The sequence below is a fragment of the Dendrobates tinctorius genome, unplaced genomic scaffold (genome assembly GCF_039654945.1).
Source record: "Dendrobates tinctorius isolate UK_male_01 unplaced genomic scaffold, ASM3965494v1 ptg000017l, whole genome shotgun sequence".
NCBI lineage: Eukaryota > Metazoa > Chordata > Amphibia > Anura > Dendrobatidae > Dendrobates > Dendrobates tinctorius.
In genome coordinates, this window is record NW_027361685.1 from 11,081,888 (window position 1) to 11,226,066 (window position 144,179).

Consider the following 144,179-nt stretch of genomic DNA (forward strand, 5'->3'; position numbering starts at 1 on the left):
GACACTTGTGGATTGTGTGAGGCCCACTGATATCTGAGCGCTATGTGACACGCTCGATGGCACAGCTGCCTGTGACCAAAGTGACGAGAGGATAATGGAGATTTTGAATCTCTGCGCACACTTTTGGACACTGGACACTTGTGGATTGTGTGAGGCCCACTGATATCTGAGCGCTATGTGACACGCTCGATGGCACAGCTGCCTGTGACCAAAGTGACGAGAGGATAATGGAGATTTTGAATCTCTGCGCCCACTTTTGGACACTGGACACTTGTGGATTGTGTGAGGCCCACTGATATCTGAGCGCTATGTGACAGGCTCGATGGCACAGCTGCCTGTGACCAAAGTGATGAGAGGATAATGGAGATTTTGAATCTCTGCGCACACTTTTGGACACTGGACACTTGTGGATTGTGTGAGGCCCACTGATATCTGAGCGCTATGTGACACGCTCGATGGCACAGCTGCCTGTGACCAAAGTGACGAGAGGATAATGGAGATTTTGAATCTCTGCGCACACTTTTGGACACTGGACACTTGTGGATTGTGTGAGGCCCACTGATATCTGAGCGCTATGTGACACGCTCGATGGCACAGCTGTGACAAAAGTGACTAGAGGATAAGGGAGATTGGATTGCTTTTAAAAAAGCAGTTTGCGGAGCAGTGGGTAAACAGCAATGCCAGCGTGTTAGGAAGCCTTAAAAGGCAGCCCAACAACCAACACCACTGATACACCACTATATAGCCTCCCTTTGCACTGCACACACAGTGACTTGTGTGTTGTGCAGGCCAAATCGCTAGCAGCAGAAGCAGTTTTTTTGTCTTCTTCCCTGCCTAACGCTCTCCCTACAGAATCAGCAGCAACCTCTCACTATACTAAGATCGGCAGAAGTAAGATGGTGGTCGGCATGCACACCCTTTTATACCCCCTGTGACGCCCACCAAAGCAAGCCAATCACTTGCATGCCCTTCTGAAAGATGGTGGTGACCCGTGCCTAGGTCATCACGTTGCCCACAGTGTCCGTGGATCCTGATTGGCTGAAAAAGAGCGCAAAACAAACTTTTGAAACGCGACTTTGGCGCGTAAGTCGCCGACCTCGTGGCCGACCTCATCCTACGGTCAGGTTTCGTTTCATGAAACCCGACTTTGCCAAAAGTCGGCGACTTTTGAATTTTTTCGACCCATTTCGCTCAACTCTAGTTTTTATGTTTTGCTGAAATAAAGAAATTGAATTTCATACTGAAATGTTGTTTATGGGAGTAACGTTTGTAGGCCATGTTGTTGATTTCTACTTCTGAATATATGGAGGACCTTGTTTGAGCTATATATATATATATATATATATATAGTTGGACAAACGAACTACATATAGCGGCAAAAGGCGTATACATGATAACCTCATACTGCAGGGAAAGACAATAAAGAAAGTGATAACACAAAATGACAATATTTAGGAGTATTTCACCAAACTCTGACATGGCTGTTCAACATATTTAGTACTGATCATTCTCGTACAATGAGTGTTTTTATTGTAACATGGCCAAACATGAGGAATGACAAGGCGCTGTCCTAGTAGTGGTCAACACCTATAAGAAAATACAATTTTCAGTTAAATTATTTCTAACATTATGAATATTAAAAAGGCTTCTCCCCTTGTGACAACCATGATGTTTATTAAGAGTTGATTTCAGTGTAAAACTTTTCCCACATTAAGAACATTAAAAAGGCTTCTCCTCTGTGTGAGTCCTTTGGTGACTTAAAACAGATGATTTCTTCACAAAACATTTTCCACATTCTGAACAGGAAAAAGGCTTCTCCCCTGTGTGAGTTCTCTGGTGTCTAACAAGATTTCATTTATGGTTAAAATATTTCCCACATTTTGAACAGGAAAAAGCCTTTTCCCTTGTGTGAGTTCTTTGGTGTCTAACCAAATCTGATTTCCAGATAAAACATTTCCCACATTCTGAACAGGAAAAAGCCTTCTTCCCTGTGTGAGTTCTCTGGTGTCTAACAACATTTCATTTATGGTTAAAATATTTCCCACATTTTGAACAGGAAAAAGCCTTCTCCCTTGTGTGAGTTCTTTGGTGTCTAACCAAATCTGATTTCCAGATAAAACATTTCCCACATTCTGAGCAGGAAAAAGCCTTCTCCCCTGTGTGAGTTCTTTGGTGTCTAACCAAATCTGATTTCCAGATAAAACATTTCCCACATTCTGAACAGGAAAAAGGTTTCTCCCCTGTGTGAGTTCTTTGGTGTGTAACAAAACGTGATTTATGTGCAAAACATTTCCCACATTCTGAACAGGAAAAAGGCTTCTCCCCTGTGTGAGTTCTTTGGTGCCTAACCAAATGTGATTTCTGGCTAAAACACTTCCCACTTTCTGAACATGAATATGGCTTCTCCCCTGTGTGAATTCTCTCATGTGTAACAAGATCTGAATTCTGAGTGAAACATTTCCCACATTCTGAACAGGAAAATCTATTCTCTGTTATGTGAATTTTTTCATGTTTAAGAAAACTCTTTTCAAGAAAATTATTTCCATTTTCTGAATATGAAAATGGCTCCTTTCCTTTAGAATCAATTAATTTTTTAATGCTTATATTGTGACTTTGATTTTCCTTAGTAGTTGGTAATGAACTAAAAGATGGGACCTGTTTCATAGGATCAGATGACAGATCTTTGCTATGAAGCGATGATGGTATATCTGGAGTAATGGCATTAACTTCAATTGGATCCTGTGAGATCTCAAGATCATCAGATTTAAAAATTGAAGATGTCAGCGTTCCCTCTGATCTCCTGGTACAGTCATCTGCTAAAAATAAAACCAATTAATAATTTTGAATAAAATATCCTCAAATTTTATACTTTTGGACATTTCTACTTAAGTTGTCCATAAAAATACAAGCTTTTTAAAAATATTGAATTATTCACCAAGACAATGAGAGTTCACAGTCTAATCGAAAGCCTCATAGCATGAACCAGTGCATCATGGTGTTCAATGGTTTGTTCATTCTGCTTCCCAAACATGGAATAAAAAGCCAACAAACAATGTTATATAGGTGAAAATTATACCAATAAAACTTCTACTCATCTCACGGAAACACAAGACACCACTAAGGTCCATCATCTGTCAGAAGAAAACCAAAAGGTTTCCACAATATTTGTGGCTCAAAAGCTCTTGAAAAGCAACATGGCTTCCATAAACCGATCCAGCAATATCCGCTCTCCCAAAGTCAAATATCCACTCTCTTCTGAGCCTTGTAGTGCGCCCAAACCATATTTAGCATCCATATATTTGGCATTACTATAGTGAGAAGAACCCACTTAATTTACGGTGTGTGTTTCCTGGAGCACAATCTGGGCATTATGTGTTGGATAATAAAATGGCAAATTTGCCATTTTCATGTTGCAACATCCAGTGCGAGCTAATTTCCGTAAAGTGTCACTACTCCCATAGGATAATTCACTGAGGGTTATAATTTCCAAAATGGAATTACTTTATGGGGATTTCTACTGCTTTAGTTTCCAGTAATTGTGTTATATTAGGGCATCTGCAGATGGTGTGTCCCCTCTCCACTGGAATCTCCTGCGATGTTTGATTCCATCACCAAGCAGCGCCTTATTTATGGTGCAGACGTTGCTGGTAATAGAAGAGACGTCAAAACCAGAAGCTCTGGGTGGCGCTAGCTCTGTCCAGCCACTAAGATTAGGGTGCCTGAGACCAGTAGTTTCATCCAGCCTGGCAGTATGGGTTTGTGTGCTGTCCAGCAATCTGGTAGCAATTTGCTACCTGCTTAAGCCAATTAGAAGGCACCAAACCCTCCTAAAGCTTGAAGCATATTCCCGGAATCTGCCAGATACAGCCTTGTTCTCCTCTGGTTCAGTCCTCTGTGCTCAGCTGGTGTATTTGTTTCCTGGTGTAATCCCAGCCCGCTTACCGACTACACTTGTGTCTTCTGATTTTGTACTTTCTCTGCCCTCCTGGTTATGACCAACTACCTGACTATTCTTCTTGCCATCTCACTCCACAGAATAGCAGGTAACACCATGGCCCAAGCCTAGGGGTCTCTGTGTAAGTCCAGAACCATATAGAGGGGTTAAAGGATGATGAGCAAGGCAATCACTGGGATCTGGAAAATAGAGTAGATAGAGCCAAGCCTTCTCGTGGTGGCCATCTTTTGATCTGCCAGGTGACCACGAACAGTGCTCCCAATACATTGTGTCTGCAAACTATTCCTTCAAGATCTGTGTACGAATAGCTAAATGGCGCTCCTTCCTTTCTTAACCCTACCATGTGCCCACAAAGTAGTGTACAACCATATATAGGGAATTGTTGTATTCAAGAGACATTGGAAAATAATTTGTAAGGTCCATTTGTTTCCTATGATTCTGGTGAAAACTCTCTGGGTAATTAGAGTATGGGGCTCGGTGGCTCTTAGCAATCTAAACTATCGTAAGGGCCAATATTTTCTGTCAGATGAGTTTTAAGAGGAAATAAACATGCTACCGTATTTTTTGGATTATAAGACGCTCGGGGTTATAAGACGCACCCCAAATTCTGAGGAGAAAAATAAGAAATTTTTTATTTTTTTAATAAAATGGTGGTGCTTCTTATAATCCTTGCGTCTTATTGCTGTGGTGAAGCGGGGTCCAGGGTCGCTGCTGGAGGAGGCAGGAGTGGGGTGATGCTGCAGGCCTCTGGGTGGGATGAGGGGGTGCTGCGATGTGCAGTGCGCCGCTGCGAGTGTTTGGTGCTGCCCAGGGTGACCACCACTGCTGCCACCCAGGGTGTCCGCCGCTGCAGGGGGGCTCTGCCGACATTTCGTGAGAGACAGAGCCCGCCGCATGTCCGTGAACATGGCCGCCGGGGGGGTAGCACATGCACAGATGGAAATCTCAGTATCAAGATCTCGGGAGATGAGATTTCAGCCCTGAAATTACATCTCAGGATTCTAGGAAGCCAACAGCATTATTACCCTCCGCTTTCTCTTACAGGCCCAGCATAAGATTTTTCTTCAAGTGATTTTCTATCTTGTCAGCACATTCTACGTACGCTGTCATTTGGCTTTATAGTTTACAGATCTGGGAAGGTAACGGTCAGTGTCTCCTAATCCCAGGGGGTAGGTGGATCCTCCAGGTTGTAAGTTCTATAGAAAAGGGCTTTCAATGCCCAAAGTCATTTGAACAGTTTTGGATAGAGGAGAATGTTAAGCCAATGGGCAGCACGGTGGCTCGGTGGATAGCACTGCAGGACACCACCAAGGACAACATCTCCAAGGAGTTTGTATGTTCTCCCCATGTCTGAGTGGGTTTCCTCCCACATTCCAAAGACATACTGATAAGGAATTTAAAGTGTGAGCCCCATCAGGGACAGTGATGATAATGTGTGCAAAATTGTAAAGCGCTGCGGAATATGTTAGCGCTATATAAAAATAAAGATTACTAATATTAATGCTGTGGTCTAGAGGCAAAATTTTGATCATGGTAATATGGCCGGACTACACCACCGATAAAGCAGCCACAGCCGGTGACTGAGAGGAATCTGTGACTTCTCTGCATTCAGTGGTTACTACTCACCTGGGTAGTCATATGTGGGAATCTCCTCTTTACACCACTCATCATCTCTCACATATGTCTCTGTATATGTATTAATATGGGTCAGATCTTCACCCTGAAACAAATATTGTAAAAGTCACAGACAGATGGAGAAGTCCCATCTATGATCAGCTCTAATCCTGCCATCTCCACTGTTCTCATTACACAAGTTGTTGGAATATGTTTAGTGCAACAACTCCATTCCTGTCTATGAGTGTTTATTTGCTAGATTTGTATGCTGTTTATAAAGTTTAAAAAAAACTCCCAGAGACCGGAAAAGCATGTGACTGTACTTCCTGTTTTCCTGCTGTGTCTGTGTATGAGAAAAGCAGCCTGTTGTAGATGCTGCACAGATAGAGACACGCAAATGATTTATTCCTGATCTATTAAGCTTATCATATATTGTTCCTGAAAAAACAAGTTCTGTTGTCACAAGCTTAACAGTAACACAGCAACTATAGCCCAAAGAAAAAGCAGCACGGAGCAATAGAGATGTCCACTAGCAGCAATCCTGTCAAGTTCTCAGTGCCAAGCCTCACTAACAAGAACTACCAGTCCTGGAAATTCAAGGTGAAAATGCTCATAAGAGAAGGTACGTGGATAAACACTCAGGATCAAGTGCCTTATCCATTACCAGATGATTGGCTAGAGAAGGATCAGAAAGCACAAAGCACGATCTCCCTCAGTGTAGATGATAATCAGATTGTGCAAGTGTGCAACTGCAAAAGAGATGTGGGATGAGTTACAGAAAGTGCATGAAAGATCAAATCTCAGCAATAAGCTTTATCTCATGAGAAAGCTGTATCAGTCTAAGCTAAGTGATGGAAAGAATATGCAGGACTATATAAGAAACACCCTAGAGATTGTGGAGCATCTCAGGGGTATTGGAGAAGAAATTAAAGATTTTCATGCTGCTGCATTTCTATTAAGTGGTCTTCCAGAGAGTTATGACTGCACTAGATGCACGGCCAGATGTCGACCTGACACTAGAGTATGTTAAAGGCAAACTTGTGGATGAATTCAAGAGAAAAACACAGCATGTAACCAGCAGTAATGAATCCAGAGCAGAAACAGCATTAAAGACACAGGATTTCCCTAAATATAACAACAATCTAAGAGAAACTCATGAGTGTTTTGTCTGTAAAAAGCCTGGCCACCTTAAAGCAGACTGCAGAATTTGGAAAGAAAGAATGAGCCAGCTTAAAAAGCTGAACAATCATCAAAGGGTTAAAACAGCTGTAAAGGAAGATTCTGCATGTCCTGAAGCTGTATTTAATGCCAGAACAAGCCCATCTGCAAAGTGTATATGGTGTATAGATTCTGGTTCAAGCAGCAATATGACAAATAACAAGGATTTCTTCACTGACCTTAATGAAAGCTAATCAGAAAAGGTCATCTTAGCTAATGGTCACTATATGACTTCAGAAGGAGTAGGATATTGCTACCTCCACTGTCCAGTTTCCTCAGCACAAAGCAGAAAGATCCCAATAAAGGCGTAAAGCTGCTGCAGCGCAGTAGCGTGCAACCTCCACTAGGGGGTGCTGGTGAGGAAAAAATGGTTGCACTCACAGCGTACCACCACAGTGCAGCAGTGCAGGTACCACTAGGTGGTGAAAGAGTGGTCATAGAAGCCAGGTCAGTAATGGACAGGGAATGCAGTACCAGAGGAAATAGCAATACACATGGTCAGATACAAGCCAGAGAAGTCGGAGGTGGTTGGGAGCAGAGATGCCAGATACATAAGACAGTCAAACAGGTCAGCGAACAAGCCGGGTCAAATACCAAGGGGTCACAGCACGGGGAGCAAATACCAAGACGAGCGGCGTAACAGGAGTGGGCAGACACGAGAACTCAGTAAACGGGCAGAGAACAAATCAGGGTGTAACGGGGTCAGCCGCTCAAGCCAGGGGCAGGAACTATAACTGACGCTGCCTGCAAGCAGCAGAGGACTGAAATAGCCAAACAGATCCCAAAACGAGGCAGAGAAAGTTAACCCCCGCATAACCAGGCCGGGGAGAGAATAACAAGAACTAAACTCCGACCTGGATCATGACAAAAGGATGTTTTCTATGCTCCAAGCCTTGAAAGCAATCTTCTGTCAGTAAAGAAGCTCACACAAAAGGGAATCTAGTTACTTTTAGAGATAATAATCAACACAAAAAGAGAAAGTCCAGTATAGCGTGCCAGTATAAAAATATATAACCCTTAATAAACTCAATCCGAGTAATTCATACACATGTAATGCAAAGTTATTCCCAGTAAAAAATTCAAAGTCACCACTTTACCATAATAGGGGAGTTAACCCCATAAGCCCAATCTACCACCTATGTAACCAGTGCATATGTATAATCTTTAATTTGTAGCCACTTAGAGCTCTAATACCCGGTACCGACCGTGTCCCACTCAGGCAGTAAATGAGAAAAAGTAAACAGAATAGCACTTACATTGATGGTGGTCTGCTGTGTGTGGTCACCTCAAGTGCCCCAACACGCCTTTCATCCCTTCGTCAGGAGCCGAACGATAGGGGGAAGGTGCAATAAATAGGACAAGTGGCCAATGGCAAGTGTGTTCTTTTCTGTGAAGGATTTGTCTCTTTTACTATGGGTGGGTGGGGGTGATCTTTTTGGGTTTATGATTGTTTCGTATATTTTAACCAATTGGTCTTGGGATTTTCCTATGATTTATTCCTTTTGTACCATATTCTAGGTTCCATTTAGTAACTGTGGTTGGGTAGCCTTTTGGCTCTCTCGGCATGTGATCCACTTCTGGATATGGTCTGACCTATATGGGACAAGATTTATTCTAATAAGCAAAAGAGGATCAAAATCAGTAAGGACTACGCAGTCATCATAAACATTCTGTGGCCTAGTCAGCTGTTCTTTTCCTTATGGAATGCAGTCTGACATGTGGGGTCACAGGATGGGATTTTCTTATCAATCGTGGGGTTATTCATGGTTTATCATGTGTTATGTGTGCTATTGGTGATATGCACTAGTTTATACACTAATTATGAGATATTAGTATGGTATGCACTTGACACCTTATGCCACTATATGCACTTTGTTTCTACATATATAACTTTACTATAAATGTATGTTTACTCAATACAGTCTTATCCTATGTAAAATTATGCTGTTAAATGGGATAATTACTGCATTGTTAGCACATTATTTTTACTTTATCATTTATTTAGGGTATATTATTATGTTTCATACTGGGCACTTTACACTTACATCATATTACTTTACTTGAGCAGTACAAATATTACACTTAATGAGGCATCACTACTAGTATATGTCATTATGCACTTTTTTTGGTTATTCTTTACATTAATATATATGATCTCACATTATTTACTGATGGAACTCCTCACTTCCTGCTATGCCGCGTGCGAAGCCGTCACATTCACTGACGCTATGGAAAGTGGGCATTGGGGGCAAGGCGCATGCGCAATCTCCATGACGGCCCATGTTGTGCTTATGTTCCACGGCCGCAATCCATGACATCAGATGGATGAGTGATGTTGGGAGCGCACGCGCAGTGAAGTACCGGAAGTGACCCCGACATGACATGGAACCCCTCATAGATCTGAGAGCACGCATGCCATCGGTCGCTTGTTCTATTTAATGCACCCACCCCTTCCCCCTAGCGTTCACCTCCTGATGAAGAGATGAAATGCACGTTGGGGAGCTTGGGGAGACCACACACAGCAGACCACCACCAATGTAAGTGCTAATCCATTTACTTTTTCTCATTTACTGCCTGAGTGGGACACGGCCGGTACTGGGTATTAGAGATCTAAGTGGCTACAAATTAAGGATTATACATGTGCACTGGTTACATAGGTGGTAAATGGGGCTTATGGGGTTAACTCCCCTATTATGGTTAAGAAGTGACCTTGAATATTTTACTGGGAATAACTTTGTATTACGTGTGTATGAAGTCCTCTGAGTTTAATAAAGGTTATATATCTTTATACTGGCACGCTATACTGGACTTTCTCTTTTTGGGTTGATTGATATAAATCAGTTTTTGTGCCTGGACATCTATATGGGTTTTGTGCTATTTTAGAGATAACAGCTGCGTTATCTAAAAGAAGGGTCACACTCTCGCAGTAGGAAAAATCCAACAAGAACTTTATCAGCTAAAATGCAAAGAGTGAGTGTACAGTGCTAGACAAGAACTGCATAAGAACTGTGTCCATGTATGGCCCAGATGTCTTGGGCACAGAGACCCAGGAGCAGTAAGGAAGCTAGCTCATCTTGCAAATGGTATTGAAATCAACCAGTGTAGTCAAATGATGACGTGCACCAACTATCTTACAGGGAAAATGTCCAGAAAATCCTTTCCTAAAATAAGCACCACTAGATCTGCACAGCCTCTAGATCTGATACATACAGATGCATGTGGTCCAATGAGTGTTCAACCTCCTAGCAAGATGAGATATTTTCTCACATTTATTGATGACTACTCCAGATATACAGTCGCCTACCTGCTTCACAGTAAGGATGAAGTTCCACAGAAACTTGGAGAATATCTTGCTGTAGTGTTTAACAAATTTGGAAGAATGCCAAAAGCCCTGAGTGCAGATAATGGAACCGAATATACAAGTGGTAAGGTGCAAACCATTTTGAAAAAGGATGGAATCATGTTCCATACAACCCAGAACAAAATGGCATTGCAGAGAGAAAGAACCGTACTCTTTGAGAAAGTGGAAGTAGTATGTTGTTTGATGCGAATCTACCTACAATGTATTGGGGAGAAGCCATCATGACAGCTTGCCATCTTCAGAACAGAGTGCCAGGTAAAGCCACAAATAAAACTCCATATGAGCTATGGAACTGGGAGAAGCCTCACCTGAAGCACCTCAGGATATTTGGAAGTATAACATTTGCGTATGTTTCCAAAGAAAAACGTTTCAAGTGGGAATCACACGCAAAGCAAGGAGTCCTGGTGGGTTATAGCGAAACTCAAAAAGGATACAGAATCCTGTACCCAGAGACCAACACAGCAACAATCAGCAGAGATGTAGTGATTGATGAAAACTCTATCGCTCAAATTCCATGAGGTTACACCAGTTATTCAACCTGAGAAGCAAGAACAAGAATCTCAATCACCAAACCCAGACACCGAAAAGGAAAACACTGAAGTGTAGATAAGCTCTGAAGCCACCAAGGAAGACACAGAAAAGCCAAGTCAACCTCCTGTCAGGAGATCAGAAAGGCCAAACAAAGGTATCCCAGCTAGACGCCTTTCTTATATGATCAGAACACTTCCTGAACCAGAGCCACAGTCATGGCAACAGATGTAAAACCTCCTGTCCATGAGAAGCTGAAGTGGATAAATGCTGCTAATGAAGAGTTGGAGTCCATTCACCAACTCCAGACACGGGAGCTTACTGAGCTACCACAAGGAAAAGGAGCTATCGAATGTAAGTGGGTCTTCAAAAACAAATATGACTCAGAAGGTAACGTTCACTGGTTTAAGGCAAGATTTGTAGCAAAAGTATGGTGAAGATTATGATGCTACATTTTCTCCAGTTGTGAAGCAAACCACATTCAGAACTTTAATGTCCGTAGCTGCAGTTCAACAGATGACAGTGAGACATTTTGACATCAAAACAACCTTCCTACATGGTGACATTAATAAATCCATCTGAGGAAGACAGCGGTCTGCTGCCGAAATGCATTGTGGTCTAATAAAAGGCTGTTCACTATCTACTTATTGCAGTGTGCTCTATTGCCATAGCGCTCCTCAAATTGACCACATAACATTTTTTAAAAAAAAATACATGGTGACAATGAAGAAGAGGTACATGAGCCAACCCAAGGGGTATATTAAAAAGGTGATGAAATCCTTGCCTGAGGAGGTGGTGATGGCGATCTCAGTCGAGGGGTTCAAGAGAGGCCTGGATGTCTTCCTGAAGTGTAACAATATTGTGTCTTACAGTTATTAGCTTCTTTAGAAGGACGTAGATCTGGAGATTTATTCTGATGGAATATAGGCTGAACTGGATGGACACATGGCTTTTTTCGGCCTTGCTAACTATGTTACTTTGGTTAAGAGCACCTTGTTTGTAAAATGCAAAAATCTCTCTATAGACTTAAGCCTTCAGCAAGAGCTTGGAACTCGAAAATGAACAAAGTCTTGATGGATGAAGGATTTAAAAGATCTCAAGCTGATCCATGTTTGTATAAGAAAAATGTAGTGAAGGAGTGGATGTATGTTCTCCTATATGTAGACAATGTAATCATGTCTTCTCAAGATGAAAAAGAAATTGCAAGGCTAGGTGAAATTCTCAACCAGCACTTTGAGACTAAGGACCTTGGAAATGTGACATATTATTTGGGAATCCAAATCCACAGAGAAGAAGATGGGAGTTTTCTTCTCAACGAAAGCTATAAAATTTCCACAATCCTAAACCAGTTTGGAATGTCACAAGCCAAAGGCTGAGAGTTACAGACAAGCAGTGGGGGAGCTTCTGTACATAGCAACCGCAACTCGTCCGGATATCACAGCCACAGTCGGAATTCTGTCGACGTGTAAGCGAGCTACGCCAGAGAGACTGGAATGCAATTAAGAGAATTCTTCAATATCTTAAAGAAACTCAAAGGCTAAATGTTAAAATATCTGCATCAGGAGATCTCACACTCAGAGGTTATGTCGATGCTGATTGGGCTGGAGATTCAAGTGATCAGAAATCAACAAGTGGTTACATGTTCAAGTTAGGAGCAAATTCAATTTCTTGGTCCAACAGAAAACAAGTGTCAGTCGCATTATATTCTACAGAAGCAGAATATATGTCGCTGCCTATGCTTATGTAACTTTTGGAAGATTTCGGCAAGCCATTAGCTCAACCAACAGTTACCTTGCCAGCAGTAAGAAGATTAGTGCAAGGACTAAGCACATTGATGTAAAACATCACCACTTACGTGACTTAGTAGAACGTGGTGTACTCCAGTTTGTTTATTGCGAGTCTGACAAGATGATAGCTGATGGCACGACAAAGCCATTATCAAGAGCCAAGTTTGTGGACTTCAGAACCGCAATGGGACTAACAGGGTAAGTATTTGTTGAGTGGGGGTGTATGAGTGTTTAGTTGCTAGTTTTGTATGCTGTTTATAAAGTTAAAAAAATCTCCCAGAGGCTCACACAGGGAGAGCATGTGACTGTATTTCCTGCTTTCCTGCTGTGTCTGTGTATGAGAGAAGCAGCCTGCTGTAGATGATGCACAGATAGGGACACACAAATGATTTATTCCTGATCTATTAAGCTTATCATATATTGTTCCTGATTGTTCCTGAATAAGCAAGTTCTGTTGTCACAAGCTTGGAGAGAATCGTGAGTAATCTGCTGCCAACACAAGTTCTGTGAAGTATTAAGAGAAGTATAGAGTCTACATCATGTCAAATAATTATTCTCATCTACTCCTTCTTGGTCAGATTTCTTCTGGAACACTGTGTCCAGTTCTGAGCACCAGATTTAAAAAAAAAACATTAAAAAGCGGAAGCAAGTTTAAAGAAGAGCTAACAGGATGGTGAGATAAAACAAGACTGAGCACAAGACCTTCACAGCCGTCTACACATCATAGGGGAGATCTCCTGACACCTTCTCTCCATCTACCTGATGATCCTGAGGAGCACTGGGATCTTCTTGGTTACAGTCCTGTGGAAGAAGAGGACGGGGACATCTCTCTGGTGTTGTCCTCTTACTGGATAGATCTGGAGGAAACACATACAGGGACTGAATTCATTCTCTACATACAGATAATTATAGGCCGTGTGTATTTAGTCCTGTCTATTACCTGGAGATGTGAGGGGCTGGGGAACCTCCATTATGACGTTCTTGTACAGATCTTTGTGTCCTTCTAAATACTCCCACTCCTCCATGGAGAAATAGACAGCGACATCCTGACACCTTATAGGAACCTGACACATACAATGATACCGTCATCCCCCGATCCCTTCATAGTGTTACTGTATAATGTCCCAGCATTCCCAGCAGTGTCACCTCTCCAGTCAGCAGCTCAATCATCTTGTAGATGAGTTCTAGGATTTTCTGGTAATTGATGTCCTCATGGATCAGGGGGTGAGGTGGAGGCCCCGTGATTGGGCTCAGGGGTCTTCCCCATCCCTCAGACACAGGGTCCTGACAGCGATCACTAGAGGTCTTCTTCACCACTGTGTAATCCTGGTTATGGAGAGACACATTAATAAATCTCACTACAGACATTTCCGGAGTCCTCACCTCTCCAGTTCTGTCCATCTGTTATTCCCATAGATAAGAATGATGTAATGTGACGTCATCAGAATCTCTCACCTCTCCAGTGAGACGGAAGAGGATCTCTAGGGTGAGGTGTAACATCCTCTCCGCCATCTTGTCTCTGTCCATATCCATCCTTGATGGGTAAATCAGGAAAATTCTCTTCTGTAGAAGATCTTCACTGAGAGGATCCGATATTGTAGAGACCTGAATGAGAAGAAGATGATCCGATGTAACATCATAAGAATCCTGTGTAATAATACAATTACTGGAGATAATAAGGGAAACATATGAGGAGATTTATTATCTTACAGGGTTTAGTTTTCTTCCCTGACATCTACTAATAAAACCTATATATTTAGGCCACAGACAACAAGCTGTTTCCTCCTCGGAGTCGGCAGCTGAACACGTTCCTCATAGACTCATCTTCCATAACGCTAATTCTCGTCTCATTACCGACACTGGAATCGGCATTAGCAATACTGCAGGAGATATTCATTACACGCGACATGAGAAATAACTCCTTCATGATGAGGACGACATCTTCATCTTCTACTGCGGCTCTAGAGACAGATTTGGCCAGAGTCGGTCACTGCCTCCATCCCCACAGCCGTCTATATGAAGGTTTCCCGTCTTCCCCGCACTGGAATCTTCTCTCACGTTAGATCTCAGCTCTGAGTCACACACAGAAGTTTGAGGCTTTTCTGGAAGAACAGGACAGGAGAGATCTGAGGCCGATGTCTCCATGTACAGGGTTTCCCCTCGGGATAAGACGCTTTTCTATCCCTTTCCCCCAATTAGAGGGGACACCTGTGGATATCGGGGTCTTTACCGGATGCAGTCCTGGGGGGATTTACTCGGTAACGTGGACGTTGGACAAACGTCACCATCAATTCCCATCAGAGTGAAGGAACATCGCTCCTCTATTCAGCTCTATGGATCCAGGATGAAATCCACTGCGGCCCCTGCAAGAAAAGAGCGAAGTCTGGTGAGACCCCGAGGCCGGAGATTTCTACAGCTGCTCTGTGCGCACAGGACCTGTGATGAGGTCACAGGAGGGGAGGAGTCAGGGGTCACATGATCAGGGGCCTCAGTGTGTGCAGGACTCTGCTGTGCTGGTTGTCATGGTGCTGGATGAGGGGAAGTTTATGTGTGGGGTCAGGAGGGGTTTACAGGGTGGATGTAGCAGCGCCGTGTGTGTATGAGGTGTACGGAGCGGAGCCGTGTGTGTACGAGGTGTACGGAGCAGAGCCGCGTGTACGAGGTGTACGGAGCGGAGCCGTGTGTGTACGAGGTGTACGGAGCGGAACCGTGTGTGTACGAGGTGTGTGGAGCGGAGCCGTGTGTGTACGAGGTGTGTGGAGCGGAGCCGTGTGTGTACAAGGTGTACGGAGCGGAGCCGTGTGTGTACAAGGTGTACGGAGAGGAGCCGTGTGTGTACGAGGTGTACGGAGCAGAGCCGCGTGTGTACGAGGTGTACGGAGCGGAGCCGTGTGTGTATGAGGTGTACGGAGCAGAGCCGTGTGTGTACGAGGTGTATGGAGCGGAACCGTGTGTGTACAAGGTGTACGGAGAGGAGCCGTGTGTGTACGAGGTGTACGGAGCGGAGCCGCGTGTGTACGAGGTGTACGGAGCGGAGCCGTGTGTGTACGAGGTGTACGGAGCGGAGCCGCGTGTGTACGAGGTGTACGGAGCGGAGCCGTGTGTGTACGAGGTGTACGGAGCGGAGCCGCGTGTGTACGAGGTGTGTGGAGCGTCCACCGTATACCCTCAGTTTCGGTCGCAGACTCCTCTGTGTACACTGTATACCCCAGCTTCAGCCGCAGACCCTGTGTACACTGTATACACCCGTATACCCCCAGCTTCAGTCGCAGACCCCTCTGTGTACGCTGTATACACCTGTATACCCCCAGCTTCAGTCGCAATCCCCTGTGTATGCTGTATACACCCGTATACCCCCAGCTTCGGTCACAGACCCTGCATCTCTCACACTGTAGAACTGACGCCGGACACACACGGTGAAACTGCGGTTGTCGGTCTCTCATCTCTCGCACTTATACTGATAACATAAGATGGAGTCAGACGAACCCTCCTACAAAACGTGAGAACAAAGTCATTACTACAGGACTGTGTGAGAAAGGGATTTATTCTACAAGAAACGCTGGGGCCACAAAAGAGGGAATCCGGGCCCCGTGGCTGGATACTCCGGGCCCCCAGCGTGTTAGGACCAGACGGGGTCTTTGTCCCTGGAGCTTCTCTACTCTGGGTAATGAGACTCTGATCTTGGTCATCCATATGGATAATGGAAATGGAATTACAAAGCTTCTCATAGACTTTCCATGTTACACACGGACGTCTCATGTACAGCACACAGACGGCACACGGACGGCACATGTGCAGCACACGGACGGCACATGTACAGCACACGGACAGCACATGTACAGCACACGGACGGCACATGTACAGCACACGGACGGCACATGTGCAGCACACGGACGGCACATGTGCAGCACACGGACGGCACATGTACAGCACACGGACGGCACATGTACAGCACACGGACGGCACATGTACAGCACACGGACGGCACATGTACAGCACACGGACGGCACATGTACAGCACACGGACGGCACATGTGCAGCACACGGACGGCACATGTACAGCCCACGGACAGCACACGGACGGCATGTTTACATGGACCCATAGACTTGTATTGGTCCTTTGTCATCTGTGCTGCTGGGAAAACACGTACATGAGAGCAGCACCGTAGGTCAAATAGGGGACACGTGGCATCTGTGAAAAACATGACAGGTCGTGTGAAGGGGCCGTACAGTCACATAATTGAAAACATTAGCAGAATTGCCGTCTTTTTCTACATCCTACCTCACAAACAACAGTATGAAAAGTGATTAATAACAAGTCCTACATGTCCCCCAAACTACTCTGCTAAATCCCCTCTGGCTCCGTGGCCGATGGTTCGGGGGCCCTGATGGTTATTATTCACTTTGCAGCTATAATATAAGGTGAAGACACAAGACCCCTGCAGACCAGTGCTGAGACTGACGGAGACCCCCGGAGCCACAAGACCACTGCAGCCCAGCGCTGAGACTGATGGAGACCCCCGGAGCCACAAGACCACTGCAGACCAGTGCTGAGACTGACTGAAACCCCCGGAGCCACCAGACACCTGCACCCCAGTGCTGAGACTGGCAGAGACCCCCAGAGCCACAAGACCACTGCAGCCCAGTGCTGAGACTTACGGAGAACCCCGGAGCCACAAGACCACTGCAGCCCAGTGCTGAGACTGATGGAGACTCCCAGAGCCACCAGACACCTGCACCCCAGTGCTAAGACTGGCAGAGACCCCCAGAGCAACAAGACCCCTGCAGCCCAGTGCTGAGACTTACGGAGAACCCCGGAGCCACAAGACCACTGCAGCCCAGTGCTGAGACTGATGGAGACTCCCAGAGCCACAAGACCACTGCAGCCCAGTGCTGAGACTAGCAGAGACCACCCGGAGCCACAAGACCCCTGCAGCCTAGTGCTGTGACTGGCAGAGACCCCCAGAGCCACAAGACCACTGCAGCCCAGTGCTGAGGCTGACGGAGACCCCCGGAGCCACCAGTCACCTGCAGCCCAGTGCTGAGACTTACGGAGAACCCTGGAGACACAAGACCACTGCAGCCCAGTGCTGAGACTGATGGAGACCCCCGGAGTCACCAGACACCTGCAGCCCAGTGCTGAGACTTACGGAGAACCCTGAAGCCACAAGTCCACTGCACTCCAGTGCTGAGACTGATGGAGACCCCCGGAGCCACAGGACCACTGCAGCCCAGTGCTGAGACTGGCAGAGACCTCCCGGAGCCACAAGACCCCTGCAGCCCAGTGCTGAGACTGGCAGAGACCCCCAGAGCCACAAGACCACTGCAGCCCAGTGCTGAGACAGGCAGAGACCTCCCGGAGCCACAAGACCCCTGTAGCTTAGTGCTGAGACTGGCAGAGAAGCCCGGAGCCACAAGAACACTGCAGGCCAGCGCTGAGACTGGCAGAGAAGCCCGGAGCCACAAGACCACTGCAGCCCAATGCTGAGACTGACAGAGACCCACGGTGCCACAAGACCCCTGCAGCCTAGTGCTAAGACTCGCAGAGACTCCCGGAGCCAAAAGACCCCTGCAGCCTAGTGCTGAGACTCGCAGAGACTCCCGGAGCCACAAGACCACTGCAGCCCAGCGCTGAGACTGGCAGAGAAGCCCAGAGCCACAAGACCACTGCATGCAGCCCAATGCTGAGACTGATGGAGACCCCCGGTGCCACAAGACCCCTGCAGCCTAGTGCTAAGACTCGCAGAGACCCCCGGAGCCACAAGACCACTGCAGCCCAGTGCTAAGACTGGCAGAGACCCCTGAAACCACAAGACCACTGGAGCCCATTGCTGAGACTAGCAGAGACCCCCAGAGCCAAGACCCCTGCAGCCCAGTGCTGAGACTGATGGAGACCCCCGGAGCCACAAGACCCCTGCAGCCTAGTGCTGAGACTCGCAGAGAACCCCGGAGCGACAAGACCACTGGAGCCAAGTGCTGAAACTGACGGAGACCCCCGGAGACCCAAGAACATTGCAGCCCAGTGCTAAGACTGACAGAGACCCACGGAGCCACAAGAACACTGCAGCCCAGTGCTGAGACTAGCAGAGATCTCCCGGAGCCACAAGACCCCTGCAGCCTAGTGCTGAGACTGGCAGAGACCCCCAGAGTCACAAGACCACTGCAGCCCAGTGCTAAGACTGGCAGAGACCCCTGAAACCACAAGACCACTGGAGCCCATTGCTGAGACTAGCAGAGACCCCCAGAGCCAAGACCCCTGCAGCCCAGTGCTGAGACTGATGGAGACTCCCGGAGCCACAAGACCTCTGCAGTCCAGTGCTGAGACTGTTGGAGACCCCTGGAGCCACAAGACCCCTGCAGCCTGTAAAATAATGCTTATCCTGTAAAATACTCAGGACTAATTACCAGATAAAAATATAGTGGTTTATTTGGATTCTTCCATCAAAGAAAGGTTATTACAAAATAATTCAGGTGAATAAAAAGAGGTGAGATATTGTCCATTGTTCATAGCAAAAGCTTTCCATCTTCATTCTCTGAGATCCCACATGGCAAAAGCAACATGTATTCTTCTTCTCTCCGAGATCCTGAATAGCAAATGGCTGCTGTGTCTCAGTTCGGCTTCTCACATCGCCGTCAAGTAATATACCAGCTGTTATGTCATGTCATGGCCCAACACAGGCGACATCTTCGTGTCTGTCTCTCATGATGGTGAGGGAAGAAGAGCGACCTCTACAGTTAGCCATGAATTATATACGTCTCCTAAAGCACGTGGTCTCTACATATATGGAGCTGTCTTTCTACCATGAGCCAAGCTTAAAAATAGCCTATGTCATGTAAGCTAAAGCATTCTACAGAACTGGGTGTAATAAGAAATTAACGGATTATTAATATTTAACACAGCCTAGTGCTGAGACTCGCAGAGAACCCCGGAGCCACAAGACCACTGAAGCCAAGTGCTGAAACTGACGGAGACCCCCGGAGACCCAAGAACATTGCAGCCCAGTGCTAAGACTGACAGAGACCCACGGAGCCACAAGAACACTGCAGCCCAGTGCTGAGACTAGCAGAGATCTCCCGGAGCCACAAGACCCCTGCAGCCTAGTGCTGAGACTGGCAGAGACCCCCAGAGTCACAAGACTACTGCAGCCCAGTGCTAAGTCTGTCAGAGACCCCCCCGGAGCCACAAGATCACTGCAGCCCAGTGCTAAGACTGGCAGAGACCCCCAGAGCCACAAGACCACTGGAGCCCAGTGCTGAGACTGACAGAGACCCCCAGTGCAACAAGACCCCTACAGCTCAGAGCTGAGACTGGCGGAGAAGCCCGGAGCTACACGACCACTGCAGCCCAGTGCTAAGACTGACAGAGACCCCCAAAGCCACAAGATCTTTGCAGCCCAGTGCTAAGATTGACAGAGACCCCTGGAGCCATAAGATCTTTGCAGCCCAGTGCTAAGATTGATGGAGACCCTTGGAGCCACAAGACTATTGCAGCCCAGTGCTGAGACTGGCAGAGACCCCCGCCCGGAGCCGCAAGAACACTGCAGCCCAATGCTAAGACTGGCAGAGACCCCCGGAGCATCGGTGCTTAAGCAACGGGGGATTTATCAGTTCATGCTAACTATTTTTACATTCTCAGAAATCCCATGCAGTGTCTGTTCACACCCACCATTTTTGCTGTGGATTGATCTACAGTGTTGGCAGGAAATATTCTACTTTTTTGCAGCCTTTTCACTTACATTTTTGTGTCCCATTCATTTGAACAGGAAAAAAACACTGCAGAAACTCTGAAAGACGACAGCAACAGATTTATAAAAAAAAGTGTCTTCTGGCTGGTGTCCGTGACTGGTCGGTGTCAATGTCTGGCCGGTGTCGGTGTCTGGCCGGTGTCGGTGTCTGGCCGGTGTCCGTGTCAGGCCGGTGTCCGTGTTTGGCTGCTGTCCGTGTTTGGCTGCTGTCTGTGTTTGGCTGCTGTCTGTGTTTGGCTGCTGTCTGTGTCTGGCTGCTGTCCGTGTCTGCCTGGTGCCTGTGTCTGGCTGCTGTCCGTGTCTGGCCGGTGTTCGTGTCTGGCCGGAATTCATGTTTGCCCGGTGTCCGTGTCTGGCCAGCATCCGTGTTTGGCCGGCGTCCGTGTCTGCCCGGTGTTCGTGTCTGGCCGGAATTCATGTTTGCCCGGTGTCCGTGTCTGGCCAGCATCTGTGTCTGCCCGGTGTCCGTGTCTGGATGCTGTCCGTGTCTGGATGCTGTCCATGTCTGGACAGTGTCCGTGTCTGCCCGGTGAACATGTCTGGCTGCTGTCCGTGTCTGGCCGGTGTCCGTGTCTGGCCGCTGCACTGGGACAGTGCGGAATAGTATAGTAGACGGCACTATTCCACACAATAGGATATTAAGCCCTGTTCACACTGCAGTGCGTCCGGGGGCTCTGCCTGAATCCCTCTAAAATAGGATTCTCATAAATCCCCATTGGGGCCACAGACGGCACTGACACCAGCAGAGGTCAAAGGAATTTTTTTTTTTTTCTGAAACTGATTTATTTCTTAGGCCGGGGTCACACGATCAGGAATTGGCAGCGCTTTGGACGCAGCACATGTCCGCTGCCGGCTATTGAACACAGGTGACTCCACATGTGATCACTGAATCGTGCGGGTTCACTGCGTTCAATACATTGTACGGGTGAGATTTATCGCATCTCCACAAGATAAATAGACATGTTGTGATCTGGAAAGACGCCGCCGCATGTCCATCTCTAAAGATAGGGAATGTAGATTGTGAGCCTCATTGGGGAAAACACCACTAATGTCTGTAAAGTGCTGTGGAATTAATAGCACTATATAAATGAGTAAAAATAAATATATAAACTGCGGGGGTTCTGGCCTTTCACAAAATGTCGGCAGAGCCCCCGCAGCACCGTACACCCGCAGCGGAGCACCACACATCCGAACGACCCCTCATCCCAGCCTGCAGCAATGCTCCACTCTTGCCTCCTCTAGCAGCGACCCTGGGACCTCGCTTCACCGCAGCCACCACCTCCGGTAAGTAATTTATTAAAAAAAGTTATTTTCCTTTTCTTCTCCTCAAAATTTGGGGTGCGTCTTATAATCCGGAGCGTTTTATAATCAGTAAAATACGGTAAACTACTGATTCCTATTATGGCGACACTACAATTATAGGACAATATATGCAGCACATATACACAGATACACACTATACATGGACACACATTATATATACTTTATAAATATAGAAACATACACTATATGCTGTACATACAGTACACACACATACTGTGTATATAAAGTATATACACACAGAAACATTCAGTTTATATACAGTATATACAGTATGCTCACATACATATACAGCTTATATATATACACAATATCGTGCACACATGCAGTATACAAATATAATATACATACACATACTATATACTGTATGTACATGTATATATATATTATATATAAACTCACATGCACCACAGATATACACAATCATACTATATTATATATATATGCACACACATACTATATACACATATACAGGCACACACACTATATATTGCACATGTACACACACAGATACACATATACATGTATACTTACCAGATTCTGTGGTTTCACTTGTACAGATCCATTCCCAGGACAGTGCTTTACGAGCAGCCATGATGAGGACTCAGGAGGAGATGACAAAGACACACAGGGCTGCAGGCATCTTCCTGACCCTGCTCTGATCTCTGCTGTGCTGTAATCGTCCCATCCCCCCTCACTCTCATCTTCTAACCTGACTGTAGGGAGAAAGAGAGAGGGGGGCTGGAGGGGGGTTTGGGAGAGACGCTCCGGGACTACAGAGGATGCACAGCGTTATTGACTGCTGTAAATCCTCTACTATAGAGCAAAATTGGGATTTATATCATTGTAACCGATTGTTGTATTGTTTACTGTTTTTTCTTTTTTTATTGTTTTTCTCACAGTGTTTGTATATGAAAAACAAAATGTTGGTAATTCTTTGTTTTGTTCAATAAAATTTATCCAATTGAAAAAAAAGAAAGGCGGTAAAGTGGTTAATAGATGAAACAATAGAAAATACCAAGATCACATGAGAAGGTGCTCGTACGAATTCACAGATAAATGTGGTCGCTCATTGGCAAGGAGGTTATATCCATGCATGCAAGGGACATATGTATCCAAAATAAAAGGGGCACCCGGGCCAGAAATGCATAACCCCTCTGACATAGCTGAGGCATGTTGTTGCTATTATAGCTCGCTCTATAATATCCATGGATAATACCACGACATGGCACCTAATATTCCAGAAAGAAAAATTGACAAATATATTATGGACGCTGCTCTTCCTTCCTTACAGACCCCTGAGGAGGAGGAACTAGACAAAGCTGTCACTGAGGAAGAGATCGGAGAGGCCATTACATCATTCCCTATCGGGAAGAGCCCTGGGCCGGATGGAGGCAATAATAGATTTTATAAGATGTTTGCACCCCAGTTATTACCATTTTAGGAAAAGTGTTCAGTAATATCTCAGAAGACTCCCTCTTCGCCCCTTAATTACTTGAGGCTGACATAACATTGTTTCTGAAAGCCTGGAGAAGAACCAAATGTCGGCCCTAATTTTCATACAATATCACTAATTACTGTAGAGGTGAAGATATTCTCTAAAGTGAATACAGCCCGGCTCTCCCACTACCTGCCCCCAATTGTTACCGACCATCAGGTTGGCTTTATTAAGGACAGAGAAGCTTGTGAGAAAACATTGTTATTAATGTCATATGCGGAAACCCCGGGGATCCCAATGTGCCTTGTTTCTGCCGACACTGAAGAAGCGTTGGACATAGTGCCCGGACTTTCCTGAAGGTCACCCTACGACATATTGGGTTGGGCCTTTTCTTGTTATCTATCATTCTCTCCTTATACACTGACCCTAAAATGATAATTAGGGGAGACGGCCTTCTATCTGACACATCATCTATCAATAATGGGACGAGGAAAAACAGCTCTATACACTCGCTCTATACACAGGTGACTTGTGGCTCTATGTTTCACCCTCAATGGTCTCATTTTCCTCTGTAATAAAGGAATTCGGAGAATTCGGCCATGGAAGGAATTTTATAGTCAACTCCTCTAAATCAGAAGCCATGAACATAACGCTGAACTGACACAACTAATTTCTAACTTTCCCTGTAAGTGGCAGAAAGACGCAATTAACCCCTTCATGCTGCGGGACATTTTCGTTCTTTTGTTTCTGTTTTTTCCTTCCCTTCTTCCCAGAGCCATAACTCTTTATCTCTCTGGCCACATAGACATATGAGGGCTTGATGTTTGCGGGGCGAGTTGTACTTTTCAATGACTCCCTTAATTTTACCACATAGTGCACTCAAAAATGAGGGAAAAATTCCAAGTGCAGTGAAATTGTGAAAAAGCAATTCTGACATTGTTTTTTGTGAATTGTTTTTGTACATTTTGTGGTAAAATTGACCGTGTAATATGATTCTCCTCATCACTATGATTACGGCAACACCAAACATGTCCAGGTTTTATTATTTTAATGGAGAAAAAAAATCTGAGGTTTGGAAAGAAACATTTTTGGAGCAGTTTCTCCATTTCCCGAGCCCCGTAACATTGTTATTTTCCTCCGGTGGAGCTGTATGATGGATTATTTTCTGCAGGACGAGATAACGTTTTTATTAGTACAATTGTGATCGCTCGTTACAGCATTTTTTGTGGAATTGTGCCATCCATAAATACGTAATTTTGGCAATTCTCACATTTTTTCTATTTCCGGTGTTTACTGATCGGGTTAATTGTTTTTATGTTTTTTTACAGAGGGGTAAAAGACACACAGGCAGTGCTGTACAAAAACAACAGATAATGTAACAAAAAAGAACAGCGAGCACCGAAGGAGATAAAAACTGCCAAGATCCTGTTATTAGAGAAGCCGATAAAGGCAATAATGTAGTGTTAGTAGCAATGGACGATATAGTAAGGAGCAGAAAGACAGCGATCAGATAGCAGCACAGAGAAAAACAAGCGCTGATCCCACAAATAACGAGAAGGAACAACTAAGATCTCTGAGATTTCACATAGAGAAGGGACAATTGTCTAAGAAATATCAGAGAAACTCTTCCCTGAATTTCCACACAAGCCGCATTGGTATTATATTCCTAAAGTCCACAAAGACGCAGCGCCCCCACCAGGCTGCCAATAGTGTGCGGGGTCAGTAACAGAATCTTTATCTACATTTATAGACCGGTGTCTGAGACCATTACTGAGAATAGCACCTGCTCACATCAAGGACACCGGAGATTTATAGAGAATTGTGTCCGGTATAGATTGGCAGGAGGGTTATAAATTGGCTTTGATCGACGTCAGGAGCTTGTACGCACGAATTCCACAAATCACAGGACTGGAAGCAATAAAAAATCTATGGAAAAAACTGCTGAAACAGATGACTATATTGGATTCATCCTGGAAAGCCTGAATGTTATATTGTCCCATAAGGCCTTCTTCTTTTGGGAGCAGCTGGTCCACCCAGATGACGGGGACAGCGATGGGGGCGCCGGATGCTGCAGCTTCACTAATTTGTTCTTGCCAGACTTTGAAAATAAATATATTTATAGTGTAAAACCCCCACCTGACACCTCCGTGTGGACCACCGGTACGTGTATGATGTGTTTCTGGTGTGGGCTGGGACAGAAAGGGGTTAATGATTTCATTACATATTTAATGAGGAGAATAAGGTTAATATGAGATTTATTCACAATTTGCACAGAATAACTTAGATTTCTTAGGTGTAAATATTATCTGCCATGGTCTCTCTGAATTCACCCTTATTTCTACTGGTGAAATTTTCCCGATCAAAACTCCCATGTCATGTTCCACCAGTTATGTTACACACGTGATTTTATGCTCATACCAGAAATTATATGTGGGAAGGACGACCCGACCCCTCCACAAAAGGCTGAACTCACACCGCTCCAATACTCCATAGGGTTTTCTCCAACATGGGCTTTCACGTCACTGCACCATCAAACACCAGAAAGATTCCACACAACTGAGAATATTCCCCACAGAGGAGATTCCCCCACAGGGTCAGAATCGCATTGGACAACTACACCGGAAAGAAATCTTCTGGATTTATAAACTAAACCCCCTTACTCCAAATGGGCTCAGTGAGATTACAGATGTTACAGAGGCTCCTGCTGCACCAGCCTGGGATAAGTCAGATCATCGCCGGATCACCGAACACCTCCTGTGACCCGGCTCCACCAGTGCTGCAGATCCCCCCCGGGTTTACTGAATTCAGACTGTGGGACAGACCCCCATTTGACGCATTAACTTTTGCCCCATTATCCTTCTGAAAATTTGTGGTGCGTCTTATGGTCCAGTGCGGCTTATAGTCCAAACCAATGAAGGGACTGCTGGGACCGTAATGGGGTCCATCTGAACCCCCAATGCAGGAGCCAAATGTCCTGAGAACTGGACCTGCTGGACCACAAATTGTCATTTCTCCAGGATACCAAATAAATAGTTGTCACGTAGAACCTGGAGAACCTGTCTGACATGCTCAGCATGCTCCTCCAGAGGACGGGAGTAACTCACTATATCATCCAGGAAAATTACCACAAATCTACCAATCAGTGAGAAAAAATATAATTACTGACATTGTCACAGACTGCCGGAGCATTGGTTACCCCGAATGGCGGCATCAGGTTGGGTTTTCTTACAGCGAATATTGGATTTATGTTGGGGCCCCCTGTCCCTGACAGCCGGTGTCGTTTCCCCTACAGAGGCTAATCCACAAGGGCACTGAGGTGCGAGACTCGGGCGAGTTTCTCCCAAGTGTGACCCCGGCCTCTGCCGGACTCTGGAAGGGGGGAAATAACCGAGATTTGGGCATTTTAGCTCCTGGTGTGGAGTCGATAGCACAATCATATGCCGCCATATAGTAGATGGCCGGTAACTGCTGAGAATTCCCTCCTGTGTGGGGTCTATTTCCCTCCAGAGAAACCACACGTTACATTCCACACATAACACTGTGTAGAGAAGGCGGCGCGGGGTAATTGTGCCAGTAGTGAGGGGCGAATAATGGCGGGAATGTCACTGACTGAGGAGAAGGCTCCATGGAGCGTCTTCACTCCGGAGATCATGTGACCCCTGACTCCTCCCCTCCTGTGACCTCATCACAGGTCCTGTGCACAGAGCAGCCATATATGTGGAGTGCGGCTCTGCAGGTTAGTGATGGGCAGTCCGGCTTTTCTCCCTCCTGTCCCTTCACTATAACGCCTGGGCCTCATTATACAGCTGTACAGGGGTCTAGTGAAGGCTTTTTAGCCCTTTCCTCAGACTGTACCTCCTGGGAACAGGCCCTCACTCCTGTCCCTTCACTATAAAGCCTGGGCCTCATTATACAGCTGTACAGGGGTCTAGTGAAGGCTTTTTAGCCCTTTCCACAGTCTGTAGCTCCTGGGCACAGGCCCTCACTCCTGTCCCTTCACTATAAAGCCTGGGCCTCATTATACAGCTATACAGGGGTCTAGTGAAGGCTTTTTAGCCCTTTCCTCAGACTGTACCTCCTGGGAACAGGCCCTCACTCCTGTCCCTTCACTTTAAAGCCTGGCCTCATTATTCAGCTGTACAGGGGTCTACTGAAGGCTTTTTAGCCCTTTCCTCAGTCTGTAGCTCCTGGGAACAGGCCCTCTCTCCTGTCCCTTCACTATAAAGCCTGTGCCTCATTATACAGCTGTACAGGGGTCTGTTGTGAATTCACTTTCTGGCCTACCTCTGGTTGCTGGTGAAGGTAGTGGAGATGGTTGTATTGACAGAGGGGTTGCGAATTCTTTTTCCGGGCTCCCTCTGGTGGTTGCAGGAGGTAATGAAGCTGATCTAATTAACAGAGGCCTGCCACCTGATAATGAGGAGGACAATTGGACATTGGGAGTTTCTGACTGGATTTAAGACAGCTGACTCCCTCTATCCCTGCTGATGATTTTTTCCTGCCTCCTGAGGTCTTAGTTTCCAGCTCAGTCCCTGCATGCTCAATCTAAGTGTTCTTTTGCTATTGTTCACATTTGATTTGGTTTTGTCTATTTCAGTTCTGTGTGGTCAGCTAGCCCCGCCTGGGACTGTGCTGAATTTCCATCCTTATGTTACTGTTTGTGCCAGTTTGTTTTTGTCCCTTATTAGATTGGCCTCTCTTTGCTCTGTTTTCAGAATATACCAGAGTGCTGATATAGTGGGCGAAGTCTAGTGACTCCAGGATTTTTTCTATCAGATGTGTTGGGCATTTTTTGCAGGGTTTTTTGCATGATTGCAGACAGTGTATTTCCTTTCCTGTCCTGTCTAGTCAGTTTCGGCCCCATCGTTTGCTCAGTCTATTTTCCTACCTGTGTTTGTGCTTTCATCTTGTCTCACCGACAATATATGTTTGGGGGCTATCTATTCCTTTGGGGTCTGCTCTGGGGCAGTTTAGATTTCCCCTTTCTTGCTTTAGGCTTATTTAGTTCTCCGGCTGTGTCGAGGCATCTAGAATCATTGTAGGTACGCTCCACGGCTACTGCTAGCTGTGTGGATAGGATCAGGGGTCTGCAATCCGCTTATTTACCAACCTCTCTAGTTTTCTGTGGCTTAGCTTGGTCTTGCTTTCCTCCTCGATGGCCCAATCATAACAGGGGTCTAGTGAAGGCTTTTTAGCCCTTTCCTCAGTTTGTAGCTCCTGGGAACAGGCCCTCACTCCTGTCCCTTCACTATAAAGTCTGGGCCTCATTATACAGCTGTACAGGGGTCTAGTGAAGGCTTTTTAGCCCTTTCCTCAGACTGTAGCTCCTGGGATCAGGCCCTTCAGTCCCTTTGCTATAAAGCCTGGTCCTCATTATACAGCTGTACAGGGGTCTAGTGAAAGCTTTTTAGCCCTTTCCTCAGACTGTAGCTCCTGGTCACCATGTGATCTCACCATAACCCTAACAAGGTAATTAACATGTGAAATCTTGGTCAAAATTATCTCAGTACACAAATCTCCCAGGATGCTCAAAGTTTTGCATCGCCCCTTTTTCCTTTTTGCAATTATGAAATTGTAAAAAAGTCTATATATATATTTTTTTTATTATTATTGTTGCCTAAAATGCAAAGGCCATGTGTCATCTTAGAGGTTCGGCCTTTTAGAGATCATTTCATCTTCATCTTACTACTGCTCACAATAACAGTCATTTTGACCCGGGGCGCCCACACTTTTACATGCCGCTGTCAATGCTTCATCCCACTGGTGCTCAATATTTAATAGGGTCTTACTATTAAACTTAATGAAAAGTTCGGTGAATTTCTTTGAGCTGTTATTACTAGAGATGAGCGAATATCGTCGGAGAAGTTGCTATTGGCTAATATCGCTTACCGAATAGCTGCATCGGGACCCCGGATCCCTGGAGCGCTCCCGATAATCAGCGGCATGTGTCGCTCTCCATGCAGGTGCTGTGACTATCACACAGCGCGACACACGCAGCTGATTATCGGGATCGCTCCAGCACACTGAGTCCTGCACACACTGAGGCCCCTGATCATGTGACCCCTGACTCCTCCCCTCCTGTGACCTCATCACAGGTCCTGTGTGCACAGAACAGTCATATATGTGGTGGACACTCCTGGACCTTCTGCTTTCTGGGTCGCTTCCTCCTGTGAGTCCTATTAACCCTTTCGCTCCCTGTATTCTCCTTTCTCGCAGGACAATATCTGAATTCGGACAGTGTGACAGGAATTTAAGCAATGTGGAAGGAAAAAATGAAAATTTTACTTTTTTCCTCACAAAAATGTGACTTTAGCCCCAAAATCGGCAGCGTAACAAATCCTTATTTTCCCCACTGTAGTTTGTAGACTCCATATACAGATCCCTTAAGTGTGAAAAGAGTTGAATTCCCCACTTAAGTTATTGCATTTTGGAAATTACCCCCACTGGGAATTTATCTCCAGGTAAAGGCACAATTGTGTCTCCATGGGGGTTGTGCTCACAGCCCAACATCGTGTGGCCTCCAAAGAAATGCCACCCCACACCATTACTGACCACTGCCAAACCGGTCATGCTGAAGGATGCTGCAGGCAGCAGATCGCTCTCCACGGCGTCTCCAGACTCTGTCACGTCTGTCACATGTGCTCAGTGTGAACCTGCTTTCATCTGTGAAGAGCACAGGGCGCCAGTGGCAAATTTGCCAATCCTGGTGTTTTGTGGTAAATGCCAAGCGTCCTGTACGGTGTTGGGCTGTGAGCGCAACCCCCATCTGTGGATGTCAGGCACTCATACCATCCTCATGGAGTCAGTTTCTAACCGTTTGTGCAGACACATGAACATTTGTGGCCTGCTGAAGATCATTTTGCAGGGCTCTGGCAGTGCTCCTCCTGTTCCTCCTTGCACAAAGGGGGAGGTAGTGGCCCTGCTGCTGGGTTGTTGCCCTCATACGGCCCCCTCCACACGTCCTGATGTACTGGCCTGTCTCCTGGTAGCACCACCAGCCTCTGGACACTACACTGTCAGACACAGTAAACCTTCTTGCTACAGCTCGCATTGATGTGCCATCCTGGATGAGCTGCATTACCTGAGCCACTTGTGTGGGTTGTAGAAGTCCGTCTCATGCTACCACAAGTGTGAAAGCACAACCAACATTCAAAAGTAACCAAAACATCAGCCAAAAGCATTGGTACTGAGATGTGGTATGTGGTCCCCACCTGCAGAACCACTCCTTTATTGAGGGTGTCTTGACAATTGCCAATAATTTCCATCTGTTGTCTATTCCATTTGCACAACAGCATGTGAAATTGATTGTCAATCAGTGTTGCTTCCTAAGTGGACAGTTTGATTTCACAGAAGTTTGATTTACTTGGAGTTATATTCTGTTGTTTAAGTGTTCCCTTTATTTTTTGAACAGTGTATATAGATAGATAGATTTTTTTTTCTTTGCGTTGGAGGGTCCAATTCCAGCTATTGCTGTGGGATCTGTGATTTCTATCTACTCCACTGTGTACAGGATAATAGAGTATAATAAAGTAGTTATGGACGTGACGTAACTAACATTGTGCAGTGACTCTGCTTTCCTTATAGTGATGGATATTTCTTGTTGCTGAAACTGTGATATTTTCCCCCCTTTAAACCTTTTTTAAACCCCTCTGATCAGTGCGATCATACAACATACAAGCCTCTGATGGCTCCGGTGATGCCCTGTACTCCTGTAGTGCCGTGTATCATCACTGCCTGTCAGTGTAATACTAACGGCCCCATACACATGAGATCAGAGTTGGCTGAACGGTCATTTGGCAGACGGCGATCTCTCCCGACTCCCCCATACACACAAATATTCCAGCTTTCCTGTGGTCTGTATGAGAGAGTCGCCTCCAGACTCCTCTAGAGGAGGATTATCTACAGGAAGAACAAACGGATTATCCTCTGAAATTCAGGATGTCAGATCCTTCTCTGCCCTGACATCATCTGTCGGGAGGCCCCCAAATACATTATATGGTCGGCCAAACCCCCCGAAATCAGTGCTTTCATGGAGCTTTAGCCTAATGTGTACGGGGGTTATAAAGTAACTTATTGGACGCTGCCTCTGGCCCGGCCTAATAGACCTTCATACATTGCAGCCCAGACCCCATTATTAGGCATGTAAGTATCGTAGTAACTAGGCCGCCCCATACTATCGAGTACTTGGGGGCGGGGGGCATTCAGCCAAACTCTGTCACACCTTCTTAGATGTCATGTTTGCTTCTCACAGCAGCAAGTGGTTAAACTGTCAGGGTTTTTGTTGCAGCCTCATCTGTGCCGTCCCTGCGGTGTACATCTATGTTCTGGGGCCCAAACAGATTAATTTACTTTTAATAAATGTTTAACATGTTAAAAATTATAAAATGTGTCTTCTGCTTTTTTGTTATTTTTTTCTTCTTACAAGAATTGTTGGAGCCAATTTTCTTTAGAAACATTTTAATATCGGCTTTTTCTGGAGTTTTTCTTGTAATATAGGAAAGTCTAAGGCCAGAAATAATCCCCATAAATCACTGTACATGGAGACTTTGGGATCAGATCATTTCTGTCCGTTGTGTTTGTGGAAACAAAAAATCTTTTCTAAAAGCCTCAAACTTCTGTGTGTGACTCAGAGCTGAGATCTAACGGGATAGAAGATTCCAGTGCGGGGAAGACGGGAAACCTTCATATAGACGGCCGGTGGGGATGGAGGCAGTGACCGACTCTGGCCAAATCTGTCTCTAGAGCCGCAGTAGAAGATGAAGATGTCGTCCTCATCATGAAGGAGTTATTTCTCATGTCACGTGTAATGAATCTCTCCTGCAGTATTGCTAATGCCGATTCCAGTGTCGGTAATGAGACGAGAATTAGCGTTATGGAAGATGAGTCTATGAGGAACCTGTTCAGCTGCCGACTCCGAGGAGGAAACTGCTTGTTGTCTGTGGCCTAAATATATAGGTTTTATTAGTAGATGTCAGGGAAGAAAACTAAACCCTGTAAGATAATAAATCTCCTCATATGTTTCCCTTATTATCTCCAGTAATTGTATTATTACACAGGATTCTTATGGTGTTACATCGGATCATCTTCTTCTCATTCAGGTCTCTACAATATCGGATCCTCTCATAGAATCATAGAATCATAGAATCGTAGAGTTGGAAGGGACCTCCTGGGCCATCTGGTCCAACCCCCTGCTCAAAGCAGGATTCGCTAAATCATCCCAGTCAGATGTCTGTCCAGCCTCTGTTTGAAGACTTCCATTGAAGGAGAACTCACCACTTCTCGTGGCAGCCTGTTCCACTCATTGATCACTCTAACTGTCAAAAAGTTTTTTCTAATATCTAATCTGTGTCTCCTCCCATTCAGTTTCATCCCATTGCTTCTAGTCTTTCCTTGTGCAAATGAGAATAAAGTTGATCCTTCTACAATGTGACAGCCCTTTAGATATTTGTAGACAGCTATTAAGTCTCCTCTCAGTCTTCTCTTTTGCAAACTAAACATTCCCAAATCCTGCAACCTTTCCTCATAAGACAGGGTTTGCAGACCGGTCACCATTCTGGTCGCTCTTTTCTGAACTTGCTCCAGTTTGTTGATGTCTTTTTTAAAATGTGGTGCCCAAAACTGGACACAATATTCCAGATGAGGTCTGACCAAAGAGGAGTAGAGGGAAATAATGACTTCACGTGATCTAGACTGTATGCTTCCGTTAATACATCCTAGAATTGCATTTGCCTTTTTTGCTGCTGCATCACACTGTTGACTCATATTCAGTCTGTGATCTATTAGTATACCCAAGTCTTTTTCACATGTGCTGTCACTTAGCCCTATTCCTCCCATTCTATATCTGCTTTTTTCATTTTTATTGCCCAGATGTAGTACTTTGCATTTCTCCCTGTTAAAAACCATTCTGTTAGTTGCTGCCCACTTCTCCAGTTTATTTAAATCTTTTTGAATCCTCTCTCTCTCTTCTCTAGTATTAGCTATCCCTCCTAGCTTTGTGTCATCAGCAAATTTAATCAGTTTACCCTCAATTCCTTCATCTAAATCGTTGATAAAGATGTTGAACAATACTGGGCCCAGGACAGAGCCCTGTGGTACCCCACTTGAGACATTCTTCCAACTGGATGTGCAGCCATTTACGACCACTCTTTGGGTCCGATAACTAAGCCAGTTATGAATCCACCTAACAGTTGCCTTGTCCATTCCATACTTAGTCATTTTTTCAATAAGGATTGTATGAGAGACTTTGTCAAATGCTTTGCTGAAGTCAAGATATACTATATCTACAGCATTTCCTCGATCCACCCAATCAGTGATTCCATCATAGAAGGAAATTAAGTTAGTCTGACATGACTTATTAGTTACAAACCCATGCTGACTCTGTTTAATCACTTCATTCTTATCCAGGTATTGACATACATGTTGTTTAATAATTTGTTCAAAGATCTTTCCTGGTATAGAAGTCAGACTCACCGGCCTATAGTTGCCTGGGTCCACCTTCTTCCCCTTTTTGAAGATAGGAACATTTGCTCTTCTCCAGTTCTCCAAGAATTTTCAAAGATTATGGAGAGGGGTTCAAAAATTTCTTCTGCTATCTCCTTCAGTACTCTGGGGTGTAATTCATCTGGACCTGGAGACTTGAATTCATTTAGGTTAGCTAAGTGTTTCCTCACTATCTTTCTGTTTATAGATATCCTGGATTCTTCCATTCCCTTAATAGGACAGTGAATAACAGTTGATGCTACATTTCCTTTCTGAGAGAAAACAGATGCAAAATAGGAATTTAAAAGTTCAGCCTTCTCAACATCCTGTCTTACCATTTCATCATTTTCATCCTGTAAAAATCCTATAGCATCTTTGACTTTTCTTTTACTTTTGACATATCCCCAAAATCCTTTAATATTGCTTTTGACATCTCTTGCAAGCCTCAATTCATTTTCAGCTTTAGCTAATCTGATTTGTGCCCTGCAGGTTCTGCAGACAGCATTATATTCTTCTTTAGATATGCCTCCCTCTTTCCATTTTATAAACATTTTTTTCTTCCTTTTTAGCATGTGCTTAAGTTCTGTGTTCATCCATCCTGGTTTCCTTAAATGCTTCCTATTCTTCCCTCTTTTCGGAATTGTTAACAACTGTGCTTTGAGAATTTCATTTTTCAAGATTTCCCATCCTTCCTGGACATTTTTGTCTTTAAGGATATCCAGCCATTGGATCCCTCCAATTCTCTTTCTGAATCCCTTAAAATCTGCCTTTCTGAAATCTAACCTTGACGTCTGAGTCTTCACAGGTCTTCCGCCTCTAGTTATCCAAAATTCTAAAATAGCATGGTCGCTACCTCCTAGGGTCCCAGCCACTTTTGCCTCCTCAACCATTTCCTCCCTGTTTATAAGGATTAGATCCAAGGTAGCAGTTCCCCTTGTTTTCTCCCTTACCTTTTGGAAGATAAAGTTGTCAGCAAGAGAGGATAAGAATTTCCTTGACCTGTTAGTTTTGCCTGAGAGAGATTCCCAACAAATGTCTGGATAGTTGAAATCTCCCATGACAACTATGTCATATTTTTGGGAGAACTTGGCCATTTGATGCATAAAGAGTTCATCCATATCTTCAGCTTGCACAGGCGGCCTGTAGTAAATGCCTACAATGGTGTCCTTTCCATTGTTCTGTCCTTGTATTCTTACCCAAACAGTTTCCACAGAACTCCCAGTCTCTGAAGCTTCAATCTCTGTGCAGATATACGCATTTCTAACATATAATGCGACACCCCCTCCTCGTTTATCAAGTCTGTTTCTTGCAAATAAGTTGTATCCTTCTAGTCTTGTATTCCAATCATGTGTATTGTCCCACCAAGTTTCAGTGATTCCAATCACATCATATTTCTTTTCCTGTGTTAGTAGTTCCAATTCTCCTTGTTTGTTGCCCATGCTTTGTGCATTAGTATAGAAACATTTTAGTTTGTGATTGGTTTCTCTTTCTCCAATATTTTTATTAATTAGATTCTTTCGTCTTTGTTCTTCCTTTCCACTTCTAATAGCAGAGTTCTCAATAGCATTTGTCAGGTGTATGGCTTTTTCTGGTCTTTTGCTTCCCTTCCCATGTTGTTCTAGTTTAAAGCTCTCCTTACAAATGTAGCAAGGCGACTTCCAAATACATGCTTTCCAGTCTTCGTAAGGTGCACCCCATCTCTAGCAAGTAGTCCATCGTATAAGTAGTTCACTCCGTGATCCAGAAATCCAAATCGTTTCTGACGGCACCATCGACGTAGCCAGTTGTTCACCTGCAGAATCTTATTCCACCTCCTTGTTCCATGGCCATCCACTGGGAGGATGGAAGAGAAGACCACCTGCGCTCCCAGTTCTTTCACTTTCTTGCCTAAGTCTTCAAAGTCTCTGCAGATGGTTTCCAGGTCGTTTCTTGCGGTGTCATTTGTCCCCACATGTAGTAGCAGGAATGGGTAGTCATCTGTAGGTCTGAAGAGTCCTGATATCCTGTCAGACACATCTTTAATTTTTGCAGCTCAGTGAAGATCTTCTACAAAACAGAATTTTCCTGATTTACCCATCAAGGATGGATATGGACAGAGACAAGATGGCGGAGAGGATGTTACACCTCACCCTAGAGATCCTCTTCCGTCTCACTGGAGAGGTGAGAGATTCTGATGACGTCACATTACATCATTCTTATCTATGGGAATAACAGATGGACAGAACTGGAGAGGTGAGGACTCTGGAAATGTCTGTAGTGAGATTTATTAATGTGTCTCTCCATTACCAGGATTACACAGTGGTGAAGAAGACCTCTAGTGATCGCTGTCAGGACCCTGTGTCTGAGGGATGGGGAAGACCCCTGAGCCCAATCACGGGGCCTCCACCTCACCTCCTGATCCATGAGGACATCAATGACCAGAAGATCCTAGGACTCATCTACAAGATGATTGAGCTGCTGACTGGAGAGGTGACACTGCTGGGAATGCTGGGACATTATACAGTAACATTATGAAGGGATCGGGGGATGACGGTATCATTGTATGTGTCAGGTTCCTATAAGGTGTCAGGATGTCGCTGTCTATTTCTCCATGGAGGAGTGGGAGTATTTAGAAGGACACAGAGATCTGTACAAGAACGTCATAATGGAGGTTCCCCAGCCCCTCACATCTCCAGGTAATAGACAGGACTAAATACACACGGCCTATAATTATCTGTATGTAGAGAATGAATTCAGTCCCTGTATGTGTTTCCTCAAGATCTATCCAGTAAGAGGACAACACCAGAGAGATGTCCCCATCCTCTTCTTCCACAGGACTGTAACCAAGAAGATCCCAGTGCTCCTCAGGATCATCAGGTAGATGGAGAGAAGGTGTCAGGAGATCTCCCCTATGATGTGTAGACGGCTGTGAAGGTTTTGTGCTCAGTCTGGTTTTATCCACCAGTATTATGTGTTTTATACTTGTGTAATGAGAGCGGTGGAGATGGCAGGATTAGAGCTGATCATAGATGGGACTTCTCCATCTGTCGGTGACTTTTACAATATTTGTTTCAGGTTGAAGATCTGACCCATATTAATACTACAGAGACATATGTGAGAAATGATGAGCGGTGTAAAGAGGAGATTCCCACATATGACTACCCAGGTGAGTAGTAACCACTGAATGCAGAGAAGTCACAGATTCCTCTCAGTCTCCGGCTGTGGCTGCTTTATCGGTGGTGTAGTCCGGCCGTATTACCATGATCACCATTTTGCCTCTAGACCACAACATTCTCCTCCACCCAAAACTGTTCAAATGACTTTGGGCATTGAAAGCCCTTTTCTATAGAACTTACAACCTGGAGGATCCACCTACCCCCTGGGATTAATAACAAGAATCCCATGTGAAATGTTAAAATGCCTATGGATGATACCAAAACAATTTGTTCACCGTAGGCACAAGCCACATCAGCTCCTATAAACATGGAAACACCGGAGAAAAAAGGGAGCAAAACGATGACTGCAAAAATATTAATAATTTTTATTAACTATCGTACAAAGAAGTGCACAAAATCATGATGAGGTGCCAATATAAAGCAGATGAACACATACCCGACCATCCCCCCGTCCATCCAAGATGGAAATAATGTCCTCATATATGTATTTTAGACATCATGCCCAAGTGGAAGCCCAAAATATAATACCGCCCTACAAAAATCAATGGCCATATGGCCCAGATAACTTCAAGTAAATCCCCTGAGCAAAGCTCAAAAAGTAAGGAGGAGAGACATATAATGTCCTTAGGGTGCAATGAATCTGGACATAAACAAGGGCGACCACCAGTGAAAGACAGAAATAAATGTCAGATCAAAATCTTACCAGAGGATGCAGGAGGAAGAAGGGAAGCGTCTGGCAGTGACCCCTGACGCACGTTTCGTGGCACAGAAAGGCCGCTTTATCAAGGAGATAGTAACCATATCTCCACAGGACCTTCATATACCCTGTGACCGCGGTCACATGACCGGGATCAACCAATCATCGCGGACTCATCGGCGCACGCGCTCTGAGGTCGGCAAGCACCGCTGCACAGAACAGGCGTCATGCTGAACACAGGACACAGGTCAAAAGACAAAGGCGCCCGTGTACAACATAAAGACGCCCATCTGTCAGCAGCACAATTACCACCGCATAGAGATGTCCACAGCTGCCCATAATTGTATCCCATATATAGGGTAAATGGAAATCCCAATAATCCATACCGGGAAGATGAATGATTTTTAAAGGGGTCATGGCCATACAAAAGAATCATCACATACATACATGGATATGCATCACATATAGCCTAGGCGATAAAGAGTCTCATATATTAAATACATCAAATGCATAAAACGGATATATGGTCATGACACATACAACTATAAAGGCCACTAGATCCGATTCACATGTTTGATATAATATGCTCATAATTATATCCCATACATGGGAAGAACCCTAAGGTCCATGCAGACAATAATCCTAAGCGGGTCATGACCGTAAAAAAAGTCATCACATATATATAAATGTACATCGTATATGACATAAACAGTGAAAAAATCTCACATACTAAGTACATAAAATACATAGAATACAATATATGGTCATGATTCCCACAACTGTAGAGACTGCTGGATGCGGTTCACATAGATATGGTACAGGGTGAGGGTCCAAGGAGATATATGGTGTCCTCAAGGTCACTAAATATAAATTATTGACATACAAGAAAAGATTAGTGAAAATAAAGAGTAAAAATTAAAAACAATATAAAAACAACACACTGCCAGAAAAAAGGAGGGAGTGTGATATAGACCTGTGGAGGAAAAAGGACAGGAGGAATTCTCATTACCTATATATTATATGCCTATAAATATACCCAGATATCCATATGCAATATACTATAAAGAGAATAATGCAAATCATCCCATTGGGAATCCATTAACAAAAAAGAAAATAATATCCGGGACCAATTGATGCATAATTGTTAAATCCCCAAAGACTATAGGAATGGGGCCAAGCTCAAAACTTCATTGAGTCCATTAGGGGTCATGGTGTCCAGTTGAACGAACCACCTGAGTTCCATCTGTGATAAAAAAATGTTTGTTGTCACCACCCCTAATGCCCATATGAAGCGCATCCATCCCTCTAGTTCTCTTCTCATCAGATGGGACAAGGGAACTCCAGATTAGACAGAGAATTTCCTGTGGAACTTCAAACGTGATTTACTATGCCACGTGCCCTTGTCCCAAAATATATGTGGGTCTGACAACAAGAGAACTCAGGATTCGAGTGCGCGAGCATGTGCGGGACATTGGCGCGGCCAAGACAGTGTCCGATATTGGGGATCTGAAAACCATTCCCCAACACTATAGATCATGTCATAATAGTGATGTGACCTTATTGAAGATTAGAGGGATTGATGCGCTTCATATGGTTTATGCGGCTTCATACTCTAATTACCCCAGAGAGGTTTCACCACTAGTTACTCATTTATTACTGATGGAGACTGTGGAGTTTGATCATTTCAGTAGTTCCTAATCAGGCCCCATTATTAATATTTGACGTGTGTCACTTTATGTGGTGGTAAGTTTGGAATTCTTCACAAAGGATAATAGAAAACAAATGGATCTTAGAAATTATTTTCCAGCTTCGCACTATACCCTATATACGGTTGTACACTACTGCCTGGGCACATGGCAGTGTTCAGAAGGGAAGGAGCGCCATTTAGCTATTTGAATGCAGATCTAGCTGGAATAGTTTGCAGACACAATGTATTGGGAGCACTGTTCATGGTCACCTGGCAGCTCAAAAGATGTCCACCATGAACATGCTTGGCTCTATCTTCTCTGCTTTCCATATCCCAAGGATTGCCTTGCTCATCGCCCTTTAACACCCTTACATGGAATCTGGACTTACACTGGGACCCCTAGGCTTGGACCATGGTGTTACCTGCTATTCTGTGGTGTTAGATGGCAAGAGGAATAGTCAGTTATCTGGGTCAGAACCAGAAGGACAGAACACAGAATCAGAAGACACAAGAGTAGTCAGTAAACGGGCCACGGTCACAGCAGGAAACAAATACACAAGCCACAAGCTGAGCACAGAGGACTGAACCAGAGGAGAACAGCGCTGTGTCTGGCAGATTCCGGCCATGTGCTTTGCGCTTTAGTAGGGTGTGGTACTTTCCAATTGGCTGAAGTAGGGAGCAGATTACTCCAGCTGGACAGCAGGAACAGATCCCAGATGAGATTGGACACACCATATGCAGAAGCCCTAATATAACTAAATGACAGAAAACCAGAATAGTAGAAATCCCCATAAAGTGATTCCATTTTATAAATTAATTCACTGAGGGTTATAATCCTTAGGAGGAGTGAATATTTTGACTCCACAGCCACTTTCTGGGAATTAACACGCAGTGGATGTTGGAGAGTGAAAATTACACATTTGCCATTTTCTTACCCAGCACATAGTGCCCAGATTGTGCTCCAGGAGACACACACCAAAAATTAAGTGGATTCTTCTCACTATAATATTGCTAAATACAGGGATCCTAAATGTTGTTTGCGCACACTGCAAGACTCCGAAGTGAGAGCGGATTTTGCTGGATTGGTTTATGGAAACCTTGTTGCTTTTCAGCAGCCTTTGAGCCACTAATAGTGTGGGAACCTCTGTTTTTCCATTGACAGATGATGGACCTGAGTGGGGAATTTTTTTTGTGAGATGAGAATTGGTATTATTTTCGCCTACATAACATTGATTGGTTTCTTTATATTTGATATTTGGGAGGCAGAATGAACAAACACTTGAACACCGCACACTACTGGCTCATCCAACAAGGTTTTCTATTAGACTGTGAACTGTCATTGTATTGGATAAATAATTAAAGATTTTTACATAAACTGTCCATAAAAATGGCAAGCTAAGTAGAAATGTTCAAAAATATAAAACTCAAGGATATTTTATTTAAAAAAGTTTTTTTATCTTAGCAGATGACTGTACCAGGAGATCAGAGGGACAGCTGACATCTTCAGTTTTTAAATCTGATGATCTTGAGATCTTACAAGACACAACTGAAGTGATTGCTGTTTCTCCAGATATATCATCTATTCACAGCAAAGATCTGTCATCTGATCTTATGAAACAGGTCCCATCTTCTGATTCATTACTGACTACCAAGGAAAATCAAAGTCACAAAAGAGGCATTAAAAAACAAACTGCTCCTAAAGCAAAGAAGTCATTTTCATGTTCAGAATGTGGGAAATATTTTGCATGGAAATCACATTTTGTTACTCACCAGAGAATTCACACAGGGGAGAAGCCTTTTTCCTGTTCAGAATGTGGGAGATATTTTGCACAGAAATCACATTTTGTTATCCACCAGAGAACTCACACAGGGGAGAAGCCTTTTTCCTGTTCAGAATGTGGGAAATATTTTGCACAGAAATCACATTTTGTTACTCACCATAGAACTCACACAGGGGAGAAGCCTTTTTCCTGTTCAGAATGTGGGAAATGTTTTAACCAGAAAATACATTTTGTTATCCACCAGAGAACTCACACAGGGGAGATGCCCTTTTCCTTTTCCTGTTCAGAATGTGGGAAATGTTTTGAACATAAATCAAATTTTGTTATCCACCAGAGAACTCACACAGGGGAGAAGCCTTTTTCCTGTTTAGAATGTGGGAAATGTTTTAGCACTAAATCCGATTGTGTTAATCATCAGAGAATCCACACAGGAGAGAAGCCTTTTTCCTGTTCAGAATGTGGGAAATGTTTTAACACTAAATCAGATTTTGTTAAGCACCAGAGAATCCACACAGGGGAGAAGCCTTTTTCATGTGTAGACAGTGGGAAATGTTTTGGACAGAAATCACATTTTCTTACCCACAAGAGAACTCACACAGGGGAGAAGCCTTTCTCATGTTCAGAATGTGGGAAATGTTTTGCACATAAATCACGTTTTGTTACCCACCAAAGAACTCACACAGGGGAGAAGCCTTTTTCCTGTTCAGAATGTGGGAAATGTTTTAACACTAAATCAGAATGTGTTAAGCACCAGAGAATCCACACAGGAGAGAAGCCTTTTTTATGTTCATAATGTTATAATGTTGGAATAGTTTTAACCAAAATTGAATCTTCTTAAATGGGTTATCTCTTGTCATTCCACATGTTTGCTGACAAAAGGATAAAACTAAACTTTATTAATTCCAAATGTAAAACTATACCCATAATTCACCCCCTGAAGGTTAGTCAGAAAGTGACTAATAGAAAAAACATATACCCCACATCTCAGTATATAGGGTGAGGTGACATATACACACTCACTCTCATTTCTAGGGGTTTCATCGTCCTCACCAAAGGCAACTCATTAAGAGACTATTTAATATTGACCTATATTCAAGAGAGACTAAATGAGAAAAAAAAACCTAAAATCATGTATCATGTTATCCGAAACAGAAAACTAGCCACATATTCGCAGATCCCAAACACCAAATTATATACTTCGGAAGTTTATAAGCCCGTCCCGTGTCAAGAATAGATAGTATGAATTTGAATTTACCAAACGGTTGCAATGAAATAAAGAGTGAAAAATTTAAAGGGGTCTGAATACTTTCCATACCCGCTGTATCAGTAAAAATAACTCCTCTTTATTAGGTAAAGTATAAAAGAATTGCACCATTTTCCGATACCCGTCACGTGTCCATTTTTCATGATCTCGGGTTGGGTGAAGGCTTTTTTTTGTGTACCGAGCTGATGTTATTAACCCCTTTCTGCCATCCGACGTACTATCCCGTCCACGGTACCCGGGCACGTGGTGAGCGCCGCTGATCGCGGCCAAGTGTCAGCTAATTATCAAAGCTGACACCCGGCACAATGTGTCGGGCGGTCACGGACCGCCCCCGACACGTTAACCCCTTGCACACAGCGATCAAACACGATCGCGGTGTACTGGGGGTTAAAGGGAAGCATCGGCAGGGAGGGGGCTCCCTCCGTGCTTCCCTGAGCCCCCCACGGCAGCGCAATGTGCAGCGCTGCTGCGGGGGACTCCCTTCCTCCAGGCCCCCGAATCCAAGATGGCGACGGGGGCCTTCGGGGGCCTGCGGAAGCTGGCTTCCTCAGTGCCTGCAAAGCGCAGGCATGAGGAAGCCTTCTGCACTGCCTGTGTCAGATCGCTGATCTGTCACAGTGATCTGTGATGTGACAGATCAGCGATCTGTCACAGGACAGTGATGTCCCACCTGGGACTATTTAATAAAGTAAAAAAATAAATAAAAAAAAGTGTAAAAATAATTAAAAAAAAATCGCCAAATAAATTAGAAAAAAAAAAAAATATTCCCCGAATAAATCCATTTTTTGGAAATAATAAAAAAAAAACAATAAAAGTACACATATTAGGTATCGCCGCGTCCGTAACGACCCGCCCTATAAAACTGTCCCATTAGTTAACCCCTTTAGCGAACCCCTTAAAAAATAAAAATAAAAAACGAAGCAAAAAATAATGATTTATTATCATACCGCCAAACAAAAAGTGTAATAACGCGCGATCAAAAAGACGCATATAAATATCCATGGTACCGCTGAAAACGTCATCTTGTCCCGCAAAAAACGAGCCACCACACAGCATCATCAGCGAAAAAATAAAAAAGTTAAAGCGATGCAAAAATAATTATTTTTTATATAAAATAGTTTTCATTGCATAAAACCGACAAAAACATAAAAAAACGACCTAAATGAGGTATCGCTGTGACCGTACTGACCCGAAGAATAAAACCGCTTTATCAATTTTACCGCACGCGGAACGGTGTAAACGCACCCCCCCAAAAGAAATTCATGAAACGCTGGTTTTTGTTCATTCTGCGTCCCAAAAATCGGAATAAAAAGCGATCAAAAAATTTCACGTGCCCGAAAATGGTACCAATAAAAACGTCAACTCGTCCCGCAAAAAATAAGACCTCACATGACTCGGTGGGTCAAAATACGGAAAAATTATAGCTCTCAATATGTGGTGATGCAAAAACTATTTTTACAATAAAAAGCGTCTTTTAGCGTGCGACAGCCGCCAAACATAAAAACCGCCATAAATAGTAAATCAAACCCCCCGTTATCACCCCCTTAGTTAGGGAAAAATAATAAAATAAAAAAAATGTATTTATTTCCATTTTTCCATTAGGGTTAGGGCTAGGGTTAGGGCTAGGGGTGTGTTGGGGTAGGGTTAGGGCTAGGGTTAGGGTAGGGTTAGGGCTAGGGTTAGGGTTAGGGCTAGGGTTAGGGCTAGGGTTAGGGTTAGGGGCGTGTTGGGGTTAGGGTTGGAGTTATAATTGGGGGTTTCCACTGTTTGGGCACATCAGGGGCTCTCCAAATGCAACATGGCGTCTGATCTCAATTCCAGCCAATTCTGAGTTGAAAAAGTCAAATGGTGCTCCTTCCCTTCCAAGCTCTGCCATGCGCCCAAACAGTGTTTTACCCCCACATGTAGGGTATCAGCCTACTCAGGACAAATTGCAAAACAATTTTTGGGGTCCAATTTCTCCTGTTACCCTTAGGAAAATAAAAAATTGGGGGCAAAAATATCATTTTTGTGGAAAAAAATGATTTTTTTATTTTCACGTCCGAGTGTTATAAACTTCTGTGAAGCACTTGGGGGTTCAAAGTGCTCACCACACATCTAGATAAGTTCCGTGGGGGGTCTAGTGTCCAAAATGGGGTCACTTGTGGGGAGTTTCAATAGTTTAGGTACATCAGGGGCTCTCCAAAGGCACATGACACCCGCAGACCATTCCATCAAAGTCTGCATTCCAAAACGTCACTGCTTCCCTTCCGAGCCCCGACGTGTGTCCATACAGTAGTTTTCTCCCACATATGGGGTGTCAGCGTACTCAGGACAAATTGGACAACAACTTTTGGGGTCCAATTTCTCCTGTTACCCTTGGGAAAATGAAAAAATTGGGGACTAATTGATCATGTTTCTGGAAAAAATACGATTTTTTTATTTTCATGCCCGGGCATTATAAACTTCTGTGAAGCCCTTGGGGGTTCAAAGCGCTCACCACACATCTAGATAAGTCCCTTAGGGGGTCTCGTTTCCAAAATGGGGTCACTTGTGGGGGTTTCCACTGTTTAGGTACATTAGGGGCTCTCCAAAGGCAACATGACACCCGCAGACCATTCCATCAAAGTCTGCATTCCAAAACGTCACTACTTCCCTTCCGAGCCCTGACGTGTGTCCATATAGTAGTTTTATCCCACATATGGGGTGTCAGCGTACTCAGGACAAATTGGACAACAACTTTTGGGGTTCAATTTCTCCTGTTACCCTTGGGAAAAAAAAAAAATTGGGGACTAATTGATCATGTTTGTGGAAAAAATATGATTTTTTTATTTTCATGCCCTGGCATTATAAACTTCTGTGAAGCCCTTGGGGGTTCAAAGTGCTCACCTCACATCTAGATACGTTCCTTAGTGGGTCTAGTTTTCAAAATGGGGTCATTTGTGGGGGGTTTCCACTGTTTAGGTACATTAGGGGCTCTCCAAAGGCAACATGACACCCGCAGACCATTCCATCAAAGTCTGCATTCCAAAACGTCGCTACTTCCCTTCCGAGCCCCGACGTGTGCCCATACAGTAGTTTTCTCCCACATATGGGGTATCAGCATACTCAGGACAAATTGGACAACAACTTTTGGGGTCCAATTTCTCCTGGTACCCTTGGGCAAATAAAAAAAATGGTGACTAAAAGATCATGTTTGTGGAAAAAATACGAATTTTTTATTTTCACGCCCGGGCGTTGTAAACTTCTGTGAAGCACTGGGGGGTTCAAAGTGCTCACCACACATCTAGAGAAGTTCCTTGGGGGGTCTAGTATACAAAATGGTGTCATTTGTGGGGGGTTTCCACTGTTTAGGTACATTAGGGGCTCTCCAAAGGCAACATGACACCCGCAGACCATTCCATCAAAGTCTGCATTCCAAAACGTCACTACTTCCCTTCCGAGCTCCGACGTGTGCCCATACAGTAGTTTTCTCCCACATATGGGGTATCAGCATACTCAGGACAAATTGGACAACAACTTTTGGGGTCCAATTTCTCCTGGTACCCTTGGGAAAATAAAAAATGGTGACTAAAAGATCATGTTTGTGGAAAAAATACGAATTTTTTATTTTCACGCCCGGGTGTTATAAACTTCTGTGAAGCACTGGGGGGGTCAAAGTGCTCACCACACATCTAGATAAGTTCCTTAGGGGGTCTAGTTTCCAAAATGGTGTCATTTGTGGGGGGTTTCCACTGTTTTGGTACATCAGGGGTTTTCCAAACGCGACATCGTGTCCGATCTCAATTCCAGCCAAAAACGTCAAATGGCGCTGCTTCCCTTCCGAGCTCTGCCATGCGCCCAAATAGTGGTTTACCCCCACATGTGGGGTATCAGCGTACTCAGGACAAATTGCACAATAACTTTTAGGGTCCTGTTACCCTTGGAAAAATAAGAATTGAGGGTGAAAAGATCATTTTTGTGGAAAAAATATGATTTTTTAATTGTATGGCTTTATGTTATAAACTTCTGTGAAGCCCATGGGGGTTCAAAGTTCTCACCACACATCTAGATAAGTTCCTTAGGGGGTCTAGTTTCCAAAATGGTGTCATTTGTGGTGGGGTTCCACTGTTTTGGTACATCAGGAGTTTTCCAAACGCGACATGGTGTCCGATCTCAATTCCAGCCAAAAACGTCAAATGGCGCTGCTTCCCTTCCGAGCTCTGCCATGCGCCCAAATAGTGGTTTACCCCCACATATGGGGTATCAGCGTACTCAGGACAAATTGCACAATAACTTTTAGGGTCCTGTTACCCTTGGAAAAATAAGAATTGAGGGTGAAAAGATCATTTTTGTGGAAAAAATATGATTTTTTAATTGTATGGCTTTATGTTAGAAACTTCTGTGAAGCCCATGGGGGTTCAAAGTTCTCACCACACATCTAGATAAGTTCCTTAGGGGGTCTAGTTTCCAAAATGGTGTCATTTGTGGGGGGTTTCCACTGTTTTGGTACATCAGGGGTTTTCCAAACGCGACATCGTGTCCGATCTCTATTCCAGCCAAAAACGTCAAATGGCGCTGCTTCCCTTCCGAGCTCTGCCATGCGCCCAAATAGTGGTTTACCCCCACATGTGGGGTATCAGCGTACTCAGGACAAATTGCACAATAACTTTTAGGGTCCTGTTACCCTTGGGAAAATAAAAATTGGGGTGAAAAGATCATTTTTGTTGAAAAAATATGATTTTTTAATTGTACCGCTGTACGTTATAAACTTCTGTAAAGCCCTTGTGGGTTCAACGTTCTCACCACATATCTAGATAAGTTCCTTGGGGGGTCTAGTTTCCAAAATGGGGTCACTTGTAGGGGGTTTCCACTGTTTAGGTACATCAGGGACTCTCCAAACGTGACATGGTGTCCAATCTGAATTCCAGCCAATTTTGCATTGAAAAAGTCAAACGGCGCTCCTTCCATTCTGAGCTCTGCCATGCGCCGAAACAGTCGTTCTCCCCCACATATCAGGTATCTGCGTACTCAGGACAAATTGCACAATAACTTTTGCAGTTCAATTTCTCCTGTTACCCTTGGTAAAATAAAAAAAATTGAACCTGAAGTATTTTTTTTATGAAAAAAAGTTAGATGTTCATTTTTTTTAAATATTCAAAAAAATTCCTGTGACGCACCTAAAGGGTTAATAAACTTCTTGAATGTGGTTTTGAGCACCTTAAGGGGTGCAGTTTTTAGAATGGTGTCACTTTTGGGTATTTTCTATCATATAGACCCCTCAAAGTGGCTTCAAATGTGATGTGGTCCGTAAAAATAAAATGGTGTTGTAAAAATGAGAAATCGCTGGTCAACTTTTAACCCTTATAACTTCCTAACAAAAAAAATTTTGGTTCCAAAATTGTGCTGATGTAAAGTAAACATGTGGGATATGTTAGTTATCAAGTTTTTTGTGTGCCGTATCTCTGTGATTTAAGGGCATAAAAATTCAAAGTTTGAAAATTGCGAAATTTTCAAAATTTTCGCCAAATTTCCGTTTTTCTCACAAATAAACGCAAGTTATTTGAATGAAATTTTACCACTAACATGAAGTACAATATGTCACGAGAAAACAATGTCAGAATCACCGGGATCCATGGAAGTGTTCCAGAGTTATGACCTCATAAAGGTACAGTGGTCAGAATTGTAAAAATTGGCCCGGTCATGAACGTGCAAACCACCCTTGGGGGTGAAGGGGTTAATGGAGACCATTTTGGTGCAGATACGATCTTTTGGTCATCCTTTATTGCATTTTAATGCAATGTTGCAGCAACCAAAAAAAAGTGATTCTTGTGTTTTGACCATTTTCTCGTTACGCCATTTAGCGATCTGGTTAATTCTTTTTTTATATTGATAGATTGGGCGATTCTGAACGCGGCTATAACAAATATGTGTATGTTTGATTTTTTTATTGTTTTATTTTGAAAAGGAGCGAAAGGGGGGTGATCTGAACTTTTATATTGTTTTTTATATTTTTAAAAACATTTCTTTTTTTACTTTTGGCATTGTGAAGACATACAGCATTGTATCTTAAATAACCAGACAGCTATTTTTTCGCAAATGAAGAATAATAGAATGTTATCTGTATGTTGGCTTTAAATTTAAGTGTTGATTTCTAGTGGGTCAAGAAAACAGACTTGTTGGTGTAAGTCGGTAATATTGACTTTTATTGTGCGCTTATCCTTGATCCCTAGTGATGATTGATTGCTGATATGCTAATTATGCATTGTGTTATGGAGCCAGTTTGTTGACTTCTAAAGCAGAGAGGGAAAAACTATGCAAATAGTTTAAATAATCAAGTAATGCTATAATAATCTCATCTCCATTCTTACCCTTTATGTAAATACTGAATGAGGGACACTTGTTAAGTGTAAAAATGGGTTACATGCCTCGGTATAAAGAGACTGAGAGAGAGAAACAGCCAGAGAGATTCTGCCAAGACATCTATACATCCAAAGGACAAGAGACAGGACAGCAGCCACAACATCATCACAAGGGACACAGATCTATCATTCTATAGAAAACAACCTAGGGGGTTTCAGCCTCGGTTGGAAGAATACAGATCTGCTCCACTGACCATCACTGAATCATGGATACATTTGGAGAAGCCAGATTGTGATCTTTGGAGCAACTGGCCTTGTATGGACTGTCATTGTCAAAGAAATGGTTAATCTTAGTTTCTAAAGTCCAGAAAAATAACTGAAAAATAACTTGCAACTCATGACACAATTTTAATTGTTATCATCTGTCTACGTGGTTAGGAGATTCTGCCAAGTGGTCAGTTCCAAAAATTCTCTCTTTTCTCAGAATAATGTCTAAAATGTCAAGGCTAAGTATTCTGGCCTATTAGTATTACCGGATGCAGTTCCACGAATTGTTAAATTGATATCAAGGAAGTGCCATACTCCCGTCATCCCCAATTAGACACATAATATATCATTTTGTCATATCTGTTATATAACTATTGTTTTTGCCAACTATCCACCATTTCGAAGTTGTTACACATCATTACGGAAGTATCCATATTTGTTCATTTCCTCTTTCTGATTCACTATAAAAGATCTACCCTGACCCTCCCAATAAAGGAGATTAACTTGAAAGACAAGCCACCTGTGTCTCTCTCTTTATTCTTCCACTCCTAGGATCCTAGGTAAGAGAAGCTCTAAATGAGTTTTACCCGAGGTTGGTGACCATAAGAAAAAATCCCGGCGCTGACAATTGGAGGCCCCAGCGAGATTGAATTCCCCTTTAACTATCAATTTGGACTGAAAAGGATTGCCTTGCTCTGTCGGGGGGAGAACAGAAAGGAGACCCGGGTACGTGAGCCATTTTGGCTCGCATCCTTTCTTGTCTCCCTAAGACAGGGTAGGTAGGTCAGTCTGTCTGGATCTTTGAATGGGAATCCCCTCGGGTAACAAAAATTAAGGTTTGTTTTATTTTTTTTTTTTATTTTATTTTTAAGTTTTTTTAATTTTTTTTGTTTGTTTTGTTTCTTTTGTTTCTTGGCTTTAATGTAGTTTGTATTGTTTGTGGTTGCATATTTGTATTTGTTTATCTGACTAAAAATACTAACCATCCTAACATCCTAATTTTGTGTGCTTAATTGTTATTGCAAAGCAAGACCGGATAGACCAAAAGACTGCTGAAATTGTGTGTTTGGATTATGGGAACAATTGTGTGTGAGTTGTATGTTGCATGCAGAATGCAGTCCTGATATTTGCTATATCTGTGTTGTGGGACACTAAGCTGCGCTGTTGATGTATGGAGACTAAAGGACGTGTGCTCAGTGTATAAAATAGTTTTCTTACTCAAAGAAGTAAGATAAAACTCTCCAGTTAGTTGCTACTTGGAAAAATTTACAGGAAGGTCCCGGGTAGGAGTTTGTAGTAAAGAGGGAGAATCACGTGAAGACAATCTATGTGAATATAAATATAAATGTTTTTTGTATGCAACCCGGCACTCAGATAGGACGCTAATTAGAGGATATAGTGAACCAAGCAAGAGTTTCTACAAATAGATGTGATTCATGTTTTCGTCCATTAGCACTAGAGCATTTTTTTGATAAGATGCGGGGAGCGGGAGAGTACAGAAGTACTGCGTGTATGGATGTGATTGAAGTGTCAGACAGATGCTTACTATGTGTGCACCATATGCTGTGTGATAAGGGTCTGTGTTCAGTCCACCAGTATAGGCGCAGAGTATATTCTTGTCATATGCATTGCTTAAAAGCTGGATAGGTGTATTGGACTCTAGATGGAAGCGATTTAGCAGAGAACATGATAAATGGATTAAGAAACATGGTTATGAGAAGCAAGTGGCCCCATGGATGAGAACAGCTGAGCAGCATGATCCATATTTTAATACTGATGACGAGAGGGAGTTTGCCCAGAATAGGAGAGGGAGAAATCAAATAGTGCAGGGATGAGCAGCAGCCCCTCCTTTACAGCGCAGTCTGTGTCCGCAGCTCCCTCCGCCCCTTTGAGTGAGAGTAGGGAAATCTCTCTTAGTGACTCAAATGTTACCAGTAGTTGCAGTCCTACAAGGGACAGAATCCAGTTGGTAAGTAGTAAAAGGATAAGAATTGGTTGATTGGTTGGTGTGAATCTGAAAACCCCACGTTATTGGAAGTCTGAGGAAAAGATTACTGGAGGAGTTGGCTGGTGGGCAGCCATAACGTGGCTTGGACCTGTGAGAGTGTATATATTGACTATAAATATTCATTTTAGAGTACCTCGAGATATCCCGGTCAATTGTGAGATAGCGAAGATTTGGAAGTGCAGGAGCCAGTTATTGCCCGGTGGCTTTGAGACACTTTGAGATGAATACTAGTCTGTGAAGTGTACGTGTTACATGTCATGTGAAAATTGTTTGCATTCGGTTACTATAGTAAAGTGTGAGAAGATTAAGATCTGATTGGTTTCTGGAAAGAATACATTTGACGCCAGTTGTTCCCCATCAGTACAAGAGAGTAAATAAGTTGTATAGAGTATTCTCTTGTCATGTAAAAAGTTGGTCATACATCTTAGAGACTAGATGGTACATGCCAAGGTGGCAAGATATGGTTTCACATGATTATTATTTTGATTTCTCTAAAACAGACTCAGGAATAGATTTGGCATGCTCAGAGTCTAGCGAGAATCCAGGTTCTGATTCTGCTGTATGAGGAGTATACAGCGCTTGTGTTTGGAACTGTGTTGTTGACAGTAATCTGTCTAATTGTTTGGGAGAGTATGTATCAGCATCAGGACAGAACAGAGAGCTGCGGTTCAGGTTATTGCTTTGATAGTGGGATTGCTGGCTATTGTAGTAGACCAGTGGGATCCCACTAATACATAACAGGGCTGAAGACAGGGGTCGCTACCCTTGACAGCTGTTATGGGTGCTGGGCACACCTGGTCAGGACAGACTACGGATCCGAGATATAAGATAAAGGACCTGCAGGATTATGAAGCAGTTAACGATACCGCTGACAATTTTTGAAAAGGCAGAAGTGCCAAGGAATGGATGATTGGATGCTGAGAGATACGAGTGTTTAAGTAAGGAGCATGCTGTATGGCATTGGGAAATGTGATTATGGTGTGCAAGTTGCAGAGTGGATCAGAACATCTGAATGATATGTTGTGTTTTAATACTAAGAATGATGACGTTATTACTAAGAAGTTATGATGAATGATGAAGTTAATACTAAATGTGATGACGTTAGAGAGAATGTATGTCAGGCAATCTGCAGCGTCTCCACACACAGGCTGCTCCCCCTTCACAAGATCAGTCTGTGCTTCCGCAGCTCCCTGCGCCCCTGTAGTAGCGGAGGGGATGAGACCGGCTCCCCCCTTAAGCAGCCCAAAGAGCGAAGTTATGTGCTGACAGGAGATTTCTGCAGCCTTAACATCTGTATAATTCTATACACCCCATCTCTGGTAGACCCTGGTGATATACCATCAGCCAGGGGTCCCATAGGTGCCAAACACGGGGGGGAGGACTGATCCCCATGTCTCCGCAGATGCAAACTAGCTGACTTGTATATGATGCTTCTCCTCTATACTTATTACCCTTGGGTTGCCACAGGGGTTCACAGACAGTTTCTCCACTCCGGTAAGAACAGCCCCAAGCAATTCCTACAGAGGGGAGAAATGAGGAAACATTTTACATTACACTTGCAGACAACCCCAGAGAAGCCAGATTTGTAAAAATATGTTACTGATAGGACTGAAGGAAGATCTGAGAACAGAAGTGATGAGAGTACGGCCAGAATGTATATACAATCCCTTCCCATGTTCAGGGGATAGAGGACCAGATTAACAATTGGAAAGTAAAGAAACAGCAGAAGGCGACTCCTGTTATGGTGAATACACCTCCGGATGCATTTAATAATGCAATAGTGAATGCTGTGAAAACTGTGGTCCAGGTGGCAGGTATAGGTATACATCACAGGGTAACAGTAGAGAGAGAAGAAAAGAAAAGATGGGATAACAAATCCAGAGAAGTGTAAACAAAAATAATGGTTCCCCCACGGGATGGTCCAATCACTATGACATAATTAAAATGTCCTCCTGGGAAACAAATGAAATATTTAATTGATACGGGGTGAGCCGTACTATAATATATAAGTAAAAGGATATGCCACAACAATTCAAACTCAGGATCTTTTGTTTACCACAATTCATGACAGGGGAAATGGTACAGGGATTAGGAGCAGGTGGAATAGATCATCCCTTGTATGAAACAGAACCTATGAATGTGTGAATAGCACATACTACATACTTGTGTGCATAATTACTAGTCAAAGATAAATGTCCTATAATCTTGATAGGTGCTGATATCCTGAGTACTATGAATGCAGTTTTTTTTTATTAAGTTTGGAAGAAAGGCATTACTGTTACAGGCCCGTTGTCTGAAGCAACCCTCTCACAAGGATGTTGCCAATTTAGCTAGATGGCGAGAAAAACTGCAACTGACCAATGTGAGGAAATAATGCATATGCTCGAGCAGATACCAGCTGCGGTATGGGTAAAGGATAAGACAGGTGTTTTTTTTTTTAGGATAGTACCAGTATTCATTAGATTGAAGCCAGAAACTGTACCAGTGCGTATTAGACGATATCCCCTGAGCAGAGAGATCAAACGGGTACTGTGTGTTTAATGGAAAAGGCTTCCTTGTTAATATTTTTGTACCATGAAGTATGTAAGGTCTAAAGAGGTAACTGCTAATAGCAAAGGAAAAAGTTGTTTTCTTAGGTCATTGCATTTCACTTCAGCTGAAACACATAACACCAGAAGAAAAAGCCATAAGCCAAGCAATGGAGCTCACTTCCATCTGCCACTGAGTATATTCCTGGGGCTGACCAGCTACTGTAGAGAAGCCATGCCAACTGACCCCGGAAGCAAAAGAGGGGTTCAAGAACTTGAAGTAGGCCATTCTCTCAGCCTCGGCTCTAGAAATCCCAAATTATGACCTCCACTTCCATTTGCTTTGTCATGAATTGGGGGGGGCATGCTAAGGGTATACTGTATTTTTAACATGGCTACTTGCCAATGTGCAAGAGACACCAATCCCTAATGTAGATCAAGAGTTTTATATAGATGTGTCACAGGTTTATCAAAATGAAGTACCTTATACAGGTTATTTATTCAATAGTTGATCAATATAAGGTGGTACAAAGTAAAGCTTTGCCTTCTAGGATGTCTACTTGAGAAGCTGAATTGAAAGCACTCGCTGACGTGTGTGTAATCGCTGAACATTTGACAGAAAATACTTTCACAGATAGCCGCTATGCATTTGGCATCTGCCATGATTATGGTCCCATATGGAAGAGCAGACAGTTTGTTGGTTCCTCTGGTAAGCCCATTAAAAATGCAGAATTGGTGGCCCAGCTCCTTAGAGCATTGGAGCTGCCTAAGAAAGTTGCTATAGTGAAAGTGCAAGCTCACACAAAGGAGCGCACTAAGGAAGCCGAAGGCAACAACCGAGCTGATATTGCAGCCAAGGCTGCTTTGTTCCCTCTTCCCGCAGGAACATACACTGTACAGGTGTCAGGGGAGGTGGATCTACAATTACTTCAGAACCTGCAAGATCAGGCCTCTGCACCAGAAAAGGAAGAGTGGCAAAGGCACGCAGGCGTGAAGGAAGAAGATGGATTGTGGAGAGCGGATGATAGGTATTGCTTGCCCAGGGCATTGTTCCCTATGGTGTGCTCCCTCTCCCATGGATTAACACTCCAATCCAAGGATGGAATGGTAAGCCAGGTAAAAGCAAGTTGGGTCGCACCAGGGTTCCATTATGCAGCTGCAAAATTCGTACAGGGGTGTGTAATCTGCGCATGCCACAATGTGGGAAAAACAGTAAAGGTGCCACTAAAGTGCACCCCGAGGCCATTGTACCCTTTTCAGCGACTGCAGATTGATTTCATTCAGCTTCCAAGGGAAGGCAACTATGAATATGTGCTGGTATGTGTGGATCTTTTCTCAAATTGGCCAGAAGCATGGCCTTGTGCTCATGCAAATGCACGTACTGTGGTTAAAAAGTTAATATCTGAAGTTGTTTGCAGATTTGGAGTACCAGAGGTAATCGAAAGTGACCGAGGTAGTCACTTTACGTCACAAGTGTGCCAAGGAATCACCCGAGCCTTAGGAATGGAGCATGGGATAGTGATGTGTCAAAATGATGGGCTAATAAATTTATCCAGTACCATAGCTATATTGCCCAGGTCAGAAATCTATCCAATTGCTGGATTTGTTCACATGCCCCAATTGCTGTAAAAACTATGCAATATTTTGTAACTCTATTGAGAGAGAGAGGCAGTTTACGTAGATGAAGAAACCAGAGAAGGTCAATATGGAGATGGAGCTGTTGAGATGTCTATAAGTATAAATACTGACCCAGAATGCTAGTCATTACGATATTATAGGGCAGTCACTACAGATTTAGACGACTCTTGGTGTCTTTACACTGCCACTACCAGGTTAGTTTCAATGACAATAGCTGTTCTTAATAAATTTCAGTTTATAAACATAGTATGTGGGAGTAATGCATATAGGTGGATTCCTAAAGGAGCTGAAGGTGCATGTACACTGGCTAGGTTAGAGCCGGCCACCTGGGTATGGAATGAGAATGATTTCCCTTATAAAAATGTCCCTGATCACATGATAGCAAAGCGTAGTGCACCCTCTCCCCAGCCACCCAAGCATTTAATGCACACTCCATGGTATCTTAAAAAACTGGGATGGTCCTCACTGGTCCGTTGGGAGTTATGTTCGGAACTCTAAGGAATGCTCAGATGATAGAGGAATTGGGTGATATCTTTGATAATGTGACTGAGTATTTATTTGATGCCATTAATGTAGGATCTGCTTATATGAGACAGCTCATTGTTATAACTAACCAACACTCTATGGTGCTCGACTATGTCACAGCATCTCAAGGGGGATTCTGTCAGGTAGTGGGACCCGCCTGCTGCCACTATATAGATCCATCCGGACTGATGAGAGTCACTCATGACATAGAACAAGCTAGGCTGATAAAGGAAGGAATACGGAAGGTTAATTCCCTGGAGGACCTGCCCCTCCCTGAACGGCTCGCATGGTTAAAGCCTTTGAATTTGTTTAAAGGGATAGGCGGATGGATATCAGGAATAATTCATTTTCTAATTCAAGCAGTCTTTGTAATATTGGTTATTGCAGTGATGATAAGATTATTTGTTTTACTCATAAAGAAAATTCTTGGTTCTAATTGTAAATATTTTCCAGGTAAACATAAAGCTAGAATCAATACTGACTCTGATATAAAGCAAACCCAAGTGATGACGACCTTCATAACCACCGTTCAGCGTGAATGTATATTCTGCAACAAGCAAACGTCAGTAGACCTGGCTGATTGTCTGCATTGTGGAAAACCGCTGGTCTGAGCAAAGACAAAGGCTCTACAAAGAACTACAACGATGAAGATTACATGCATTATGGACTTTAAATGATTAAATGATTAACACTTACCAATGAATAAAGATATAAAAAATGTATATATACATACTAATATATCAAAATATATGTTATAATATATCTTATTAACATGTTACACACAAAACAGACATAAACTCCCCTCAATAAAATCTGTATTCCTCTGAGATAGGGCAATAAATGAAAGAGAAGTAGGGAAAGGAGGTCTGATTCCCAGGTATAATCTGAATGGATACACAGCAGGACTGGTGTCCCATGATATACATAGGACAAGCCGTGTATTTTCTGAAGTAGGGTTATCTTGCAGGCCTTGGATAAAGGCAAGGATAGATAGAGGTAGGTAGACAGAATGATAAAAAGAGGGGAGTTGTCAAAGAAATGGTTAATCTTAGTTTCTAAAGTCCAGAAAAATAACTGAAAAATAACTTGCAACTCATGACACAATTTTAATTGTTATCATCTGTCTACGTGGTTAGGAGATTCTGCCAAGTGGTCAGTTCCAAAAATTCTCTCTTTTCTCAGAATAATGTCTAAAATGTCAAGGCCAAGTATTCTGGCCTATTAGTATTACCGGACGTAGTTCCACGAATTGTTAAATTGATATCAAGGAAGTGCCATACTCCCGTCATCCCCAATTAGACACATAATATATCATTTTGTCATATCTGTTATATAACTATTGTTTTTGCCAACTATCCACCATTTCGAAGTTGTTACACAACATTACGGAAGTATCCATATTTGTTCATTTCCTCTTTCTGATTCACTATAAAAGATCTACCCTGACCCTCCCAATAAAGGAGATTAACTTGAAAGACAAGCCACCTGTGTCTCTCTCTTTATTCTTCCACTTCTAGGATCCTAGGTAAGAGAAGCTCTAAATGAGCTTTACCCGAGGTTGGTGACCATAAGAAAAAATCCCGGCGCTGACACATCTTCCTATGTTTGTCGCTACCTCCTCTCTGTATGTGTGCCACGGCTGGGTAGTGACCCTGGAAGATCTGAAGTCACAGCAGCTATTATCCCAGTGGGTCAGTGGAGGGTGAGACTCTGTAATGTGCCCCATCTTGGGTACTGTGCGGGGACTGTTCTATGTGTTATCTGCCTGTTCTGTGGTAGAATAAAGCATTGCCCACACTGTCTTACCCTCACCCTGTGTTGTCTGAGTAGCGTTTTGCCCATGTTAAAAGGAGATCGGGAGTTCGGCAGGACGATCCCTAGTTCATGTGGTTTTGTCTAGCGGGCGGCGCTCATAGCATTCCAGCAGTGACAAGCATAGAGGTCTGCTGGAGACCACTGGTTATCATGCCAACCCATCGGTGACCCATGATCATGTGGTGGGGTCACCGATGGGTAGGATTTTTGATGCGCTTGCTGGAAGTGCGCATTAAATGTCGCTGTCAGAGGCTGTTAGGGGCAAATGGCAGATGTTCAAAACAGCTGACATGTGCCAGAAAAGATGTGGGCTCACCGCCGGAGCCCACATCAAAGAGAGGAAGTACATTTACACCTGATGTCGGAAAGGAGTTAAAGGGGATTGTTTTTACAGAGACAGAAGTGGTAATCAATCAGGCTGCCACGAGAAGTGGTGAGTTCTCCTTCAATGGAAGTCTTCAAACAGAGGCTGGACAGACATCTGACTGGGATGATTTAGCGAATCCTGCTTTGAGCAGGGGGTTGGACCAGATGGCCCAGGAGGTCCCTTCCAACTCTACGATTCTATGATTCTATGATTCTATGTATACATACAAATAATTACAAAAATACACAGCTTCTAATGGTAAATAGTATAGAGTTACCACAAGAAAATATAATTTGTGTAAACCATGTATAGATATAAAAATTCAGGCAAATGTCAAATGTAGCGCCATCTAGTGGCTATGTGCAAAAGTGCCATCATAGAGTAACATGTATCCTAAGAGAGCGTCACTATCAAGGTGGAGATGAGATAAGTGCACCGTATTTATTGAGTGTAAGATAAATCCATACATAGATATATGTAACCGGATTGTAGATCTATCACTGGATATCAGTGTATGAGGGGAATAGATCCTGTGCACTTATAGATGAATAGCTTATATAATGAGAGGACACAGAGCAAAGGGTATAAATAGTGAGAGAATAAAGAGCTGACAGCGCATTACATCCCTGGAATACAGATAGGAGATATAAAGTGCAGCCAGTGCTATATGGGATATCCCAGGAATACAGCACAGCCCATATAGTGTAAAGGAGGAACCATCCTAACAAGAGATGGGGATTACAGATCCTACAGACGACATGCCGGGAGTGTACAGAGAAAGATGGCAGATTCACCACTGTTCCCTCTTACTGGTGTTTCGCCACGTCAGCTTCCTCAGAGGGTACGGATAAGTGTTTCCAACACACCAAGGTCCTGCACTAATCCAGGCAAGGGGGGTAACTCTGGGGTAAAGTGGGGGTGTTCCTAAAGGAATTGGGGCTGTTCCCCGGTCACATCTTCCCCAGTGAAGCAGGAGGATCAGGATGAAAGCCTGTTGGTAAGACCAAGATGAATAATGCTGCATCTGGTAGCGATCAGTCAGGTAAAGTGAAAGTGAGGGGGGTCCGGAAACAAAACAATGCAGGTGAAAAGAGCCAAATGTGACCCCACCGAGTGACCAGTGAGAGTGCAACTGTGCAACGGGTAAGAAAAGAGAATAAACAGTGATATGGTAAAGATATAAAGAGAAAAGCAGCTTAATAACAGTGATGATAATAAAATCTATGGGAAGTGTTTGTGGTGAAGTGTATACACTCCTAGAAATGTTTCCTCTACAATATAGAGATATAAATGATCAGTATTAGGACGTGTAACAAAGAGGAATCTGTTATTTTATAGAGAGAATGTAATGAGCAATAAATGACGGGAATAATCGGGAATGACATTGTTATTAATAATATAATGAGATCCCAGCACCTGACACTTCCCGGGATATATGGGCTTATATTAGAATCCCAATTACCAACCGGAAAGATAAAAACAAAGGGAAAAGGGCGGAACAAAAAACAAGCCCCAAACACCTCATAACCCACAATGTAAGGGCAGAAAAATACCGGAAATATAAGTTTCTATTCACACTGCAATATTAGTCACCTGTGATCTGTGTCTCTCCCAGAAGAGAAGTCATCACAGCGTCATTCCCCGTAATAACCGTATAGAGGAGGAAATGATGGCGGAGAGAGCGTCCATTGTTAGAATAGTGGGGAGACACAGATGGGGTCCAATGCTCCTGACTGTCCGGATGTCTAGAGGATCGTCACCATCGGAGAGTAAAGTGCAGATCGGCGATCTTGTGACCGGTGTATTATGGGGAGATAAGAAACAAATAAGACACATTGAGTCAGAGAAACCTGTTTTTTGTAATAAAGAGTGTAGAGAACGAATTCCACCAAACCCCCTATAGGAAAGGGGAGAAGCGGAGAACTTCATCTACACCATTAGGATGTAAGGGATTTAATTGCCGGATCCATTTACTTTCTAATTGTGACCAGTAGTGATGGGCGTATCCCCCGATGACCGATATCGGTGGGTTCACCCGAGTTTTTTTGTAAAGTTTGATCTCAGGGCCGGAGATGACTCGAACTTGCGTCCGAACCCCGAGCTTGGACTTTACAGATATGGGACGGGGCAGGGGGCTGTAAAACAAAGCATACAATTAACAATAAACATTATAATTATACATACTGGTCCAGCGACGCGTCCTCCCGTCTCCCAACCGCATCTTGTTATGATGAGTCACCGAAGGAGGAAAAAACAAAATACTAGCTAAGTCCAGAAAAACCAGAGAGGTTGGCAGCTATCGGATTGCAGACCCCTGAACCTATCCACAACAACTAGCAGTAGCCGTGGGGGGTTCCTACGGTGCCCTAGACCCCTCGATCACAGCCAGAGAACTACATAGCCTAAAGACAGAAAGGGGAAAAACTAAACTGCCCCAGAGCAGACCCCAAAACAATAGGCAGCCCCCAACATATAATGACGGTGAAGCAAGATGAAAACACTAACACAGATAGAAAGATAGGTTGAGCAAATGATGGGGCCCAAGCTAACAAAATAGGACAGGATAGGAAAGCCGCTGTCTGCCATCCGCAAAAACCCTATCCAAAATGTGCCAACCGACTGATAGGAAAAAGAGGCCCTGAAGTCGCTAGGCTTCAAAAGACTATATCAGCACTCAGGTATATACTGAAGACAGAGCAAAAGATCAACAGATCAGAGACAAAAATGGAATTCAGCTCACCCCCGGCCGGGGATGGCAGAACTCCCAAAAAAACAAGGCAAAACAAAAACAAAACGGAAGTGTACAAAGCAGACCAGAAAAACTTAGCTTTGAGATGCAGGAATCAGACTGGTCTCCAAGAATCCAGCAGGATCACCAGCAAGGCAGAAGGGCGTCGGCTGCCTTATATCCAGTCCTCAATTCCAGCCACCCAGTCATCATCTAGCTGCCCAGGTGTTTGGTAATCAATCTCACTACCTTCCTTCACCAGAGGAGGGAGTTCATCAGACCTCAACGGTGAAGGGAAAAATGAACTCACAACAGTACCTCCCCCTTGAGGAGGGGTCACCGAACCCTCATCCATGCCACCAGGGCGATCTGGGTGAGCCCGATGATAGGCACGCACCAATCTTTCGGCATGAATATCAGAGGCAGAGACCCAGGAATTATCCTCCTGACCATAACCCTTCCACTTAACCAAATACTGGAGTCTCCGTCTAGCCAGACGGGAATCCAGTATCTTCTCTACCTCATATTCTATGTTACCTTCAACCAATACAGGGTTAGGAGGTGCCACCACAGGAACTACTGGTTCAACAAACCTCTTCAACAAGGACTTATGAAACACATTATGAATTTTAAATGTGACAGGAAGAGCCAACCGAAAGGAGACCGGATTAATAATCTCCAAAATCTCCAATAAATCTAGGCTTAAACTTAGGAGAAGCCACCTTCATAGCGATATTTTTTGATGACAACCAAACCATATCACCCACCTTAAACTGGGGACCAACGATCCTACGCAGGTTGGTAAACCGCTGGGCCTTTTCCTGGGAGAGAGACAACTTATCCACTACTTGGTCCCAGATCTGGTGCATTCTCTCCACCACAGTGTCAACACCTGGGCACGCAGAAGGCTCCACCTGCCCTGAAGAAAATTGAAGGTGAAACCCAAAGTTACAAAAAAAAGGTGATATCAAAGTGGCAGAACTAACTCTATTATTTAAAGCAAATTCGGCCAAGGGCAAAAATGAAACCCAATCATCCTGATCGGCAGAAATAAAACATCTCAAATACGACTCCAAAGTCTGGTTTGTTCTCTCCGTCTGCCCATTGGTCTGAGGGTGAAACGCAGAGGAGAAGGACAACTGAATTCCCAGCTTGGAACAGAAAGTCCTCCAAAATCTAGACACAAACTGAACTCCTCTGTCAGATACAATGTTCTCAGGAATCCCGTGCAAGCGAACCACCTGTTGCAAAAACAAGGGCACCAACTCAGAGGAAGATGGCAACTTAAGGAGTGGTACAAGATGGACCATCTTAGAGAATCTATCACAAATCACCCAAATAACAGTCATTCTCTGAGAGACAGGCATCTCAGAGATAAAATCCATTGAAATATGGGTCCATGGCCTCCTGGGCACCGGCAAAGGCATCAACAAGCCACTAGAGCGAGAGCAAGGTTTAGACTGCACAAAATTCCTGACATCATGAGACAAGGCGGGCCACCAAAAAGACCAACTCACCAGATCTCTAGTACCAAAAATACCTGGATGACCAGCCAATGCAGAGCAATGAACTTCAGACATCACTCTCTTCCTCCACTGGTCAGGAACATACAACTTTCCACTGGGACAACGCTCAGGTTTGTCCTCCTGAAACTCTTCCAGAGCACATCTCAAATCGGGCGGGATGGCAGAAAGAACTACCCCCTCACCTAAGATGGTAGCAGGCTTAGTCACAACAGGAGAATCGGCAAGGAAACTCCTAGAGAGGGCGTCTGCCTTGACATTCTTAGTGCCCGGAAGAAAAGAGACCACAAAATCAAAACGTGTGAAAAACAAGGCCCACCTAGCCTTTCTAGGATTCAAGCGCTTGGCCGACTCCAGGTAAATCAAATTCTTGTGGTCAGTAAGGACCACGACTTGGTGTTTGGCTCCCTCCAACCAATGTCTCCACTCCTCAAATGCCCATTTCATGGCCAACAGTTCCCGATTCCCCACATCATAGTTACGTTCGGATGGGGAGAACTTTCGGGAAAAGAAAGCACAAGGATTCATTTTAGATGTCACAGGATCTTTTTGGGACAACACCGCTCCTGCACCAATCTCAGAACCGTCCACCTCCACCTGAAACGGGAGTGAGACATCAGGTTGCCGCAAAACCGGAGCAGAAGTGAATCTTCGCTTCAGCTCCTGAAAGGATGAAACAGCCTCCGGAGACCAATTCAGCACATCAGCACCCTTCCTAGTCAAATCAGTCAATGGCTTGGCAATACCAGAAAAATTAGCTATAAATTTCCGATAAAAATTAGCAAAACCCAAAAACTTCTGGAGGGCCTTCAAAGAGGTGGGCTGAACCCAATCATAAATGGCCTGTACCTTGGCCGGGTCCATTTCAATAGTTGACGGAGACAAAATAAATCCCAAAAATGAAATCCTCTGTACCCCAAAAATGCATTTCGAACCCTTGACATACAGGGAATTCTCCATCAAAATCCGGAACACAGTCCGAACATGTTCCACATGAGAGTCCCAATTCTTGGAGAAGATCAAAATATCATCCAGATAGATAATCAAAAATGTATCCACAAAGTCTCGGAATATATCGTTCATGAAGCACTGGAAGACAGAAGGGGCATTAGTGAGCCCAAAAGGCATCACCAGGTACTCAAAATGTCCCTCCGGAGTATTAAACGCCGTCTTCCATTCATTCCCATGCTTAATGCGAATAAGATTATACGCCCCCCTGAGGTCAAGCTTGGTAAACCAGCAAGCACCTTTAACTCTGGAGAATAGATCAGAAATCAGGGGTAACGGATACTGATAGAGTTGAGCGAAACGGGTCGAAAAATTTCAAAAGTCGCCGACTTTTGGCAAAGTCGGGTTTCATGAAACGAAACCTGACCCTAGGATGAGGTCGGCCACGAGGTCGGCGACTTACGCGCCAAAGTCGCGTTTCAAAAGTTTGTTTTGCGCTCTTTTTCAGCCAATCAGGATCCACGGACACTGTGGGCAACGTGATGACATAGGCAGGGGTCACCACCATCTTTCAGAAGGGCATGCAAGTGATTGGCTTGCTTTGGTGGGCGTCACAGGGGGTATAAAAGGGCGTGCACGCCGACCGCCATCTTACTTCTGCCGATCTCAGTATAGGGAGAGGTTGCTGCTGATTCTGTAGGGAGAGCGTTAGGCAGGGAAGAAGACAAAAAAACTGCTTCTGCTGCTAGCGATTTGGCCTGCACAACACACCAGTCACTGTGTGTGCAGTGCAAGGGGAGGCTATATAGTGGTGTATCAGTGGTGTTGGTTGTTGGGCTGCCTTCTAAGGCTTCCTGACATTCCTGCATTGCTGTTTACCCACTGCTCCGCAAACTGCTTTTTTAAAAGCAATCCCAATTTTTTTTTTGTCCTGCTGAGAAGAAAAAAAAACTGCTTCTGCTGCTAGCAATTTGGCCTGCACAACACACCAGTCACTGTGTGTGCAGTGCAAGGGGAGGCTATATTGTGGTGTATCAGTGGTGTTGGTTGTTGGGCTGCCTTTTAAGGCTTCCTGACAGGCTGGCATTGCTGTTTACCCACTGCTCTGCAAACTGCTTTTTTAAAAGCAATCCAATCTCCCTTATCCTCTAGTCACTTTTGTCACAGCTGTGCCATCGAGCCTGTCACATAGCGCTCAGATATTCATTGGGCCTCACACAATCCAAAAGTGCCCAGTGTCCAAAAGTATGTGCAGAGATTCAAAATCTCCCTTATCCTCTAGTCACTTTTGTCACAGCTGTGCCATCGAGCCTGTCACATAGCGCTCAGATATTCATTGGGCCTCACACAATCCAAAAGTGTCCAGTGTCCAAAAGTGTGTGCAGAGATTCAAAATCTCCCTTATCCTCTAGTCACTTTTGTCACAGCTGTGCCATCGAGCCTGTCACATAGCGCTCAGATATTCATTGGGCCTCTCACAATCCAAAAGTGTCCAGTGTCCAAAAGTGTGTGCAGAGATTCAAAATCTCCCTTATCCTCTAGTCACTTTTGTCACAGCTGTGCCATCGAGCCTGTCACATAGCGCTCAGATATTCATTGGGCCTCACACAATCCAAAAGTGTCCAGTGTCCAAAAGTGTGTGCAGAGATTCAAAATCTCCCTTATCCTGTAGTCACTTTTGTCACAGCTGTGCCATCGAGCCTGTCACATAGCGCTCAGATATTCATTGGGCCTCACACAATCCAAAAGTGTCCAGTGTCCAAAAGTGTGTGCAGAGATTCAAAATCTCCCTTATCCTCTAGTCACTTTTGTCACAGCTGTGCCATCGAGCCTGTCACATAGCGCTCAGATATTCATTGGGCCTCACACAATCCAAAAGTGTCCAGTGTCCAAAAGTGTGTGCAGAGATTCAAAATCTCCCTTATCCTCTAGTCACTTTGGTCACAGCTGTGCCATCGAGCCTATCACATAGCGCTCAGATATTCATTGGGCCTCACACAATCCAAAAGTGTCCAGTGTCCAAAAGTGTGTGCAGAGATTCAAAATCTCCCTTATCCTCTAGTCACTTTTGTCACAGCTGTGCCATCGAGCCTGTCACATAGCGCTCAGATATTCATTGGGCCTCACACAATCCAAAAGTGTCCAGTGTCCAAAAGTGTGTGCAGAGATTCAAAATCTCCCTTATCCTCTAGTCACTTTGGTCACAGCTGTGCCATCGAGCCTGTCACATAGCGCTCAGATATTCATTGGGCCTCACACAATCCAAAAGTGTCCAGTGTCCAAAAGTGTATGCAGAGATTCAAAATCTCCCTTATCCTCTAGTCACTTTGGTCACAGCTGTGCCATCGAGCCTGTCACATAGCGCTCAGATATTCATTGGGCCTCACACAATCCAAAAGTGTCCAGTGTCCAAAAGTGTGTGCAGAGATTCAAAATCTCCCTTATCCTCTAGTCACTTTGGTCACAGCTGTGCCATCGAGCCTTTCACATAGCGCTCAGATATCAGTGGGCCTCACACAATCCAAAAGTGTCCAGTGTCCACAAGTGTGTGCAGAAATTCAAAATCTCCCCTGTCCTATAGACACCTTGTACCTTGTTTTACATTACTATATAGTTTGTTGGATTTTGTCTACATTTCTACCAAAAATGAGGAAGGCTGGTGGAAGAGGCTGTGGAATTGGGCGGGGGTTGGCAGCTGGTTATGATGGTGTTGGTGGTGGATCTGATGGTAGTGGCAAGAGCAAAATAGGACCGAATGCAGGAGGTGTTGAGCCTGCGTCATCGTCTGGCTACATAAGGCCTTGAACGCTTAGTTTTCTAGGAGTTGGCAAACCGCTTTTAAAGCCAGAGCATCAGGAAAAAGTTTTGTCTTACATTGCTGACTCAGCCTCCAGCTCTATCGCCTCCTCTTCTTCAGTTGTAAAAAGTAAAAGCACTGAGTCGTCATTGGAGGCTCATGTTCATGAACCACACCTTTCCTTGTGTCCTTCACCCCAGCCAAGATTGAAGGATGACGCAGGCCATACTTCTGATTACTCCATGGAGCTGTTTTCACATACCATGCCTGGATTATCAAGTGAAATGGTGAATTACCCAGGCCAAGATGAATCTGACATGGAGTGCACTGATGCACAGCCGCTGATGGATGATTCTGCTGGTACATTCACTCAGAGCACTACATTGTCCTCGCAGTGTACAGAGCCAGATTCTGACCATGATGAGACTCAGGTGCCCCTTCCCGCACACTATACCACCATACACGGTGACACAGAGGAAGGTGCACATGACATAGAAGAGGAGGTGATGGATGACCCAGTTGTTGACTCAGATTGGCATCCATTGGGGGAAGAGGGTGCTGCTTCCAATAGCTCAGATGAGGAGTATCCACAGCAGACATCGACATCGCAACAGCTATTATCTGGCAGGCCCGGAGCACTCCAAAGACAGGTTCCAAACATCAAAAGAGTTGCTGGACAGCTTGTCCAGAGGGTCAAAAGATCACAGCGTGCTAGGCCGCAAAATGTCTGCCAAAGTAGGAAGAGTGCAGTGTGGCACTTTTTTGAACAAAATCCTCATGATCAGGCCAAGGTTATCTGTAAGAAGTGCGCAAAAACCTTTAGCCGAGGGAAAAATCTGAAAAATTTGAATACCAGTTGCATGCTTAGACATTTAACCAGCATGCACTTGCAAGCGTGGACACAACACCAAACCTCAAGTGCCACATGTGCAACTGATCACAACGAAGGTAGTCAGCAACGCTACATTGTTTCCCCCACTGTAAGCCCACCGGTTAGCACAGCAGCAAATGTTGAGGTGTCGTTGCAAGGCCACAGCAGTCAGGGAATCCCACTGTTATATCAACGAAAGACTGATTCTAGGCCATCAGAAAGAACACCAACTCCATCACCATCATCAACCCTCTCTCAGTCCGCCCTGTCCACCACTACTTCCACCATATGCAGCTCTCAAGTCCAGCTCACCCTCCCAGACACTATGAGTAGGTCAAGAAAGTACTCAGTCTCTCATCCGCGTACACTGGGTTTGAACGCCCACATTGCCAAACTAATCTCGTTTGAGATGATGCCCTTTCGGTTGGTGGAAAGCACAGCTTTCCGCGAACTCATGGCCTATGCAGTACCACGCTATGACCTACCCAGTCGCCACTTCTTCTCTCGCAAAGCCATCCCAGCCCTCCACCATCATGTGAAAGACCGCATTGTCCATGCACTCAAGCAGTCAGTGAGCGGAAAGGTGCACCTCACAACTGATGCATGGTCCAGTCGGCATGGCCAGGGCCGTTACGTGTCCATCACTGCGCACTGGGTTAATGTGGTGGATGCAGGGTCCACAGGGGACAGCGGTGGTGGGACAGTGCTGCCTAACCCACGGTATAGGAAACAGTTGGCTGTATGCGTTCGACCCTCCTCCTCCTCCTCCTCCAGAAGCGAAAGCTCGTCCACAGAGCGCAGTCGTACGAGCACTCCATCTGCAGCTGCCACTGTTGCACACGATGTGTCCCCCTATCGAGCAGCTAGTGGAAAGCGTCAGCAGGCTGTGTTGCAGATGATGTGTTTGGGCAACAGACACACCGCCGAGGTGCTGGCCGAGTACTTGAAGCGACAAACTGAGTCATGGCTGGGCAGTGTACATCTTGAGGCAGGCAAGGTAGTTAGTGATAACGGCCGTAATTTTGTGGCAGCCATAGCCCTTTCAAAACTCAGCCATATACCTTGCTTGGTTCACACCTTGAACCTGGTGGTGCAGTGCTTCCTCAAAAATTATCCGGAGTTAACAGCCCTGCTCCAGAAGGTGCGAAGACTGTGCGCGCACATCCGCCGGTCGCCTGTACACTCCGTTCGTATGCAGAAGCTGCAGCGATTGCTCCACCTTCCCAACCACCGCCTCATTATCGACATTGCAACAAGGTGGAACTCCACCCTGCACATGGTGGAGCGGCTGTGCGAGCAGAGGCAGGCCATAATGCATTTGTGGGAGGATACACGGCCAGGCACTTTGAGAGCAGACATGGAGTTGACAGGTGTGCAGTGGTCGAAGCTGAAAGACCTCTGTAAAGTCCTTCAGTGTTTTGAGGAATGCACACGGCTGGTAAGCGCAGACGATGCCATCCTAAGCATGAGCATCCCACTTATGCGTCTGCTCATGCAAACTTTGACGCACCTTAAGGAGCAGGCGTCTGCAGCCAATGTTGATGAGGAGGGAATCCTTGATGACATTCAGCCATTGTCTGCTCAGGGACCTCTCCTGGACGAGGTGGAGGAAGAAGAGGAGGAGGAGGAGGAAGATGGGGATGATTACTTAGGGGAGGAGGATGCATCTCGTGGGGCAAGTGAAAATGTTGGCGTGGCAAGGTATGGTACAGGGTTTGTGCGTGACTGGAGGGATGTGGATTTGCCAGAAAGTGCTCCTCCAACCAGCACTCGCAGTGCATCATTGACACCGGGAACATTGGCCCACATGTCAGATTATGCCTTGCAGATCCTAAAAAGGGACCCACGCATTGCCAAAATGATGAACGATGACGACTACTGGTTGGCCAGCATCCTGGATCCACGCTATAAAGGCAAATTACAAAACATCATGTCACAGGAGAACCTTGACCTAATATTGGCTAATAAACAAGCAACTCTGGTAAATCGGTTGCTTGAGGCATTCCCAGCACACAGCAGCGGTGATGGTTCTCACACGAGCCGTACGGGCCGGGGGCAGCTTGGCAGAGGTGTTCATGGTGCACACAGCAGAAGTGGCGTTGGAGACAGGGGTTTCATGACAATGTTGTGGACTGATTTTTCAAGTACCGCTCACACAACTGGTAATACTGCATCGATGGAAAGTGACAGGAGACAGCAGTTGTCAACTATGGTTACAAACTACTTTTCCTCCCATATCGATGTTCTCCCACACAGGTCATTCCCCTTTGACTATTGGGCCGCTAAACTGGACACCTGGCCTGAATTGGCACAATATGCCTTACAGGAGCTCGCTTGTCCAGCTGCAAGTGTGCTATCGGAAAGAGTCTTCAGTGCAGCTGGATCAATCCTGACAGAAAAAAGGACCCGTCTGTCAACCCAAAATGTGGATGATCTAACCTTCATTAAAATGAACCACGCATGGGTTTCCAAGGATTTTGTCCCACCTTCCTCTGATGACACATAGGGTGACAGAAAAATGGCTTGCTTTGGTCCACCTCTTCCTGGGACTTGACCTATTTCACCTTTTGCATCAGCTGAATGTCCAACATCAACATATGCCACTTTCTAAAACTCCCTAACTGTGCTGCCTCCCCCCCCATGGCCGGAGTCACCACCTAGCACACGACACCGTGCGAGTGCCGTTGCCCTGGACAGGTGGGTAGGCCGACTCTTGGGAGCGGGCACTGGTACAGGGTCCTTCATAGAGCAATCAAGTGTCTCTGACGGTGGTGGTGCACACCCGCCGTCAGACACACCGCTGTACTATGAGGGGCCCAGTGCCAGTACCGACGCCCACGAGTGGGCCCCCCTTGCTTGGGCAGGGCCCCAGCATTTGCAATCTTTACCTCTCCCTGCTCCTCTGCTGTGTAGTCTGGGCCGTCAAATCCATACTGTGCCTGACACCGTCTGAGCCTGCCTCCTGAGACATATATTTTGAATGTGTACGCTATCCATACATGTTATCCGGGGATACGGTACCCTTTCTAACCTTTGTGCAATGACGTGCAATCCATACTGGGCCTAACACCGTCTGAGCCTGCCTCCTGAGACATATATTTTTAATGTGTACGCTATCCATACATGTTATCCGGGGATACGGTACCCTTTCTAACCTTTGTGCAATCACGTGCAATCCATACTGGGCCTAACACCGTCTGAGCCTGCCTCTTGAGACATATATTTTGAATGTGTACGCCATCCATACATGTTATCTGGGGATACGGTACCCTTTCTAACCTTTGTGCAATCACGTGCAATCCATACTGGGCCTAACACCGTCTGAGCCTGCCTCCTGAGACATATATTTTGAATGTGTACGCTATCCATACATGTTATCCGGGGATACGGTACCCTTTCTAACCTTTGTGCAATCACGTGCAATCCATACTGGGCCTAACACCGTCTGAGCCTGCCTCCTGAGACATATATTTTGAATGTGTACGCTATCCATACATGTTATCCGGGGATACGGTACCCTTTCTAACCTTTGTGCAATCACGTGCAATCCATACTGGGCCTAACACCGTCTGAGCCTGCCTCCTGAGACATATATTTTGAATGTGTACGCTATCCATACATGTTATCCGGGGATACGGTACCCTTTCTAACCTTTGTGCAATCACGTGCAATCCATACTGGGCCTAACACCATCTGAGCCTGCCTCCTGAGACATATATTTTGAATGTGTACGCTATCCATACATGTTATCCGGGGATACGGTACCCTTTCCAACCTTTGTGCAATCACGTGCAATCCATACTGGGCCTAACACCGTCTGAGTCTGCCTCCTGAGACATATATTTTGAATGTGTACGCTATCCATACATGTTATCCGGGGATACGGTACCCTTTCTAACTTTTGTGCAATCACGTGCAATCCATACTGGGCCTAACACCGTCTGACCCTGCCTCCTGATGTATAGACATATATTTTGAATGTGTACGCTATCCATACATGTTATCCGGGGATACGGTATCCTTTCTAACCTTTGTGCAATCACGTGCAATCCATACTGGGCCTAACACCGTCTGAGCCTGCCTCCTGAGACATATATTTTGAATGTGTACGCTATCCATACATGTTATCTGGGGATACGGTACCCTTTCTCACCTTTGTGCAATCACGTGTAATCCATACTGGGCGTGAGAACGGCTGGCGAGCTGTTAAGCAAGCTACAGCACCTGTGGTTTGCACACGTAAGTTTTTCATTTTTTCAGGAATGACGGTTAGGCCTAATTCCGGAACTGCGGTTGACCTGCACTTACTGGGAAATCATTGTTCGCGGGTAACAATTGTAATCAGTGATCCCCATCACTAACGTTGTTCAGCGGGTTATCTGCACCTGTAAGCGACAAACGCTGGCCTTTTCAGTGTAGCGCACATGCAGCCACGGACATGTAAGGGCATGACACACCAGTTATTGGCCAATCTCATGTGCCAGAGCCTCACGTGTCCCTCTAGTAAGCCGGACTCGGACCGCGGGGCATGACGGAGTCTCGTTCGTTAACGGAATTAAGCTTGCAATGTGTGCATCTGTTCTGTAGCTGGCATGGTTGAGGTTTCCCAGGTGGAGTCGAATTTAACCGTAGGCTCCACTCCTGGTGGTGCCCTTCTGGACATTCCTTTAAGGTTCAGCTTTGCAACCATACTGCCCACGTAAAACAAACACTTTGCCTTCATGAACGCTGTTTGGAGGGTCATGACTCGTGGGAATAAAGCCGCCCAATCAGTTAACCTGCTAGAGAGATCGTTCGTTGCTCCCAAGCATGACATCACACTCCCTAGGAGGAAGGTAATGCCACTGTGGCGACCGTACTCCTGGGGGCGACACAAGTGCACTGATGCCCAGCCACTGCTCGATGAATCTGCTGGTACATTGACCCAGACCACTACATTCCCCTCGCACGCTACACGACCTGAATCTGACCCTGATGAAACTCAGGTTACCCTTCCCATATACAGTTCCATCTTACACGGTGACAAAGAGGAAGCTGCAGATGAAAGTGCAGGTTCGGCCCACCCGCCATCAGACACACCACCGTACTATCAGGGGCCCTGTGCCAGTGCCGTCGCCAACGAGTGGGCCCCCCCCTGCTTGCTCAGGATCACAGCACTTGCAAAGTTGAAATACTGTGCAGTGAGATGGAAGATGGGGACGACGAGGAATCCAGACAAGTACAGGGATTCCCTAGCGAGGAGACTTATTTGATTGTTTTCAATGTTGGGACAGCAATTTTTGGGGAGCACTATACTCTGGAGAATGATAGATGGGGCCCATCATACACTGGAACATTCCAAAGGTGGACATCAGACACTGGAGCAGCATTTACAGGGCCCATTATACACTAGAGCATTAGAAATGGGGCCCATTATGTTTGGAGCATTATTTGGGCCCATAAGACAGTGGAGCTTCATCCATGGGGACCAACATATACTGTAGCATTATGTGGAGCTCATCATATACTGTTTCAAACATTATATGGGACCAATGATTCTGTATGGAGAAATAGATGGGCCTCGTCATGAGATGTAAAAAGTGAGGTATTTTTCATTGTACTATACCGCTATTTATCTGCCGTATCGGAGCATGATGAGTTGTGGTATGTGTTAAAGGGGCGCTCTTTCGCCCAGGGCACATGAAAACCTGCAGCCAGCCCTCCCCCCCACAACTTTAGCCAAATAACCCCCATTTTTCAGTGCGTAACTTGTATTATGAAGTTAATTAAGGTTGACAAGCTTAAGTAAGAAGAATTGATGCTTTTGGCATTCAAATGGGCACTGTAGGTGTGTTTCCTGTCCTCCTCTCACTGCCGACTTTTATTCCCCATTGACTTACATTGGGTTTCGTGTTTCGGGACGACCCCGACTTTTCCCTATAATCGGACGATCTTGCTCGACCCGACTTTTGGAAAAGTCGGGTTTCACGAAACGAAACGCGACCCTAAAAAACCAAAAGTCGCTCAACTCTAGATACTGATATTTAACAGTAATTTTGTTGAGGGCACGATAGTCAATACAAGGCCTTACTGAACCATCCTTTTTAGCCACGAAAAAAAACCCAGCACCTAAGGGTGAAGAGGATGGTCTAATATGACCCTTCTCCAACGACTCCTTAATATAGGATCGCATAGCCTCGTGCTCGGGTGCAGATAAATTGAAAAGCCGACCCTTGGGGAATTTACACCCCGGGTTCAGCTCAATTGCACAGTCATAACTCCTATGAGGAGGCAAAGACGCAGACTCATTCTCACTAAATACATCATAAAAGTCAGCCAAATAGTCAGGAACATCAAGCGACTGGGGAGAGGTGGAGAAAACAGGAGCATCACTAAGGGCACACCGACAACCCCAACTCACCACAGACAAAGATTTCCAATCCAGAACAGGATTATGGATTTGCAACCAGGGAAACCCCAGAACAATGGTATCATGCAAATTATGCAACACCAAAAATCTGCAATTTTCTTGATGGTCTGGGGCGACCCGCATTACCACCTGGGTCCAAAACTGAGGTTTATTCTTTGCCAAAGGAGTAGCATCAATACCCCTCAAAGGTATAGGCGTCCACAGAGGTGTCATAGGAAATCCACAATGTTTAGCAAAATCCAAGTCCATCAGGTTCAGAGCTGCTCCTGAATCCACAAAAGCCTTGGCGGAAAATGTGGACAGGGAGCAGATCAGAGTAATTGCCAGTAATTGCCAGAAGAAACTTAGGTTGAACACCACCCACAGAAAACGTGTGTGCACAACGTTTCTCTCGTTTAGGGCAGACAGAAATAATATGCGAGGCATCTCCACAAAAAAAACACAGCTTATTACGCCTTCTGAACTACTGACGTTGCGCCCTAGACAAAACTCTATCACATTGCATAGGTTCAGACATTTGTTCAACAGGTGGTAACATCTCTCGTGTAGTTTTGCGTTCACGTAAACGCCGATCCACCTGAATGGCTAATGATGTAGAATCGTCAAGACCTGAGGGAACAGGAAATCCCACCATAGTATCTTTTACAGTTTCTGACAAACCCTTCTGAAAGAGGGCTGCCAAGGCACAATCATTCCAGGTAGTAAGGACCGCCCACTTTCGGAATTTTTGACAGTACAACTCTGCCGAATCCTGACCCTGGCTTAATGCCAACAGGGTCTTTTCAGCCTGATCAATAGCATTAGGTTCATCATACAACAACCCCAAGGCTTGAAAAAATGCGTTCACATTATTCAGAATAGGATCATCAGGTTTCAAAGAAAACGCCCAATCCTGGGGATCGCCGTGCAGCAAAGAGATGACAATTTTAACCTGCACTTCAGCAGCGAGCTGCTCCACACGATCAGACAATTGCTTCATCTCCATTGAGAGAAAAATTCCCCCTATGGCCTCAGAGATATAGAGGAAAAAATATGCGCAAAAAAAAAAAATTCTGACCCCCTTTTTTTTTTTTACAATTCTCTCCTGCTATTGAGTACCCTAGGATCTGCGGTATGGCTGGTGATTCTGTTATGATGAGTCACCGAAGGAGGAAAAAACAAAATACTAGCTAAGTCCAGAAAAACCAGAGAGGTTGGCAGCTATCGGATTGCGGTCCCTGAACCTATCCACAACAACTAGCAGTAGCCATGGGGGGTTCCTACGGTGCCCTAGACCCCTCGATAACAGCCAGAGAACTACATAGCCTAAAGACAGAAAGGGGAAAAACTAAACTGCCCCAGAGCAGACCCCAAAACAATAGGCAGCCCCCAACATATAATGACGGTGAAGCAAGATGAAAACACTAACACAGATAGAAAGATAGGTTGAGCAAATGATGGGGCCCAAGCTAACTAAAAAGGACAGGATAGGAAAGCCACTGTCTGCCATCCGCAAAAACCCTATCCAAAATGTGCCAACCGACTGATAGGAAAAACAGGCCCTGAAGTCGCTAGGCTTCAAAAGACTATATCAGCACTCAGGTATATACTGAAGACAGAGCAAAAGATCAACAGATCAGAGACAAAAATGGAATTCGGCTCATCCCCGGCCGGGGATGGCAGAACTCCCAAAAAAACAAGGCAAAACAAAAACAAAACTGAAGTGTACAAAGCAGACCAGAAAAACTTAGCTTTGAGACACAGGAATCAGACTGGTCTCCAAGAATCCAGCAGGATCACCAGCAAGGCAGAAGGGCGTCGGCTGCCTTATATCCAGTCCTCAATTCCAGCCACCCAGTCATCATCTAGCTGCCCAGGTGTTTGGTAATCAGCCTCACTACCTTCCTTCACCAGAGGAGGGAGTTCATCAGACCTCAACGGTGAAGGGAAAAATGAACTCACAACAGCATCTACTTCCGGGGCCGCTCATTAACTTCCGGGTTATTCACTCCACTGCTTGGCAATTTTCGGCCAGCGTTGGTAGTGTTCGCGCGGTGATGTCAGGGTTCACCCCAGGCTGAGCCATGAACTGTGGTGAACCCTGACATCATCGCATGAACACTGCCTGAAAAAGCCGAAGACCGCTGAGTGCATTGGTACCCAGTTTAAGTGATCAAACAATAATTTATTGTCCACAATCGTAGTAAACAAAACGTTTTGTTCTTACATCAGTTACAGATTAAAGAACACTTATTAGGTCAGGTGGACTAATACATTTGGCTGAAGATCAGTAGATCTAATAATCTTCAACCAAATATATTGGTTTATTTACTCAAGCGAAATGTCAATCTCCTCTCCATATTGGGGCAAGCTATACAGTTACAACAAGGAAAAAATCCCTTTTATTACCCTCCGTGCCAAAGTAGTTAGGTGTGTTGTCTAAGTTACTTGTGACACATAAGAAACGTCTGTGTGCCGAATGTATTACAAAGATCCTAAAGAAGGAGCAGACCTCATTCATGGCTGACATGAGGTCTATAATTGGGGAAGACGCGCTAAGCACAGTTTCCAGTCCAGTTCCCCCTCAGACAGTACAGGTCATGTCCCATCATAAGAGAGCCAGGTGGGAAACGGAAGTATCATCAGAGAAAGATGAAGGTTCTTATGATCGGTACCAATATCTGGAGGGTGGAGAGGAAATGCCTCAGGTTCTCCCAGAGGAAAGGAATAAAGATTATTTCTCATCCGACGATACAGAACGAGTACAATGAAAACTGAGGAAGCACAAATGGCTCACTCAATACAGGATGAAATGTTTAGGGGCTGTGAACCCAGAGAAACAGAGTCTTTCCAGCTAACAAACACATAAGAGCCATGATAATGGAAGAGTGGGAAGATGAAAAAATAGCTAAAAACGAGACCCTCCTACTACTTACAGCGATTCTAATAAATACTTTCCATTGAGTTCTCCTTCAATGGAAGTCTTCAAACAGAGGCTGGACAGACATCTGACTGGGATGATTTAGCGAATCCTGCTTTGAGCAGGGGGTTGGACCAGATGGCCCAGGAGGTCCCTTCCAACTCTATGATTCTAAGGTGGGCTTATCATATCAGAGGTACAGTGAGGAGACGTTATCTAGCCATATTACGGCCTATCACTCAGCCCGCCTTCCCGCCGAGGTTGGCACCCTAACATTGCGATATGGCGGCCACGCTCACTGCCGGCTTACACTCAATGACCTAAATACACCCTACCTATATAGTGGTTATGGAAAGTATTCAGACCCCTTTACATTTTTCACTCTTTGTTTCATTGCAGCCATTTGGTAAATTCAGACAATTTCATTTTTTTCTCATTAATGTTCACGCTGCACCTCATCTTGACTGAAATGTAGACATTTTTGCTAATTTATTAAAAAAGAAAAACTGAACTATCACATGGTCATAAGTATTCAGACCCTTTGCTCAGACACTCATATGTAAGTCCCATGCTGTCCATTTCCCTGTGATCCTCCTTGAGATGGTTCTACTCCTTCATTGGGATCCAGCTGTGTCTTTTTTTTAATCGTTGTTTTTATTGAATGCAAAAAAATGTTCCTACATATATCCATGCAGATAATGTTTGAGGCATATGTAACATAAACCTCCTCATTAGAGATCTCATCGGTACACAGAACAATAGATCAAGACAAACCTGAAAATCCGGGGAAGAGAAAAAAGGGAGAAGGAAGCGGGGGGCATGTCAAACACAAGCATAATGTTTACCCATCAGACATCCAGCACATGTCTAATCTTAAGTTCAGGACCCACTGTCACCAAAGTACACCCCAAACACCCCGAAGTGTCTCTCTGCAGCGGTTCACCCACAGACATCAGTGGACAGGTGTCTCCCCCAGTAGTAATTGCTCCTGGTACCAGACTGTCGGCTGAGAACAGGTCTTAATATTGCTGTGGATGCGTTTTGGGAGCAGAGAGATGAAGCTTTCCCAAGTTTCGAAAAAGGCCTGCACCCTTCCCTCTTTATGTAAAGAGACCTCAACCCAGTCCATTTGAAGCAAGAACGACAGCTTCTCTAGAAAGATTTTGAAAGGAGGGGCATGGTCGTGGATCCATGTCTGTAAAACGGCCTTAGTCCTGGCAGCCGCCACCAAATGCAGTAGTTTATGGGCCCCTGGAGAACAGGTGTAATTATCTGGTTTTAGGTATCCAAATATGGCCCATAAGGGTTCATCAGGAACAAAGTTTGTCAGATGTGTGGCGGTGTATTGCCGTACTCTTTCCCAAAACAGTCTAATGACCGGGCATGCCCACAAGCAATGAAACAGCTTGGCTTCTGGGGAATGGCATGTAAAACATTTAGAAGTTGTGTACAACCCCATTCTATGACCTTTTGTGGAGTCAGGTAAGAGCCGTGACAGATTTTCAATCTCATTTCTAGGAAACGGGCTGGATGGAGGAATTTGTAGGCTGGGTCTAGAGCTTTCAGAATAGTGTCACAGGACATGCTGGGGTCTTCAGTCTGCCATTTTGTTACTGGAAATTGGAGTTGTTCATAATCCAGAGCTGCAAGGATGAATTTGTAATTAGTGGCTATTTGGCCAGATGGAGAATTAGATTTCGTGAACCATCTAAGCACGGATGGTCTCCATTCATATTCAGAAAGATGTGCTAACACTTTTGTTCCATAGCTTTTACCTTGCAAGTATTGGAAGGGAGGGAATATGGCAGTGGGATATTTACATTTCAACTCCTCTATTAAAGTGTATCCGTCGTTCCTCGGGGTGGACTAATTGCTTAATAGATGTTATACCTTAGGAGTACCACTGGTAGAAGACAGGGTGAGAGTGCCCGTCCTGAAAGTGGGGATTACCAATAAGTGGAAGAAGAAGAGACATCCAGGCAGAGAGCTGGAAATGTCAACGTAGTTTCCGCCATACCCTCCATGTAGACATTAAAAGTGGGTTAGCTCTCACGAGTGTAAGATATGATGTCTTTCATGCTCCACTTCCCTCTAATTGTCTTCCAGTTCTAAATGTTTACAGACGTGTTTTATGATAATTGCCTGTGGTACTGCTACATGTATAACTATGTATTACTGCTCATTGCTTATGGTATTGCCACTTGAATGTGTTACCATTGTATAGAAAACTGTATATATTGACTTGTATTCCTGTATTATAATGCTTACATATTATGTGTTCTTTGTATATGTACAGTCAGGGATAGGTAGTGTATCCTTCTTGGGATATTAGAGAAGGACACTCTTACTATATAGCTTCCCCTATAGACCAGGTAGTTGTAATTATGTTGCGGACCACTAGAGGGAGTATACTAGTGGGGCCTGATAGGAGGTTCTTAGAGGGTTATTTGTAGGAGGGGCTGCTGAGAGTTAAGGTTAGTGATGAAGAGTGGTTTAGTCAGATGGGGCCAGGGTGCCCAAGTGTCCACATGGGCTATAGGGCCAGACAGCTCGGCAGTCACATAAAATTAAGTCGTTATTGTCCACGTTACCCACGGCCACTGCATGCCTAAGCAGTGGGTCAGAATCGGAAAAGGAAGATGTGGCATTTTACCGCCTGTGCCAATGCTTTTAGGGCAGAAGTTGGCTGGACTAAGGAGATGAAAGGAGTTGGAGCTTCGACAAGATCAGTACAGACAGGCCGGATGCTTCACTAGGGGTCACCAAACGTAGTGATTGATGAATTCATGTCTGGGGTGAAACAGGCTGAAAGAAATGTCATTATAGTGAGGTCAGGCCTGGAAGGAACTGGGAAGCAGTGAAGTACGGGCCGGGCGTTTACTGCACAGAAGTGACAACAAGCAAGGGAAAGATCAGGAAGCAAGAAAATGTTATGATGTACCAACTGTGAATGTAACGTGCAAAATTCTAAGTAGAGAAAGTGTTAAAGTTGTCTCGGACTGTGTCTCCATTGATGGGGGTCGCCTAGAAGAGAGACTGCTATGGCCTGGGAAGTGCCCGGGTGAAACTGAATCTGGAGATGCAGGTATGCCGAGAATAGTATTGTTTCATGTAGGGGAAGGACTGGACACAGCTGTCACCGGAATACAGGTCACGACTACAGTCCTGTCCCTCCCTTATACTTCAGTCAGCAATTCCGTATAAGGGAGATGTAGAAGGGTAGGGAGAGCCAGTGCCGGGGTAAGACAGCTCCAGGTCATATTGGGCATAATAAGACATTCCTCTCAGCCAGTCCACCACCACCCGGTACAGGGATGCTAAGGTATAGTGTCAAATGTCAGGGAAATTTATCCCCCCGTTTCGCCGCAATAATTGGAGTATTTTGAAGGCTATACAGGGCATTTTTCCCTCCCAGATGAATGAGTGATACAGATAGTTAATTGGGATAGTATGGAAGAGGTAGAGGAAACGTGGGAATTCCGTCATCTAAATTAAGTTGGCTCTGCCTAGATATGACAAGTTAAAATCTTTCCATTTCACTAAGGTAGATTCTACGTTTTTAAGATATGTATTAATATTAGTTTTCTATAATTTAGCTGGGTGTTTTGTCACCTGTATTCCCAAGTATTTTAGTGAGCCATTAGTAAATTGACACGGGAACCTTAATGCCCGCAAAGGTTTGAAAGGTTTGAAATGCGAATGTTTGCCACGCTGCTGCATCCCTGAGTAAATCCTGTCTTAGCCTCACATAGGCCATGTAGCAGCATCTGCAGTCAGTTCGCCAGGATCCTCACCAAGAGTTTATAGTCGTGGTTGAGGAGAGCTGCTCCATAAAGGCTGATGGCCCCATAAGATGCTCCATAGAATAATATGCCCCATATGCTGCTCCATAAAGGTTGATGGCCCCAATAGATGCTCCATAGAATAATATGCTGCCCCATAAAGGTTGATGGCCCATAAGATGCTCCATAGAATAATATGCCCCATATGCTGCTCCATAAAGGTTGATGGCCCCATAAGATGCTCTATAGATATATATGCCCCATATAATGTTGCATAAATGTTGATGGCCCCATAAGATGCCCTATAAGATGCTCCATAGATATATATGCACCATATGCTGCTGTGATTAAAAAAAATGACATACTCACCTCTCACCGCTGGGGGCCAGATGACGGTGTCATGAGCAGGTGCGGATACTGGCATGCTATGGGGGCCAGGTGCTAGTGTCGCCACTTGCTCAGGGCCCCGACACCTGTGATATTCACCTGCGGTACCACGTGACGGCTGAACACAGGAAGATCTGCGGCACCGGAAACCATCTGAGAAGCAGGTAAGTGCAGAGACCGGGCCAGGAGGGGGTGAGGATGATCTGACAGCCGCCGGCTCCTGTGCTCCCCCTCCCCCGCCTACCCCCTGAGACAATGACTCGAGAATAAGCTGAGAGGGGCACTTTCAGCCTAAAAAAAATGAGCTGAAAATTTCAGCTTATAAGCGAGTATATACGGTAAATAAATTTAACTCACTACCTGATTTGACATTTCCATGAAAAAAATCACTGATAATATAAAATCATTGGAAGACAATATATATTCAAGACTAAAGACACTACGGACTATAAAAACAATCAAGTATATAATTGGAATAAATCTTCTTTTCATGGTTCCTCTAAAAAATCCATCTTGAGAAATGATGTGAACGCTTCCAAGCCTGGTTATAAACGCAATAAAACCGTCTATTTTTCTTCATCTGAATACCGTAGCTCGGATTATGATACTGGCCATTCTTCACATAGTATGACTGTGGATACATGTGACCCTCGTAATTTTTCCACTGTTGCAACAAAAAACGCAATGTGTGTAGGAGAGAAGGACGGAGACAGAGAAAACCGTCCATGGAGACGCTATCCTACGAGGCACAGGAAAACAACTTAGTAAAAGCCATTGATAATTTTTCTAATGTCCTGATTCTGACCCCTGTGGTTTTATCTAAAGCACAAATGGAAGTTTTACCAAAAGGACTGAATTCTGTACAGAGCAAAAAGTTCAACTTATTCCAGACCATCAAAGATGTTAATAAACTTACGAGGTTGTTAACCGTCAAAAGACACTTTTTCTCTGTGGATCAGCAATGTAATTGGCCAACATTTGAACCCGCTTCATCACCTATGACTACCGCATTATTTTCACTTGAGGAACAGAAAGCCATTTGTACATTATCATCTCTTCAGGATCCAAAATGCAATCCATGTTCTGTTCAAGACAATGACATTTTTGTTTCTTAGAATTCGACTTATTACCTTTTACAATCAAGGGTTCCTTCTCTTGATGTTTTCCAATCATTGGTTGAAAAAGAACTGAAAGCACTTGATGCCGAAATTGACATAAATCATGTTAATAATTTGTCTATTAATCTAATGCTGTCGAGGAATTGCAGTGCAACTCCAACATTGTGATGCGTCAATCTGACAAAGGGGGTTGTAGTGTGGAAAAGCCACACGTGGCGGCATCATAAATTCTAAAGTCAGCAAATGCCTATTACCAGATCATGCCATTATTCCTGGTTTTCATGGTCTACCCAAGACTCAAAAATGTCTTTCCACCACCTTTATGTCCTATCATTTCTAGAATTGGATCTTTACATGAGAATTTGAGTTCTTGGGTGGACGATCATTTAAGCCCTCTTGTGTCCAGAATCCCGGGGATTTCCAGGATACCTTGTTGATCTTGCGGGTTTTTGAGCATTTTCATTGGCAAGAGGATTTTCAATTTTTTACATGTGACGTTGTTATCCTATATTCTTCTGTTCCCCACAATTTGGCTGTACGTGCGATTATTCACCATTTAGATTGTTACAGCAATGATTCTGATCGTCTTAAGTCATTTATCATTGATTCTCTTACATATTTGTTAAAACATAATTTTTTCCTATTTAACAATGAATTTTTTTTGTTGCAGGTCCTTGGTGCCCCAATGGGCTCAAAGTTCTCCCCAACATTAGCTTTTCTCTATATGGCTTGGTGGGAGGAATTATATTTATTTTCTGATTCCAATCCTTTTTGTATAAATCTTGCTTTTTCTGGTAGGTATGTGGATGATTTACTGCTCATTTGGCGAGGTTCCCATCTGATTTGTCTTCCTAACATACGTATCTGAATTCTAATATTTTGAATCTTTCTTTTACTGTCAGTAATATAAATACCCAAATCCCCTTCTTGGACATTTTTCTTATGGGCGATCCCACCCTCCATTGTATTCACACCACTATCCATAGGGAGGAGAATTCTGGTAATTCACTGGTACTTTCTTCATCTTCTCATCCCCATCATACAACTAAGGTGATCCCTTACGGTGAATGTAACGGAGCGGAGCGTATATGCTGTGATCAGTGTTTGTTCTATAAGGAGAGTGAAATTATCAGTAAACGTCTACTTCACAGGGGTTATAGTAACCTGACCATCAAGCATGCATTTAATAATGCTTCCAATAAACCCAGCGCATTAGAACCGACTAAAACATCATCCGTTATTCATTTTCATTCCGACTCTATTATCACCTTTTCCGCGCCTTACAGCCCCAATATAATCGAATAATATCTATAATTAAGAAATATTTACCAGTATCAGGAGGACAAATTGCGGCATATTATCAGTACAGGCTGCGGTCCGTGGCCAGACGGGGTTGCAGTTTAGCTAACGCTCTTTCCCCTAGACTATTAAAGCCAATGTCTACTCCTAAATCTTGGTCGTCCATTTCTGGTTTCTATAAATGTGCCGGTAGTAGGTGTAATGTTTGCACGCATGCGATAGACAGAAAAAAGGTTTTTCAATCATCAGACGGTAAATCGTACGACATCACCTCATTTATCAATTGTGACCCCCAATCCGTACTTTATTGTATTTGCTGTACATTGTTTGGGATAAATTACATCGGATGTAACACACGGAAAATAAAAACAAACGTATTGCCGAGCACTTGACCAATCTTCCCAATAAGAATGTGGCTTATTCGGGGGCTGCCAAGCACTTTGTTAATGTTCACAGAGGAGATGGTTCTAATTGTACCTTTTATGCGTTTGCGAAGGTTTATAATCCGACCAGAGGAGGCAATAAACACAAACTTCTGACTATACGTGAAGCATATTGGATCTTAAAGCTTGACACTAAACACCCCAGAGGCATGAATTTGAGAAACTATTTGTTTATATTAGTTTTCCTGCCTTCTTATTTTATGTTTTCTTTTCATGGCTGTACAATTATCATGTTAATAATTTTTATATCATCAGTTTTTGTTATTTAAGACAGGATCAGTGTTGGGTCCATTGACTATTGTATTGTGTCTTTCCAATCCCAGGTTCATTCGCTCACAACTAGGGATGAGCGAGTATACTCCTTAGGATTCGGTACTCGGCAAGTAATGAGATACTCGTGGTACTCGAATCCTAGCAAGTAAGTTTCACTGCTCACCTCGCAATATTCGGATCTCCCACCTGGCATGCGCTAACCAATCACAGTAAAGCCGCCGCCTTCTTTATTGTGGCATTACTGTGATTGGCGGGCCGCGCAGCATCACTGTATCGCTGGAGCCCCTGGAGAGCGGTCATTATTAATGGGATTACAGCAGAAAGGTCAGTATACAGTAGGTTACTTTATTATTTTAATTTTTTTTACAGGTGATAATAATATAATAATAAATTTTATTTCTATAGCGCCAACATATTCCGCAGCACTTTACATTTCAGAGGGGACTTGTATAGACAATAGACATTACAGCATAACAATAATCACATAGATCATAACAGATACCAAGAGGAGTGAGGGCCCTGCTCGCAAGCTTACAGTCTATGAGGAAAGAGGGAGATACGAAAGGTGGGTGGTAACAGTTGCCCTGATTGTATGGACCAGCCATAATGTTAAGTGTGTAACAGTACAGACACAGAGGGCTAATGGATGCATAAAGCATGTGGGAACATGATGCGAGGAACCTGGCCATGGTAAAAACTTTTGACTGGGCCACACAGGGATAGATTAGGTTAATGCATTGAGGCGGTAGTCCAGTCTGAATAAATGCTTTTTCACAGCACACTTAAAATTGTAGGGATTGGGGACTAATCGTATTGACCTGGGAAGTGCATTCCAAAGAATTGGCGCAGCACGTGTATAGACTTGGAGACGGGAGTGGGAGGTTCTGATTATTGAGGATGCTAACCTCAGGTCATCAGCAGAACGGAGGGCGCGGGATGGGTGGTATACTGAAGCAAGGGAGGAGATGTAGGGTGGTGCTGAGCCATGGAGGGCTTTGTGGGTGAGGGTAATAAGTTTATACTGAATTCTGGACTGGATGGGTAGCCAGTGTAATGACTGGCACAAGGTAGAGGCATCGGTGTAATGATTGGCGAGGAATATGATCCTGGCTGCAGCATTCAGGACAGATTGGAGCGGGGAGAGTTTGGTAAGAGGAAGACAGATTAGAAGAGAGTTACAATAGTCGAGACGAGAATGAATAATAGAAACAGTAAGAGTTTTTGCGGAATCAAAAGTAAGAAAAGGTCGAATTCTAGAAATATTTTTGAGGTACAGATAACAAGAGCGAGCCAGTGATCGGATGTGGGGGGCAAAGGAAAGCTCGGAGTCAAGTATGACCCCATGACAGCGGGCATGCTGCTGGGGAGTAATAGTGGAATCACACGGAAATGGCAATGTCAGGTATAGGTACATTAGTAGCGGGAGGAAACACAAGGAGTTCAGTCTTTGACAGGTTCAGGTGATCAATGGCTTTGGGGAATTAGGTGTGTGCACTGAGTATGTACTCTATGTTATGTGCTGTATGTTATGTGTATGTACTGTATGTTATGTGTTGTATGTTCTGTATGTCTTTTTCTTTTTACACATTCACCCCATTAGCCGGATGATGGGAATACTACTTTCCCATCATCCACTAATGCTGTCACTGTAGCAGGCATAGCCAGATGGGACAAGTAGTCCCATCGGACGATGCCTGCACAGCCCGCACAAGCCCCGCACACACACACACAGCCCCAAAAACCCGCGTACACATTCTCCACGCACACATAGTCTCCGCCCACACACATTCTCTGCCCATTACTCGCATTTCCAATAGACTTACATTGGAGTCGCTACTCGTTACGAGTACCCGAGTGCTAGGAGCTACTCGTAATGAGTACAGCGAGTCCGAGTATTTCACTACTCGCTCATCCCTATTCACAACTGGTGCATAATTAATGTCATTATTATTCACATGATTTTGATTGGTTTTCTGTTGTATATGATGCTTATGTCAGTTTGTTTTTCTATATCCTATGAGTAAGGGCTCTTGTAACGTGCCAGAAACGCCTTAGGTGTTTGAGGTTTTTAAACCGGTTTCACATGCTGCTATAAAGTTTTTCTTCTATTTTTACATAGGTGGTGTGCCGAATCCATTCCTCGTTTTTTTGTTACGAGGTATATAGTTTGAAGTCTGGGGTCTGCCAATATGTGGATAGTTTTCTCTTTCGGATAACATGATACATGATTTTAGTTTTTTTTTGTCTAGTTTCGCTTGAATATAGGACAATATTAACTAGTCTCCTGATGAGTCGCCTTCGGTGAGGACGATGAAACCCATAGAAATGAGAGGCTTGGAGAGTGAGTGTGTAAACGTCACCTCACTCTATATACTGAGATGTGGTGTACATTTTTTTTCTATTAGTCACCTACTGACTAACCTTCAGGGGGTGAATTATGGGTATAGTTTTATATCTGGAATTAATAAAGTTTAGTTTTATCATTTTGTCAGCAAACATGAGGAATGACAACAGACAACCCATTTAAGAAAATTCAGTTTTGGCTAAAATTATTCCAACATTATGAACATAAAAAAGACTTCTCCCCTATGTGACGTCTCTGATATTTATTAACAGTTGATTTCCAAGTAAAATATTTCCCACATTAAGAAAATGAAAAAGGCTTCGTCCCTGTGTGACTGCTCTGATGTCTAACAAGAAGCGCTTTCAGGTTAAAACATTCCCCACATTGTGAACAGGAAAACGGCTTCTCCCCTGTGTGTGTTCTCTGGTGACTAACAAAATTCCCTTTATGGTTAAAATATTTCCCACATTCTGAACAGTTAAAAAGCTCCCCTGTGTGGGTTCTTTGATGGCTACAAAGATCTATTTTCCATTTAAAACATTTCCCACATTCTGAACATGAAAAAGGCTTCTCCCCTGTGTGAGTTCTATGGTGATTAACCAAATGTGATTTATGGCTAAAACATTTCCCGCATTCTGAACATGAAAAAGGCTTCTCCCCCGTGTGAGTTCTCTGGTGTTTAACAAAATGTGATTTCTGGATAAAACATTTCCCACATTCTGAACATGAAAAAGGCTTCTCCCCTGTGTGAGTTCTCTGGTGATTAACCAAATGTGAATTATGGCTAAAACATTTCCCACATTCTGAACATGAAAAAGGCTTCTCCCCTGTGTGAGTTCTCTGGTGTCTAACAAAATGTGATTTATTTGCAAAATATTTTCCACATTCTGAACAGGAAAAAGGCTTCACCCCTGTGTGAGTTCTCTGGTGTGTAACAAGATTCCCTTTATGGGTAAAACATGTCCCACATTCTGAACAGGCAAAAGGCTTCTCCCCTGTGTGAGTTCTATGGTGATTAACAAGATGTGATTTCTTGTTAAAACATTTCCCACATTCCGAACATGAAAATGGCTTCTTTGCTTTAGGAGCAGTTTGTTTTTTAATGCCTCTTTTGTGACATTGATTTTCCTTAGTAGTCAATAATGAATTAGAAGATGGGACCTGTTTCATAGGATCAGATGACAGATCTTTGCTGTGAATGGATGATGGTATATCTGGAGTAATAGCAATCACTTCAGTTGTAACTTGTAGGATCTCAAGATCATCAGATTTAAAAACTGAAGATGTCAGCTGTCCCTCTGATCTCCTGGTACAGTCATCTGCTAAGATAAAAAACAATTATTTTTATAAAATATCATTGAGTTTTATATTTTTGAACGTTTCTACTTAAACTGTCCATAAAAATGGCAAGCTATGTAAAAAAAAAAATTAATTATTTGCCAAGACAATGACAGTTCACAGTCTAATAGAAAACCTTGTTGGATGACCCAGTAGTGTGCGGTGTTCAACTGTTTGTTCATTCTGCCTCCCAAATATTGCATATAAAGAAACCAATCAATGTTATGTAGGCGAAAATAATACCAATTCTCATCTCTCAAAAAACAAGTCCCCACTCAGGTCCATCATCTGTCAATGGAAAACAGAGGTTCCCGCACTATTAGTGGCTCAATTGAAAACCAACAAGGTTTCTATAAACCAATCCAGCAAAATCCGCTCTCACTTCGGAGTCTTGCAGTGTGCGCAAACAACATTTAGGATCCCTGTATTTAGCAATATTATAGTGAGAAGAACCCACTTAATTTGCGGTGTGTGTCTCCTGGAGCACAATCTGGGCACTATGTGCTGGGTAATAAAATAGCAAATGTGTAATTTTCAGTCTCCAACATCCACTGCGTGTTAATTTCTGGAAAGTGGCTGTGGAGTCAAAATATTCACTCCTCCTACACACATGGTCAAAATTGTTGGTGCCCCTCGTTTAATGACAGATAAACCCACAATGGTCACAGAAATAACTTGAATCTGACAAAAGTAATAATAAATCAAAACTCTATGAAAATGAACAAATGAAAGTCAGACATTGCTTTTCAACCATGATTCCATAGTATTATTTGAAAATTAAACCTCATGAAATAGGCCTGGACAGAAATGATGGTACCCTTAACTTATGCGCTTCCAGACTGTCAAAGGTAGATAAACGCTGGCGCTAGCAGGGCTTTGTGCAGTACCGACATTTGTCTATGGTGGGCGGTTTTATGCTCATCGGGCCCCCATGTATCTTATAACAAGGAGATTCCACCGCACAATGCATCCTGTGACCCTTGACCTCACTGAGACCTGATTGGTTCAGGTCCTCATGACGTCAGCATCACACCAGCCAATGAGACAAATCACTAGGAAAGTTTGTTGTAGCAGCGAACTTTCCCGGACGATCTGCCTCATAAAAACACTGTTTCTCCTCAGATCTCCTGTCAGTGAAAGATTAGAGGAGAAACAGTGTTACAAGTGCTGCTGGGAACAGCTGTGTCAGTCAGCGATTGTGCTAGAAAGTAAAAAAAACAGATAAGGCAGGTTAGGGTTAGGGTTACTGTTAGGCTAAAGTTAGGGTTAGGGTTTATTCTAAAGTAAGGGGTAGGGTAAAGAATTAGGCTTTTCTCAATTGTCTCCCCAATAATTTGGTCATGTCAGAGATTTCTATTTACAGAAAAAAAAAATAAAACGAATAAAATGGCCCATCAGTATTATAGTGCAGAGGAGGCTTATGCACTTTTATGTTCTGACAGTGAAGAAAGTGCAGTGTCAGATGGCGATGTGGATTTCGAGGGCTTTAGTAGCAGCGAAGTGATAGCTCAGAAATGAGCAGTGATTCCGGTCCATCCTCACACACTGTCATGATCCCAGTGCAAGTTTTGACCTGCACAGTTAGGGGTTAATGTCTTGAGCCCAGTGCAAGCTTTGACCTGCACGCCTGGGGTTAATTATTGTGGACTCTCTTTGGTTCAGGGAGAGCTTCTTATAGCCCTGAGAAACTCCAATCAGTTATACTTTTGCCTTTGGCCGAGTGTGTTGACCCCTGTGTGCCTGTTCGTTGTCTTCTAGCTTGCTTATATGGTTCTGACCCGGTTCTGTCCCCCGTTGTGCATTTGCCTGTTGATTCTGTACTGCGCTACCCTCTCTGTGTATGACTCCTTGCCTGTGACCTGACTATTCTTTGCTCGCCTCTCTTGTACTTTGCAGCTATCTCTGTGTATGACTCATTGGATACATCCTGACTCACCGTTCTGCCTATCCTCTGGTTTTGTAGTGCTATCTCGTGCTTTGACCCCAGCCTGTCTATGCCCCTTGGTAACTTTGTCCCGTAGTTACCCTGCTAGGAGTTTTCCTGCAGCTCCTAGCTCTCTGAGGTTTAGGCCATGCCCCCAGCAGTCACATGCTTTAGGTCCTGCTGGTCTGAAGCACGCACCTTCTCTGCTGCTGCCCGCTCCACAGGTATCGCTGAGCACAGTTTGTCTTACTCAGGACACGTGCACTGGTTCAGTGAGCAAGTGCAGTGCGGTGTTCCTGACACACACAAGGACCAGTACAACAAGAAGGACAAATAGCGCTTCTGGAGAAATGTCTCCAACTCAGAGAACAATGCCCAGTACTAGCGCTGTCCCTAGTGCTCGTGAATTGGTGCACACCAATGTCCAAGGGGCTTTGCCTCTTGATGTAGCATTTCTCAGATGGGAGGCTTCGGATTCGGCTACTCCATTCATCCCTAATTTTAATGCCATTCCTGGTATAAATGTGGAGGTGGAAAATTTTGGACTAATTATATTTATTAATTTGTTTCTGACAGATAGCTTGCTAGAGCATATTATCCGACAAATTTATGTGTTTCCCAATTCATCAGCCAGAATCCACCATCCTATTATGCTAGGTCACATTTATGGGACCAACCAATATCCTAGAAATGAAAACATTTTTAGGACTTACATTCGCTATGGGGCTTGTTAAAAAAAATGAGCATTCAGTCCCATTGGTCCAACTGCCCTGTTCAAGCCACCCCTATGTTATTTCCATTGATGAGTCCCTTGTAAAATTCAAAGGAAGACTGCACCTCAAGCAATTTATTCCTTCTAAGAGGGCAAGGTTCGGAATAAAGCTCTATAAAATGTGCGAGAGTTCAACCGGATACACATCAGCTTTTCGCATTTATGAGGGGAAAGACAGCCAACTAAACCCACCAGGATGCCCTACTTATCTGGGGACATCTGGAAAAATGGTTTTGAGCCTTTTTTTTTTTACATAAAGGCTACAATCTGTATGTTGACAACTACTACACCAGCATACCTCTATTTAAAAATCTAGTTGAACATAACATAGGGGCTTGTGGGACCATTCACTAAAACCGTCAGGGGTTTCCACAGTCATTGGTCAAAGAAAATTTCCAAAAGGGGCAGTCAGGGGCTTTACACAATGGAGAGCTGCTTGCCATTAAGTATAAGGATAAAAAAGATATTTTTATCCTGAGCTCGATCCACACAGATGCCACAAGGGCCACTGCAGACCAACAGGGATCCACTACTCCAAAACCTGTGTCTGTCAGTGACTACAACAAATATATGGGGGTGTGGACCTTGCAGATCAGGTTCTACAGCCATACCAGGTATCAAGAAAATCATATATCTGGTATAAAAAGTTAGTCATGTATTTGCTTCAGGTGGCCACATATAATTCTTTTGTGTTATACAAAAAAGCCGGAAATGCAGATACTTTCCTTGATTATCAGGAAAAGGTCACTGAAAATCTTGTTTTTGACAATTTTGTCCCCACCAATCCTTTAGAATGTGAAGATGTGAGAAGACTCACTGAGCGACATTTTATTGCGCTCATCCCAGTAACTGAAACAAGAAAGAACCCCCAGAGAAGATGTCGTGTATGTTCCTAGAGAGGAATGAGGCATGATCCCCGCTATTATTACCCACAATGCCCATCACTGCCAGCCTTATGCCTCCATGACGGCTTTACAATCTTCCACACAGAACCACGTTTTTGAACTGTTTTGACATTCAAGCATTTGGATTATTTAGTGACAGACACATTTCAGTAGAGCTGACTTAACAATTTCCGGGGGTAGGTGGGGGGAGGTCTCCAGAGACACAAGCTGGGCACAATATATTGGGCACTACAATGACATTTCTGCAATTTTTGCTATAAAACTTCTACTACGAGTTTCTGGAAATCATCCATGTAGTGAAAATGGTCACAGTATACACAGATGAATTCCCAGAGGGGTGTCATTTCCAAAATGGGGTCACTTCAGGGGGGATTCTGTTGTTCTGTTACTTAGCGGCTCTCCAAAGTGCCATAACAGCAGAATCCCCCCTGAAGTGATCCCATTTTGGAAATGACACCCCTCTGGGAATTCATCTATGGGTGTAGTGACCATTTACCTATCTACCTATTTTCCAATGTAATATCTGGGGTTAAAAAACATTTTCGTCTCATAAATGTACCATTTTATTCGGAATATCAGACGCACTTTTTCCCAAATATTTTTTTTGGGAAATGGGGGTGTGTCTTATAGTAGGAATATACTTACAAATGATGCAGTGGCGGTCTGTGCTGCGTGGAGGGCTCCGCCAGCATTTTGTCAAAGCCCAGAGGCCCCTGCAGCTCCATTGCTGCGATGTGGTGGTCTCCAGAAAAATGGCCGCTGTGGGCGGCTCATGCTCAGATTCAGATCTCGCCCCAAGATCTCGTTGCCGAGATCTGAATCTGAGCATGCACCGCCCCCAGTTGCCATTTTTCCAGAAGCCACCACATCGCAGCAATGGAGCTGCAGAGGCCTCCGGCTTTGACAAAATGGCGCCGCCGCCCCAGCACAGAGCGCTGCCACCATCCCAGGTAGAGCGCTGCTGCACCAGCATAGAGCGCTGCCGCCACCCCAGCACAGAGCACCGCTGCCGCACCAGCCTGGGATGGGATTTTCCGGAGGCCACTGCACCAGCATGGACCACCGAACAACCTCTGTGATCACTCTTGCACCTGTGCTGATCCCCCCGGTAAGCTGAATTCAGACTGTAAGACGGACCCCCATTTTGCACATTTTTTCCCCTATTTTCGTTTTGAAAATTTGGGGTGCATCTTATGGTCCGAAAACTACAGTAATTTTTTCTTCACTGCCCAATGGTATAATTTTCTATGGAACAGCTGTGGTGTCAGTATGCTCACTGCACCACTAGAAGAATTCATTCAGGGAAGTATTTGGTAAAATGCAGTCACTTTTGGGGCTTATGCTGTTCTGGCACCTCAGGGGCTCTGACAATGTGACATGTCACCCACAAACAATTCCAGCAAAATCTGCTCTCCAATATGGCGCTCCTTCCCTTCCGAGCTCTGCCATGCGCCAAAACAGTGGATTACCCCCACATATGAGGTGTCAGAATACTCAGGACAAATTGCAAAATAACTTTCTGGGTGCAATTTCTCCTGTTACCCTTTGGAAAAAACATTTGAGATCGAAAAGTTCATTTTTTGTCGAAAAAATATGATTTTTTATTTTCACAACTGTATGTAACTAACTTCTGTGAAGCACTTGGGGGTTCAAAGTGCCCATCACACATCTAGATAAGTTCCTTGGGGGGTTTAGTTTCCAAAATGGGGTCACTTCACTGTTTAGACACGTCATTGTCTCTGACAATGTGACATGTCACCCACAAATAATTCCAGCAAAATCTGCTCTCCAATATGGCGCTCCTTCCCTTTCAAGCTCTGCCATGCGCCCATACAGTGGTTTAGCCTTTTTATTTCCACGGCTCTACATTATGAACTTCTGTAAAGCACCTGTGGGTTCAAGGTGCTCAATACACATCTGGATAAGCTCCCTAAGGGGTCTAGTTTCCAAAATAGGGTCACTTGTTGGGAGTTTCCACTGTTTAGACACATCAGGGGCTCTGCAAATGCGACATGGCAACCGCTAATTATTCCAGCATATTTTACACTAAAAAAAAATGAGAATTTGCAAAACAAAATGTACCGTCCATTTTCTCCTGTTACTCTTGTGAAAGTAAAAAAAAAATTAGCTAATGAAGGCCTTTGTGAAATAGCGTGTGCTATTGTGGATCACTTTTTGAAACCTCTTGTGACACAACTGCCCTCTTTTATTAAAGACACTAGCGCAGCTTAGGGTCATCTGGAGAACATTCAACTTACTGAGGAAATGGTACATGTCACCGCAGATGTGGAGGCATTATATTTTTCTATCGGTCATTCAGACAGATTGAAGGCAGTAGAGAAATATTTGAGTCATAGTAACTTGAATGATATGTCCTTTATCTTGAAACTGTTGAGGTTTATCCTTACTCATAATGACTTCACTTTCGATGGGAAGATATTTTTGCAGCAAAGAGGAACAGCAATGGGGGCCTCGTGCGCCCCCTCTTATGCAAATTTGTTTATGGGGGCCTGGGAATGGTCCATCGTCCAAGGTGAGGAGATCCCTAATGTTGATCGGGTCCACAACTGGATTCGTTATATTGATGATATTTTGTTCATCTGGGAGGGTCCAGTTGTGGACCTTGAGACATTTATGAATGCACTTAATGATAACGATGAAAATATCAGACTATCTTATAAATTTGGACGAAAGATCAATTTCTTGGATTTATCCATTTTCAGTGCTCCCTGATGGAAGTTTGTCTACCACGGTTTTTCGTAAACCAACATCAACTAATTACTTACTGCATGCATCCTCCGCTCATCAATGGCGGATCCTAATAGGGGCGGATGGGGCGGTCGCCCCGGGCCCAAGGTTTTTTGGGGGCCCAGGGGCAGGGGCGGGCTGGGCCGGGTGGCAGAGAGGCAAATGCCACCCGGACCAAATTCTTGCCCCGGGTGCCAGAAAGCTTAGATACGCCTCTGCCCTCCGGCTATACTTCCGGGTCAGATGTCGGGCGTGCGCGATGACGTCATCGTGCACGCGCCAACATGTCCCGGAGGATGCTGAAAGCAGAGGCGCTGCTGGGGAGCGAGCCGGCTGTGAGGTAAGTATGGGGAACTTTTTTGTTTTTTTTTTATTTATAAAATGAATTAAATGGGGGAGGGGGTGAGTGGGGGCTGTACACAATGAAGGGGGGGTGACTGGGGCCTGTATATGATGACGGGGGGGTGACTGGGGGCTGTATATGATGAAGGGGGGTGACTGGGGGCTGTATATGATGAAGGGGGGTGACTGGGGGCTGTATATGATGACGGGGGGGTGACTGGGGGATGTATATGATGAAGGGGGGTGACTGGGGTTGTACAGGATGAAGGGGGTGAGTGGGGGCTTCACAGGATGAAGGGGGGATGAGTGGGGGCTTCACATGGTGGAATGGTGACGGGTTTTCCGTATGGACCCGCAGCAAACCAAGTGCTGCGGTCCGTACGGCTGTCAATTCCCGCACGGGGACCGCAGCGCTCAGGTGGGAAGGGGGGTACAGGGGCCCAGGTTTTATGAACAGCCCCGGGCCCATAGTCCACTTAATCCGCCACTGCCGCTCATCCTAAATCAACAATTCAAGGCATACCAATTGGCCAGTTTCTGCGCATCAGGAGGATTTGTTCGGAAGATCCTCAGTTTGAGGAACAATCCAGTATTCTTAAAAACGGTTCCAAGATCGAGGGTACGGCCACCAGGCCATTCAAAGGGGATATAATAAAGCCAAAAATACGCCAAGAGAATCACTTCTTCACAAAAATCAGCCCCTGGTGTCGTGTGATGAGGGGGACAAGCAGGTAAGGTTTATTACCAATTATAACAGTAGGTGGCCAGAATTGAGAGGAATTATTGACAAACACTGGAAAATCCTTCTCACTGATCCCATTCTTAAACAATGCTTGCCAGATGCACTGTCTTTGGTGGCAAGAAGGGCCCCCAACCTGCGGGATATATTGGTCCACAGTGCATATGACCCCAAAAGAAAAGAAAAAAATAAGAAAAATTCAGAACGTAAGGGGTTTGTTAGGAATCTGTGTCCTGCCATACTAATGCAGAGATCCAGATCCTCACATTCATCTCCAGAGGCTAAGTCCTTTCTGCCAGCTTGTGAGCATGCTCCTGGAATGAGCTCCCTTTGGAGTTCAGGAGTCAGGTGCTCAGGTCCTGCTCCTGATTCCATTGGTTCAGCTGAGGTCTCTGGAGATTTCCGGAAGGTCCCGGTCACTATAAAAAGTGCGCATGGCCGTTATGCCATGCGCTAGTATTTTCTGATACTTGCTGCTGTATGTTTGTTGATGGATGCGTGGTCTGGTGGATGACTTATTATGAAACCCCTTCCCTCGGTTATTACGAGTGTGTGAGTGATTGGGTCAGCCAGTAGCAGCACTAGCGCCAGCGCGCTCAAGCTTCAAGCCATCTCAGCAGCAAAGCGTCCTGCATCGCGCTTGCGTTATTGCGGTTGCAGACTTCTGTGGCGTTCGCAGTTGCGACGTCGTGCACACGCTCATTTACGGTAAGTCCGTTTGGTTGTAGTGCCACTTTAACTACTCCTGTGTTCGGCTACCGTAAGTGTGCCGCTGTGCCCCTGTGCGTTTAACAGGCTCAGCGTTACCTTTTCTTTATTATTTTCCTGTGCAGCTCTGTGTCCCATAACAGAGACTGCCTCTTTTGCACTTGGGTGATTTAGAACCCTGTGCACACTACCGCTGTAGTGCACTGCCTCCCTTAGCAGCGGTTTTGCCATCTGCCGCACGGTGGACCCCGAGTGGCGAAGGCACTTTAATTATTTATTTTTTTTAGTGCCTTCCGCCACTCTTAACATAATACTAGCGCCAGGGTCTGGCTAGAGATGGCGGATCAGCAGCAGCTGTTACAGCTTGTGCGTCAGCTCGAGGCTCGCTTGGCCTCCCTCGAGAGGTCTCTCGCAGCTGCGCAGGCCACAGATGCTGCCGTCCAGGCACTTACGGACGCGGTAGGGCGTATGTCCATGTCCGCCCTTGCGCTGACAGTTACCCGCCTCCCGTTGCCCGATAAATATGCTGGGGATGGCGCCTCCTGTAGGGGTTTTATCAGTATTGCTCGATACACCTAGAGCTGCTGGCTGCGCAATTCCCTACGGAGCGGGCTAAGGTGGCTTTTGTCATCTCCCTACTGTCGGGCAAGGCGCTGGAATGGGCTACGCCTCTGTGGGAGCGTGGTGACCCCGAGATTCGGTCCGCGGCTAACTTGCTGACTGCCATCAGGCAAGTTTTTCTCGGTCCTCGGGTCACGCATGATACGTCCCTGCAGCTACTCGCCCTTACTCAGGGGTTACTCTCGGTTAGCCAGTATGCCGTCCGTTTTCGGACACTGGCGTCCGAGTTGGAATGGTCCGACAAGGCCCTAATCCCCGTTTTTTGGCGAGGTCTAGCGGAGCATGTGAAGGATGCTCTCTCTACTAGAGAGATCCCCACCAGCTTAGAGGAGCTAATCTCCGTCTCCTCACGGATTGACCTCCGTTTTTCGGAGCGCGGTATGGAGCGGGCGCACTCCAAGCGCAAATCCGTTTCAGCTCCCAAATTTTTTGAACCCCTTGAGCTGGCGGAGCCAGAGGTTCTACCTCCTGAGCCCATGGAGATATCTCGTACCAACCTTAATTCAGACTCCGACCAGGAATCCATCTGCGGTTGTCATCTGTCTGTGCGGTTTCTCCGGAAGCCGTCTCCCCGCAAAGGTTGGAGTCTGAACCAGTTATCGAGACCATTGTTCCTCCTCATCTTAGGGATCAGGTGCTCGCCTGGGCGCATGCACCTAACACGCACCACCATCGGGGCTATATGCAGGTCTCAAAACTGTTGGCTGGTGCGTATTGGTGGCCCCATTGAGCTCGGGACATAAAAAGATATATTCAGGCTTGCACCTTGTGTGCTCAGCCTAACCCTCCTAGACAGAGGGTGGCGACAACTGCCAACATGCGGCAGCGTGCCTCTGTCACTCCCGCTCCTACTATCTCCCAAGTGTCCCTCTTGAAACCTGGTGACCTCGGTTCCTCTGATGCCTTCCAGGTGTCTCGGGTTACTGTAACTCCTACCAGGGCTCGGGGAGGAGGGGGCCTTAGGAGGGGGGGTAATGTTAGGAATCTGTGTCCTGCCATACTAATGCAGAGATCCAGATCCTCACATTCATCTCCAGAGGCTAAGTCCTTTCTGCCAGCTTGTGAGCATGCTCCTGGAATGAGCTCCCATTGGAGTTCAGGAGTCAGGTGCTCAGGTCCTGCTCCTGATTCCATTGGTTCAGCTGAGGTCTCTGGAGATTTCCGGAAGGTCCCGGTCACTATAAAAAGTGCGCATGGCCATTATGCCATGCGCTAGTATTTTCTGATACTTGCAGCTGTATGTTTGTTGATGGATGCTTGGTCTGGTGGATGACTTATTATGAAACCCCTTCCCTCGGTTATTACGAGTGTGTGAGTGATTGGGTCAGCCAGTAGCAGCGCTAGCGCCAGCGCGCTCAAGCTTCAAGCCATCTCAGCAGCAAAGCGTCCTGCATCGCGCTTGCGTTATTGCGGTTACAGACTTCTGTGGCATTCGCAGTTGCGACGCCGTGCACACGCTCATTTACGGTAAGTCCGTTTGGTTGTAGTGCCACTTTAACTACTCCTGTGTTCGGCTACCGTACGTGTGCCGCTGTGCGTTTAACAGGCTCAGCGTTACCTTTTCTTTATTATTTTCCTGTGCAGCTCTGTGTCCCATAACAGAGACTGCCTCTTTTGCACTTGGGTGATTTAGAACCCTGTGCACACTACCGCTGTAGTGCACTGCCTCCCTTAGCAGCGGTTTTGCCATCTGCCACACAGTGGACCCCGAGTGGCGAAGGCACTTTAATTATTTATTTTTTTTAGTGCCTTCCGCCACTCTTAACAGGGTTTTTCCCTTACGGGTTTTGCAAGGGTTGTGCTAATATGAAAAAGGGCTTTAGTTTCTCTAACTTTGACCAGTCTAGAAAATTTGACATTAGGGTCAATATCACCTGTTCATCTAAGGGGGTTGTGTATTATGCAGAGTGTCCCTGTGGAAAAATTTACATAGGTATGACCAGTCGTGAGCTCAAAGTTCATGTCCGTGAGCACTGTTTAGACATTGAGAAAGCTAAAACAGCCACTGACATCAGCTCTCTAAAGACCCTTCCTAGGCATTTCAGGAAGTACCATCAATGTAATTCTAGACTGCTTAAGGTGAAGGGGATTGATATGGTGACCCTTGGCCCTAGAGGGGGGGGATGTTTCTAAAATACTGGCCAAAAAAGAATGCCAATGGATTTATAGGCTGGGGACCCTCACACCCCAGGGTCTAGATGAAAGCTTTGGCTTTAGCGCTTATCTCTGATAACTTTAGGGGTGGTTACTTTGAGGGTAGGGGGTTTTAATGTGTCAAATAGTTTGTGTGTCTCTTTTTAATTGTATTTATTTTTATGTTTAGTACTCCTGCCTCCACTCCTGTTCATATCGCAGAATGATGTACATCTTTCCTCAGATGGGATCATGAAGAGGATTTTTTACGATGGGGTTTCGTTGTCCTGCACTAATAGATGGATGGATGCCATTATGGATATGAAATGACCATGGGATCTTGTGTTATGCTGTTTTTGGTTGACACCGCAGCAGTGACGCCTTGTGTGACATTATCATCTCTTGTGCTTTGCACTTGAGTGGTGATGTTGCTGAGTGATACCGCTATGCGATATTAATAATACCATTCTAGTACGGCATTCAAATATTATGTAGATTTTTTGATATTGTCATGTCAGTTAAATACTATAATCAAAAGTCTGATATTGCTGAGGAATATTATCATGTGATATTAATAACAAATGTATTTGTTAATCATAGTACAGCGTATAAACGTTATATATACTTTTTTGATATTGGCAGGGCATTGGAATATCATTATCGAGTTCATGTTTGCACTAGATATGAATATTTAGACATAGCTCTTTTATCGATTTACTGATACTTTAATTGCACCGTCACTTTATTATAGCTATGTATTCACTAATATGATATGATGGAATTGTGGTCGTGTTATTTCATGCCCACCCATTTGTGGTAGCACGCGTGCGTGGTATACGGGGACGGTGGAAAATGCAAAGCGGTCTGTTCATGAATTAGGTGCGCACATCTCCACATAGGACCTGGCGATGCCTTATCATGTGACCGCAAAGTATTATTCCCATTGGACTCTATGTCCCACGTGATGCAGCGCATGCGTCATAAACACCTCAGTATTGGGATTTGAGCAGGACCTTTGGTGTTCATCGCACGCAGGCGCAGCTGATCATTTGGTATAGTGACTATAGACTATAGACCTATGCTGCGCAGGCGCCGCCACTGATCCCCCACAACGGTACAATTGTTTTCTGCGCAGGCGCCAGTAGCGATCTATTATGGTGGACATAGTGAACGCAGGTTTGCGCAACTTTTAATGATTATGCACACGTGGTACTGGTATATAAATCGGATCTCCCCCTGCCCTGACACGCCTCCCGAAGAAGCAGTGCGAAACGCGCGTCGGGGTCGAGGGACGTCCAGGCATCTCCACCCGCATTTACAGGTATAGAATTGTCTAGCATTTATTATATTCACCGGCATTAATTTTACCTCAATTGAGGTTCATTTTTGGGATAATTGGATATAGCTGCTTTTATGCAGCAATGAAATGTCATAATACAAATGATGTGGCCAGCAAATGTTTTACCATTGCAAGGTGATGATCTGTAGGATATCAGGTGCATTGTTCTTTTACCCCCTTACTTTTTCTTTGGTGAATTTTGGTGTTAGGATGTGAGATTCCATGGACTTGTAGGCCCCCTCCTTATTTTATGTTCCAGCACTTTTCCTGTGTATATATTTTTGTGTCTTTTTGTGCAATAAAATATAAATTTTTAACAAGTATACACTATTGTGTGGGGTCAACATTTTTTGTTACGTTGTTACCACAAAAGTAATAATATGATTCTGTGGTGAATTATTTATGCATGGATTCATGCTTTTTGGGCCAATTTTGTGATTGTATGGATTTCTAAGGGCCAATGCAGACGGCCATATATATTCCCTGATCTGAGAGAATCGGCCAATTATACTGTAAAGCTGACACTTGGATCAGGATCTGACCCGAGTGTCAGCACAGTGTGGTCCGATTGTCTAGGATGAGAGAATCAGAGAACACTGAGGAAAAGATGGAGATCAAACTCTTCTCCATTATGTCATCGGAGTGGTTTGGTGTTTTCCACGCACTCATTGTATTGCATTACTGAGTGTGATCGGAATATCATACGTTACCAATATATAACATATAACGTATGTTCCAACCCCATGGATAGAGACAAACACCTTGGTCACCTCTCACCTCAGAAAGTCCTTTTTGAGTCAGGGCTACCATCCAAGAACAGCTGAAAACCAAATTACAAGAGCCACCAGAATATCAAGGAATCACCTGCTACATTACAAAGCTAAAGAAGAGAATAACCGGGAGCCTCTAGTGGTCACCTACAACCCAAATCTGGAGGAGCTAAGGGGAGCGGCACTGAAATTACAACCTTTACTACAAAAAGATGCCCGATTACAATCCATGTTTCCAGACCCCCCACTACTGTGTTTTAGGCAGCCCCCAAATTTAAGAAGCATCATTGTCAGAAGCTCCCTGTCCTCCCCAACAGCTGCAGGAACCTTTCCTTGCAACCAGAAAAAAATGTAAAACCTGTCCATTTATAATGACCACGGACAAGATAAAGATCCCCAACTCACATCAGGACTACAAGATCCCAGGTACTCTCAGCTGCATCACATCTAATGGGGTGTACTTAATTATTTGTACTAAATGTCCAACTGGGGTCCGTATGTGGGAGAGACCAGGCAAAAGCTTAGAACAAGGATGAATGCTCATCGTCACACAATAAGAGAAAAAAGAAGGGATCTACCTGTGGCAAAACATTTTTGTATCCCCGGTCATAGCATGATGGACATTAAATTACTTGTATTAAATGGTAACTTCAACTCTCAGAGAGACAGGAGGGTTTGGGAGTATAAATTTGTGACATCTTTTGACACACTCAGTGCAGGAATGAATGTGTCACATGGATTTATGTCTTTTTACATCAATTAAGGAATTTGCTCTTCAGAACTTCTGGGGTCATCACACAACACAGAACTAGACCCCAATCAGTGGATAATAAAACTTTCACACTCCTTATCTGTGAACTGTTCCAATATTTATGTTTATCCCTCTCCCATAATGACAATTCTGCTAAATGTCACTTGTCTTATCTATTGCGATATTTCTGTGTTGTTTTGTGTATAAATATGTGATTTTTCAGATGTTGTATTAGTCTAGCCTGACGAAGAGACCTGAGTAGTCTCGAAAGCTTGCAATGTGTTACCACCTTTTCAGTTAGCCATTAAAAGGTATCAACCACTGAGGACTCTCAATTCTAAATATTCTTCTATCTACTGGCTTACACGGTACAAAGATATATATGTTTCCTGTATCAAAGTCATTTGAACAGTTTTGGGTGGAGGAGAATGTTGTGGTCTAGAGGCAAAATGGTGATCATGATAATACGGCCGGACTACACCACCGATAAAGCAGCCACAGCCGGTGACTGAGAGGAATCTGTGACTTCTCTGCATTCAGTGGTTACTACTCACCTGGGTAGTCATATGTGGGAATCTCCTCTTTACACCGCTCATCACCCCTCACATATGTCTCTGTAGTATTAATATGGGTCAGATCTTCACCCTGAAACAAATATTGTAAAAGTCACAGACAGATGGAGAAGTCCCATCTATGATCAGCTCTAATCCTGCCATCTCCACCGTTCTCATTACACAAGTATAAAACATGTAATACTGGTGGATAAAACAAGACTGAGCACAAGACCTTCACAGCCGTCTACACATCATAGGGGAGATCTCCTGACACCTTCTCTCCATCTACCTGATGATCCTGAGGAGCACTGGGATCTTCTTGGTTACAGTCCTGTGGAAGAAGAGGACGGGGACATCTCTCTGGTGTTGTCCTCTTACTGGATAGATCTGGAGGAAACACATACAGGGACTGAATTCATTCTCTACATACAGATAATTATAGGCCGTGTGTATTTAGTCCTATTACCTGGTGATGTGAGGGGCTGGGGAACCTCCATTATGACGTTCTTGTACAGATCTCTGTGTCCTTCTAAATACTCCCACTCCTCCATGGAGAAATAGACAGCGACATCCTGACACCTCATAGGAACCTGACACATACAATGATACCGTCATCCCCCGATCCCTTCATAGTGTTACTGTATAATGTCCCAGCATTCCCAGCAGTGTCACCTCTCCAGTCAGCAGCTCAATCATCTTGTAGATGAGTTCTAGGATCTTCTGGTCATTGATGTCCTCATGGATCAGGGGGTGAGGTGGAGTACCCGTGATTGGGCTCAGGGGTCTTCCCCATCCCTCAGACACAGGGTCCTGACAGCGATCACTAGAGGTCTTCTTCACCACTGTGTAATCCTGGTTATGGAGAGACACATTAATAAATCTCACTACAGACATTTCCAGAGTCCTCACCTCTCCAGTTCTGTCCATCTGTTATTCCCATAGATAAGAATGATGTAATGTGACGTCATCAGAATCTCTCACCTCTCCAGTGAGACGGAAGAGGATCTCTAGGGTGAGGTGTAATATCCTCTCCGCCATCTTGTCTCTGTCCATATCCGTCCTTGATGGGTAAATCAGGAAAATTCTCTTTTGTAGAAGATCTTCACTGAGAGGATCCGATATTGTAGAGACCTGAATGAGAAGAAGATGATCCGATGTAACACCATAAGAATCCTGTGTAATAATACAATTACTGGAGATAATAAGGGAAACATATGAGGAGATTTATTATCTTACAGGGTTTAGTTTTCTTCCCTGACATCTACTAATAAAACCTATATATTTAGGCCACAGACAACAAGCAGTTTCCTCCTCGGAGTCGGCAGCTGAACACGTTCCTCATAGACTCATCTTCCATAACGCTAATTCTCGTCTCATTACCGACACTGGAATCGGCATTAGCAATACTGCAGGAGATATTCATTACACGCGACATGAGAAATAACTCCTTCATGATGAGGACGACATCTTCATCTTCTACTGCGGCTCTAGAGACAGATGTGGCCAGAGTCGGTCACTGCCTCCATCCCCACCGGCCGTCTATATGAAGGTTTCCCGTCTTCCCCGCACTGGAATCTTCTCTCCCGTTAGATCTCAGCTCTGAGTCACACACGGAAGTTTGAGGCTTTTCTGGAAGAACAGGACAGGAGAGATCTGAGGCCGATGTCTCCATGTACAGGGTTTCCCTCTGGATAAGAGGCTTTTCTATCCCTTTCCCCCAATTAGAGGGGACACCTGTGGATATCGGGGTCTTTACCGGCTGCAGTCCTGGGGGGATTTACCCGGTAACGTGGACGTTGGACAAACGTCACCATCAATTCCCATCAGAGAGAAGGAACATCGCTCCTCTATTCAGCTCTATGGATCCAGGATGAAATCCACTGCGGCCCCTGCAAGAAAAGAGCGAAGTCTGGTGAGACCCCGAGGCCGGAGATTTCTACAGCTGCTCTGTGCGCACAGGACCTGTGATGAGGTCACAGGAGGGGAGGAGTCAGGGGTCACATGATCAGGGGCCTCAGTGTGGGCAGGACTCTGCTGTGCTGGTTGTCATGGTGCTGGAAGAGGGGAAGTTTCTGCCTGGGGTCAGGAGGGGTTTACAGGGTGGATGTAGCAGAGCCGTGTGTGTACGAGGTGTACGGAGTGGAGCCGTGTGTATGAGGTGTACGGAGTGGAGCCGCGTGTGTACGAGGTGTACGGAGCGGAGCCGTGTGTGTACGAGGTGTACGGAGCGGAGCCGTGTGTGTACGAGGTGTAAGGAGCGGAGCCGTGTGTGTATGAGGTGTACGGAGCGGAGCCATGTGTACGAGGTGTACGGAGCGGAGCCGTGTGTGTACGAGGCGTACGGAGCGGAGCCGCGTGTGTACGAGGTGTACGGAGCGGAGCCGTGTGTGTATGAGGTGTAAGGAGCGGAGCCGTGTGTGTATGAGGTGTACGGAGTGGAGCCGTGTGTATGAGGTGTACGGAGTGGAGCCGCGTGTGTACGAGGTGTACGGAGCGGAGCCGTGTGTGTACGAGGTGTACGGAGCGGAGCCGTGTGTGTACGAGGTGTAAGGAGCGGAGCCGTGTGTGTATGAGGTGTACGGAGCGGAGCCGTGTGTACGAGGTGTACGGAGCGGAGCCGTGTGTGTACGAGGTGTACGGAGCGGAGCCGTGTGTGTATGAGGTGTAAGGAGCGGAGCCGTGTGTGTACGAGGTGTACGGAGCAGAGCCGCCTGTGTACGAGGTGTATGGAGTGGAGCGGTGTGTGTACGAGGTGTACGGAGCGGAGCCGCGTGTGTTTGGGGTGTGATGAGCGGAGCCGCGTGTGTACGAGGTGTACGGAGCGGAGCTGCGAGTGCACGTGGTGTACGGAGCAGGGTTGTGTATGTAGAAGGTGTACGGAGCAGGGTCGTGTGTGTACGAGGTGTACGGAGCGAAGCCGTATTTGTGTGGACCCCTCTGTGTACTCTGTGTACGCTGTATACCCCCAGCTTCTGTCGCAGACCCTTCAGTGTGCCCTGTATACACCCATATTCCCCCATCTTCGGGTGCAGACCCCTGTGTACGCTGTATACACCCGTATACCCTCAGCTTCGGTTGCAGACGCCTCTGTGTACCCTGTATACACCCGTATACCCCAAGCTTCAGTCGCAGACCCCTCTGTGTATGCTGTGTACACCCGTATACCCCCAGCTTCAGTCACAGACCCCTGTGTATACTGTATTCACCCGTATATCCCCAGCTTCGGTCGCAGACCACTCTGTGTATGCTGTACACACCCGTATACCCCCAGCTTCGGTCACAGACCCCTCTGTGTACGCTGTATACACCCGTATATCCCCAGTTTTGGTCGCAGACCCCTGTGTACGCTGTATACACCTGTATTCCACATCTTTGGTCACAGACCCCCCTGTGTACGCTGTATACACCCATATACACCCAGCTTCCATCATAGACCCCTCTGTGTATGCTGTATACACCCGTATATCCCCAGCTTCGGTAACAGACCCCTGTGAACACTGTATACACCTGTATACCCCCAACTTTGGTCAAAGACCCCCCTGTGTACGCTGTATACACCCGTATACCCCCAGCTTCAGTCATAGACCCCTCTGTGTATGCTATATACACCCGTATATCCCCAGCTTCGGTAACAGACCCCTGTGTATGTTGTATACACCTGTATACCCCCAGCTTTGGTCACAGACCCCCCCTGTGTATGCTGTATACACCCGTATACCCCCAGCTTCTCTCACAGACCCTTCTGTGTATACTGTATACACCTGTATACCCCCAGCTTCGGTCGCAGACCCCTCTGTGTACGCTGTATACACCGTATACCCCCAGATTCGGTCACAGCCCCGTGTTCACTGTATACACCCGTATATTCCCAGTTTTGGTCGCAGACCCCTGTTTACGCTGTATACACCCGTATACCCCCAGCTTTTGTCACAGACCCCCCTGTGTACACTGTATACACCCGTATACCCCCAGCTTCAGTCATAGACCCCTCTGTGTATGCTGTATACACTCGTATATCCACAGCTTCGGTAACACACCCCTGTGTACACTGTATACACCTGTATGCCCCCAGGTTCGGTCGCAGTCACCTGTGTACCCTGTATACATCCGTATACCCCCAGCTTCGATCATAGACCCCTCTATGTATGCTGTATACACCCGTATACTCCCAGCTTCGGTCGCAGATCCCTGTGTACTCTGTATACACCCGTATACCCCCAGCTTCGGTCGCAGACCCTTGTGTATGCTGTATACACCTGTATACCACCAGCTTTGGTTGAAGATCCCTGTGTACTCTGTATACACCCGTATACCCCCAGCTTCGGTCGCAGACCCTTGTGTATGCTGTATACACCTGTATACCACCAGCTTTGGTTGCAGATCCCTGTGTACTCTGTATACACCCGTATACCCCCAGCTTCGGTCACAGACCCCTCTGTGTATGCTGTATACACCCGTATACCCCCAGCTTCGATCACAGGCCCCGCATCTCTCACACTGTAGAGCTGACGCCGGACACACACGGTAAAACTGCGGTCGTCGGTCTCTCATCTCTCGCACTTATACTGATAACATAAGATGGAGTCAGACGAACCCTCCTACAAAACGTGAGAACAAAGTCATTACTACAGGACTGTGTGAGAAAGGGATTTATTCTACAAGAAACGCTGGGGCCACAAATGAGAATAACATAATGTCGTCATCTTCTCTTTCACCATAGATATTGACAGTGAGGGCGACTTCCACTTTACCGCAATGTGGATTTTAGTGGCCATACATAAGTAGTTTACTAGCTTCTGAAAGCTTTCTGGAAGCCGGGAAGGCCTGGTTCCCAGTAAAAGGTTAGAAGGTTCCACAACAACCGGTCCACCATACATCTGTGCTATCAGACGCTTCACCTTCTCCCAAAGCCCAGAAACCACCGTACAAGACCACCAAATATGTCTCATGTCACCAGATATTCCACAGCCCCTAAAACAGTCTCCCGAGATTTTAGGAAAAATGCTGTGAATTTTTTCTGGTACATAATAGACTCTGTGCAATAGTTTTGAGGAGGTCTCCACAAGGGAAGTCTGGTGACTACCTCATGATATGGTGTCATAATTGACTGTTCAAACACCAAATCCTCCTCCCACTGTAACATATACTTCAATTTTTTTATCATTTTGTGGAGAATTTATAGCATAGTAGATCAATGAGTAGAGGCGTAGCTAGGGTTTTGGTTCACGGGGGCGAAACTTCTGAGTGGGCCCCCAACCAGGTAACCTTGATTACAGCTCGGTGACGCACAGTAATAGTGGAGGAGAACCTCAGCAGAGGACGGCGCTGTTGCTGAATATAATTTCTAAATAAGACCAATATTGATATTACCGCCATATAGTGAGTGGTAGATACCCGTCCTACACAACATACCGTATAAGAGATCACAGCACAGTTACAGATGGTGACTTACAGCTGACATTCTTTCTGTTGGAATCGTTCACTTTTCCATCTGGCCCAGACCAACATGACAACTTCTTCCAGCCAGGACTCGTCTGCAGAGATTACAACAAAGATTCATTTCATGTCTCATATTTTCAGCACTGTCACCAATGGGACTACTCCCTACCTGCACAAACTCCTTACCCTGCTGATACCCCAATGCTGAGCCGCTGCTGCTGTATGTGTCCCTTTAATTGTACCTGCTGTGTGGTTCTCTGTGCCCTCTAAATTCTAAAGCAACTCTCGAAAACAGTGCCCATATTTTGTCCCCTAGAAAGTAATAGCGCCATTTGTGCCCCTTTGACAGTTACAGTTACCTGAGTTCCCTATAACAGTAAGTGCCCACTTTACATTTAATAATGTCATGAGTCTCCCCCCTGTACAGCTCCCCTATACACTGTATGATGCTCCCCTATACACTGTATGATGCTCCCCTATACACTGTATGATGCTCCCCTATACACAGTATGATGCTCCCCTATACACTGTATGATGCTCCCCTATACACTGTATGATGCTCCCCTATACACTGTACGATGCTCCCCTATACACAGTATGATGCTCCCCTATACACAGTATGATGCTCCCCTATACACTGTATGAAGCTCCCCTATACACAGTATGATGCTCCCCTATACACAGTATGATGCTCCCCTACACACAGTATGATGCTCCCCTATACACAGTATGATGCTCCCCTATACACAGTATGATGCTCCCCTATACACTGTATGATGCTCCCCTATACAATGTATGATGCTCCCCTATACACTGTATGATGCTCCCCTATGCACAGTATGATGCTCCCCTATACACAGTATGATGCTCCCCTATACACTGTATGATGCTCCCCTATACTGTATGATGCTCCCCTATACACTGTATGATGCTCCCCTATACACAGTATGATGCTCCCCTATACTGTATGATGCTCCCCTATACACTGTATGATGCTCCCCTATACACAGTATGATGCTCCCCTATACACTGTATGATGCTCCCCTATACACAGTATGATGCTCCCCTATACACTGTATGATGTTCCCCTATACACAGTATGATGCTCCCCTATACACAGTTTGATGCTCCCCTATACACTGTATGATGCTCCCCTATACACTGTATGATGCTCCCCTATACACTGTATGATGCTCTCTTATACACAGTATGATGCTCCCCTATACACTGTATGATGCTCCCCTATACACTGTATGATGCTCCCCTATACACAGTATGATGCTCCCCTATACACTGTATGATGCTCCCCTATACACTGTATGATGCTCCCCTATACACTGTATGATGCTCCCCCATACACTGTATGATGCTCCCCTATACACAGTATGATGCTCCCCTATACACAGTATGATGCTCCCCTATACACAGTATGATGCTCCCCTATACACAGTATGATGCTCCCCTATACACTGTATGATGCTCCCCTATACACAGTATGATGCTCCCCTATACACAGTATGATGCTCCCCTATACACTGTATGATGATCCCCTATACACTGTATGATGCTCCCCTATACACAGTATGATGCTCCCCTATACACAGTATGATGCTCCCCCTATACACTGTATGATGCTCCCCTATACACTGTATGATGCTCCCCTATACACAGTATGATGCTCCCCTATACACTGTATGATGCTCCCCTATACACTGTATGATGCTCCCCTATACACTGCATGATGCTCCCCTATACACTGTATGATGCTCCCCTATACACTGTATGATGCTCCCCTATACACAGTATGATGCTCCCCTATACACTGTATGATGCTCCCCTATACACAGTATGATGCTCCCCTATACACTGTATGATGCTCCCCTATACAGTATGATGCTCCCCTATACACTGTATGATGCGCCCCTATACACTGCATGATGATCCCCTATACACTGTATGATGCTCCCCTATACACTGTATGATGCTCCCCTATACACTGTATGATGCTCCCCTATACACTGTATGATGCTCCCCTATACACTGTATGATGCTCCCCTATACTGTATGATGCTCCCTTATACACTGTATGATGCTCCCCTATACACAGTATGATGCTCCCCTATACACTGTATGATGCTCCCCTATACACTGTATGATGCTCCCCTATACACTGCATGATGTTCCCCTATACACAGTATGATGCTCCCCTATACACTGTATGATGCTCCCCTATACACAGTATGATGCTCCCCTATACACTGTATGATGCTCCCCTATACACAGTATGATGCTCCCCTATACACTGTATGATGCTCCCCTATACACTGTATGATGCTCCACTATACACAGTATGATGCTCCACTATACACAGTATGATCCTCACCTATACACTGTATGATGCTCCCCTATACACAGTATTATGCTCCCCTATACACAGTATGATGCTCCCCTATACACTGTATGATGCTCCCCTATACACTGTATGATGCTCCCCTATACACAGTATGATGCTCCCCTATACACAGTATGATGCTCCCCTATACACAGTATGATGCTCCCCTATACACTGTATGATGCTCCCCTATACACTGTATGATGCTCCCCTATACACTGTATGATGCTCCCCTATACACTGTATGATGCTCCCCTATACACAGTATGATGCTCCCCTATACACAGTATGATGCTCCCCTATACACAGTATGATGCTCCCCTATACACAGTATGATGCTCCCCTACACACTGTATGATGCTCCCCTATACACTGTATGATGCTCCCCTATACAATGTATGATGCTCCCCTATACACTGTATGATGCTCCCCTATACACAGTATGATGCTCCCCTATACACAGTATGATGCTCCCCTATACACAGTATGAAGCTCCCCTATACACTGTATGAAGCTCCCCTATACACAGTATGATGCTCCCCTATACACAGTATGATGCTCCCCTATACACTGTATGATGCTCCCCTATACACAGTATGATGCTCCCCTATACACAGTATGATGCTCCCCTATACACTGTATGATGCTCCCCTATACACAGTATGATGCTCCCCTATACACTGTATGATGCTCCCCTATACACAGTATGATGCTCCCCTATACACAGTATGATGCTCCCCTATACACTGTATGATGCTCCCCTATACACAGTATGATGCTCCCCTATACACTGTATGATGCTCCCCTATACACTGTATGATGCTCCCCTATACACTGTATGATGCTCCCCTATACACTGTATGATGCTCCCCTATACACTGTATGATGCTCCCCTATACACAGTATGATGCTTCCCTATACACAGTATGATGCTTCCCTATACACTGTATGATGCTCCCCTATACACTGTATGATGCTCCCCTATACACAGTATGATGCTCCCCTATACACAGTATGATGCTCCCCTATACACAGTATGATGCTCCCCTATACACAGTATGATGCTCCCCTACACACAGTATGATGCTCCCCTACACACTGTATGATGCTCCCCTACACACTGTATGATGCTCCCCTATACACAGTATGATGCTCCCCTATACACTGTATGATGCTCCCTTATACACTGTATGATGCTCCCCTATACACAGTATTATGCTCCCCTATACACAGTATGATGCTCCCCTATACACAGTATGATGCTCCCCTATACACTGTATGATGCTCCCCTATACACAGTATGATGCTCCCCTATACACAGTATGATGCTCCCCTATACACAGTATGATGCTCCCCTATACACTGTATGATGCTCCCCTATACACAGTATGATGCTCCCCTATACACTGTATGATGCTCCCCTATACACTGTATGATGCTCCCCTATACACAGTATGATGCTCCCCTATACACAGTATTATGCTCCCCTATACACAGTATTATGCTCCCCTATACACAGTATTATGCTCCCCTATTCACTGTATGATGCTCCCCTATACACTGTATTATGCTCCCCTATACACTGTATGATGCTCCCCTATACACTGTATGATGCTCCCCTATACACTGTATGATGCTCCCCTATACACAGTATGGTGCTCCCCTATACACAGTATTATGCTCCCCTATACACAGTATGATGCTCCCTATACACAGAATTATGCTCCCCTATACACAGTATGATGCTCCCTATACACTGTATTATGCTCCCCTATACACAGTATTATGCTCCCCTATACACAGTATGATGCTCCCCTATTCACTGTATGATGCTCCCCTATACACTGTATTATGCTCCCCTATACACTGTATGATGCTCCCCTATACACTGTATGATGCTCCCCTATACACTGTATGATGCTCCCCTATACACAGTATTATGCTCCCCTATACACAGTATGATGCTCCCTATACACAGTATTATGCTCCCCTATACACAGTATGATGCTCCCTATACACTGTATTATGCTCCCCTATACACTGTATGATGCTCCCTATACACTGTATTATGCTCCCCTATACACTGTATGATGCTCCCCTATACACTGTATGATGTTCCCCTATACACAGTATGATGCTATCTTATACACTGTATGATGCTCCCCTATACACTGTATGATGCTCCCCTATACACTGTATGATGCTCCCCTATACACTGTATGATGCTCCCCTATACACAGTATGATGCTCCCCTATACACTGTATGATGCTCCCCTATACACAGTATGATGCTCCCCTATACACTGTATGATGCTCCCCTATACACAGTATGATGCTCCCCTATACACTGTATGATGCTCCCCTATACACTGTATGATGCTCCCCTATACACTGTATGATGCTCCCCTATACACAGTATGATGCCCCCTATACACTGTATGATGCTCCCCTATACACTGTATGATGCTCCCCTATACACTGTATGATGCTCCCCTATACACTGTATGATGCTCCCCTATACACAGTATGATGCTCCCCTATACACAGTATGATGCCCCCCTATGCACAGTATGATGCTCCCCTATACACAGTATGATGCTCCCCTATACACAGTATGATGCTCCCCTATACACTGTATGATGCTCCCCTATGCACAGTATGATGCTCCCCTATGCACAGTATGATGCTCCCCTATGCACAGTATGATGCTCCCCTATACACTGTATGATGCTCCCCTATACACTGTATGATGCTCCCCTATGCACAGTATGATGCTCCCCTATACACAGTATGATGCTCCCCTATACACTGTATGATGCTCCCCTATACACTGTATGATGCTCCCCTATACACTGTATGATGCTCCCCTATACACAGTATGATGCTCCCCTATACACTGTATGATGCTCCCCTATGCACAGTATGATGTTAAATAAAATTAAATAAACTGGAGAAGTGGGCAGCAACTAACAGAATGGTTTTTAACAGGGAGAAATGCAAAGTACTACATCTGGGCAATAAAAATGAAAAAAGCATATATAGAATGGGAGGAATAGGGCTAAGTGACAGCACATGTGAAAAAGACTTGGGTATACTAATAGATCACAGACTGAATATGAGTCAACAGTGTGATGCAGCAGCAAAAAAGGCAAATGCAATTCTAGGATGTATTAACAGAAGCATACAGTCTAGATCACGTGAAGTCATTATTTCCCTCTACTCCTCTTTGGTCAGACCTCATCTGGAATATTGTGTCCAGTTTTGGGCACCACATTTTAAAAAAGACATCAACAAACTGGAGCAAGTTCAGAAAAGAGCGACCAGAATGGTGACCGGTCTGCAAACCCTGTCTTATGAGGAAAGGTTGCAGGATTTGGGAATGTTTAGTTTGCAAAAGAGAAGACTGAGAGGAGACTTAATAGCTGTCTACAAATATCTAAAGGGCTGTCACATTGTAGAAGGATCAACTTTATTCTCATTTGCACAAGGAAAGACTAGAAGCAATGGGATGAAACTGAATGGGAGGAGACACAGATTAGATATTAGAAAAAACTTTTTGACAGTTAGAGTGATCAATGAGTGGAACAGGCTGCCACGAGAAGTGGTGAGTTCTCCTTCAATGGAAGTCTGCAAACAGAGGCTGGACAGACATCTGACTGGGATGATTTAGCGAATCCTGCTTTGAGCAGGGGGTTGGACCAGATGGCCCAGGAGGTCCCTTCCAACTCTACGATTCTATGATTCTATGCTCCCCTATACACAGTATGATGCTCCCCTATACACTGTATGATGCTCCCCTATGCACAGTATGATGCTCCCCTATACACAGTATGATGCTCCCCTATACACTGTATGATGCTCCCCTATATACTATATAATGCTTCCCTATACACTGTATGATGCTCCCCTATACACAGTATGATGCTCCCCTATACACAGTATGATGCTCCCCTATACACTGTATGATGCTCCTCTATACACAGTATGATGCTCCCCTATACACTGTATGATGCTCCCCTATACACTGTATGATGCTCCCCTATACACTGTATGATGCTCCCCTATACACAGTATGATGCTCCCCTATACACTGTATGACGCTCTCTTATACACAGTCTAATCCACCCTCACTGTATATACACTGACCGCTTAGTATTCCCCAAATTGTTTGATAGCTCCAGCACTGTAATCTCCACACTGTATGATGGCCCGCTAGATAGCCTCCATATAGTATAATGTGCCAGACAAGTCTCACTATAGTCCTCTATATAGTATAATGCACTCCCCATAGGCAGACCCTATAGAATAATGCAGCCCTTTATATAATGCACCCCATAGGCAGCCTCATAAAAAATAAATCCAAAACTCACCTTTCCTCCTGGTTTCTTCACTGCTGCGAGCTCCCGCACATCTCCGGACTGTAGGCTCCGAGTAGTGACGTCATTGCGACCCCCTGTCAGTGTTGGCGTTAGTGACATCAGAAGCTGATGAGAGGGGGATGATGGGAGAGGGAGCGTAATGCTCCTTCTCTCACCAATGTAGTCAGCTGAAATGGCCTCCAGCCAACACAGTTGATTTTGCAATGACAGGTGGGGACCCACTGCTGGCGCAGGGCCCTAGCGTCTGCTCAGGGGCCCCATAGCGGCCGGGTGGCAGAGCAGGGAGATTGATTCTGCCTGATCTGCCGCAGAATGTAGCACTATCGGCGTGCTGTGGGTGGGTCCCCTCAGAGCGCTGGTCCCGGGGTGACCTCCCTCCCCCTGTAGCTCCCCACATTGTAGGATTAACGATAAGTCACCTGCATTACTGATACTAATATATCACACTAGTAACATGTCCAGGCCACTAACAATCGCTGCATAGAAAAACACTATTCCACAGCTATTTGTCACCAAGCACTAACTGCTGCTGTGGCACTACAAGTGCCAGACTTCACTTCCCAGTAGGAGCAGCAAACACTAGTTAGGGTGTGTGCACACGTTGCGGATTCTGCTGCGGATCTGCAGTGGATTTGGTCCTGTGGATCCTCAGCAGTTCCTGCTGCGTTGTACAGTACAGTCTATGAGAAATGAAGAACACAGTGCACACGCTGAGGATTTTCTGCGGATTTAAATCTGCAATATGTCAATTCTTTGTGCGGAATCCGCAGCGTTTTGTCACCTGCTCCATTATAGGAATCTGCAGGTGTAAAAACGCAGGGGAAATCCGCACAAAATCTGCACTAAATCCGCAGGTAAAACGTCGGTCATTTAACCTGTGGATTTACCTGTGGATTTGGCCAAATCCGTGCGGAAAAATCCGCACAGTAATCCACAACGTGTGCACATCCCCTAATCCTCCAGGACTCGCTGTCAGCCTGGTAACGGGTAGGTTAATAATTACACGCCAGCACAAACAGCGAGATAAGGTGATACACTGGTTTAACCCTCCCTCTGCCTGCCAGGGAGGATGCGCCGCTCTCTCTGCACAGCTCAATGCCTGCAGCCAGCAGTGCGATCTCTAGTTTGCACTTTTCCTGGTTTTCTCTCAGTCCCAAAGTGCAGTAAATTCCCAGGCCAAGACAAAGCATCGCCATATAGCGCATCAGTGACCGCTGCAAAGTGCCTGAAAACTATGTAACACGTAAGGAGAGCATCATGTAATGAATATTACACCCCAATAGCAGTAAGTTGTATGTATATATCCAAAGCAACAGATTAGACACTTCAAATAGCAATTACCATAGATACTCATCAATCCCCATGCTGTGTGCAGTGTCCACTGGTCCTGGAGCAGCGGCTCCTCAGCTGTCAGGCTCCTCTCAGTCAGAAGCAATCAAGTGCCGAGCAGACAGTGAACTCAGCTCACAGGCAGAGGCAGAGCCCCCTGCGTCCAGGCTGCTGCTGGAGCTGATGACTTCTCTGCAGCAGGGAGCTTTCAAGGAGAGCGCGCTCAGCCAGGATTGGGCGAGTGACCTCCCCTCTCCTCTGCAGAAGAGCGGTCACATGACTCACTCCCTGCTGCAGCATGGAATTGTATCGGCACGATCTGCACGCCGATATAGTTACATAGCATAGCTCGGGTGGGCCCCATCAGAGCGCGGGGCCCGGGGCCACCGCCCCCTCCCCCCCCGGTAGCTACACTACTGTCAATGAGAGATCGTTCCCCTGCCCAAAGGGTTATTTAGACATTTATTTTCAAAACTCGTTGCCCTGAGAGTAGTACCGCTCGGGAGGATCTGCTTTGCAAAGTGGAAGATCTGGTTCAAGCGCATTACCTCCCTAACTGGAGGTTCAAATGTTTGAACAAATTCCTGTCTGTAAAGTAAGATATTAAATGGGGAACACAAATGTTTAAGTATATGAATACCTTATCCACCAAGAAAACATTTGTGGCTCAAGGCCTGGCGGAAACATGGGGTTTTGTAATATAGCTGTCAGGGGAGAAGGGCTTGATTGTAAGTTATATTTAAACCGGACTTTCCTCCAAAGAAGCAACGAGTGGACTGTAAAAGGAGCCACATTCATTAACCCCTGTAGAAGTCGGTCTGTGGTCCACATTAGGCCTGATAAAGAGAATGGTTTGGAGAGAAATGATTCCAGAATAACCCATCTCGGACTATTGGGATATGAACACGCACTTATTAATGGAGCAATCTGTGCCGACTTGTAATAAAGTGTAAAATTAGGGAGGGATAAACCCCCTTCTTTTCTGTGACAGAACATAAGTTTTTGCACAATTCTGAGTTGTTTTCTGAGCCAAAGAAACTTAGACATCATAGAGTGTAGATGAGTGATCGTTCTGGCTGGTACCATAATTGGGAGGGACCTAAATAGATATAAGAAGTGAGGCAGTGACACCATTTCTAATGCATGTGTTCTGCCGGGCCAGGATAACTCTGAGGGAGCCCATCTATCCAGGTCCCTCTGGAAGTTGTGGATCAGTGGAGTGTAATTTCACCTAAACAGAGGTGACCTGTTGGCTGTTAAGTTGATACCCAGATATGTTAGATAATGTTCTTTGTGTATAAACCCAAAATGGGAGGCTATATTAGTTTGCTCTTAGGAAAATTTACAAATAATGCTTCGGATTTATCAATGTTAATCTTAAACCCTGAAATCTTCTCAAATTCGTGAAGGAGAGAAAACAAGTGAGGGAGTGTAGTGTGGGGACTTATTAATGTTAGCAGGAGATCATCCACAAAGAGGCTGACTTTATATTGGTCTCCCATATTCTCAGGGCCCAGGATATTCTGATCTCTCCTTATTGCTTCCACAATGGGTTCCATTGCAAGTGCAAAAAGATCCGGAGATAGAGGACAGCCCTGCCTGGTACCCTCTGAATATTAATTGGAGGGGGGTGTGGTGACGGGAGTTTTACATAAGCGATAGGGCTATCATATAACAATTGGAGGCACTTTATAAGTTTAGGGGAGAATCCGACTTCCGATAGAACCGTAAAGAGATATGTCCAGGACACCGAATCGAAAGCCCTCTCAATATCTAATGCAAGCAGGAGAAGTCACTTTCGCTGTAGGTTAGTTGTATGAATAATATTTAACGCTCTCCTAATATTATCTGGGGCCTGTCGCGCTGGTATAAAACCAACCTGATCCCGATGGATGAGGTGAGGGAGGATTTTATTGATCCTGTTAGTCACAATGGATGTAAAGATTTTGAAGTCAATGTATAAGAGGGATATAGGTCTATAATTTGTTGTGAGATGATCTTTCTTAGGATTAGGGATTACGGTTACATGCGCCACGTAGAGCTCAGGGGGCAGCTGTGAGCCATTTAGTAGTGAATTACAGAGGTTTTTATATGTGGTGTCAGCACATCGCTGCATTTTTTATAATATATTGCTGTAAGACCATCCGGCCCCGGGGCCTTTCCTCTTTTTAGTTTTTTGAGTGTTGAAACTATTTCCTCCTCAGAGATGTGTAAATGGAGTTGTTGTGCCGCGGACTCAGTCAGGTTAGGTAGATGTAGTGTGTGAAGGAATGACTCCAGTAGTGAGGGGGGTGATTGTGGGGGGAATACAAACTCTGGGGGTATTCATTATAAGTGCTATACATGACATCGGGGTGGGCTGAGATCTGACCCTTAGGGTCTTTTATAGAGGAGATTATATGCAGTGACTCTCTCATTCTGAGCTTACGAGCGGCATCTTATTAGGCTTATTGGCATGGTGATAAAACGCGGCTTTACTCCAAGTTAGCGCCTCTCCGTTCTGGTGGTGAGAATGGCGTCTAATTGTCATTTCATATCTTGTATTTGTGTAGATAAGTATAGGGGTGAAGAGCGCTGATTGGCCGATTCTAACTCCTGCAGTTTCTCCTCCAGTCTGGGCTGTAATTCAGACCTTTCTTCTTCCTGTCGGCCGATAACTTATCACAGAACCGGGAATAGATTTTCTGTGCGCGAGTCACATTGCTCCAAGTGAGGCCTCCTCCGCTGTGTGAGTTTAGGGGAAATTTGTTATATCTTCTCTTATAGCAGTTACATTAGAGATTTGGGCATTTTAGCTCCTGGTGTGGAGTCGATAGCACAATCATATGGCGCCATATAGTAGACGGCCGGTAACTGGTGAGAATTCCCTCCTGTGTGGGGTCTATTTCCCTCCAGAGAAATCACACGTTACATTCCACACATAACACTGTGTAGAGAAGGCGGCGCGGGGTCAGTGGCGTAGCAACTGTTTGTGGCGCCCGGGGCGGTCGAAAAATTTGCCGCCCCTTTGGTCGCTGATAATCCGGAAGAATCCGAAGAGCCCACACTACACTCAAAGATCTAATTTTTAGTCTACTACTAACTCTGCTGTTATTATTTCTAAACTTTCATCTTCTGGCAGTTCTCTCTCTCTCTCTATATATATACACTCACTGGCCACTTTATTAGGTACACCATGCTAGTAACGGGTTGGACCCCCTTTTGCCTTCAGAACTGCCTCAATTCTTCGTGGCAGAGATTCAACAAGGTGCTGGAAGCATTCCTCAGAGATTTTGGACCATATTGACATGATGGCATCACACAGTTGGCGCAGATTTGTCGGCTGCACATCCCTGATGCGAATCTCCCGTTCCACCACATCCCAAAGATGCTCTATTGGATTGAGATCTGGTGACTGAGGAGGCCATTTGAGTACAGTGAACTCATTGTCATGTTCAAGAAACCAATCTGAGATGATTCGAGCTTTATGACATGGCGCATTATCCTGCTGAAAGTAGCCATCAGATGTTGGGTACATTGTGGTCATAAAGGGATGGACATGGTCAGCAACAATACTCAGGTAGGCTGTGGCGTTGCAACGATGCTCAATTGGTACCAAGGGGCCCAAAGAGTGCCAAGAAAAAATTCCCCACACCATGACACCACCACCACCAGCCTGAACCGTTGATACAAGGCAGGATGGATCCATGCTTTCATGTTGTTTACGCCAAATTCTGACCCTACCATCCGAATGTCGCAGCAGAAATCGAGACTCATCAGACCAGGCAACGTTTTTCCAATCTTCTACTGTCCAATTTTGATGAGCTTGTGCAAATTGTAGCCTCAGTTTCCTGTTCTTAGCTGAGAGGAGTGGTACCCAGTGTGGTCTTCTGCTGCTGTAGCCCATCTGCCTCAAAGTTCGACGCACTGTGCGTTCAGAGATGCTCTTCTGCCTACCTTGGTTGTAACGGGTGGCAATTTGAGTCACTGTTGCCTTTCTATCAGCTCGAACCAGTCTGCCCATTCTCCTCTGACCTCTGGCATCAACAAGGCATTTCCGGCCACAGAACTGCCGCTCACTGGATTTTTTTTCTTTTTCGGACCATTCTCTGTAAACCCTAGAGATGGTTGTGCGTGAAAATCCCAGTAGATCAGCAGTTTCTGAAATTCTCAGACCAGCCCTTCTGGCACCAACAATCATGCCACGTTCAAAGGCACTCAAATCACCTTTCTTCCCCATACTGATGCTCGGTTTGAACTGCAGGAGATTGTCTTGACCATGTCTACATGCCTAAATGCACTGAGTTGCCGCCATGTGATTGGCTGATTAGAAATTAAGTCTTAACACACAGTTGGACAGGTGTACCTAATAAAGTGGCCAGTGAGTGTATGTGTATGTATTAGCGTGATGACCCTACTGAACCTCCACCACTGCCCTGCCGAGAGCTGCACCATAAAACAGTGTAAGGAGACCCACGTGTCTTCCCCCTGCACAGACCCACAGTACACCCCCTACAGAGCCCTCATGTTCTCCCCTTGCACAGCCCCCCTCCCCCGTGTACCCCCCTGCACAGCCCCCCCATGTCCTCCCCCTGCACAGCCCCCCCCATGTCCTCCCCCTGCACAGCCCCCCCCATGTCCTCTCTCTGCACAGCCCCCCCCCATGTCCTCTCTCTGCACAGCCCCCCCCCATGTCCTCTCTCTGCACAGCCCCCCCCCATGTCCTCTCTCTGCACAGCCCCCCCCCATGTCCTCTCTCTGCACAGCCCCCCCCCATGTCCTCTCTCTGCACAGCCCCCCCCCATGTCCTCTCTCTGCACAGCCCCCCCCCATGTCCTCTCTCTGCACAGCCCCCCCCCATGTCCTCTCTCTGCACAGCCCCCCCATGTCCTCTCTCTGCACAGCCCCCCCCATGTCCTCTCTCTGCACAGCCCCCCCCCATGTCCTCTCTCTGCACAGCCCCCCCCCCATGTCCTCTCTCTGCACAGCCCCCCCCCCATGTCCTCTCTCTGCACAGCCCCCCCATGTCCTCTCTCTGCACAGCCCCCCCCATGTCCTCTCTCTGCACAGCCCCCCCCCCATGTCCTCTCTCTGCACAGCCCCCCCCCCATGTCCTCCTCTGCACAGCCCCCATGTCCTCTCCCTACAGAGCCCCCCATGTCCTCTCCCTACAGAGCCCCCCATGTCCTCTCCCTACAGCCCCCCATGTCCTCTCCCTACAGAGCCCCCCCATGTCCTCCTCTGCACAGCCCCCATGTCCTCTCCCTACAGAGCCCCCCCATGTCCTCCTCTGCACAGCCCCCATGTCCTCTCCCTACAGAGCCCCCCCATGTCCTCCTCTGCACAGCCCCCATGTCCTCTCCCTACAGAGCCCAACTCTTTTGCATAATATCAGCTATATGAAGATGTAGGCAATCCAACTCCAAGGATTAGGGAGCCTCAACTTTAGAATTAGTAAATGGGGGAGAGGGAGTAATTACTTAGATGCCGCCCCCTGTAGCATAACATTACATGATGGAATGAAATTCAAGGGGCAATCACATACCGCGGTGTCTCCCTCCCCTCACAGACATCATGGGCAGGCTGGGCAGCGCTTCCCGCCGTCCCCCTCACTCACCGGCTCCTGTGTCCCGGGATCCGCTCCTCCTGCGTCACCTCAGCCACACGCCACGTGTTCTTCTGGCAGCTCCGACCGAACACCTCCGCCCAGCACCGGCTCAGGAGCGGAAAGCAGCCGGGGCTCCGAGTCCAGCAAGGCAGTGGCGTAGAAGGTAGAAAGCGCCTGCACTGTGCCTCCGCGGAGTCCGCGCTGTTCTCCCAGTCAGAGGAGAGGAATTGAATTGCTGCTGCTGCTGCGCCGCCCCCACACACGTGCCGCCTGGGGCGGACCACCCCCCGCTACGCCACCCCCGCCCCCACACACGTGCCGCCTGGGGCGGAACACCCCCCGCTACGCCACCCCCGCCCCCACACACGTGCCGCCTGGGGCGGAACACCCCCCGCTACGCCACCCCCGCCCCCACACACGTGCCGCCTGGGGCGGAACACCCCCCGCTACGCCACCCCCGCCCCCTACGCCACCCCCGCCCCCACACACGTGCCGCCTGGGGCGGACCACCCCCCACACCACTGCGCGGGGTAATTGTGCCAGTAGTGAGGGGAAAATAATGGCGGGAATGTCACTGACTGAGGAGAAGGCTCCATGGAGGTCTGCACTCCGGAGATCATGTGACCCCTGACTCCTCCCCTCCTGTGACCTCATCACAGGTCCTGTGCACAGAGCAGCCATATATGTGGAGTGTGGCTCTGCAGGTGGAGGTATGTGGAGATTCCCCATTACTGAGTGCACGGGACATTAACCCCTTCTGCACTGAGACTCTATAAGAATCATCACGTTTCTGTTTCCTGTAATAGATACATACGACCCCACTATGGAGGACAGGCAGTGAGGAGACGGAGTGTTCCCATAGTACAGGGCCCCTTTCTTGGCCCCACACAGTGTAATGCCCCCATTATGCCCCTGTAAGCAGGGTTCTGCCCCACAACCAGCTGCCTCGGGCACTTTACCATGGCCGGTACCTCACATTCCTCCCCGCACCCCTTTCCTTTGAGGCAATGGCCTTTATAATAACAGGAAACTGGGTCAACAAGGTCACCTGACCTGGTGCACCATCTAGACTCTTCCTTCCTGAAACTCTCCCTCTTCCCAGTGATTCCGTAGAGTCACTTCGCCTCATTCTTGGTGCAGATACTAATGAACCCCGGACCTATGAGATATTTACCATACAGTAGTTGGATAGGCAGGAGTGTATCATCCATAAAGGTAGCCCACTCGGTTGCTATGACGCCCATACATTGAGAGGGCTCGTGGGGTTTGGTATTGGTCACCCTCTCCTTCCCATCATCACAATTTCAGCGATATCCACACTCCCATGACGGTGATACCATTGAATAGAATAGTGAGTCAGGGAGTCCAAAGCTCCTGCTCCACCATTCAGCCTTCACCTGTGAGTCTGAGACTCCGTGCACTGCAGGCACAATGACGTCACTACATCACACCTGTAGTATGGAGCCTCAGTACTCACACCGCACAGACCGGAGCAGCGCACCTCGGGAACAGGGTTGGGGGAATAGTGTGTGTGCTTTTAAATCAGGAATTGTGGAGGCTTAATATTAAGGGAAGAGCTGTTGGGACTCTCATACTGAATGTGTGGCTGGCAACAAAAATCCCTTGGACATAATGTGGCGTAATGGAGATGGGAAAGAGCAACCCAAACACCAGCGCCAATTGCACAAGCTCAAAATACACTGTGAAAACCAGGAGACAGAATAAGAGCATGCGATAAATAGCATATAAAATAGTCAAATTTTCTTAGAAAAAAGTACTACAGATAATACATATGTAACAATATGCTAGTCAGACAAAATAGATGGTATCAACCCAAAATACCCTACTCCTCCACCAAGGTGGAAAGGTAGCCCCAGTGTGCTTCCCCATATGGGCCCATGTCCTGCAAGTAATAGTATGATAGAAGCGCCCAAACAGTAAATCCAGAATTAAACATCAAAAGATGAAGTGAGAGAGGAAGCTAGTGTAGTATAGTGACCCGCTGCAAGATGCAACCAAATAATATCAAAGACAGACCACAGGGGAGCTTACCGAGACAGGGAGGAAGGGAGAACCAGGCTGTGCCACCCCCGACGCGTGTTTCGCGGCGCCTCAGGCCGCTTTATCAAGAGGAATCTGAATGTGTGGCTGGTACAGGCCATTATACTGAGTAAGGGGTTGTTTTGGACTGTAAATGCCTCCATAGTGACTGGGGATCCTTATTTTCTGTAGCAGGGTGTGGTGGCCATAATACTGTGTGAGGTGCTGTGGGGGCCGTGATACTGTGTGGTGTTTGTTGTTGGTGGCACCGGCATTCCAGGAGGGCGATAAGATACGGTTAAGGACCAAGAATATAAGTTTGAAGGTTCCTTCTGCTAAGTTGAGTCCCAAGTTTATTGGTCCTTACGAAATCTTAGAGGTGGTTAATCCTGTTGCCTTTTGCTTGCGCTTGCCTCCGTCGTGCGGATCTCCAATGTGTTTCCTAAAAAGTAAATTATATTATAGTAGTAATAATGTCCCTAATTGGACCGTAAAGAAATTATGTTTCCCACTTGTCACCATAAATTAATATAGCGTGTTCCTCATTCTGGCCCTAAACAGTAATTTAGTCCCTCATCCTGGCCCCCTTTATTTAATAATCTTGCCCAGCCTGGCCCCCTTTATTTTATGATGTGCCCCAGTCTGGCCTCCTATGTCCCTTGTCCAGCCTGGCCCCCAGATATCCATCCTGCACCCCCAGCTATACATACAGGCCCTCATATGTGTCTTATCCTGCCCCCTTATATCCTTCCTGGTCCCTTTTCCTGGCTCCCCCAAATATCCATCCTGGTTCGCCGCCTAAAACCTTCATTGCGCATGTCCAAAAACCTGCCGTCTCTTGCATACAGAAAGAGGCTGGCGTTCCACACCGGAGCGCACGCCTGCAATCGTCAAGTATGAGACGCCTGTCTGCGCCTGCCCAGAGGAGCACCACAGGACATTGGGGGCGACCATGTTCGTACGCTCAGCTTGTATTGTAATCATCGGGAGCGCACGTCTATAACTGTCGAGACATGTTATATTTTATGACCGTTTATGGAAACATCACAGTGACTTGATTGTGAAACCCTCAGCGTAGATTTCAGGTATTTCATTCATTCTATGTCTCCTGCTTTGTACATAATATCATTCTATCCCCTTTTTGATTTATACCGCTGGAAATAGGGTTTGATGTGTGGGTTTTTTTTCATTTTTTTCTTTGTTCAAATTCATTAAGGAGACTATCTATGACCTGGTGCGACCTGGGAAATGTGGGTGTGTTTGTCTTGGCTGGACATGATTGGTCCTTGGACTCCATGTTAGGATATATAAACTAGTCCTTTATGGCATTTGGACAGGTTTGCCTTTCTATCTGGACACCTCATCCATGAATTGGCTGGTTCCTGTCAGGAACACCGCACTGAACTTGCTCACTGAGCCAGTGCGCGTGTCCTGAGTAAAGCAAACTGTGCTCAGAGATACCTGTGGAGCCGGCAGCAGCAGAGAAGGTGCGTACTTCAGAACAGCAGGACCTGAAGCACGTGACTGCTGGGGGCGTGGCCTAAACCTCAGAGAGCTAGGAGCTGCAGGAAAACTCATAGCAGGGTAACTACGGGACAAAGTTACCAAGGGGCATAGACAGGGGCGATAACAGATCAAGCCGGGGTCAAAGCACGAGATGGCACGACAATACCAGAGGATTAGACAGAACGGAAAGTCAAGACGTAGCCAATAAGTCATACACGGAGATAGCTGCAAAGTACAAGAGGGGCGAGCAGAGAATAGTCAGGTCACAGGCAATGAGTCATACACAGAGAGGGTAGCGCAGTACAGAATCAACAGGCAAACTCACAACGGGGACAGAACCGGGTCAGAACCATATAAGCAAGCTATAAGACAACGAACAGGCACACAGGGGTCAACACACTCGGCCAAAGGCAAAAGTATAACTGACGGGGATTGGAGTTTCTCAGGGGTAGAAGAAACTCTCCCTGAACCAAACAGAGGCCACAATAATTAACCCCAGGCATGCAGGTCAAAGCCTGCACTGGGCTCCAGACATTAACCCCTGACGTGCAGGTCAAAACCTGCACTGGGATCATTACAGTTCCTTATAGTGCCTCCTGATGAACCGTGAACGGGGAAACGCATCGAGGCTGGAAGCTAAGTTTGGGTTAACCCCCAGCTGTTTCTTTGATTTTTTTTCTGGCAATTGATATCATCCATTGCCTTCTATCGGAACCAATATGGATATAATTCTGGTGTTCCTTTATTGAACCACGCTATTTTTTACCTCTTGTCTGTGCTTGTCTGATTTTACTGCAGAGAGATTTTTTCTTTTTTTGGCTTTATCTGATAATGCATATGGAATCTATGTTTTCTGTAGTCTATTAATACCCAAAAAGACAAGGTTGCCACTATCTACTGGTAGCTTATGGAATCTATATTTTCTGGGGTCTATTAATACCCAAAAAGACAAGATGTGCTACTATCTACTGGTTATACAAGACGTTACTCTATGTTTACTTTACATGTACCGTATTTTCCGCTTTGTAAGTGCATCTCTCTGAAATCTCATCTCTTGAGATCTCAGTCCCGAGATCACCATCAGCGCATGCGCCGTCCCCGGCGGCGGCCGCCATATTGCCGGAGCCCAAAACAGAGGGAACCGAGAGGGAGCCCCGGGGCTCTGGCCTGTCGCAAAATGTCGCCAGAGCCCCGGGATTGGAACCGGAGACACCGCTGGGCACGTGAAGACACGGCTGGGCACCCGGAGACACCCACAGCGCCGACGGACACCCGGTAAATGTGGGCATAGCCCCGGGCTGCTGAACAGACCCCCCTGGCAGCAGCGCAAGCCCCCCTTGGTAGCAGCATGAGCCCCCCTGGTAGCAGCATGAGCCCCCCTGGCAGCAGTACAGCCCCCCTGGCATCAGCGCAAGCCCACCCTGGTAGCAGCACAGCCCCCCTGGCAGCAGTACAGCCCCCCTGGCAGCAGCATGAGCCCCCTGGTAGCAGCATGAGCCCCCCTGGCAGCAGCGCAAGCCCCCCTGGCAGCAGCGCAAGCCCCCCCTGGCAGCAGCGTGAGCCCCCCTGGTAGCAGCACGAGCCCCCCTGGTAGCAGCACGAGCCCCCCTGGCAGCGCACTGCACATCGGAGCACCCTCTCATCCCTTCCTGTGGTCTGCAGTATCACCCCACTCCTGCCTCCTCCAGCAGCGACCCTGGGACCCCACTTCACCGCAGCCACCACCCACTATAAGCAATAAGACACCTGGAGGCACCACCATTTTATTAAAAAAACATTTTTTCCTATTTTTCTCCTCAAAATTTGTGGTGCGTCCTATAATCCGGAGCGTCTTATAAAACGAAAAATACGGTAACAGCCTGTCTTTTATATATTGTACATTAACAGCCTGTGTATTTTATTAAGCACTATCTTTTTCATCTCTTTTATTTGCTTTTTGTTTTCCCACCTGTAGTTTATAAGGGTCATTTAGGGCAAGTCTGGGAGAGCCGCCGCGGAGTGGGGGTGCCAAATCGTATCTTTTAGGGTGCCAACCTCCACTGTCAGGAAGGGATAGCAGGCTAGCGTAGGGCTATCGTAGGTTATTATTGTATAGTTTGTTAATTGTGTTATTGCACTAGGGGGGTGTTTTTTACCTCAATTTATTAAAGTTTCATGTTTTTAAAGGGATTATATGATTGCACTAATATAGCGTGTTCCTCATTCTGCCCCTCAAACAGTAATTTAGTCCCTCATCCTGGCCCCCTTTATTTAATAATCTCACCCAGCCTGGCCCTCTTTATTTTATGATATGCCCCAGCCTGGTCCCCTATGTCCCTTGTCCAGCCTGGCCCCCAGATATCCATCCTGCTCCACCAGCTATACATACTGGCCCTCATATGTGTCTTATCCTGCCCCTATATATCTTTCCTGGGCCACCATATATCCTTCCTGGTCCCTTTTCCTGGCTCCCCCATATATCCATCCTTATCCACCATATATGTCCAACCTGGACCCCATATATATATGCTTCCTGGTCTTTTGTTCTTCCCCCATATCCCCATATATGCAATCTGCCCCCATATATGTCCATCCTTGCCCTTCCCCATATATCCATCCTGGACCCCAATGTGTATCCTTCCTGTCCCCATATGTCTCCATCCTGGTCCCCCATGTGCCTCTATCCTGGCCCCCATATGCATCCAGCCTAACCCCTATGTGTCTCCATCCTGGCCCCCCATGTGTATCCATCCTGGCCCCCATGTGTATCCATCCTGGCCCCCATGTGTATCCATCCTGGCACCCCCATGTGTATCCATCCTGGCCCCCCATGTGTATCCATCCTGGCCCCCCATGTGTATCCATCCTGGCCCCCCCATGTGTATCCATCCTGGCCCCCCCATGTGTATCCATCCTGGCCCCCCATGTGTATCCATCCTGGCCCCCCATGTGTACCCATCCTGGTCCCCCCATTTGTATCCATCCTGGCCCCCCATGTGTATCCATCCTGGCCCCTCATGTGTATCCATCCTGGCCGCTCATGTGTATCCATCCTGGCCGCTCATGTGTATCCATCCTGGCCCCCCCATGTGTATCCATCCTGGCCCCTCATGTGTATCCATCCTGGCCCCCCATGTGTACCCATCCTGGCCCCTCATGTGTATCCATCCTGGCCCCTCATGTGTATCCATCCTGGCCCCTCATGTGTATCCATCCTGGCCCCTCATGTGTATCCATCCTGGCCCCTCATGTGTATCCATAATGGCCCCCCCATGTGTATCCATCCTGGTCCCCCATGTGTACCCATCCTGGACCCCCATGTGTATCCATCCTGGCCCCCCATGTGTATCCATCCTGGCCCCCCATGTGTACCCATCCTGGCCCCTCATGTGTATCCATCCTGGCCCCACATGTGTATCCATCTGGCCCCTCATGTGTATCCATCCTGTCCCCCCATGTGTATCCATCCTGGCCCCTCATGTGTATCCATCCTGGCCCCCCATGTGTACCCATCCTGGCCCCTCATGTGTATCCATCCTGGCCCCTCATGTGTATCCATCCTGGCCCCCCATGTGTATCCATCTGGCCCCTCATGTGTATCCATCCTGTCCCCCCATGTGTATCCATCCTGGCCCCTCATGTGTATCCATCCTGGCCCCCATGTGTATCCATACTGGCCCCACATGTGTATCCATCCTGGCCCCCCATGTGTACCCATCCTGGCCCCCCCATGTGTATCCATCCTGGCCCCCCATGTATACCCATCCTGGCCCCCATGTGTATCCATCCTGGCCCCCCATGTGTATCCATCCTGGCCCCCCATGTGTATCCATCCTGGCCCCCCATGTGTATCCATCCTGGCCCCTCATGTGTATCCATCCTGTCCCCCCATGTGTATCCATCCTGGCCCCTCATGTGTATCCATCCTGGCCCCCATGTGTATCCATCCTGGCCCCCCATGTGTATCCATCCTGGCCCCCCATGTGTACCCATCCTGGCCCCCATGTGTATCCATCCTGGCCCCCCATGTGTATCCATCCTGGCCCCCCATGTGTACCCATCCTGGCCCCCCCATGTGTATCCATCCTGGCCCCCCATGTATACCCATCCTGGCCCCCATGTGTATCCATCCTGGCTCCTTGTCCTGGCTTCATGTACAGAGAGAGAGGACAAAAAAAAGATTGCTCTTACCTTCCTGCGCTTCCAGCACTGTGCGGCGTCCTCCTCCTCTGCAGGTCCGCAGTGCACTTAGTAAAATGGCCTCCGACATAGCAGAGGCCGGCAGTGAATGTGTGCGCACATCGCTTGTGGCGTGTAACGGTGATGTCATATGCCAGTGACGGCAAGCGCACACTCTTCAGTATTGATTGGGACATGCGCCGCAGCGGTTCAGGTAATGACCCCTGCATGCGCGCACCCCTGCACGTACTCTGCCTGCGCTTTTAAAAGGCCCACGCCCCTAAAAACCGCAGACTTTTTTTTCTTTCTCTCTTCTTCTCTTCTTCTTCTCCTCCTTTTCTTCCCACAGCCAATGGTCCACCGGGGATTTCCCCGATACCCCGCCAGGCCAGTCCGACCCTGTGAGTGTGTGTGTATATATATTATATATATTATATATATTTTTTCATTTTAAGTTGAGGGCTCCAATTCCAGCTATTGCTGTCAGACCTATGATTTCTATCTACTCCACAGTGTATAGGATAATGGGGTACAATAAAATCGTTAAGGACGAGACATAACTAACATTGTGCAGTGACTCTGTTTTCCATATAGTGACGGATTATTTATTTTTTTAAACTCTTTTTATTGAAAGATTCCACAAAATAAGATGACAAACATATGACAATGCAGTGTAAGATCAGAATAATCCGTATAATCACCGTCCACAGGGACAGAGATATAATATCACACTTTCAGAAATAAACAAAACGAATGAGACACAGCATTCACCATAATGTGCTCTATAAAGCATTGCTCCTCCTAACCAACAGGTCCGTTATCAGAGTTATGAGCTCGTACCAGGTCAGGTTATAATAGACACATATTCTCAAGCCCACACATATCATCACTTTCATACTCTGGAAGGGATATACATCAGGGATTGTATCACGAGATGGAGGAGACCATGGCATTAGGAGCCAAGTGTGACATGGGTGAGTTACACCACCTTTCCCGAATCCTATGGAACTTCTGGGGACATCCTCTGTGTCTATATAATATGTTTTCATAAGGAATTATGTCGTTTGCTAATTAGGAAAGCCTAAGGCCAGAAATAATCCCCATAAATCACTGTACATGGAGACTTTGGGATCAGATCATTTCTGTCCGTTGTGATTGTGGAAACAAAAAATCTTTTCTAAAAGCCTCAAACTTCTGTGTGTGACTCAGAGCCGAGATCTAACTTGAGAGAAGATTCCAGTGCGGGGAAGACGGGAAACCTTCATATAGACGGCCGGTGGGGATGGAGGCAGTGACCGACTCTGGCCAAATCTGTCTCTAGAGCCGTAGTAGAAGATGAAGATGTCGTCCTCATCATGAAGGAGTTATTTCTCATGTCGCGTGTAATGAATATCTCCTGCAGTATTACTAATGCCGATTCCAGTGTCGGTAATGAGACGAGAATTAGTGTTATGGAAGATGAGTCTATGAGGAACGTGTTCAGCTGCCGACTCCGAGGAGGAAACTGCTTGTTGTCTGTGGCCTAAATATATAGGTTTTATTAGTAGATGTCAGGGAAGAAAACTAAACCCTGTAAGATAATAAATCTCCTCATATGTTTCCCTTATTATCTCCAGTAATTGTATTATTACACAGGATTCTTATGATGTTACATCGGATCATCTTCTTCTCATTCAGGTCTCTACAATATCGGATCCTCTCAGTGAAGATCTTCTACAGAAGAGAATTTTCCTGATTTACCCATCAAGGATGGATATGGACAGAGACAAGATGGCGGAGAGGATGTTACACCTCACCCTAGAGATCCTCTTCCGTCTCACTGGAGAGGTGAGAGATTCTGATGACGTCACATTACATCATTCTTATCTATGGGAATAACAGATGGACAGAACTGGAGAGGTGAGGACTCTGGAAATGTCTGTAGTGAGATTTATTGATGTGTCTCTCCATAACCAGGATTACACAATGGTGAAGAAGACCTCTAGTGATCGCTGTCAGGACCCTGTGTCTGAGGGATGGGGAAGACCCCTGAGCCCAATCACGGGGCCTCCACCTCACCCCCTGATCCATGAGGACATCAATGACCAGAAGATCCTAGAACTCATCTACAAGATGATTGAGCTGCTTACTGGAAAGGTGACACTGCTGGGAATGCTGGGACATTATACAGTAACACTATGATGGGATCGGGGGGATGACGGTATCATTGTATGTGTCAGGTTCCTATAAGGTGTCAGGATGTCGCTGTCTATTTCTCCATGGAGGAGTGGGAGTATTTAGAAGGACACAGAGATCTGTACAAGGACGTCATAATGGAGGTTCCCCAGCCCCTCACATCACCAGGTAATAGACAGGACTAAATACACACGGCCTATAATTATCTGTATGTAGAGAATGAATTCAGTCCCTGTATGTGTTTCCTCCAGATCTATCCAGTAAGAGGACAACACCAGAGAGATGTCCCCATCCTCTTCTTCCACAGGACTGTAACCAAGAAGATCCCAGTGCTCCTCAGGATCATCAGGTAGATGGAGAGAAGGTGTCAGGAGATCTCCCCTATGATGTGTAGATGGCTGTGAAGGTCTTGTGCTCAGTCTTGTTTTATCCACCAGTATTATATGTTTTATACTTGTGTAATGAGAGCGGTGGAGATGGCAGGATTAGAGCTGATCATAGATGGGACTTCTCCATCTGTCGGTGACTTTTACAGTATTTGTTTCAGGGTGAAGATCTGACCCATATTAATACTACAGAGACATATGTGAGGGGTGATGAGTGGTGTAAAGAGGAGATTCCCACATATGACTACCCAGGTGAGTAGTGACCACTGAATGCAGAGAAGTCACAGATTCCTCTCAGTCACCGGCTGTGGCTGCTTTATCGGTGGTGTAGTCCGGCCGTATTACCATGATCACCATTTTCCCTCTAGACCACAATATTCTCCTCCACCCAAAACTGTTCTAATGATTTTGGGCATTGAAAGCCCTTTTCTATAGAACTTACAACCTGGAGGATCCACCTACCCCCTGGGATTAGGAGACGCTGACCGTTACCTGCCCAGATCTGTAACTATAAAGCCAAATGACAGCGTACGTAGAATGTGCTGACAAGATAGAAAATCACTTGAAGAAAAATCTTATGCTGGGCCTGTAAGAGAAAGCGGAGGGTAATGATGCTGTTGGCTTCCTAGATCCCTGAAATCTTGTCGGGTCAATCTTCTCTCCCTTCTGTGCTGCTGAATGTCTCATGGTCCCTACAAGACCAGGTCCAGTCTTTCTGGCCAAACTTCCCTTTTATAAGCGACAACAGTAAATGTGCAGTGAGGCCAAGTGTGAATTTCTGTATAATAACAGCAGAGTTTCCCTTTATCCTGACTTTTCAATTTGTATTAACACTACTGTATTTTTCAAACTATAAGACGCACTTTTTTCTTTCAAAAATGTGTAGGAAAATGGGGGGTGCATCTTATAGTCCGGATGTACCGGCTCTGGCTGTGGTGGGGAGGTGGGGGAACAGCATCGGCGGAGCAGCGGGTTACACGAGGCTGGAGCCGGTGACTGCGGCTAACTCCTGTTCCCGCTGCTAAAGCGAAATGAATAGAGTTGAGCGATACCAGCCGATACTTGAAAATATCGGATCGGAATGGATCGGCCGATCTTAAAAAAAAAGTATCGGTATCGCCGATTCCGATACCGGGAACCAATGCAAGTCAATGGGGCCAAAATATCGGAATTAAAAAAAACCCTTTTTTTCCTTGTAGGTTAATTCTACATGAAGAAAAACAACTAAGAATAATGTAGAATGTATTGTGGGAGGTGGAGGAGACATTAAAGCCCAATCAAATGGAATAGCAGGAATTAAACTTTTTTTTTAAAGACGTTAGGAGTTACAAAGATATTGACTATGTTAGCCTCATTTATATTTTGCCAGACATGTATGTCTTCTTCTTTCTTCTTTCTTCTTCTTCCTTTTTTTACCTTCTTCTTCTTCTTCTTATTCCTTTTTTTACATTCTTCTTCTTCTTCTTCTTCCTTTTTTTACATTCTTCTACTTCCTTTTTTTACATTCTTCTTCTTATTCCTTTTTTTACATTCTTCTTCTTCTTCCTTTTTTTAAATTCTTCTACTTCCTTTTTTTACATTCTTCTTCTTCTTCCTTTTCTTACATTCTTCATATTCTTCTTATTCAGCAATTATTATTCTACATATTCAACTTCTTCATCTTCTTCCTATTCTTCTTCATCATATTCTTGTTTGTGTCAGGCATTCCTGTAGTTGTTATCTAGAAAAGTTAGAAGTTTACACCTTCCGTTCTGCCTGTCACAAAAGATTTACAACAGGATTTGTCCGCGTTCAGTTTGGCCTGCAGCAGCAGGCCTTTTCCAGGGGCACCACGAGGAGGAACGGACTCACTCCCATACACTGCTTAGTCTTCTTCTGCTTATAAATAAGATAATATCATTTGCTCAGAGTATTAGTCTTATGCTTAATGTTCTTCTGCTTTGTTTTTTTATGCTTCTTTGTCTTCTCTCTCTTGTTGTTCTGCATCTTGGTGGTTGTCTTCCTGTTCTATGTCCTCTTGAACCAGCTGACGGTACTGGCACCCATAGGGGCAGCAGAAGGAACAAGAGCCAATGGCACTACCGAGGACCAGCTGACGGTGCTGGAACCCGGTTACTAAGCAGGAGGTACCTGTGCTACAAAGCACTACCAAGGTCCAGCAGACGTTGCCGGAACTCGGATACCGAGATGGAGGCACCTAGGCCAAAGGCTCTGACGAGAACCAGCTGACGGTGCTGGAACCCGGAGGGGTAGCATAAGCTGCAAGAGCAAATGGAAATAGCGAGGACCAGCTGACAGTGCTGGCACCCGGAGGGGCAGCAGAAGGAATAAGAGCCAATGGCACAACCGAGGACCAGCTGACGGTGCTGGAACCCGGTTACTAAGCAGGAGGTACCTGTGCTACAAAGCACTACCAAGGACCAGCAGACGTTGCCGGAACTCGGATACCGAGATGGAGGCACCTAGGCCAAAGGCTCTGACGAGAACCAGCTGACGGTGCTGGAACCCGGAGGGGTAGCATAAGCTGCAAGAGCAAATGGAAATAGCGAGGACCAGCTGACAGTGCTGGCACTCGGAGGGGCAGCAGAAGGAATAAGAGCCAATGGCACAACCGAGGACCAGCTGACGGTGCTGGAACCCGGTTACTAAGCAGGAGGTACCTGTGCTACAAAGCACTACCAAGGACCAGCAGACGTTGCCGGAACTCGGATACCGAGATGGAGGCACCTAGGCCAAAGGATCTGACGAGAACCAGCTGACGGTGCTGGAACCCGGAGGGGCAGCTGAAGTTACCCCTGAAAAGCAAAGTTGGCATGCCGCAAGCTGGCCGCAGTTACCGAATCACACAGTCCTACAGGGGGTGCTTGTCCTACTGGCACTACGGAAAAAGCCTTTCTTACCAGAACCCGCAGTCCACATAGGAAGCACCTAAACTGCTGGCACCCTAGCCTCGGCTAACCCAACCGCAACACGACATGGCAACTTGGGGTGGCAAACTGACATTGACACTTCCCGGAAACAGCAGGCAGGGCTCGAACCAAGCTGGGCAGGAGGGAGTACCCGTGCCAAAGTCAGTTATGAGCAGCAACTGGCGATGTTGGAGCCCAGGGACAAGCACTTAGCAGGATGAGGCCTGATGTGCTGTCAATTGGGAGGCAGCAGGACAGATTGCCATCAAAACAGCAGGGGAACAGCTGACGTTACTGAACCCCACAAACACAGGAGCTAGTGTTTTACTCTGTGAAGACGGCACTTCCGAGCAACAACTGGCTGTGTTGAAGCCCAGGGACAAGCACGGAGCAGGCTGAGGCTGCATTGAAGAAATTTTAAGATCGGTTGTAGACTTCTACTAATTTTAACCAAGCTCCACTTAGGCCTGTGGCTTCACTGATATTCGTATTTCCCCTGTCCTCCAACCCCGCTAGTTACAGCTCCGAAGTGGCATCTGCACAATCCACACTTGTTCCTGTGTTACAGGTGTTCAGTCCGGTCAGTTAATCCCCTGATGTGTGTCCGGCAATGTCGCCTGCTCTGTCCACATTCCCATAGCTAGTTATGGGAATGTGGACAGAGCAGGCGACATTGCCGGACACACATCAGGGGATTAACTGACCGGACTGAACACCTGTAACACAGGAACAAGTGTGGATTGTGCAGACGCCACTTCGGAGCTGTAACTGGCAGGGTTGGAGGACAGGGGAAATACGAGAGACAGTGGAGCCACAGGCCTAATTGGAGCACGGTTAAAAATCAGTAGTAGTACGACTGTGTAGGCAGCAGGAGACTTTGCCATCCACACAGCAGGGGATCAGCTGACGTTACTGAACCCCACTGAGACACGGGAGCAAGTGTCTCTTTCCGTGTGGACGGCACTTCCGAGCTACAACTGGCTGTGTTGAAGCCCAGGAAATAGGAGGGTGTAGGCAGAGGCCTACTGTCCTTGGAATGTGGTGACAGCAGGAGAGACTGCCATCCACACAGCAGGGGATCAGCTGACGTTACTGAACCCCACTGAGACACGGGAGCAAGTGTCTCTTTCTGTGTGGACGGCACTTCTGAGCTACAACTGGCTGTGTTGAAGCCCAGGAAATAGGAGGGTGTAGGCAGAGGCCTACTGTCTTTGGAATGTGGTGACAGCAGGAGAGACTGCCATCCACACAGCAGGGGATCAGCTGACGTTACTGAACCCCACTGAGACACGGGAGCAAGTGTCTCTTTCCGTGTGGACGGCACTTCTGAGCTACAACTGGCTGTGTTGAAGCCCAGGAAATAGGAGGGTGTAGGCAGAGGCCTACTGTCTTTGGAATGCGGAGACAGCAGGAGAGACTGCCATCCACACAGCAGGGGAACAGCTGGCGTTACTGAACCCCACTGAGACACGGCAGCAAGTGTCTCTTTCCGTGTGGACGGCACTTCTGAGCTACAACTGGCTGTGTTGAAGCCCAGGAAATAGGAGGGTGTAGGCAGAGGCCTACTGTCTTTGGAATGTGGTGACAGCAGGAGAGACTGCCATCCACACAGCAGGGGATCAGCTGACGTTACTGAACCCCACTGAGACACGGGAGCAAGTGTCTCTTTCCGTGTGGACGGCACTTCTGAGCTACAACTGGCTGTGTTGAAGCCCAGGAAATAGGAGGGTGTAGGCAGAGGCCTACTGTCTTTGGAATGTGGTGACAGCAGGAGAGACTGCCATCCACACAGCAGGGGATCAGCTGACGTTACTGAACCCCACTGAGACACGGGAGCAAGTGTCTCTTTCCGTGTGGACGGCACTTCTGAGCTACAACTGGCTGTGTTGAAGCCCAGGAAATAGGAGGGTGTAGGCAGAGGCCTACTGTCTTTGGAATGCGGAGACAGCAGGAGAGACTGCCATCCACACAGCAGGGGAACAGCTGGCGTTACTGAACCCCACTGAAACACGGCAGCAAGTGTCTCTTTCCGTGTGGACGGCACTTCTGAGCTACAACTGGCTGTGTTGAAGCCCAGGAAATAGGAGGGTGTAGGCAGAGGCCTACTGTCTTTGGAATGTGGTGACAGCAGGAGAGACTGCCATCCACACAGCAGGGGATCAGCTGACGTTACTGAACCCCACTGAGACACGGGAGCAAGTGTCTCTTTCCGTGTGGATGGCACTTCTGAGCTACAACTGGCTGTGTTGAAGCCCAGGAAATAGGAGGGTGTAGGCAGAGGCCTACTGTCTTTGGAATGTGGTGACAGCAGGAGAGACTGCCATCCACACAGCAGGGGATCAGCTGACGTTACTGAACCCCACTGAGACACGGGAGCAAGTGTCTCTTTCCGTGTGGACGGCACTTCTGAGCTACAACTGGCTGTGTTGAAGCCCAGGAAATAGGAGGGTGTAGGCCGAGGCCTACTGTCTTTGGAATGTGGTGACAGCAGGAGAGACTGCCATCCACACAGCAGGGGATCAGCTGACGTTACTGAACCCCACTGAGACACGGGAGCAAGTGTCTCTTTCTGTGTGGACGGCACTTCTGAGCTACAACTGGCTGTGTTGAAGCCCAGGAAATAGGAGGGTGTAGGCAGAGGCCTACTCTCTTTGGAATGTGGTGACAGCAGGAGAGACTGCCATCCACACAGCAGGGGATCAGCTGACGTTACTGAACCCCACTGAGACACGGGAGCAAGTGTCTCTTTCCGTGTGGACGGCACTTCTGAGCTACAACTGGCTGTGTTGAAGCCCAGGAAATAGGAGGGTGTAGGCAGAGGCCTACTGTCTTTGGAATGTGGTGACAGCAGGAGAGACTGCCATCCACACAGCAGGGGGTCAGCTGACGTTACTGAACCTCACTGAGACACGGGAGCAAGTGTCTCTTTCCGTGTGGACGGCACTTCCGAGCTACAACTGGCTGTGTTGAAGCCCAGGAAATAGGAGGGTGTAGGCAGAGGCCTACTGTCCTTGGAATGTGGTGACAGCAGGAGAGACTGCCATCCACACAGCAGGGGATCAGCTGACGTTACTGAACCCCACTGAGACACGGGAGCAAGTGTCTCTTTCCGTGTGGACGGCACTTCCGAGCTACAACTGGCTGTGTTGAAGCCCAGGAAATAGGAGGGTGTAGGCAGAGGTCTACTGTCTTTGGAATGCGGAGACAGCAGGAGACTGCCATCCACACAGCAGGGGAACAGCTGACGTTACTGAACCCCACTGAGACACGGCAGCAAGTGTCTCTTTCCGTGTCGACGGCACTTCCGAGCTACAACTGGCTGTGTTGAAGCCCAGGGACAAGCACGGAGCAGGCTGAGGCTGCATTGAAGAAATTTTAAGATCGGTTGTAGACTTCTACTAATTTTAACCAAGCTCCACTTAGGCCTGTGGCTTCACTGATTTTCGTATTTCCCCTGTCCTCCAACCCCGCCAGTTACAGCTCCGAAGTGGCGTCTGCACAATCCACACTTGTTCCTGTGTTACAGGTGTTCAGTCCGGTCAGTTAATCCCCTGATGTGTGTCCGGCAATGTCGCCTGCTCTGTCCACATTCCCAGAGCAGGCGACATTGCCGGACACACATCAGGGGATTAACTGACCAGACTGAACACCTGTAACACAGGAACAAGTGTGGATTGTGCAGACGCCACTTCGGAGCTGTAACTGGCGGGGTTGGAGGACAGGGGAAATACGAAAATCAGTGAAGCCACAGGCCTAAGTGGAGCACGGCTAAAAATCAGTAGTAGTAGGACTGTGTAGGCAGCAGGAGACTTTGCCATCCACACAGCAGGGGATCAGCTAGCGTTACTGAACCCCACTGAGACACGGCAGCAAGTGTCTCTTTCCGTGTGGACGGCACTTCCGAGCTACAACTGGCTGTGTTGAAGCCCAGGAAATAGGAGGGTGTAGGCAGAGGCCTACTGTCTTTGGAATGCGGAGACAGCAGGAGAGACAGCCATCTCCACAGCAGGGGAACAGCTGGCAGTGCTGAACCCCACTAACACTTGAACGAATGTGTTTGGCTCTGTGGAGACGACACTTCTGAACACCAACTGACGCTGTTGGAGCCCAGGATTAGGCGAGGAGCAGGCTGGGGCCTGTTGCTTTTGGCAGGTGAAGGCAGCAGGAGACTTGCCATCTCCACAGCAGGGGAACAGCTGGCAGTGCTGAACCCCACTAACACTTGAACGAATGTGTTTGGCTCTGTGGAGACGACACTTCTGAACACCAACTGACGCTGTTGGAGCCCAGGATTAGGCGAGGAGCAGGCTGGGGCCTGTTGCTTTTGGCAGGTGAAGGCAGCAGGAGACTTGCCATCTCCACAGCAGGGGAACAGCTGGCAGTGCTGAACCCCACTAACACTTGAACGAATGTGTTTGGCTCTGTGGAGACAACACTTCTGAACACCAACTGACGCTGTTGGAGCCCAGGATTAGGCGAGGAGCAGGCTGGGACCTGTTGCTTTTGGCAGGTGATGGCAGCAGGAGACTTGCCATCTCCACAGCAGGGGAACAGCTGGCAGTGCTGAACCCCACTAACACTTGAACGAATGTGTTTGGCTCTGTGGAGACGACACTTCTGAACACCAACTGACGCTGTTGGAGCCCAGGATCAGGCGTGGAGCAGGCTGGGGCCTACTGGATTTTGGCTGGTGTAGGCAGCAGGAGACTTGCCATCTCCACAGCAGGGGAACAGCTGGCAGTGCTGAACCCCACTAACACTTGAACGAATGTGTTTGGCTCTGTGGAGACGACACTTCTGAACACCAACTGACACTGTTGGAGCCCAGGATTACGCATGCAGAGGCCAATGGGCAGTGGTTTTTATGGAGGTTGTTGACTACTACTGATTCTAACCATGCTCCACTTAGGCCTCTGGCTCCACTGTCTCTACTATTTACCCTGGCCTCCAACCCCACCAGCTACATCTCTGAAGTGGCGTCAGCACAATCTACACTTGTTCCTGTGTTACTGGTGCTCAGTCCCGTCAGTTGATCCCCTGATGTTTGTCCGGCAAGTTCGCCAGCTCTGTTCTCATTCCCACTACTGGTTATGGGAATGTGGACAGAGCAGGAGACCTTGCCGGACACACATCAGGGGATAAACTGATGGGACTGAGCCACAGGAACAAATGTAGATTGTGCTGACGCCACTTCAGAGATGTAGATGGCGGGGTTGGAGGCCAGGGGAAATAGTAGAGACAGTGGAGCCAGAGACCTAAGTTGGGCACGGTTAAAAATCAGTAGTGGTTTGAATGTTGATGGAGCTGGTGACTTTGCCGTCCACACAGCAGGGGATCAGCTGGCGTTACTGAACCCCACTAACACAGGAGCTAGTGTGTTTCTCTGTGCAGACGACACATCTGAGTGACAACTGGCTGTGTTGAAGCACAGGGATTGTAGTTCAGGTGGTAGAAAAATGAACACACCAGCAGACCTGGATACAGTTGACAACCACTAATTTAGTCTGTAAGAGGAATGGCAAAGTCTTTGGAGATCCAGGCCTTGTTCATTTTCAGAAAAGTCAGCCGGTCAACATTATCGGAAGATAGTCGCGTGCGACGGTCTGTTAGTACACCACCTGCGGCACTAAAGACACGTTCCGATAATACACTGGCAGCAGGGCAAGCCAGCACCTCCAATGCATACTGGCTAAGCTCTGGCCATGTATCCAGCTTAGAGACCCAAAACTTGAAGGGGGAAGAGCCATCTGGGAGTACAGTGACAGGGCAAGACATGTAGTCTGACACCATCTGACGGAAGCGTTGCCTCCTGCTGACTCGAGGCGTCGCTGATGGTGTAGACAATTGTGGTGGACACACAAAACTTTGCCACATTTGGGCCATAGTGGTCTTGCCTTGTGCTGCGGCGCTGCCTCTGCTCCCTCTTTGTGCAGAGTTTCCTCCACTGCCTCGACGCACAGAGCTGCTTTGTAAAGCAGTAGCAACAATGCTGTCGGGTGGAATGGAAAACATTATGGACTGCACCAGTGACTCTTCGTACTCCCGCAGTTTACGCTCCCGGTTCAACGTTGGTATGAGCCTTTGTACGCTGTCCCGGTAGCGAGGATCTAGGAGGGTGTACACCCAATAATCAGCCGAGACGAGAATGTGGGCGATGCGGCGGTCGTTTCTCAGGCACTGCAGCATGAAATCAACCATGTGCTGCAGACTCCCAACTGCCAAAGAACCGCTGTCCCCTGTTTGAGGCGTGACCTCGGCCTGCTCTGCATCACCCCACCCTCGCTGTACATACTGAGTAGAGGTTTGTGTACCTCCCTCCTCTGGAGAGATGTCTTCCTCCTCCATCGACTCCTCCTCATCCTCCTCACAAAGTGTCCCCTGCCTAGGCCTTTGTGAGGAAACACGTAGCGCAGACTGTCCAGAAGCAGATGGCATTTGGGACTCCTCATCCTCCACCTCTTCCGAAACCTCATCCCTTAGTGCTTGCAGTGTTTGTTGAAGCAGGCAGATAAGGGGGACAGTCATGCTGACTAGTGCATCATCTGCACTCGCCATCCGCGTGGATTCATCGAAGGCACGCAAAACGAGGCAGATGTCCTTCATAGAGGCCCACTCAATGGTGCTGAAGTGTGAACGGCGCACAGTGCGACTTGTTTGCGCCTGATGCAGCTGGTACTCCATGACTGCTGCTCACACAACCGCTCCAACATATGTAACGTTGAATTCCACCGGGTGGGTAGGTCACATATGATGCGATGTTTCTGAAGGCCAAATCGTCGCTGCAGAGCAGCGAGACGCGATCTTGCCGTGCTGGAACGCCGCAAGTGAGCGCACTCTATGCGGACCTTGTGCAACAGTGCATCAAGATCCGGATAGTCCCTCAGAAAGCTCTGCACGACCAAGTTAAGCACATGTGCCAGACATGGGATGTGTGTGAGGTTGCCTAGGCCAAGAGCTGCCACCAGATTTCGGCCATTGTCACACACTACCAAGCCCGGCTGGAGATTCGCTGGCCCAAACCACACATCGCTCTCCAGCTTGATAGCATTCCAGAGCTCCTGCGCTGTGTGGCTTCGATTCCCCAAAGAAATTAATTTGAGTACAGCCTGTTGACGTTTGGCCACGGCTGTGCTCATATCGGTCGTAACAGGCTCCTGCTCTGCTGTTTCTGAGGAACTTGAGTAGGAGGAGGAGTCTATGTGTACAGACTGGAGTCCTGCAATCCGTGGCGTTGGAAGAACACGTACAGCGCCACTCTCCAGATCTGTACCCGGCTCCACAACATTGACCCAGTGGGAAGTGAGGGAAAGGTATCGTCCCTGTCCATGGTTACTGGTCCACGCATTGGTGGACCTTGCTACTAACGGCGTTTAGTAGCGCATGTTTTATTTTGCCCTCAACATGTTTCTGCAGGGCAGGGACGACTCGCCTGCTGAAAAAAAAGCGGCTGGGCACGTTGTATTGGGGGACTGCCAATGCCATTAAGTCCCGGAAGGTGTCAGTGTCCTCCAGCCTGAATGACAGCATTTCAACTGCCAGAAGTTTGGCAATGCCAGCATTCAGAGACTGTGCTCGGGGATGGTTTGCCGAGTAAGGGCGCCTTTTATCCCATGCCTGTGCTACCGATGGCTGTGATGGATGGGAACGTGCTGCTATGGGTGGAATCTGACAGGGTCTCCGGACAACAGTGGCACAGGTTCTTCCTTGGCGATCCTGTGAGGAAGCCGAACCAGCAGTGTGTGAGCTGGAGGAAGAGGCCCCAACACGAACTGAAGAGGTGGTAGGTGATGCTGTACGTTGGCCTACGTCTTCAGGGTGTCTCTGCAACTCCAACTCGTGCTTGGTGCGCACATGTTTCCACATATTTGTGGTATTGAGGTTGCTGACATTTCTCCCTCTTTTGACTATCTGATGACACAGCTTGCATTTGACAAAGCAAATGTCATCTGCAACTGTGTCAAAAAAGGACCACACACTGCAAGTCTTGGGAGCGCCCGTTTTGCCTTTGGAATGAGGAATGCTCCTAATGGGTGCCGAAGTGGAGGGTACAGGCAACCAAGTCTTCCCCCTCCCTCTGCCTCCTGTTTTGGCCGGTAGGGGAATCTCTTCCTCCGAGCTGCTCCCACCACCTTCCTGTTCCTCACGCCATGATGGGTCAAGGACCTCATCATCTTCCCTCCCCTCTTCAAACAGCTGCTTCTCCGGGGTTGTCTCGCCAGCACCGTACGCACCAGAAAGTGGCAACTGAGTCTCGTCATCATCTGATGCGTACTGAGGTGTGCTGACCATAGGCACTGGCCCACTCGCCTCTTCAGATTCAGAGGGACAAAGAAGTTGCGCATCACTGCATACTCCCTCTTCTTCACATTCAGGAATGCTGCTTTGCTGGCCCCCTCTTTCCAAGCTAACAGATTCCGAGAACAGAAGTAGAGACTGTGATGGCTCCTGTCCATGTCTCTCTGACTGCCTGGGCACTTTGGCAGGTGGTGAAGAGACAGATGGTCGCTCTTCGGTGCTCTGGTCCTGAGAGGCTGTGGAAATAATTGAAGTCGATGCGTTAGCTGCCATCCATCCGACAACGGCTTCAATTTGTTCCTCCCGCAGCAGTGGGGTACGTTGAGGTCCTACAAAGCTGCGCATAAAGGACTGTTGCCTGCTAAAACTGGGGGATGCTGATCCACTGGTGCACGCAGCAGGCCCAGAATCCCCACGTCCTCTACCTGCAGAATCCCCACGTCCTCTCCCTGCAGAATCCCCACGTCCTCGCCCTGCTGAAACTCCACGCCCACGCGCCTTACTCCCTGCCTTCTTCATCTTGCCAGACTGCTTAAGATAGGCAGAAAAGTACAATGGGGGGCCTTAGTGTGCTTATTCCTGAACAGCTGGTTACAGGTACAAGAAACACTAATTTTATGAAGTGTGTGTGTGTGGACTACACTTTAATAGGAGCTGATGTGGCCTACACAAGTTCCAAATGTAGTGTTTGGTGAACTTTTTTTGTGGTTTCTTTGTTGGAAACAAACTCAAAGTATGTGAACAAAGAATTGAAACTGACAGTATCACCAACTTTTTGGAGCTATTACAATGCAGGCAGGTAACCTACAATGCAAAAGATGAGGCTCCAAAAAAATTGGGTAATACTAATCTGGCTGCGCCGGCAGGGCACAAGCCAGAAAAAAAGGCTCCTCTATCTACTCCTATATAGTGTTTGCAACCAACCAATGTTGATGGATACGGATGGATGCACACTAATAGGAGAAGAAAAAATGAGCTGCACTCAAAGACAAATATGTGTGAGGCAGTGACGCACGTTGAGAGTCCTACAACCAGACGTAGCTGCAGGACACTCTACTCAGCGTGAGCTGCACTCACACACAGTCAGAGACCTCTCAGACAGCCGTCAACAGTGCAGCTAAGTGGGCACTGGCACTGACAGGCTGCAGAAAGGCTCCGCTGTGTACTCCTATATAGTGTTTGCAACCACCGTAGATGGAGACGGATGGATGCACACTAATAGAAGAAAAAATGAGCTGCACTCAAATAAAAATATGTGTGAGGCACTGACGCACGCTGAGCGTCCTACAGCCAGACGTAGCTTCAGGACACACTACTCAGCGTGAGCGGCACTCACACACAGTCAGAGACCTCTCAGACAGCCGTGAACAGTGCAGCAAAGTGGACACTAGCACTGAAAGGCTGCAGAAAGGCTCCGCTGTCTACTACTAGTGTTTGCAACCAACGTATATGGATACGGATGGAAGCACAATAGATTGAAATTATGTAAAAAATGCAGCTCAAAAAATAAAAGATGTATGAGGCAGCAGTGATCACACTGGGTGGCCTACAGCCTGACGTGGCTGCAGGACCCACTCCACAGCGTGAGCTGCACTCACACAGCCCTTGCAGACAGCTGTGAACACTGCTGCTAGGGCAAAGAAGGCTACAGTGGTGGTTTATGTAGCCTGGGTAAAGCACTAGATGTTTGGTGGAATCGCTATTTCTAACTGTCCCTCACAGTCTTCTACAGCAGCCTGTCCCTAACTGAATTCACAGCAGAGTGAACCAGAAATGGCGGCTGCGGTGGCTTTTATAGTGCATCATGACATCATTTCGGCAGCCAATCACAGCCATGCCAATAGTTAACATGCCTACATGCCTAACAGGATGTGCCCACACTTCGGAGGATTCCCATTGGCTTAATCAAAGCAAGCAGGCTCATAGCATGATGGGAACTTCCGATTCCGGTATCCGATATGACAAAAGTATCGGAAGTCAGTATCGGAATTCCGATACCGCTAATATCGGCCGATACCCGATACTTGCGGTATCGGAATGCTCAACACTAGAAATGAATATTCACTGCATTACACGCCCATGGGCTTGGAGGGCAATGAATATTCATTTATCTTTAATAATAGTATCTTGATATGATTAGCCCCCAACCCCAGTCCTGGTATGCATGGCCCCATCCTTATAATTGGCCCACACCCCCATCCCCATCCAAATCTTTGTATGCATGGCCCCATCAGAAAACATTTAAAAACAAATCATTACACTTACCCCACGCTCCCTCACAGCGTCCTGCTCCGGTGCCAGAAACCGCTATATGCTTGTAAGTAGCACATGGCAGGGACGTCACGCGCTGCTCACAAGCAGAGAACAGCTGCCAGGACTGTGCACACAAAGGGCAGTGAGTATTCATTGCTCTTCAGTAGCACGCAGTGTCAGCCACTGGCTTCCTGCTGCTACCGGCGGTCACGTGTGCCGCTACTTAAGAGACTTGAATTTTCATGAATACTCACTATTCTCAGCGCTGCTTACAAGCATAATGCAGTTGCTGGCACCGGAGCAGGATGCTGCAAGGGAGCGCCGGGTAGGAAAGTATAATGTTTTTTTTTAATGTTTTTTGATGGGGCC

At 46.0% G+C, this 144,179-nt stretch overlaps 2 long non-coding RNA genes and 1 pseudogene across 2 annotated transcripts; 2 read left to right on the forward strand and 1 right to left on the reverse strand.

Moving 5' to 3' along the window:
• Positions 1 to 1,570: 1,570 nt before the first annotated feature.
• On the reverse strand, positions 1,571 to 92,531 carry LOC141082440 (uncharacterized; annotated as a pseudogene).
• On the forward strand, positions 54,336 to 56,795 carry LOC141082285 (uncharacterized). Its single transcript, XR_012230486.1, has 2 exons — positions 54,336 to 54,729; positions 55,769 to 56,795. It is a non-coding gene; the product is annotated as an uncharacterized lncRNA (long non-coding RNA).
• Positions 92,532 to 96,840: 4,309 nt separating the features above from the next.
• Positions 96,841 to 99,210, forward strand: LOC141082286 (uncharacterized). Its single transcript, XR_012230487.1, has 2 exons — positions 96,841 to 96,882; positions 97,739 to 99,210. It is a non-coding gene; the product is annotated as an uncharacterized lncRNA (long non-coding RNA).
• Positions 99,211 to 144,179: the final 44,969 nt, after the last annotated feature.